Here is a 144,179-nt window from a genome sequence, read left to right on the forward strand (position 1 = left end):
CAACTATGGACTTGTTGCCTCACAAATGAATGTTGGCAGCTATGCATTTAGTGCCCTATAGATAGACATTGGCAGCTATGAACTTAGTGCCTATCAAATAACATCGACATCTATGGACTTAGTGCCTATTAGATAAACCCTGGCAGCAATGGACTTCGTGCCCATTCCTTAGGACAATCCTTATGAATGAATGAACGAAGGATAAATGATTCTTAGGGTAGATCCTTAAGAATAAAAAAGATAATGGGGATGAGAAGTTGGGTTAATTGTTTGATGATTAAACATAATAATTATATTATTGTGGGTTAAAAACCCTATGTACTCACCAGGTTTCCCAACTTGACCCACTCCGTTTATTTGTATCACAGGTATCGATACGAAGACACATTACACTGAGAGATTAATGGATATGTAAATCATTAGTGTAAATGACTGTAAGGTCTGTTTATGCTTATGTTTCTGTATTGACGATGACATCCCAATGTTTTAATATAAATAAAATACATTTCTTCAGAATTGCTTTGATAATATTATTATCATGTTTTTCTGGGAACAAATTCCGCAATACTACTTTTTAAAAAGGATACTCTGATTTTTAAATAAGCGTAAATAAAAATTTCAAAATGACTGTGAATTTGGGGATGTCACACTATCTCTCTTCTTTTTCTTTCTCTACTCTAATCTTTCTCCACCATGTTCTCATCTCTAATGCCACAACATTCTTTTCCATCTAGACCCAATGGTCACATCTCATAATTCTATATTTTCATTCTCTAACTCTTAATCTCAGTCATTTATTGAATTAAGTTTCCCATAATACCTAATTCATCATAATCTAGCATCTAATGCATAAGTTATCATTACTATTAGTTAGGTTTTCAAACCCTAACTATCGTTCGATTGATCCCACGAATGGGGATTACATACAAAGCTTCTTTAGGGCATTTAACACCTTAATTAACACTATTAATAATCTTTCTTAACCATTAGTTAGGTTTTCAAACCCTAACTCTCATTTGATTGATCCTACTCATGGAGATTACATACAAAGCTTGTTTAAGGAATTTAAAACCTTCATTAACATTACTAACAAGCTTTGTTAATATAATCTAACTCAATTAGCTTAAGTCATCAAAACACCATTAAAGACCCACAAGCTTGAAAATGGTTAGAATAATTACCTCATCCAGTTTTCTTCTCTAATCCAAGCCATATGCACCACAAACCACCTCTTGTTCTTTCTTCCTTCTCCAAATTGTCGGTACATCATATGGGAGGGTTTGTGTGTGCAAAATGATGAAAATGGAGGCTTAACAACCTCTTGTTCTAATGCGTAACCACGTCGCGAAAACTATTTGACCTTAGTAAATGGACACATAAATGCTTGTCACGCTATGACATTTTACTAGCCACGTTGTGGTGCTCTTCCTCCACTAGCAAGCTACTTTAGCCACCGCGCCGTGGTGCCCGTACACCGCGTCGTCGGGAAAAGTTTGTTTCTTTCCTTTATTATGAAGAAAACTCTCCACTACGTGGTAACCTACCCACCACGATGCGGTTCCAGCTTGAAAATAGCCCTCTTGGCTGATTCCATTCCAGCTTTGGGACATTTTTTCTCCGAACTACTAACATTCATTATTTCTTCATTTCTTATCCGTTTTCGATGTTCTTTATATCCACGTGAAGGTGGGAACATACAATATAACTCTGCTAAGTCATATATCAATGACGTAATACGATTCATAACTATTAAGTCACCAACTTGGCCTAAAATACATACAAATACCAATTTTACCCTTTTAGCTAAAATACATCTTCTGAGGCATTCTTTCTATTAAAATTTCTGATCTAACTTCTTCTAAGTGACTTAAACTTATCTTGTCCATTTTTATGAAGTTACAACTTCATAATATCATATCTTTCTCATTATTGACCAAATTGCGGTCCATAGCTGATTAAAAGTCAACTTTCTACATTTCAGGTTCTTATAATCTCCCCTCCTTTAAGAGATTCTATCCTTAGAATCCTTTTTACTCTCTTGGACATTCTCTCACTCAATGACCCATTTCTAAGGTTATTCTGTTCTTTAACCTCTTAACCCGACATAACAATCTACTTTCATTTTCTTTGCATTTTCAATGCCATGACCAATCTTTCTTCATTGTTTTACTCTTAATTCTTGTTAAGGAAGGTATACTACTCTGTTGGTAATTAATGTTGTGTCATTTAGTCTTGTTTTAATGTTTAAGTACGTAAATGGGCTTGGGCTTGTCCACCCGTCATTTATTAGGGTTAGAGTATTTAAGGGGCATGCATGCACCGTGTTTCATAACTTTTGCAATTATTCTGTAACCTTAATCACGCCACTACAGTATCAATTTTTAATCGAGTTCTTTTGAGGCTGTGGCTTTTAGTCATTCAACGTACTTTGAATCATTGTCGAGTTCTTATTCTTTAACTGTTTTGAATATAATCGATCTTTCAAGGATTAATATCCTAATAATTGGTATCAGAGCAGGATACCGTGTAAACTATACACTTCTCTTCTGTTTATAGAGTTATTAGGGTTTCCGTTAATATTGGATCTGGCTTAGTCGTCATCACTGTGTTCTTGACACTATTCTGCGATTCTAATATTGCCCTAAAACTGCTTCAGTTTACACGTCTGATTCTTAACAAGTTACAAATATTATATCTGATGGGTTTTAGGTAAAACAAATAAACTAGAAAACAATTCCTAAGTTCACATGCAACCTACTTTGGATCTATGTTTTAACTATTGAACATATAACTTTGAATTGCAAAACAAGAACCCTAGAGGAGAGAGGCTAATTTCGAAATTAACAAACTAGGGTTTAGGAGTTACATACCTTTCAATTGTTATAGCAAACAATTAATAATCCTCTTGATCTTGATCTTGATCTTCTTGGAAGCTTAGCACCACAAATGTAATGCCTCTAATGGAATCACACCCAAGAACTAGCAAGAAGGAAACTTGGAGGAGAGAGGATGGAGAGAGTATGCAATTTCGGCCTTAGGGTTTCTTCCAAAGAAATCAGTACCCTAAAATGTGAGCCAGGAGGCTCCTTAAATAGTTGAGGGAACTAGGGTTTAGGGAAAACCCTAGTTATCATTTGCTTAGGGCCTAAGCAAGACCCAATGCCTTATCTTGGACCCCTTGGAAGAATTCTCTAGGGTTTCCCCTAGGGTTTTCGTCCACCCCCTTCCAAGGGAGTTCTGGATCCTTCCATTCAACTATCAGTTAATTGCAAACTAGTCCCTGCACTTTATAATTAATTATTTTAACCCCAAAATCAATTCTGATTAATTTCTGGCTAACAATTAATTAAACATAATGATTTCTAATTAATATATTAATCCATTAACATATTAATAAATCATTTATATATATATTAATTTATTAATCTTATAAATTAATATCTCTCCTTTCATAATTTCTTTGTCCAGTTGCTAGGTTGAGGGCAACCCAAAAGGACTGTGCTGCTATCAATTCAAGTACATACCAATTATAGTTATGGGCTTAGACACCTAATCCAACAGTCTCCCACTTGGATAAGTCTGTAACTATAATTGCTAGTATGCCTTCTAAATTTGACCAGCAAATTGTAGCTTCCAAAAAGCTGCCGCCGAACTCTGACCCAGTCAGTTATGTGTCCTAAGATAAGTGATCATATAACCCTTCGTTCTGCTTGATATCCCCAGACAAAAGACATGGAATGTAATCAATCTCTTTGTCCAGAATCTATGTTTCCCGATTCTTGATTTGTGATGATGAAGGACTTCTAATCGAACACATCAATTTAGTCCTGGCTGGGCCTAGCACATAAGTCAACACCAAATCATCGAGGGGCCCACAGATATCGCTTTTCCGGTTAGGGCAAAAGGAACGAATAAACGTTGACTCATATGCTTGTATGTTTTACTCATCAAATTATGCATGACAATACGTTTTATAACACCAAGTTACTGATGCGTTTTCGTATCACCAATGCATGACCGACTTGTAAATTACAACTCATATATCTTCGTTTCAAGATTATAAGATATTATCGTCTCAGTATTACTCGTGATGAATTCCATGAAGTGATACTCTGAGCGAGGGTTTATCCAGTACTCAAATCTCAATTTCTGAGTACTCATGAACGTTGCAACAATTCTATTGCCATGTCTATCCTTAGACAATCTACAATCTAGTTCATGACAGTCTTAATTCACTACTTACTTCCAAAAGTATGAGTGACTGTGGAGTTTGAATAATCTTATTATTCGGGAAGTAAAACATGCAAAAATGAAACACAATAATAAACAATTGACAAAAGGCAAAAATCAAACTTATAAATAATACTTTATTATTTAATCACCAAAAGTCAATTACATTTACTTTGTTACAAGTTTCAGAATAAAACTAATCTAACTACTAAAACTAATATCATCTATCAGTCCTATGCTCCGAGCATGCTGAATATGCTTAGCCCTACTCAGACCCTTTGTGAGGGGATCTGCTGGGTTATCTTCAGATGACACCCTCTTTACTATAAGATGGCCTTCTTCAACTCTATGTCTGATGAAATGGTACTTTCTGTCGATATGTCTGGTCTTACCATGATCTCTCGGTTCCTTTGTCAAGGCAGCTGCTCCTTCATTATCGCAGAACAGTTCCATAGGCTCCTGGATGGTTGGAACAACTCCGAGATCCCCGATGAAGTTCCTCAACCAAGCTGCTTCTTTCGACGCTTCACTTGCTGCTATGTACTCTGATTCACAAGTAGAATCAGCCACCGTATTTTGCTTGGAACTCTTCCAAGTAACTGCTCCTCCATTCAGTAAAAACACCCAGCCCGACTGAGAACGGAAGTTATCTCTATCCGTCTGAAAGCTGGCATCACTGTAACCATCTACTCTCAAAGTATCACTGCCACCAAGCACAAGGACACAGTCCTTTGTCCTTCGCAAATACTTGAGTATATTCTTAACTGCTATCCAATGAGCTCTACCTGGGTTTCCCTGATAGCGACTGACCATGCTCAAAGCAAATGCCACATCAGGGCGAGTACATGTCATAGCGTACATGATCAATCCGACAGCGGAAGCATAAGGTACACGACTCATGTCATCTATTTCAACATCTGTACTTGGGCATTGAGTCTTACTCAATTTGGTATTGCTCTGGATAGGTAGCTCTCCCTTCTTGGAATTTTCCATACTAAACCTCTTTAGTACCTTATCCAAGTATGTGCTCTGACTAAGTCCAATTAGTCTCTTCTTTCTATCTCTCAATATTCTAATCCCAAGAATATAGGCAGCTTCTCCAAGGTATTTCATGGCAAAACACTTTCCAAGCCAAGACTTGACTTCTTTCAAGGTTGGAACGTCGTTACCAATGAGTAATATGTCATCGACATACAACACCAGAAAAGTTACTATACTCCCACTAGCCTTGATATACACACAGAACTCATCTTCACTTCTAGAGAAACCAAACTCTTTGACTTTCTCATGGAAGCAAAGATTCCAACTGCGAGATGCTTGTTTCAATCCATAAATGGATTTCTCAAGCTTGCACACTCTATTGGGGAACTTTGCATCAACAAAACCCTCTGGCTGACTCATGTAAACATCTTCAGCCAACTTCCCATTAAGGAAAGCAATTTTGACATCCATCTGCCAGATTTCATAATCATGAAAGGCAGCTATGGCGAGCAACATCCTAATAGATTTAATCTTAGCCACTGGCGAGAATGTCTCATCATAGTCAACCCCTGGGGTTTGAGTGAAACCTTTTGCAACCAGTCGAGCCTTGAATGTGTGCACATTTCCATCCATGTCTGTCTTCTTCTTGAAGATCCATTTGCACCCAACTGTCTTACAACCTGGTGCACTATCAACCAAATTCCAAACTTGGTTGTCATACATGGACTTAATCTCGCTGTCCATTGCCTCTTTCCACTTGGAAGCCTCTGGGCCTGCCATTGCTTCCTTATAAGTGACTGGTTCATCTAAGTTTACCAGTGTTCTGTCACTTATGAATGTGTCACCATCTGAAGTAATATGAAAACCATACAACTCAGGTGGCACACTCACCCTAGTGGATCTTCTAAGAGGTAATGAGTTATCGATTGGTTCAACAGGAACTGTTTCCTCTGGCTGAGTGCTAGTGTCATCTAAGGTTCCTTCATTGGCTGACTCTTGAATTTCTTCAAGGTCAATAGTGCTCCCACTGTCCTCTTTGAATATGAGCTCTCTTTCAAGAAAGACTCCTCTTCGTGCTACAAAGACCACGTTCTCACTAGGCCTGTAGAACAAATATCCAAAAGACTGCTTTGGGTAACCAATGAAAACACATTTCTCACTTCTAGCTGCTAGCTTGTCGTGAGTCTCTCATCTTACGAAAGCTTCACAACCCCAGACTTTAATATGTGCTAACGAGGGAACTTTCCCTGTCCACATTTCGTGAGGTGTTTTGGCAACCTTCTTTGTAGGGACAAGATTGAGGATGTGGGCGACTGTCTCTAAGGCATACCCCCAGAAGTGAATAGGAAGCGAAGCCCGACTCATCATAGAACGAACCATGTCTAACATGGTTCGATTACGCCTCTCAGCTACACCATTTAACTGTGGTGTCCTAGGAGGAGTCAATTGTGAGACTATCCCACATTCTTTCAGATAGTCGTTAAACTCGATACTAAGATACTCCCCGCCTCTATCGGATCTAAGTATCTTTATCTTTCTGCCCAATTGATTTTCGACTTCATGCTTAAACTCTTTGAACTTTTCAAAAGTTTCTGACTTATGCTTGATCAAGTAGATATATCCATATCTACTATAATCGTCAGTGAAAGTCACATAGAATCGATTAGCATCTCTTGTAGTTGATCTGAAGGGCCCACACACATCTGTGTGTATGAGATCCAACAGACCTTCACCTCTTTCACAAGACCCTGTGAATGGTGATTTTGTCATCTTTCCCAAAAGACAAGATTCACACATATCATCTGATTTTAGGTCAAATGATTCCAACACTCCATCCTTTTAGAGTTGGGCTATGCGTTTCTTGTTAATGTGTCCAAGACGACAATGCCACAAGCATGCCTTGTCTACACTATTAGACAAGTCAATATTAAGTACACTATTTCCTAAGCTATCAACACAAGTCACTGTTTCATACACACCATCACAAGGTAAAGCTTCAAACATAAAAACACCATTCTTATAAACAGAAATTGAACCATTCAAATCATTAAAAGAATATTTGAAACCTTGTCTGAACAATGCATGAAATGAAATAATGTTTCTCGTCATCTCAGACGAATAGCAACAATTTATTAAATCTAATCTAACATCATTGCTAAGAAGAAGCTGATAAACTCCGATCTTGGTCACTGGTGAAGACTTTCTGTTTCCCATGATCAAGTTTATCCTTCCTCGCTCTATCTCCTCACTTTCCTTTAGTCCCTGCAAATCAGAACAGATATGAAAACCACATCCTGTATCAAGGACCCATGAACGAGAAGATAATGAGTTATTAGCAGAAATAGTGTAAATACCTGCCGAAGATGGCTTCACTTTGCCATCCTTGATATCTTGCAGATACTGTGGGCAAGATCTCTTCCAATGCCCCTTTTGATTGCAGTAAAAGCAAACGGCCTCTTTTGGATCAGAAACATGGGGAGTGGAACCATTGGGCTTAGCCTTTGGGCCATTACTAGACGACCCAGCTTGAGCCTTGCTCTTCCAGTTTTGCTTGGGAGGACCTTTCCTCTTTTTCCCCTTTCCCTGTCTAATAGCCAACACAGGGGCACTTGTAGGCGTGGAGGGTATACTTTTACCCTTCATTCCTGCCTCAGCTGTCTGCAACAAGTTGTGCAATTGGGCCAAGGTCTGCTCAGTATTGTTCAAATGGTAAGTTAGAATAAACTGACCATAACAATCAGGTAGTGAGTTCAAGACCATGTCAATGGCCAATTCCTCATCAAATTGAATGTTGAGCTTGACCAAACGCTCTATGTAGCGTTGCATTCTTTGCACATGTGACACAACCGATCCCCCTTCTTTCATCTTGCAAGCCATGAGTGACTTGACTACTTCAAACTTTTCTTGACGAGCTCGCTTATGGTACTTTTCCATAAGGTCCTTATTCATCTCAAAAGGCCAGTAGTCCTCATAGTACCTCTGCAGTTCTGGGGACATGGTTGCCACCATGATGCACACCACTTTGGTAGCATCATCGTAATGTTTCTTGTAGGCAGCTAGATCTTCAGGAGTAGCTTCAGACTCCTCAAGCTGTTTGAGCTCCTTTTCAAGAACATATTCTTTGTTCTCAAAACGAAGAGCCATCTTGATGTTGCGCATCCAATCGTTATAGTTTGAGCCATCCATAATGACTTTGGAGCAGATATTGAGCAAAGAGAAGTTCTGGTTGGAGGAGGATGAAGCAGAAGTGTTTCCAGGAGTAGACATCTGAAAAGAAAGAAAGTTTTAGTTAGATTTCAAGATACCTCGATATAATAACCCAAAGATAAAATATCAAGGTTAGGATCCAACTATGAAGATTCACAACTTAGAAATGGGATGCCGAGATCCAAGTGTAAATTTCATAAAGGTAGGTGAATGACGATTCACCAATTCCACCATTAGACGAAAGAAACGAAGTGAAATTCCTAATTCTTTTGAGATACGTTGAAACTATTCAATGGCATGTTTTAATCTCAGATTATGCTCTTCTATTTGTGACTGGGATGCCGAGGATCACAAACAAGATGTGAATAACCATGCAAATGTGCTTGGTAACCTCATTGTCTTTATCATTAACTATTGATGTGCTGGTAAACCACACACGCTCCATCAAAATGACAATTATGAGATACCCATTACTACTCTTTATTAGTGCCCTTTAGTGTGCTGGTTAACCACACACGCTCCACTAACGACCAATAAAGCATAATGTGCAATTTCATGGATTAGCATACTTTTCACATTTTTCCTAAAGTAACTAGAGTTGGGATTTTAAAAAATAATGTTCTAGTACTTTCTTTAATGTCATTATACTTTTAATGAGAAGTAGTTGTCCTATCAAATCCGTTCTGCTAATGACCCTCCACTAATCAAGGAAGCGGTGGGTGAGAGTGGACACCCATTCAACTACCATTTTATAGGCAGTTTGCTTATACCCCCCTTATAGATTAGCTTCGTGAATGAGGCATACTAGCGATTTGACTGACCATATTCTTATACATATATAATATTAAACTTTTAATCATAATACATATATAGGGTGTGTTTTAAAACATTTTAAAACTTCAAGGGTTTATATAAATTTCGAAATTCAAACTATTAAATTTAAATTTAAATAAACCAATTAACTAGATTTAATATTTATCTTTTAATTAACTATTAATCAAATTATTAAATCTTGTAAGGATTAGCTAATTAAATTAATCAATTAATTTAATCCTAATCCTTATCCCTCTAAATTTCGAAAAATAGGGTAAGGATAATTATCCAATTAATCTAATTAAGTAACAATTATCCAAAACAAGAAACCCTAAAACTTCTAGCAATTTCGAAATTTACAAGGGAGGAGGCTAGGGTTTTCAAAACCCTAACCCTAATTTCGATTAGGGTTCTTTGGAGGCTAGGGTTTTCGAAAACCCCTTTTATCCAAAACCCTAGAAATCGAAAATTTGGCCTTTAGGGTTTAATAGCTATAAACCCTAATTTGCAATTCAACAATTATAGCAATTCAATTTAAAACAAACAATGTCTCTGATACCACTGATGGGTTTTAGGTAAAACAAATAAACTAGAAAACAATTCCTAAGTTCACATGCAACCTACTTTGGATCTATGTTTTAACTATTGAACATATAACTTTGAATTGCAAAACAAGAACCCTAGAGGAGAGAGGCTAATTTCGAAATTAACAAACTAGGGTTTAGGAGTTACATACCTTTCAATTGTTATAGCAAACAATTGATAATCCTCTTGATCTTGATCTTGATCTTCTTGGAAGCTTAGCACCACAAATGTAATGCCTCTAATGGAATCACACCCAAGAACTAGCAAGAAGGAAACTTGGAGGAGAGAGGATGGAGAGAGTATGCAATTTCGGCCTTAGGGTTTCTTCCAAAGCAATCAGTATCCTAAAATGTGAGCCAGGAGGCTCCTTAAATAGTTGAGGAAACTAGGGTTTAGGGAAAACCCTAGTTATCCTTTGCTTAGGGCCTAAGCAAGACCCAAGGCCTTATATTGGACCCCTTAGACGAATTCTCTAGGGTTTCCCCTAGGGTTTTCGTCCACCCCCTTCCAAGGGAGTTCTGGATCCTTCCATTCAACTATCAGTTAATTGCAAACTAGTCCCTGCGCTTTATAATTAATTCTTTTAACCCCAAAATCAATTCTAATTAATTTCTGGCTAACAATTAATTAAACATAATGATTTCTAATTAATATATTAATCCATTAACATATTAATAAATCATTTATATATATATATATATTAATTTATTAATCTTATAAATTAATATCTCTCCTTTCATAATTTCCTTGTCCAGTTGCTAGGTTGAGGGCAACCCAAAAGGACTCTGCTGCTATCAATTCAAGTACATACCAATTATAGTTATGGGCTTAGACATCTAATCCAACAATATCATCATGCAACACGACGATTCTTATCACACCCCAAAACCTAAGAACGACGGAAACGTTCTGGGGTGGAGGACGACATGTAATGTATCACAACAATGTAAAGTAGTAAACAAGCAACAACATCATCCATTGCATTAATAGTATAATTTTAATTACAAGTGTGTTCTTTCATAGTATAAAACAACATAATGAATACTCAAAATAAAAGACGAGTCTTGACTGCTCCGTCTTCTCTAAACCTTGCATCGGTACATGTCTATTTGTGACCTGAGAATACAAGTTATTTTGAAAGCGAGTATCAGCAATAAAGCTGGTGAATTCATAAATATTTTAATGTCATTAATTTGAAAAGCTGTCATGAAGGACAGGCAATTGTTGATGAAACATTTGATATAAGTGTGAAAACCCTAGAAAATCCCATATTTCCTACTAGTATAGAAAGTAGTCTCCTACCAAGACCCGAATGTTTTGAAAGTATGAACCTCTACATAAGTAAAACTATTTTGAAAGTAGTCTTCTAACGAGACTCGCTGAAAGTAAGTAAGCAAGTAAGTAGTCTTCTCACGAGACCTGCTGTAAGTAAGTAGTCTTCTCACGAGACCCGCTGTAAGTAAGTAGTCTTCTCACAAGACCCGCTGAAAGTAAGTAATAATGTGATTGATGGTCCCCATACTAAAAGTTCTCCTTAGAAGAGATTCTGGAACCTAAAGGTGACTTCCGCAACGAATCGCTAGGTCGAAATCCACATTTATTTTACGTAATCATATATATATATATATATATATATATATATATATATATATATATATATATATATATATATATCCAAAACTATACCTATAATAGCTTACTAGAAATATATGAACGTATCCTTTGCTACCCAAAGGTACTGAACTGACTGATTAGAACTATTATATCTATATATGTAGACATGATATATAACTAATATTTAGATGACCTTCGGACGGATAACCGATACCCTAAAGCCACATCCCAACGAGGAAAAGGAAATGAGGCGAGCTAGCCTTCCTATGTCCTTTAAACAATACTTATATAACTATACATATATAGGCATGCTTTTAACAAAGTATCCATGTAAAAGTATCCAGGTAAAAGTATCCATGTAAAAGTATCCATGTAAAAGTATCCATGTAAAAGTATCTATGTAATCCTATAGACTCATGAATGAACTGACTCTTGTGTGATTCCATGTACTAGGAATGGCAAGTAATATCTCCTAACTATACCTATTATAGTTACTAGTAATGTACGAGTATAATCGGAAGTATGCCTTTGCTACCCAAAGGTACTGAATTGACTGATGGAACTTTTATGTCTATATATGTATACATGATATATAACTAATATTTAGACGACCTTCGGACGGATAACCGATACCCTAAAGCCACATACCAACAAGGAAAAGGAAATGAGGTGAGCTAGCCTTCCTAAGTCCTTTAAACATTACTTATATAACTATACATATATAGGCATGCATTTGACAATATAAAAGTATAAAAGAAGTTTTGAAAAACCTTTGAAAAGTTTAATAAATAAGAATTTATGACTTGATGTCAATTTATAAAACGATTTGAAAACAGTTTGACAAGACAATTTAAGTGTAAGAAAACCTTTGTTTGAAACACAACTGTAACAGATTCTGAAAGGAAACATACAGTGTGTAAGACAATTTGATAAAGAGATTTAAACAAGTAAAAACGTTTTGGAAAATCATTTGAAGTATTAAGATGTTTGGTAAACAACTAAAAGCGTAGAAAGATCCATTTGTGTACTAGTTATTAATCACATGTGATTGATATAATAACTAGTATGATTCAACTTGTATTCCCCCCATAAAAGCATTTAAAAATATTTAAAAGGTTAATTAAGGGGTATGAACTCACCTGTAGCGAGTGGATCGGATGGAAGTGTCGGACACGTGCTTGGTGTTAAGTGAAGACTTAAACACACACAATGATCCTAATAACATATACAGACATATGTATATATACAATTAGTGATTTTAACATTAATTAGACAAGTATAAGCATTCTAAGGCGTGGAAAACACTTTAGTCAAAGTGTTAGGAGGCTATTGGGTTGCAACCAAGGAGTGCAAGGCATTGTTATGGAGTTTATGGCTCATTGACCATATTTGATGGAGTTTACGGCCCAGGGGAGTTTACTCCTGGCCGTAAACTCTCTAATGAGTCTCCATTTGAGCTTAAAGCTATGATGTCTTAAGTGGTTAAGTGCTCCAAGGCTTAAACAAGAGGCTAGGTGAGTTTAAGGTCCATGATTTGATCTTAACATGAGTTTACGGCCTGGGGACCACTTCCCCATGAGTTTACGACCGTAAACTCATGGTACTAAGTATCATGTTGTGATTTAAGGTCTTATAAGTCAATATGAAGTGTTTTATGATTAAGTCTAAGCCCTAGGAAGGAGTGGTGGCACCAATGCACCACTAACTAGTGTTTACGGCCTAAGGACCCTATCCCCATGAGTTTACGGCCGTAACCTCATGGTATTATGTACCAAATCCAAGTTTAAGGTCCTTAGTTCATGTTAGAAGTGTTCTAGACTTGATCCTAAGGTTTGGGAAGTGATTAGGACTCATTTGGACCCTAAAATAGAGTTTACGACCCAAGAAGGTTCCTTGGCCGTAAACTCCCTTTTGATTAGGATTTCATGATGATTTCTAAGTGTAAACTAGTTAATTCAATCATACAACAAGCTAAGACAAGAGTACTTACAGTGTAGAAGCTTGAAAGGGTGCTTAAGGCTCAAGAACACTAGTGTGTGTTCTTGGTGTTCTTGAAGAACACTTGATTATGTATCAAATGAAGAGATTTCTTGGATGAAATCATTCACAAACACTAGATAATGAAGTAATTCAACTAATCAAGGAAGGAAAACTTACTAAGTTTGAAGATCTAGTGATGATACTTGAGAGGATTTTGAGTTTAAGGTTTGGAAATGGTGAAAAATGACAAAAATGGCTAAGTGCCACTTATATAGTCTTTAGGGTTTACGGCCTCAATACCATTTGGGCCGTAAATTCCCTTTTCTTGGAGTTTTGGAACCTAAATGAAAGGACCCCTTTCTAAAATTTCATACTAGACAATAAAGTTACTCCAAAACATGCTACATGCATATTTATAAAACATTATCTTACATTGATAAAGTGATTACAAAAGATTGGATACAAACCGACTATGTTTTAATATTTTACATAACTACCCAGGATATTGTAAATCTATACAAACCTAACTAAATAAAAAAAATAATATTACAACTATTCTAAGTCTTCCAACTATACTGGGTGCTTATTGCCTGTATTATGTTAAAACATTGGGAGGGGTAAGCGATAACGCTTAGTGAGTTCAATAATAGATACAATATAACGTTATGCCATATATATACCAATATGGCAGAAGCAAATAGGAGCAAGGAACAATAAAGGCATAATGTGATAAGCTTTCCCTAACAATCATTGATTTGATTCAAATATATATACCATCATTTAGACATAACAATTTCCATACTTGATAAACATCAATAACGCTTCGGCGCAAATGGCACTGAAGACAAACAATTTCTGATTAACATTAAGGTAAATTTCAGGTTTTCACGCCTTGTCTAACCATATGCCAATGCCATAGAATAGAGTCATTCACTTACTAGGGGACATGCTCTACCTGGCTAGAGGCTACATACCAGTGCCACTGTGAATCTGAGTTCTTAAACTGATCACATGGTCAAAGGTATAGCTTTGCTATCATAAATAGCAGAAATACGGGAAAATACTCAGGAATAACATTCTACCGAAGCCAAAGTGATGCCTATGTCATACACTTCATGGTCAACGGTTCATACCAATACCCAAGTGATGCCTATGTCATACACTTCAAGTCAGAGGTACAACCTTGCTATAAAAATAGCGGATACAACAACTCGAGATGATAACATGGAAAAAGCACATAGCACATATAACACATAACATACAATTGTTTCTACATATTAAACTCACCTTGAATTCACCGGGGTCAAAATAATAATTTGGACAGCATTTCGGCTCTAAATATGACTTTCGTCGTTGAAAACCGGGCCCTGCGAGGGTTGGGCTTCAAAACCGAAAAAATAAATTTTCCGGGTCTTCGGGCACCTCGGGGCGTGTTTCGGGTGCTAAAGTTGATACCGGGGCTTTGGGGGAAGTCAAAATAGTAAGAATATTGATTTTTAGGTGAAAAATAGCAAAATTCTCATTCTACCCGGGAAGGCTCGCAGCCTCCCTTTTATAGGGTCCGAAGGTCGGCCGAGCTCGGACAGATGGCAGCAGCAGGAGCGAGGCGCGTGGCAGCAGCGAGAGGCTCCGGGTGGCTTCGCATGCGAGGGGCCAACGAGGCTCGGAAGGACACGGAGACAGCAGCACGTCGGACGAGGATTAGGCCGCTGCTCGGACGAATCAGAAGGCGACGCGTCAGCAGCTGGGTGTTCGGCTCGGACACGTGGCGCGATGACTCAGCGAAATCAGCCTTATCCTTGCGAGGTTTCTCGGAAATTGTGCCCCGATCTTGTAAAATCCATAACTTTCTCATACTGGCTCCGTTTTTGACGTTCTTTATATGCACGCATAGACAAAATTATGCTCTACAACTTTCATTTAGACTTCGTCGGAAAATTTTGAATTTATTTTTATATTATTATTTTTAACAGACCGGGACTGGTAAATCCGTTAAAAATTCATAACTTCTTCATCCGACGTCCGTTTTCGTCATACTTTTTACCGTTGTACTGCTAATGACGAGACCTTCGATTCTCGTTTAGGTTGTGTCGGCTAAAAATCACTCGATCTAAAATTCGAGTTTTTAGCTGTCTACTGCTAAGCTGAAACTTGTAAAAATCATAACTTCCTCATACAAAGTCAGATTTTGGCGTTCTTTTTATCAAAATTCTCGGTTTAACGAATACTACGACTTTCATTTAGATCACTAAGGCTAAAAAGTAGTTTATCAAAAACTCACTTTTTACGTCATTCGGCACCGTGTTGGTTTTATCAAGGATCTTCGATTAGTCATAACTTCTTCGTTATAACTCGGATTTCGACGAGGTTTTCGCCTACGTGTTTCTAACGAGATTATCTACAACTTTCAATAATAAAATTTTACTTATTTCGAATTTTATATTTTCGCTAAATTTCACTGTTTGACTTTTAATTGGAATCTCATAAGACTTCCAATATTTTATGAGTGATTCTAAACATAGTTTTACTTTATTTCTAGTAAAAACTATCTGTTAGAACTTAACACTCAATTTCTCATAATATTTCATAATATTATTAACTTTTTAATTTACATAACACTATTTCAAAACGTGTATGTTACAAATACCTCCTCCTTTTGAGGATTTCGTCCCCGAAATCACAACGATTTGGACAAATGAGGATATTTCGCTCTTATTTCATTCTTATTTTCCCTAAGTATAAATTTATTATCCCGTTTCATCTTGGATAATGGAACCGTTTCATCATATATGCTCAAGCATTTACGTAAATATCTTACATGAAATACATCATGAATACCTGCCAAATCTTCAGGCAATTCCAAGCGGTATGCTTGTTAGATAATTTTGAAAAGTCCAATAAATCTAGGACTCAATCTCCTTTTCTTCTCAAATTTCATAATACTTTTCCACGGGGTTACCTTCAGTATCACCCACTTGGAATTCTATGGATCGTCTCCTCCATTTCTACACAGGTCTTTTGTCGATCCTGGGCTACTTTCATTCTTTCTCGTATAATTTGAATCTTATCAGTAGTGTCTTGAATCTTTTCAGGACCACCAAGGATTTTCTGTCCTATGTCACGCCAACATAAGGGTGTTCACATTTACTACCGAACTCTAAGACATATGCACGAAGCATATCTTCTACTGCTTGGATTGTTCTCTCCGTCTAACCATCTGTCTGGGGATGATAAGCTGTGTTGGGAGTAACTCGAGATCCCATCTCACTCTTCATATTCGCCCAAAAGTGAGAAGTGAAGCGAGTATCACGATTGGAAATAATCTTTAGTGGCACACCATGTCTCGCCATAATTTCGTCTAAGTAACTTGTGCGTATTTTTCCATTAGAATCGTTGTACGTATGGCGAGAAAATATGCACTCTTAATCAGCCGGTCGATAATTATCCAAAGGCTATCATTCACAGTTTTCTTCTCCTCTTTCAAGGTATTAACTGTATAAGCCGGATAAGTAGAATATCCCTTCGATATAAGTTTACGAGTTTTTAAGAAAGAAATTTATTATTTTCAAAATAGAATCTTCCCTTTCGATAGGGATGCATATCATCTCTTCGTATCACAAGAGATCTGCGTAGTTCTTTGACAATCGATTCATGTCGAGAATAATATCAAAGTTGGGAAAGAAGATAGGAATTAGGTTAGCAGGAAGATTATAACTTTCAATTCCTATGACACTATCTCTATAGACTTTATCAGTAAGTAATGATATATTTCCTATGTTATCTATTGAAATGATTGGACAATTGCGTAACATGCAATTTGAAAAGAATGTGCGAATTTATAATGCATGAATGAATCTGAGGCATCACAATCAAATAAGATGTGAGCAGATCTAAAGTTTACGAGAAAATTACTAGTCACAACATTCGAGTCCTAACTTACTTCCTCTGTGGTAATCTAAAATGTACGATATTTAACTTCTAGTTTGCCAAACGATTCTCAAACTCTTCAAACTTATTAATTACTAGCGGTGCTCAAACCTGCACCCGCTCATCATTCTCTATTGGGCTTTCGATCCTAATCTTTGAGTTAAAACTCAATTCTCATTGCAGGCTCCTGCTCCTTCTTGGTTTATAGACTAAACCCAAGATAAGGTCTTTACTTTTGCTATAACAGCAACTCGAATGGTCTTAGTCTAATGACCTTTGTATTTATAACACACAAGACACATAACGAACCAAACTCTTGTATTAGAATTAGATCGAATAAATCAAGCTGATGGAATAAAGAAAACAAAAGAGTTTGAACAACACGTGGATGCTTTGGAATAGAAAGAATAGCACCACGTATCTCTATTTCGTGCTTTCGGACATATACATCTTTTAACTTTTGGCACCTCCTCCTTTTTAGTTGGAGTACTCTTTGATTGTTGAACGAAAACTTGACTCCCTGCCATTTGACTGGTAAGAGTAGGGCGGAAAGATTTCTTGTGGCCAGTAACACCACATAACCAGTCACATCTCTGGCTAATGATTGCTCAATCCTTTAATAAAGATTGTTATATTTCTATCGACTACCTCGACCATTTACTTCTTCAGTATTCCTACTGAAGTTTCGTCACTATACAAGACATGGTTCTCTGAACCAATCAACTCCTTTCGCGGATTTATACTAATCAGACTCGATTCTTTATGACATTAAGATTTGAACGATAATTATCTTCTTAGTCATTACCGAAACGAAGGTAACGACACACATGAATAAAACGGAATCATTTACTAGCTTCTTGGTAACCTTGTGACTTTGCCTGATCCAAGTGTGAGTCCTGTGCTTCCAGTAGTATAGGCCTCTACTACTATTCACACCTACTCATACTCGTCCCAAGTATTGTCTCGCAGTTCCCAAGTCACCATTTCAAAAGTTTTCACAAAGCAAATTTTCACACCTAAGTGTGTTCAAACAAGTACATACAACAATTTCTCCTAGACTCAACTAGGGTTTTCGCATTTCTATCAAACATATATTGGATTACTTATACTCGCCTTCTAAAATTCTTCTCATGCATATGCTCGATTTAATATATCCTAATACTTTTCCATAGGTCGATAGAAATTTTACTTCCATTTCTTCATATAAATTCTTTCTCGGGTAGTGTCTACTCTGCAAGAGATACTACACACAAAATTTCCTCTAGCAGTGTAAAGACAAATAGTTTCCAACTACTTACATCATCTTCTAACTCATGCAAACCATCATGCACATTTGTTGGTTTTATTATCCTTTCATGACATCGTCATTCCTGTATCTGAGTAAGTCTTCTTCTCTTGGTTGTATCTTTTAAGTCTACTTCATATGAGTCTATCCTAAGAAGTCTGCATTATAGCTGCATCTCAGCAAGCTCTACGAGCTTCAACTTGGCTCTCTGTCATTCCTAATTACAACATTTCTTCTCATATAATAATATGAGTGTATATCTTCTTCAACTAAGTACTCTACCTTACTCTAGCAAGTAAGCCACTGAGCCTTTTCACAACCAAATAACCTATTTCACTATCCCAATCTTGTATGTTAAAGTCGGCTTAACACACAATGGAACTTCCATAAGGATGTGATAGAAGTCAATCATCACTCAGTATTATTAAATACTAAGTCTGAGCATCCTGTATAGGGTTACTACTCGAAGTACATACTTCATCACAAAGTCTTGGCCTAATAAGTCTAAAAACAATCACTGCTTCGATCTGGACAGCGATGGAACAACTTCATGGATTTGCACCAACACATTTATCTCACCCAAACGTGTTTCAAACGCACATCTTTCTTCCAAAGATGTTATTATATTATCTTACATATTTTAAATGCATAATACCACTTCATAGGTATTAATATACTATTTACGATAACATTCCATATTTATTATTTTACGATATCCCGCGATCGTTTATTTATAAACTTATCGATGTCAACTATCATCAGTCTCTTTATCACTTCGAAAAATTTCATGCAAATTCTATTACGAAAATTCTTAGAATTTTGAACATAAAATTTTCTAAACCAAGGTCGGCAACAGACCTTAAACTTTCTAAAATAATAGCAATATAGGTATGAAACCTAATGCATGCTATATTTACTTATCATTTAGCACATATTAGAATATAAGGCATATCTCATCTTAATATTCTAGTGCTTACCCCATTAGGTATTCAACCTAAAATATATCAGATACATATTGTATCATCTTCACTTAACAATTCATGTTTAAATCTAGAAATTCTCAAAATTCCTAGTTCATATATACTAATTCTCTAAATTTTTTGAAGTAACTTAATATCTTAGAATACTAGGGTTTATCACTATCCAATACCCCACTTAAGTGTTTCCTATGGTTTGTATCCATATATTTACAATGATTCAGTTCATATATTGAACTTCCAATAGTTTAAGTCTAAATACCAATCCATGGAATTTAGTTCACTTAAACCACTGCTCTGATACCATGATTGAAAGGACCCCTTTCTAAACTTTCATACTAGACAATAAAGTTACTCCAAAACATGCTACATGCATATTTATAAAACATTAACTTACATTGATAAAGTGATTACAAAAGATTGGATACAAACCGACTATGTTTTAATATTTTACATAACTACCCAGGATATTGTAAATCTATACAAACCTAACTAAATAAATAAAATAATATTACAACTATTCTAAGTCTTCCAACTATACTGGGTGCTTATTGCCTGCATTATGTTAAAACATTGGGAGGGGTAAGTGATAACGCTTAGTGAGTTCAATAATAGATACAATATAACGTTATGCCATATATATACCAATATGGCAGAAGCAAATAGGAGCAAGGAACAATAAAGGCATAATGTGATAAGCTTTCCCTAACAATCATTGATTTGATTCAAATATATATACCATCATTTAGACATAACAATTTCCATACTTGATAAACATCAATAACGCTTCGGCGCAAATGGCACTGAAGACAAACAATTTCTGATTAACATTAAGGTAGATTTCAGGTTTTCACGCCCTCTCTAACCATATGCCAATGCCATAGAATAGAGTCATTCACTTACTGGGGGACATGCTCTACCTGGCTAGAGGCTACATACCAGTGCCACTGTGAATCTGAGTTCTTAAACTGATCACATGGTCAAAGGTATAGCTTTGCTATCATAAATAGCAGAAATACGGGAAAATACTCAGGAATAACATTCTACCGAAGCCAAAGTGATGCCTATGTCATACACTTCATGGTCAACGGTTCATACCAATACCCAAGTGATGCCTATGTCATACACTTCAAGTCAGAGGTACATCCTTGCTATAAAAATAGCGGATACAACAACTCGAGATGATAACATGGAAAAAGCACATAACATACAATTGTTTCTACATATTAAACTCACCTTGAATTAACCGGGGTCAAAATAATAATTTGGGCAGCATTTCGGCTCTAAATATGACTTTCGTCGTTGAAAACCGGGAGTTTTCTTGAAAACCGGGCCCTGCGAGGGTTGGGTTTCAAAACCGAAAAAATAAATTTTCCGGGTCTTCGGGCACCTCGGGGCGTGTTTCGGGTGCTAAAGTTGATACCGGGGCTTTGGGGGAAGTCAAAATAGTAAGAATATTGATTTTTGGGTGAAAAATAGCAAAATTCTCATTCTACCCAGGAAGGCTCGCAGCCTCCCTTTTATAGGGTCCGAAGGTCGGCCGAGCTCGGACAGATGGCAGCAGCAGGAGCGAGGCGCGTGGCAGCAGCGAGAGGCTCCGGGTGGCTTCGCATGCGAGGGGCCAGCGAGGCTCGGAAGGACACGGAGACAGCAGCACATCGGACGGGGATTGGGCCGCTGCTCGGACGAATCAAAAGGCGACGCGTCAGCAGCTGGGTGTTCGGCTCGGACACGTGGCGCGATGACTCAACGAAATCAGCCTTATCCTTGCGAGGTTTCTCGGAAATTGTGCCCCGATCTTGTAAAATCCATAACTTTCTCATACTGGCTCCGTTTTTGACGTTCTTTATATGCACGCATAGATAAAATTATGCTCTACAACTTTCATTTAGACTTCGTCGGAAAATTTTGATTTATTTTTATATTATTATTTTTAACACACCGGGACTGGTAAATCCGTTAAAAATTCATAACTTCTTCATCCGACGTCCGTTTTCGTCAGACTTTTTACCGTTGTACTGCTAATGACGAGACCTTCGATTCTCGTTTAGGTTGTGTCGGCTAAAAATCACTCGATCTAAAATTCGAGTTTTTAGCTGTCTACTGCTAAGCTGAAACTTGTAAAAATCATAACTTCCTCATACAAAGTCAGATTTTGGCGTTCTTTTTATCAAAATTCTCGGTTTAACGAATACTACGACTTTCATTTAGATCACTAAGGCTAAAAAGTAGTTTATCAAAAACTCACTTTTTACGTCATTCGGCACCGTGTTGGTTTTATCAAGGATCTTCGATTAGTCATAACTTCTTCGTTATAACTCGGATTTCGACGAGGTTTTCGCCTACGTGTTTCTAACGAGATTATCTACAACTTTCAATAATAAAATTTTACTTATTTCAAATTTTATATTTTGGCTAAATTTCACTATTTGGCTTTTAATTGGAATCTCATAAGACTTCCAATATTTTATGAGTGATTCTAAACATAGTTTTACTTTATTTCTAGTAAAAACTATCTGTTAGAACTTAACACTCAATTTCTCATAATATTTCATAATATTATTAACTTTTTAATTTACATAACACGATTTCAAAACGTGTATGTTACACTAAATGTTGCATACTTTTCCCTAAAGTATCCTCTCTCTTGTTATCTCTTGAAGTACTAGGCTTTAGAACACTCAAACTGACTCCAAACTGCTCAATCTAGGAAAAGAATAGGTACTTCTGTTCTATCTGCATCTCCTGTCCGGATCGATGGGAAGTTCTAAGTTTGGCTTCTAAGTTTATCTGTATGGTAGCACAATTACTCGTTGTCTGGAGATAGTCTCCGTCCTGAAATTCATTTTAGAACTCATACGTGGTTCATCAATCACCGTCTCAGGTATACGAGTCGTATATAATTAAGATTGAAAAGGTAGTCGAATAAATGATTCTTCTTTAAGCTCACATCCCAACGAGGAAAAGAAGTTAAAGTGGAATCATCAATTCTAAACCTGTAGAACCTTGATTATATACTACCCTTGTGTATACATACTTCAGCGATAGATCAACCGTACGGATCTTTGGATTGAACTTGACGTACTGTACGAGTGGTACTCTGGGGAGGTTTGCTGAGGTTTCTTCGGAAAGGATAAGAAACATGAGGTACTCTACGCATGAGTACTTCGGAGTTCTGAAATGACGGCTTTGCTAGAAAGACGATTTCGGAGAAAGAGATTTACGCACGAAACTGGTATTGTGAGGATCAAATTGACTCCAGTTGTATGATAATATCGGACTCACTTGGAAATAAATACATTAGACTTGATCATAAAGGCGTTACAGACAAAACATAGCAGTGCAACTTTTAACAGAGTTACAGCACTATAGATTTACTACAAGACTATTGCTGCGAACTAGGTATACTACAAAAGGCAAGTATACGCAGCACGAGGGTCCCTTAACTGACGGGATCTCGCAAAAGATAAGACTCGAGTTGCACTAGTTTTAAACAGTTTATGAGTCTGTTACAACGAACGCCTTAGATACTTTAACGTGGGTCCGGAGTAGTCTCTCCTGCGGCGGTGATCGTTAGCATCCTTCGGTCTGTGCCAACATTCGCTGTCCCCGGGCAGTTTCTTTTGTAGTGACCCACCACGCCACAACCGTAGCAAGCCTGGCCCACACCAGCGTTGGGTACTTGGTTGATCGGTCTTGCTGGATTCTTGCAGTAACGGATGGTGTGTCCCTTTTTGTTGCAGTTTATGCACTGCATTTCCCGACAAGGTCCATGATGGTGATAGTTGCATTTGTTGCACTTTGGGAGATTACCAACATAAGGCTTTGCTGGTAATGGGTTAGCTGAGACTATTGTAGGTACTGTAGCAGCATTGACTGTAACTAGTTGTTGTTTCCTTGAGGATTCTTGTGAGGACTCGTCTTTCCTCTTGTTCCTGTTGTTGTTTCCTTCTTGTTGATCTTGTACAACAATTATTGAGTTCCGATAGTTTCCGTGGTCAATAATAGATTGTGCTAGTTCTTTGGCACTATCAAAAGTCTCAGACCTTGATGCTAACACACTTGACTGAATTTGGGGAGACAGTCCCCAAATATACCTCTCTATTTTCTTGCTCTCAGGAGCAACCATATCCGGGCACAGAATTGCCAGATCACAGAATCTACTCGTGTAGGCTGATATATCAGTACCAACCATTCTAAGACTCCAGAGTTCCTGTTCGAGTTTTTGAATTTCTCCTCGTGGACAGTACTCTCTCATCAGCATGATCTTTAAGTTTTCCTAGCTTATTGAATTTGCCACTATTAGAGTCAGTGCCTTAACGTGGCCATTCCACCATGTTAAAGCTCTTTCTGAAAAGGTACAAGTAGCAAACTTCACCTTGTTGTTCTCTAGGCAGGCGCAAATCTCAAAGACTGCTTCTGTCTTTTCTATCCATTGTCTTAATATCATAACCCCTCCAGTTCCATTAAAATTCAGGGGTTTGGCGTTCGTAAAATCTTTATAGGTACACTCTCGTGGATGCCCATTACTCTCGCCATGGTTCGAAGGAAATACTCCAATTCCCGAACCAGTAGCGCCAGAAGTATTGATATGTGCCATGACAGCCGCTACAGCCGCCGTGACTGCTGCTTTCAACATAGCAGCATCGAACTGAGGAGGTGGTGGTGGGGGTGGTATCGGTGCTTCAGTACCATTGTTACGTCTTGGATTTCTTCTAGGAGGCATCTTTCAACTATAAGTTGAAAATAATCGGAAAAATGATAAGAATCCAATAATACAGAAAATGAATGTGTCCTATGAACTAAATCACCATAGTTCAACAACAAGAGATAACATGAATGGTATTGGGTTCTAATGACAGAAGAATGAAAGTATTTGGACAAGGATTGTCGGGAACCAATCCAACTGTCAAAATCATTGATATTCAAGATGTAGTTATAAAGACTTTTAAGCCTATCACAGAAGGTGAGTAGTGTATTCACCAACTCACTAGGTCGCATTGGGCTCTTAATTATTAACGTGACGCGCATGGTTTTCTGCCACTTCGCATGACTCGTGAGTGGTATCCTCTGTTCTCTGTCCTATTCCCGACGAAAGCAATCTGATGTCCACCTCAGGTTCGGAGTCAGAACCATCTGCAAAGCCTTCAGCTTGGTGATCATCCATATGGATTGGGTGATCATTCTCCGGCTCCTCTCCGAGCCATCCTGCATTACCGTGGTTAGGGTAGTACGGGTTGCCGTGGGGATGGAATCCAGCCATGATATGTACGCGAGAAAAAGTGATATAAGAAATAACTAAATAGACGTACTAATTAGATAATTATAAGATGATCTTTATCAGTTACTTCAATACTTGTTTAGTGCATACTAGTTATATCTATTCAGGACAGGATAGTCCTTCGAATAAGTGACCCTAACTCTAAGCCCACAACCCAACGATGACAGGAAGTAAAGCAAAGATTCACAGATTCTGAGTCTATGACGTCCTAGATACATATAATCTTAATGTATCCACCTTGCAACTATTGACTTATTGATAAAGACCTTTAATTCTCATATAAGTAATTATATTAACACCAAATACCCCTATGGTATTTCATTGTGGTAGTGTTGGTAAGTTTTTAGACTTGTTGCCACATCACAACCATTCTTGGGCATATGCTAATCACTCCTCGGACCAGCATAGTTGATCAGGCTATGCCACTCCCAGGACTGACCATACATCCCCAAGCTTACTTGTGATATTCAACAATCGTAATACTTTTGTTCTTGTCATTGTGACACTGATTTTAGTATGAATGCAGGCACGTATACTTTATTAAATATTTTATTATTTAAAAGTATTAACTCTTGGTCAGAGTGTTTTAATCCCATTGTATTTATAGTTAGTATATCTTTTATGGGTTGATATACTCAATTCACTATAAACAATGCTCTGATACCAATCTGTCACACCCCAAAACCTAAGAACGGCGGAAACGTTCTGGGGTGGAGGACGTCATGTAATGTATCACAACAATGTAAAGTAGTAAACAAGCAACAACATCATCCATTGCATTAATAGTATAATTTTAATTACAAGTGTGTTCTTTCATAGTATAAAACAACATAATGAATACTCAAAATAAAAGACGAGTCTTGACTGCTTCGTCTTCTCTAAACCTTGCATCGGTACCTGTCTATTTGTGACCTGAGAATACAAGTTAGTTTGAAAGCGAGTATCAGCAATAAAGCTGGTGAATTCATAAGTATTTTAATATCATTAATTTGAAAAGCTGTCATGAAGGACATGCAATTGTTGATGAAACATTTGATATAAGTGTGAAAACCCTAGAAAATCCCATATTTCCTACTAGTATAGAAAGTAGTCTCCTACCAAGACCCGAATGTTTTGAAAGTATGAACCTCTACATAAGTAAAACTGTTTTGAAAGTAGTCTTCTAACGAGACTCGCTGAAAGTAAGTAAGCAAGTAAGTAGTCTTCTCACGAGACCTGCTGTAAGTAAGTAGTCTTCTCACGAGACCCGCTGTAAGTAAGTAGTCTTCTCACGAGACCCGCTGAAAGTAAGTAATAATGTGATTGATGGTCCCCATACTAAAAGTTATCCTTAGAAGAGATTCTGGAACCTAAAGGTGACTTCCGCAACGAATCGCTAGGTCGAAATCCACATTTATTTTACGTAATCATATATATATATATATATATATATATATATATATATATATATATATATATATATATATATATATATATATATATATATATCCAAAACTATACCTATAATAGTTTACTAGAAATATATGAATGTATCCTTTGCTACCCAAAGGTACTGAACTGACTGATTAGAACTATTATGTCTATATATTTATACATGATATATAACTAATATTTAGACGACCTTCAGACGGATAACCAATACCCTAAAGCCACATCCCAACGAGGAAAAGGAAATGAGGCGAGCTAGCCTTCCTAAGTCCTTTAAACATTACTTACATAACTATACATATATAGGCATGCTTTTAACAAAGTATCCATGTAAAAGTATCCAGGTAAAAGTATCCATCTAAAAGTATCCATGTAAAAGTATCCATGTAAAAGTATCTATGTAATCGTATAGACTCATGAATGAACTGACTCTTGTGTGATTCCATGTACTAGGAATGGCAAGTAATATCTCCTAACTATACCTATTATAGTTACTAGTAATGTACGAGTATAATCGGAAGTATACCTTTGCTACCTAAAGGTACTGAATTGACTGATGGAACTTTTATGTCTATATATGTATACATGATATATAACTAATATTTAGACGACCTTCGGACGGATAACCGATACCCTAAAGCGACATCCCAACGAGGAAAAGGAAATGAGGCGAGCTAGCCTTCCTAAGTCCTTTAAACATTACTTATATAACTATACATATATAGGCATGCATTTGACAATATAAAAGTATAAAAGAAGTTTTGAAATACCTTTGAAAAGTTTAATAAATAAGAATTTATGACTTGATGTCAGTTTATAAAACGATTTGAAAACAGTTTGACAAGACAGTTTAAGCGTAAGAAAACATTTGTTTGAAACACAACTGTAACAGATTCTGAAAGGAAACATACAGTGTATAAGACAGTTTGATAAAGAGATTTAAACAAGTAAAAACGTTTTGGAAAATCATTTGAAGTATTAAGATGTTTGGTAAACAACTAAAAGCGTAGAAAAATCCATTTGTGTACTAGTTATTAATCACATGTGATTGATATAATAACTAGTATGATTCAACATGTATTCCCCCCCATAAAAGCATTTAAAAATATTTAAAAGGTTAATTAAGGGGTATGAACTCACCTGTAGCGAGTGGATCGGATGGAAGTGTCGGACAAGTGCTTGGTGTTAAGTGAAGACTTAAACACACACAATGATCCTAATAACATATAAAGACATATGTATATATACAATTAGTGATTTTAACACTAATTAGACAAGTATAAGCATTCTAAGGCATGGAAAACACTTTAGTCAAAGTGTTAGGAGGCTATTGGGTTGCAAACAAGGAGTGCAAGGCATTGTTATGGAGTTTATGGCTCATTGACCATACTTGATGGAGTTTACGGCCCAGGGGAGTTTACTCCTGGCCATAAACTCTCTAATGAGTCTCCATTTGAGCTTAAAGCTATGATGTCTTAAGTGGTTAAGTGCTCCAAGGCTTAAACAAGAGGCTAGGTGAGTGTAAGGTCCATGATTTGATCTTAACATGAGTTTACGACCTGGGGACCACTTCCCCACGAGTTTACGGCCGTAAACTCATGGTACTAAGTATCATGTTGTGATTTAAGGTCTTATAAGTCAATATGAAGTGTTCTATGATTAAGTCTAAGCCCTAGGAAGGAGTGGTGGCATCAATGCGCCACTAACTAGTGTTTACGGCCTAAGGACCCTATCCCCATGAGTTTACGGCCGTAAACTCGAGGTATTATGTACCAAATCCAAGTTTAAGGTCCTTAGTTCATGTTAGAAGTGTTCTAGACTTGACCCTAAGGTTTGGGAAGTGATTAGGGCTCATTTGGACCCTAAAATAGAGTTTACGGCCCAAGAAGGTTCCTTGGCCGTAAACTCCCTTTTGATTAGGATTTCATGATGATTTCTAAGTGTAAACTAGTTAATTCAAGCATACAACAAGCTAATACAAGAGTACTTACAGTGTAGAAGCTTGAAAGGGTGCTTAAGGCTCAAGAACACTAGTGTGTGTTCTTGGTGTTCTTGAAGAACACTTGATTATCTATCAAATGAAGAGATTTCTTGGATGAAATCATTCACAAACACTAGATAATGAAGTAATTCAACTAATCAAGGAAGGAAAACTTACTAAGTTTGAAGATCTAGTGATGATACTTGAGAGGATTTTGAGTTTAAGGTTTGGAAATGGTGAAAAATGACAAAAATGGCTAAGTGCCACTTATATAGTCTTTAGGGTTTACGGCCCCAATACCATTTGGGCCGTAAATTCCCTTTTCTTGGAGTTTTGGAACATAAATGTTGCACACTTTTCCCTAAAGTATCCTCTCTAGTTATCTCTTGAATTACTAGGCTTTAGAACAGTCAAACTGACTCCAAACTGCTCAATCTAGGAAATTGAGAGTTTGACTTTGATTGAAAACAGGGTTTGATATAAGATAGAAATTTCGAGTTGTCACAATTCTCACATCAACTCCATCAATCTTTCAAGCAACATTGGATCGACCACAAGGATCCCAATTCTCTTCCCTAATGAATATGAAGTTTTGGCGCTTCACTTCGAAGATTACATTTTCGGCCTAGAAGACAATGGATATTTGATATGGGAGGCTATTACTCCTGGACCGTTTGTTCATAATGAAAGAAAAAGAGTTATCAAAACTCAAAACGACTACAACAAACTCCTTCTTGATATTAAGGACGTTCCTCAAGATGAAAAGGAAAAACTGATCAGCAATGTTAAGGCATTGAGAATCATTCGATTTGCCTTGCAAGCTGCCACTTTTCGTCTGGTTAGTTCATGTGACATAGCCAAAGCCATCTGGGATCGGCTTCAGGAACTCTACTCAGCAGATGCGGATCTTGAACACTCAACACAAATGCTACTGCTTTCAGAGTTTGGTGCTTTTTTACAAAAGCCTGAAGAGAGTTTGAGTCAAACTTTCAATCATTACAATCATCTTTTAATAAGAATGACGAAACATGGCATTGGACGTGAACTAATCGAACAAAAAGTGACGTTTATGAATGGACTTCGATCAGAGTGGAAGGCTGTGGTGTCTACAATAAAGGAACATGAGCAGTTCAAGAACTATACATTGGTCAAGCTTGTTGGTATCTAGAAGTCACATGAAGATGAAGTGACTAAAGAAGTGAAAGTAGTCTCTAGGATGGGATCATTGGCCCTTGTCGCGAAGGGTAAGAAGGTAGCTGAAGAGGATGATTCAGGTTTTGAGATTTCTGATTGTGAACTCTCTAAAAAAGAGTTTGGAATGATGGTGTCGAATCCAAAGAGGTTCGCGAAGAAGAACTTCAACCGTAACAAGAACCAAAACTGGCAGGGCAGTTATAGCTCTGAAAAGGTAAAAGAGGTAAATGCAAACGGTTCGCAGAAGCATGAAGACAAGAAAGAGAAGAAGCTCATGGGTGACTCCGACTATGATTGCAACTATTTCCATGCCAAAATCATTTAGCGAAGGAGTGCATGTTGCGTAGAATGAACGAGAAGAAATAGGGAGAAGATGATGAACCTTACCATCTGCGAAAGCTTGAAGAAATCAAGAAGAAAAAGAATGCAGATAACACTATGCCTGCTTTGATTGTGCAGGGAAAAGAAGCTGATGATGAATTTGGCAGAGTGGAAGTCTGGTCCATGGATTCAGAAGATGAGGAGGGTCGTAGGCTAACTCATGGGAAAAGCTTCGTTGCGAAAGAGGAGGATTCGCACTCTGGAGGTATATGCTTTGTGGTGACGAACGATGTTCCAAAGATGCGAGGATATGCCACTGATAGTGGACATGGGAGTGATAGCTGCTTTGCTGCAAGACCAGTGTTTGAACACATCAGCGAATGTGATCAAATGATCAATAAGGTACACTCTATTCTTGAATCACTCAATATTCCTGTGTCACAATACGAAACTGACTTAAATGAACTAAAATTCACCTTTTCAAGTATTAGTAACAGTTTAAAACAAACTCGCTTGACAAATTCTAACCTAACTGATCAAATCAGTAGGATTTCGTTGAAGAGTGAGGAAAGACACATTTGGATAGAGAATATTGAGTCCGACTTAGCTAAATCTAAGGATGAGTTAATTTATTTGCAACGAGACAATTTAATGCTTTTGAAACAACGTAATATTTTTTGTTTGATTGCGAAAAGTCTTTGTTTCAACATTACTAAGTTGCATCTTGATTGTGAAATTGGTAAGAAGATTCACAAAATGATCTTACCATTCCTGGAATTAAAGGAAGACGAAATCGATCCTGATTGTTACAAGTGCGAATCAATAGTTTCGTCTGATGCAAATTTAGATGCTTATAGGATAGGTCTGGACAAAATCGAATACACATTCAGTCCAAAGACAATAAGATGTTAAAGCAGATTTTGGACGAAAATGACAAAACACAAATTAAATATGATACTATACAAATATTCGACTCATTTAGTACCAAGTTGAGTTCAGATAACAAGCTTAATGCTGAAAATACATCTGAATTTGATGAGGACAGTGATATGAGTGAAATTTCTGTAGAGGATGAGGTTGACTGTTCTGAGTTTGTTAAAAACCAACCAGTCCCTACGAAATTTCTAATATCTGAGGATGCAATGCAGTTTGCACGAATTTCCAAAATCAAACCTGAAGTTTTAAAAGCGAAAGCGACTGTTTTTCCTACGGTCCAAACTGTCCCCAACCAAGTTTTTACAACAAAAGTTCTTGACAAAAATCAAACCGTTGAATTAACGTCCTTAATTGAAGAAGACAACGCAGATGTGTGTGATGCGTACTTTTGGTCAGCTCCTATCGATAACGCTGATGAAACAGTCGGTCTCTCTGAAAGGACGACATGGAGAGTAAAAGGAAGATATGTAGCAGAACCCTTAAACAATGTCAATTCCAGCTACGAGAAAGGATGTCTCAGTGGAACTAAAAGTGTTCCTAGCAACACATCTTCTGTGCAAAACAAAACTCCTGCAAGAAAGCCAAGAGCGAAGGCTGACGTTCACAAATCTTCAGAACAGTTCGCAGCGCAGAAACGTCAAAGAAACGTTAGATACAACAAAAATCTTAGGGAAAGAAAATAGTTATGGCAGTCCAGAAATCCCAACTTTGTTCACGTTGAGAAACCACTCAATCAAAATGAGAAAGTAGTACCAAAAGAGAATCCAAAGATCTTTTCGCAGAATCAGTTTCACAATCTACAGAATTCTAAACAAAAGGTTTTTCAAAAACCTATTCTTTCAAAGCCAAAAAGCCATGTGGAGAATCCAAAACCTCACAACTCACAAACCAAAAACGTTTCGAAACCACACAAGACATTGAAAGATGTTAAAGGAAAAGGGAAGTAGGTTTCGCATCATAATGTTCCAGTCAAGAAGCCTGAAACTAACACAAAGAAAAGTGAAAAAGGGTTTGTCAAAAGACAAGAAAAATCAAAATCCATCATCTTCAAAGGATACTAACCTAAAAGACAAAAGAATCAAGGTTTTTAAAATCACAAAGAAAGATAATACCACATTAATAAAGCGAACCTATATGGTTGATCTTTCAATTGTTTTTCCTCTCTCTGTAAAAGGCTCACGTGGACCCAAACAACTTTGGGTTCCTAAATCTGCTTAATTTTTACAGGTGATTCGTGACGAACAGTTTGACACTGAATGGTATATCAACAGTGGCTGTTCGCATTATATGACAGGTAGGAAGGAGGAATTACGAGAGTACAGGGAACTGAAAAATGGTGGAAGAGTGAAGTTTGGGATAATTCACTTAGAGAGATCAAAGGCTACGGAATGATAACGAATGGCGAATTCTCAATTCGTAAAGTAGCTTATGTTGAGGCTCTGCAACACAATCTTATAAGTGTTTCGCAGTTGGTAGTAGGCACACGATTGAAGGTCTCATTTGACGACAAAGGTTCTGAGATCATTGAAAAGAAAACCAAGGAGGTTCTTTTAAAGTCTAAACACAAAGACGAGATGTATCCATTGAACTTAAATCTGATACAAGGAAAGCCAACCATTTTCCTTCTGACAAAAGCTCCTGTAGATGATAGTTGGCTATGACATAGGAGAATTTCGCACCTTAACTTTAAGGATATCAACAAGCTCGTTCTTGGTGATCATGTGCGAGAGCTTCCTCTCCTAAGGTATGAGAAGGATCATCTTTGTGCTGCATGCGAAATGGGAAAGCAAAGTAGGAAAAGTCATCAAACGGTGGTGAATATGAAAGTCATTGAGCCACTCAAACTTTTGCACATTAATCTTTATGGTCCGTCTGTGATCGAAAGTATGGGTGGTAATAAGTATATTCTCATTATTGTGGATGATTTTTCTCGTTTCACTTGGGCTTATTTTCTTAAGCAGAAATCTGAAGCAACTTCCAAACTCCAAGACTTCATCAAGCAGATAGAACTACAACTGCGAAAGCTGGTTTGCAATATTCACAATGACAATGGGTTGGAATTAAAAAACCAAATGTTTGAATAATTTTTGACTGCGAAAGGAGTTTCAAATAACTTTTCAGCTCCTTATACTCCACAACAGAACGGGGTCGTTGAAAGGTGAAACCGATCATTGTGTGAGGCTGCGAGAACCATGCTCTCATTTGCGAATCTGCCAGTCTAGTTCTCGGCAGATGCAATAAGAACTGCCTGCTATACCCAAAATCGTTCATTCCTCAATAAACGATTCTCTGTCACTCCCTATGAAATAATCAACAAACGAAAATCTAACGTAAAAGTTTTTCCATGTTTTTGGTTCCAGGTGCTTCATCTTCAATTCTAAAGAACAATTCCACTAGCGAATCTTTACGAAGAGTTCATGCTTCTATTCGATGAACCAGAAAAGGCTATCTCTTCCGAATCCAAAGTAGCTGACAATAAGGTCAATGAATTAAAGAAGATAATTGACGACGCTGCGAATGATATGCACAAAGGACAGCCAAGTGCGAATGCTCGAAATGACACGAATGCTGCAGTTCAAGGGGAGCATTCTGAATCAACTAACGATGCAACAGTTCAGGGGGAGCACCCAACTCCAACAAATACCCATGAAAGTCCACTCCAAGGGGAGAATCCGACAACTGAAGAAGAGATTTACTCATCATTCGAGGGGGAGAAAAATATTGCGAATGATGATTCGGATGTACAATCAGAATTTGAGGACATAACTGCTGAATTGGATCCCACTTATGATCCTAATTATCCTCCTCTGGCTAAATGGAACAAAGATCATACACAAACGCAAGTAATAGGTGAATCGTATTCAGGATTTCTTACAAGAGCACAATAAAAAAGCGAAACGAACAACTTTATTATCCAAAGTAGAATATTGAATATTTAATTCGTTCATCTCCAAAGTCGAACCCAAAAATGTTCATATTGCTCTGGATCATTCAGATTGGGCACAAGCAATGCAAGAGGAGCTATATGAATTCGAGCGAAACAAAGTCTGGAGACTGATTCCTACTCCAAAAGATACATCTGTTGTAGGGTTAAAGTGGGTGTTCCGCAACAAGCTTGATAAAGAAGGAAATGTTATATGAAACAAAGCGCGATTGGTTGTAAAGGGGTATTGTCAAGAAGAAGTCATTGACTACGAAGAGACTTTCGCACCTGTTGGTAGGCTAGAATCCGTTCGCATCTTTCTGGCTTATGCGGCACATAAGAATTTTGAAGTATACCAGATGGACGTCAAATGCGCATTCTTGAACAGTGAACTTGAAGAAACAATGTATGTGGAGCAACCACCTGACTTCATAAACTAGAAGTATCATAATCACTGTTACATTCTAGACAAAGCAGTCTATGGTCTGAAACAAGCTCCAAGGGCCTGGTACGAAACTCTTACTCATTTCTTAAAAATGTCTAAATTTAAGCAAGGTTCGGTTGACCCAACCTTCTTTCACAAGAAAGAGGGTGACCACTTAATGATTGGCCAAATCTACGTTGATGACATTATCTTTGGATCTACAAACCTCAGCTTAACAACTGAATTCCGAAAGCTAATGGAAATGAAATTTTAGATGAGCTCAATGGGTCCAATTAACTTTTTTGTTGGTTTAAACATAAGACAGAGCCACAAAGGCATATTTATAAATTAGGAAGCATATACGAAGACTCTGCTTGCTAAGTTTGGAATGGTGGGAGATTCAAAAACGAAGGTTCCAATGGCATTCAGAACGAAAATAACACCGTCTCTGGAAAAACCAGCTGCTGATATGACACTTTATCGTCAGATGATTGGTTCAGTAATGTATCTAACAGCTACTCAACCAGCCATTATGTTATCCGTTTGTTATTGTGCTAGGTGTCAAGAACATTTTCAGGTACTTAAAACGAACATTTTCACTTGGCATATGGTATCCATCAAACTCAGGTTTCTTCGTACAAGCGTTTTCGGATGCTAATCTCGGAGGGTGCGGTTTGGATAGAAAAAGTACAACCGGAGGATGCCAATTCTTGGATGGCAAGCTCGTAAGTTGGCAATCGAAAAAGAAAACTTGCGTATCCTTCTCAACTGCTGAAGTAGAGTACATAGCTGCCACCTCATGCACTTCCCAAGTCATTTGGATTCAAAGCCAACTTCGTGACTATGGTCTGAACATGAAACGAATCCCCTTATATTGTGACTCCGAAAGTGCCATTCGCATCTACAACAATCCAGTGCAACACTAAAAAACAAAACACATAGCACTGAAGTATCATTTTATCAAGGATCACGTGGAAGATGGTAATGTTTAAGTACACTTCGTACGATCTGCTGATCAGCTTGCTGATATATTCACAAAAGCCCTTTGTTAAGAGAAAAACTTGAGACACACTTGAACAAACGTTAGAACAAGTATAGTTGCGGAATAGTTTATCTCGAAGGATCTAAAAGCTCAACAATAATAATAAGTTAACGAGTTAGATAATTAGAGAGTTAGTTGTGGAAATGTAAGGAAATATAAATGACAGCAAGTGATATATCAAGTATACACATAAGTTGATTCATAACATGGAATGCATTCAGACCAAGTTAGATAATTAGAGAGTTAGTTGCGGAAATGTAAGGAAATATAGATGACAACAGGTGATATATCAAGTATACACATAAGTTGATTCATAACATGGAATGCATTCAGACAAAGTTAGTAAGTGAGATCAAACTTAGTGATTAAGTCACGTATGACTTGCTTCGAAGAGAGATAATATTCAGTTATGTTCTAGGGAACTTTTGAGAGTAAGGAGAGATTTAAGATGCGTAATCAGATACAAGTAAGAGATGTAATTGATGGAATAGAAGTTTTTTTTTAATAAGTAAGAATGAGCTCTATATATAGAGTCTCAGAGTTACATTGGATCACATCTCTAAGAGTAGCCATGCAAGGCATACTGGACAACAGAGAGTATTCTAACTAAGTAGATAAAAAGTTAAAATAAGGAACTAGATAGTGAGATTGCGGATGAATGATGACTTCGGATGATATTGCTGACTGCGGTTCTTTGACGGTTGCGGTGGATCAAGTTCAAGAGGGTCACTTTCATGATTCAACAATGCCCTTCCTGAAACAACCTTTAATAAAATCATTCATGGCTTGGGAATGATAGAAGTTGAATCTGTTCCAAAACCACTTTCGCTTTAATGTTGACACCTTTAGCTTTAAGGTCAGACTTTCATACTCGCGTCTAAATTATGTCATGCGAATTGGTGCGAATACTCGCAGTAATTCGCAGTCATCTTTTGCCATGCGAATTGGTGCGAACGCTCGCAGTAATTCGCATCCCCTATTTGTCTGGCGCTTCATGCGAAAGATCTACATCTCTCATGATCGACTGTTCACTCGTGGTTTGGAGATTGTTATTTCCTTTTGTACAGTATATATATTTTGTTTTCGTTTATTTCATTTATTTTATTTTTATTTCAAAATTCCAAAAACATTTTTCTTAATTTTTTTTTAAAATACAAAAATATTTTTTTATTTTTTTTATTTTCTCTTCATTTTATTTATTCCACTTCTTTATCTTTATCAAAAATCCAAAAAAAAATATTTTACTTTATTTCTTTACTTCAAAATTCTCATAAATTCAAAAATATTTTTTTTATTAACCATTTGTACAGGTTTAAAGGCTATTTTTTTAACCTGAGTGATGGGGCAGGTATCAAATTCCTTCTCTATGTATTAGCTAAGTGTCCCTAGAAGCATGCTGCTGCATGTTGTCTAAAGCCTCGACGACCTTATGTTGAAGCCTTAATGAATCGATTACACCAATTGTTTCTTCCTAATTAGGCTACGAATTCACATATTTCATGAGCTACCTTACTCTTCTTATATCGAGTAAAGAGTTGTCTGCTTGGTCACTTTCGCATAGCAGAGGTACATTCGTTTCCTTAATCCACCTTAATCTAATCTCCATCACATTCACTTTCATAATAGTAACCCTTGAGACTCTCATAAATTACCACTGAGGTTTATGGTTACACAACATATGTGTTAATGATCTTTGTTCCGTTTTACCACGAACTGAGTGAAACCCAAAATTCAACACACTTTTATGAATTGACGGTGAACAATTAAACGTTATAGATTTTTCACCAAGGAATTAACGAAACTCCACTTCTGTGGTTTGTACCAAGACATCTCTTTTTCTTTTGCAAGATCTTAATGGAATGCTCTAGACCCAAGACATTTCTTCCCCAAAGACCCAGTTTTATTTTTTGAAATTTCTATATTTATCCAAGTCACTTCAACAATTCCACCACTACTCGTTCAACTGACTACACTGGTCACACGAGTACTTCATCAGACTATTCGTACTTATATCATGTTTCGGAAGTTGATTGAAGCTAAAGCCACCCTTAAACCAAATAAAAAGAAGCATTTCATTGTTTCTTGATAAACAAGTGATCGTAATTTCACGGGAAACCACACAGACACTTCATACTCTCTCTTGACTTTGAAGGAAGAGAGCTTTGCCCGGGATCCACTATTTCGTGTCTTCACATAGACATCACTAAAATTCTACAAAAATGATTTTTATTTCTTTATCTTTGGCACACTCTAGCACGAAGATCCTTGTGATTTTCCAAAAGTCTAGTTCATGGTACTCACACTTATTTTCAGTTTCGCAACTCAACTCACGTTTACTTAAAAGCGAAAGTTCTTTTTCAATGCGAATGCTGGATTACTTTGAAATGTGCAAGGGAGTAATTGACACCACATTCTAATGGATAAGAATTCAAATGGGCGCGTAACGTTGAATCAACGCCACTTTTCCCGCCGCCTGACACCTTTTTCTGACGTACAGTTGTCATATCATGCTTTTGCAGGCGACGTTTCAGTAACCGATACACTCTCTTTCCTACTTTCTCTCACTGAAGAAAAGGTATAAAGAGTTTTTGACGCTACATCTCTCATTACCACTCAAAAATTATGTCAAAGACTTTTGGTGATCAACCTATCTACTGTTCACCTTCTTCATTAAGTAATCATTAATGGCAAGATCCTCTAAAACTCCTTCTATTCAATAACAATCAGCACAGTCCTCTCTGCTCGCCATCAAGACAAACTAAAACCCGATTCTTGATCTTGATCCTCTCTAATACGACAGTTACATGTTACCTATTGTTGAATGCCTGAAGTACTCACCGCTGGTCAAAGCTGTGACGACATGTGAGAATGTTCCAATGTCCCTTCTCTCCATGGCGTACTCAATTGCTTGCTATGTCAAAGAAGAAGATAGAATCACATTTGAGGTTCTTGATAGGAAGACCTCTATTTCTAAGTCCCGCTTCTGGTCCTTGCTAGGGCTTGACCAAACTGCTGATTTGGTTGACCTTGATTCCATCACCATCGTCGCAATCATGGAGATGTTCTATCAGATGGGATACAAAGGAACCCTAGTTTCCATGTCCAAGTTTAGGAATCCCAATTTGCCACCTCAATGGAATGGGCTTTTCACTTTGATTTTCAAAAGCTTCTCTGAGAGGGTTACTGGCTCTAACTGCGCCAACAAACTATTCATGACCATCCTGTATGGACTCTACACTAGTGAAAACATTGACTATGGTGCAGTTCTTTGGGCTCAGTTAGTCCAAAGTACCCATTCTACAACTAGACAGTGAGATTTCTTGTGCTCGATTCTGGACGATTGTTGTCCAAAGAGCTATTGAGAAGCTTCAACTTCCTGTGATGAGGGATTCGTTTATGTATGCTATTGCAGTCTTCCATACCACCAACTTCATTATTGCTGACAACTCCAAATTTTCATTTGTGGGTTCGATTGATGAAGCCATGCTTCGTAATGTTCCTGCTGCGAGCAAAATCCTTGAGGCATACAAGAAACTTCCAGTCTCACGCTTTCTCCCTTTGAATGATGAGATGCAAGCTATTTTGGCTGAGGCTGACAAGCCAAAGAAAGGGGGATAAAAGAAAACTGTGCAAGAAGGTACTTCAACAGCTGCTGCAACCCCAAAGAAACGAAAAGGTAAAGCTGGGTCAACTACACCACCTCCTCCTCCACCCAAGAAGCGAAAGACAAAGAAAGCAACTCGCAAAGCCAAGTCTCCCACTCCAAGTGAAAGAGAAAATCCGCAGTCTAACACTTAGTAAGATGTTCGCATTATAGAAGACGACTTTGTGCAACACGAAGATACTGCTTTTACTTCACAACCAGAGGTTTCACAGCCTATGTCTACTAACCCTGAGGTACTCTTTCACATTCCTGTCTCAGTTCCTATTACTGATGACTTCTTCGAGAATACCTCTGTTCCCTCTCCTACTGCTACCATTTCTACTCCAATTACTATCGCTCCATGTCCCCCTCCCGTTACTTCTCAAGTTCCAACCTCTATTGCTTCATCTATCCCAACGTTCACTGACTCCACTGCTACAAGCACCACTACAAACACGACCAACGAACCTGCAATTACTACCAATTCATCTGATGCGGGGGTAGGATCTTCAGGTTTATCTTCCGGTCATTCCACACCTCCACTTTCCCCTCAGTGACACGATGATACAGATACCTTTTTTAAGGGAGATGGGTTCGAATTTAAATCTTTTGAATTCAGCCCATTCAGGGTTCAAGAAGACAGTGACGATGATGCTCCCGTCACTCAACGTCAATTTAAGGTTATCATAGAAAAGCTTGATTCTCTGATCCATTCTTCTCAAGCTTCATCTTCTGATGCTTATTCTAAGGCAGCAATTGAGGCCTTTTGCCAGTCGATGACCAAGGAACATCAAGCGAACATGTATAAAGAGAATAAGGCAGTTTCAGACTCTACATCTTTATGTTCTGAGGTGAGTGCGAAAGTAGAAAAACTCCTCACTGAAGCTCAGGCCTTCATGACTACTTTGAAAACATCCGATGAGTCTAACACAGTTAAAGCAAATGAAGCGATTGCGAGTCTGAACACCACCTTGCAAAAGGAAAAGGATGTTCTTGTGCAAGTTCGCACTGGTCTCAAATATGATCATGCTGATTTTCCAGCTTCAATCTCTTCAAAGATGACCAAGCTTTCTGAAGATCTCGCAGCTGAAAACAATATTATGGATCAACTTGCCCATCACACTACTACAGTCAAATTCTCTGTAGCCAAACTTGCTCATGCCAACAAGGAAAACAAGGAACTCAAGTCTGAGCCTGAGGTTGTTCGCAGTTATTTTAGTGATGTGAATGCCTTACTCTCCAACATTCTCGACTCTCATGACCTTATTCTCACAATCTCCATTCGACGACACTTGGCTAAGAAGTTTCGTCCTGCTCTTGCAATGCTAAACAGAATTGAGGGTGTTTCGAAGCCTCCCGTCTTTACAAAACAAGGGGGAGAAGCATCAAAAGAATCAACTCAACCACCTCCGAATACATCTACTTGTAATGAGAAAAAGACGAAAGTCACCAGTGAACCGAAGGTTAATGTAGCTTCGGGTTCAAAAGGAAAAGAAAAAGTGGTGAATAGTGATGAGGAAGAGGAAAACGAATCTGATCAACTGATGCGAAAGGCTCGTGATCAACTCCTGGATGAAAATGCTCGCATTGCGACAGAAGCTGAAGCAAAAGAACGAGCTGAACGCGAAGCTCAGGTGAGCTTGGAAAGTCGAAAGACTTTGTTTCCACCTTGGACCAAGGAACGAATTCTAAATGAGGCCATTGACAATCCAGGCATGCATTGGCTGGAACTTGTCGCTTCGTTCGATCTAGAAAATTCACAGGATTCACAGTTCGATATGCCAATGACTCCATGAGCGTTCCTTTTTCGCTGTTTCGATTCAACAGTGAATGCTTCATCTTCTGATATGAATGTTGATCAGTCATTGATTGAGTTCTACTTGTCCCAAGGTAAACATCAATACCTCACAGGGAGTGCACAGAAGATTACTCTGTGAAGGTTATAGGGCCTATTCAAATAGGGAGCTTCATGAACGTTAAGTTCAAGATGACACGAGGATCAGAAAGCGTTGTTCATGAATTTTCCTTTGCTGATCTGCCATGTCTCAACCCCTATGACTGGATCCTTTTGCTGCACTACTTTCTGGGAGATGAGAAGAAGTATGAACCTATCTTGACACATATATCTATGAAGTTACAGATTTTGATATCAAAATCTCTTCGGTTTTGAAGAGGAAACCCACTGCTCCCCTCACTGGCAAAACGAACGACATCAACAAAATGCAGATTGACAAAGAAAACTGGATCGTGATGTTTCATTGTGGTTCAGGAGCGAGTTTGAAGAAGTGCCTCTTCGCACTTCCTGATAAGCATCTGTTCTCTACATTTTGCTTGGAATTTATTTTGGAAATCACATGCCAATGCAAGATGAATGATAATGCTGCGAAGAAGAATTTTTCTGATATGATTCCATGGTACATTGCCTTTCACATGCACCTTCTCGCAGTCATTCCCAAGCTCTTCAAGACCGTAAAAAAGACTCAGTAGTGAAGAGCCTCTCGCCTCAATAGACGCAAAGGGGGAGATTGTTGGGAATTAATGTTGCATCATTTAGTCTTGTTTTATTGTTTAAGTATGTAAACGGGCTTGGGCTTGTCCACTCGTCATTTATTAGGTTTAGAGTATTTAAGGTGCATGCATGTACCGTGTTTCATAACTTTTGCAATTATTCTGTAACCCTAATCACGCCGCTACAGTAGCAATTCTTAATCAAGTTCTTCTGAGGCTGTGGCTTTTAAACATTCAACATACTTTGAATCATTATCGAGTTCTTATTCTTTAACTGTTTTGAATCTAATCGATCTTTCAAGGATTAATATCCTAACATACTCTATCTACTCTTATGCAATCACATTGCATACTTAGAAACATTTTTCATATTTTTGTCCCACTTTTCACAACCATGTGCATAACTTACCATCTTTCATTCTCTTTCTCACAAGTGTAATAATACACTTCGTAACCATCTACTCTTCAGTGAGTTACCATTTTCACCATTCTATCCCTACAAAAGGTGAATACTCGCCACTTTTTCTAACTCTTAGTGAAGTATTACATCTATTCACTTCACTATCATTTTAGAGTGTTGTATCTACTACAACCCCTTTCTTATTAATCTGTAAGTGCATGTGCACTACCTTTCACATATTTATCTCCACTAATCAAGAGAATCCAAGTCCTAATATATACATAGAATTTTATTCTCAAACAACATGTTATATTTCTTGTCCCAGCACTCGATCCTCGGGTAGCTAAACGGTTCCACTGAATCACCATAAGTGCAATGTATATGTAGAGTCCGTACTTTTGTATGCACACTGTACTTATCTAGATTTAACCTTACTGTTACATTCCCAATTTACAAGTATTTTATCTCCTTCATGGTAAATTCTTCTCAATCCAGCATACTATCTCTTTTCTTTTCTCTAACCCACTTGATCCTCAAGCTACTTAATGGCTACATTGAACCAGAATAAGTACCATGTTCCTGCAGTACCGATACACTACATACACATCAAACTTATCTCATTTCAATGTTATCAATGCATTTCTTGGTTCACAACTTTTTCTATCTCTTTTCTCATAAGACATTTCTTAACTTGAAAATTTTGGGTATTTATCATCACTAGTCCTAATCTCCTCATAAGCCAAATGCTATGACTTTTTCTTTTCTTCTAACTAACCAAAATATATGCTTGATACACCAAAAGATTTATTTTACCAAGCATACTTATCTCTCATATAAGGAGTCAGACACTCATATTATTTCTAACTTCTTATCTTTAGATGACACTTTCTTCATTATCTTTCCACCATTCTATCTAACTTCGTAATATTTATCTAATTGGCCCATATTACATGTAAGGTTCACTATTTCCCCTTTCTCTAATAGTTACTCATAATTACAATGTCATTACATACACATACATATTTGCATACTCTTATGTGTCTATCTTTTCTCACACTAGGAGCTACATATCCTCTTCTTTCTCTCGTGTTGGAACATTACTAAAGTGTCCTCTAACTCTACGTACTCCACACCTCTTAGTTCCACAAAATTATTGACTCATCTTCTCATGTGTTCCTTAGCTCTTAACACAACATAATAGAACATTACTACTATCTTTCTTTACCTCTTAAGTGTCCATAATGACAATTGTTGCACCATTTTCTCTTTCTCTACGTATCTATCGTCTTTCTATTACAATCTTTCTCTAGTCAGCGCTATCTCTATAGCATCTAAAAACATTGTGCAAGCTTTACTATACACATCTCATACCCTTTTCCATATAACAATGGACTTTCTCTTTTTTTCATGGATATTGCTCTCAAGCAATGCCAATCTACTCTTGTACTAACTCTTTCCACGATCTACTCTTTATATCTTTCTTTGAAAGATCTTGTATTCTCAAGATTCATATTAAAATGATAATGTTAAATAACATATGATCATAAAGAGTCACACTAATAACAACTTGATATAATTGTTTTTTTATTAAAAATTGATTTTAATAATTATTCATAAACTCTTATAATTAATTGCAAAATATCATTTCATAGAAATAAATAATATTTCAATGGCAAGTAACATTATATTTCATATGGTATGTATTAACATGTCATGCATAATATTTTGGACTAGATAAATCATCTATCTTTTACCAAAAGGTTAATGTTTATATTTTATAAAAGGTAGTTTATAAAATTTCTAATATCACACCCCCGAACCAAGGATGGAGGAAACATCCGGGGGTGGAGGACTTCATGTATAGTATCATAACAACGAGTATAACAGTGCTCATAGTAAATACAACCATCATAAATATAATTGAAAAAGTTACACCATAGTATAAGTTTACATGTTTCAAAATCAATTACATTATGATGACAAAAATGTATATATTGACGTCTTGCGTCCCATCCTCAAAAGCAATTGGTTACCTGTTTCACTGGTTTCCTGAGAATACAAGTAGTTTTGAAAGAGTGTCAACAATTAAGTTGGTGAGTTCATAAGCTTTTGGGTGAAATGTTGGAAAAACCTTTGTTTGTAAAATGTAATGTATGCACAAGAAAAATCCAATATTTTCCTTATAAAATGTTATGTAGTCTTAAATCCCAAGACCGAATGTATGAGGGTGTATTCGTAATTGTAATGAAGAATGCAGTTTTAAATAGATAAAACCCCTTTTTTTTGTTTAAATAGAATTTCCCGTAAACTTTAAGTCATGTTAACTCCCTATGTGAGTTGCTATAACCATACTACAACCGGATGACCTACTACAACGTTTTTCAAACGTTAAAATTTGTTATGACTTTTGTCACCCGTAGACCTGCAGGTCCAGCTGTAGCTAGCAGCAAGGTGTGGGGTGTCAATCCCAATATAGATCTATACACAATTATCACGCTCTCCCTACAAGAGATTCTGGTTATAACTTACAGGAATTTTAACTCGTACTTTACGAGTACAAATGAATAAATGTCTCACAACTTACGTTAACGAGTTTACGTGTAGTGTTCGAGTAAAACCTTTTCTGTGGTGGAAATGAAATCTCCATTCGTATACTAAATTGGTGATGTGAATTTCATAAACTATACCTATTATAGTTTATTATGTATTAATAAAAATCCATTTGTACATGATAAGACTCTTCATGTGTATGTAATAGTTTAGCAAATACATAACTATACTTCTTATGTTTCATTTTGCAATATTTGTAATTACAAAGGATTTTTATATTTCAGAGGATATTTTCTGTTATATAAATATATCACAATAGAAGACACATGCAAAATATGGAATCATCAAAGACTACACTTTGCTCAACATGTTACAAAGTGTTACGAAAATTTTAAGCTGTTAACTTGTTTTTGACTTTTCTACACTGTATTAGAAAATTCATAGAAAAATCATACGAAGTCAAAAACTAGATCCGTAAACTCTGAGAGTTTATAAAATATATCTAGTTTATTCATAATTTTTATTATGATTTTTAGATGTCTCTAACTTGTGTGAAAATATTCATATTCACAGACTGGTCCGAATCCATTTTTGAGATGATAGGCAGTTTTGTAAAAATCACCAAAAATTGTAGAAAACTCTTATGGTGATGTGCAAGTAGTAATTTTAAAGGTATGAACCTGAAATATTTTCATGTTAAACAGTTTTGAAAGATATTAAGTCTAAGTTGGTCAAAAGAGTCCGTGAATAGGACACAACTTTTCTGATGAAAGCTGTTGTTTGAGTTTAGTTGAGTTTTTGGTATTTTAGCTTGTATTCTCCCCCTAAAACTTGAAGAAAACATGAAAATATAGGGGTATTAACTCACCTTGAGTGATCCTTGAAGACGGATGATGAAGAGATAAAGTTTCCAAGTCAAGAACACTTGGGAGATGCTTGAAGATTCGAAGATCTAAGAACAAATATGTCGATATTTGTGTAAGAAATCTATGATTTGAGTGAAGGAGTGTAGAGTATTCAAGTGTAGAATGATTATACTTACCAATACTGGAGTGAATAGGTCAAGAACAACCTTGAAATCTTGAGTTCTAGAGAGAGATAGTGAAAGAGAGAGGTTTTTGCTCTTTGGTGAGAGTGTGAGTAAAGTGGAGGGAGATATGAGGATTTCCAGCTTTTGATGAAGCATGCAGCTGGAGGAGGGGTGTCAAAGGACAAATAATTGACTAGGTATGGGTGAATAGTGACTGAAGGTTGTCCTAGGAGGGTATGGGGGGATATCATGTGTGACACTGTAGGGAAAGTCAACATTCTATCACCAAATCTTAACCAATAGATTTTTATTCTTAGAATAAGATTCTCCCTCAAAACTGGTTAAAATATGAATATATAGGGTTTCATATGCCAAAATACGAGTTTGGGTGAAAATCCCGCGTTAAAATCACGAAAAACAAGCTTAAAATGAAGTTGGGGTTGAAAACCGGGAAAATGAGCGAACTTGCGAGACTAGGCCGAAGGTTCGGTCCTATAGAGTGGGAACCGAAGGTAGGTTCGGTCCTATGCCTCTCACGCGGTCTTGGCCAGGAGGGAACCATAAGCGAGTTGGAGCGAAATGGACCGAAATAGACCGAAAGGGCTTGTTCCAGACCAAAGGTAAGTTCGGTTCCATAAGGAGGTTCGGTTCCTTGGAGAGGTTCAGTTCCAATGCAGCTTCGGTCCTAGAGGCAGGTTCGGTTCTAATTAGGGTTTCGGTTCCTTAAGGGGTTTCAGCTCCTTAAGGGGGGGGGGGGGGGTTCGCTTCTATAGAGCTGTTTTTCCGTTTATCTTCCCGTTTCGAGTGGTTTTTGGCTAAATTAATGGTCGGGACGCCTCGAGTGATTAGAAAAAGTTGAGAGAGATTTGAGAGAGATTTACACACTTGGAGAGATTTCACATACTTGGAGAGATTTGGGAGAGAGAGATTGATAAAGGGAGATTGAGAAAGACTTCGTTTGTGACCTTTTTGGATGCTTAGTTTTGCAACGTAAGGTTTGTAAACCCCGTTAAACCTTGTTATGACTGTTATACGCCCCCGAGGGGTACGGAATAATATTTTTACCAAGTAGTTTCATCACTTACCCTGATTAGGGTTTAAGAATTCTGAACCTAGAAATTTTCCAAGTGATAACTTCTTATTAAAATAGCGAGTTGTACAATAGTATCATGATGTAAACCCTAATATACAAGGTTAATTGAGTTGACCAGTTTGACTTGTTGAATTTATTTGACTTTGACTTTACCAGAAATTGACGGTTGTCACATCATCCCCCCGTTAGAAGGAATTTCATCCCAAAATTAGCGTTTTAACTTGGACTTCAAGAGTTGGGGAAAAGATGCGGGTATTTTAGTTTCATTTGATCCTCGCGCTCCCAGGTGAACTCAGGTCCTCGTTTAGCGTTCTAACAGACCTTCACTATAGGGATGCGACTCTGTTTTGTTCTCTTGATCTCTCGATCCATGATTTCTACCGGTTCTTCTACGAAGTGGAGACTCTCGTTGACCTCGATTTCCTCGAGTGGGATCACAAGAGTCTCGTCAGACAGACACTTCTTTAAATTTGACACGTGGAAGGTCGGGTGTACGTTGTTAAGTTCCTGGGGTAGTCGAAGTTTGTATGCCACCGGGCCAATCCTGGCAAGGATTTCAAATGGCCCGATATACCTTGGATTTAGTTTGCCAGGTTTACCAAAATGTATCGCCCCTTTCCAGGGTGAGACCTTCAGTAGCACCCGGTCCCCAACCTGGAATTCCAATGGTTTGCGTCGCTTATCGGCGTAGCTCTTCTGTCGATCTCGAGACGCTTTTAGTCTCTCTCGAATTTGAACTAACTTTTCCGTAGTTTCCCTTATGATTTCAGGGGTAGTGAGTGTGCTGTTAAGGACTCGCCCTTTTGCTAATTGTGTATCTCCCACTTCGGCCCAGCACAGTGGCAATCTGCACTTGTGGCCATAAAGAGCTTCAAATGGCGCGACCGTGATGCTAGTATGATAGCTGTTGTTGTATGAAAATTCAATAAGTGGTAAATGGGTATCCCAAGCTTTACCGAAGTCTATCACGCATACTCTTAGAATATCTTCCAAGGTTTGAATGGTCCTTTCGCTTTGCCCGTCGGTTTGTGGATGGTAGGCCGTACTCATGTCTAGCCTAGTTCCTAGAGCTTTCTGTAAGGACTGCCAGAACCGTGAAGTGAATCTAGTATCCCTGTCGGAGATAATGGATATCGGCACACCATGTAGTCGTACAACCACTTTGATGTACGTCCTAGTCAACTATTCCATCTTGTCGGTCTCCTTTATTGGCAGGAAGTGAGCGGATTTGGTCAATCTATCGACGATTATCCAAATGGTATCAAGACCACCCGTTGTCTTAGGTAGTTTGGTTATGAAATCCATGGTTATTCGCTCCCACTTCCATTCGGGTATCACAGGTTGCTGTAGCAAACCCGAAGGCTTTTGGTACTCTACCTTAACCTTGGCGCAAGTCAGACATTTGCTCACGTATGTGGCGATTTCGTCTTTCATGTTCGGCCACCACTAGAGTTTCTTCAGGTCTAAGTACATCTTGTCTGAACCGGGATGTACGGAGTATCGAGTTTTGTGTGCTTCATTCAGGACGACGTCCCTAAACCCGCCGAATTTCGGTGTCCAAATTCGGTTCAAGAGATAACGAGCTCCATCGTCCTTGATTTCTAGATTCTTATCCATTCCTCTTAAAGCCTCACCTGCCGCATTCTCAGGCTTCAAAGCTTCTAGCTGGGCTTCTTTGATTTGCACGGACAGGTGCGAATGGATTGTCATGGTCAATGACTTTACTCGGCGACCCGAGTATTCTTTTCGACTTATGGCGTCAGCTACCACGTTGGCTTTACCTGGGTGATAATGAATCTCACACTCGTAATCATTTAGTAGTTCTACCCACCGTCTCTGTCTCATGTTGAGCTCTTTTGATTAAGGATGTGCTGAAGGCTTTTGTGATCGGTAAAGATGGTACACTTTGTTCCGTAAAGGTAGTGCCTCCAGATCTTTAGGGCGAACACTAATGCTCCCAATTCGAGGTCATGTGTGGCATAGTTGACCTCGTGCGTTTTTAATTGCCTTGATGCGTAGGCAATGACCTTTTCTCTTTGCATTAACACACAGCCCAGACCCTGGTTTGATGCGTTGCAGTAGACCACAAGGTCTTCGGATCCCTCGGGCTGGGATAGAATCGGGGCGCTACACAGGGCTTGCTTTAATGTTTGCAAAGCGGTTTCTTGTTTCTCCCCCAGCTGAAAGTCACACTCTTTTGGGTCAGGGTGGTAAGTGGTTTGGCAATCTTAGAGAAGTTCTGGATGAACCTTCGGTAGTAGCCAGCGAGGCCTAAGAATTGGCAGATTTCTGTGGGCGTCCTTAGTGCTGACCAGTTCTCGATCGCCTTGATTTTGGAGGTATCCACGTGTATCCCTTTCTCGCTAACCACATGACCGAGGAAGTCCACTTCTCGGATCCAAAATTCACACTACGAAAATTTTGCATACAATTTCTCCGCCCTTAGTGTCTCCAATACTTGTCGTAGATGTTGGCTATGCTCTTCTTTACTCCTGGAATAGACCAGGATGTCGTCTATGAAGATAATCACGAACTTGTCTAGGTAAGGCCGACACACTCGGTTCATTAGATCCATGAACACCGCGGGTGCATTTGTCAATCCGAAGGGCATTACTACAAACTCGAAGTGACCGTACCGAGTTCTGAACGCCGTTTTGGGAACATCCTCCTCCTGAACTCGTAGTTGATGGTATCCCGACCTCAGGTCGATCTTTGAGAAGTAAGATGCTCCTTGGAGTTGGTCAAATAGGTCGTCGATTCGGGGTAAAGGGTATCGGTTTTTGATGGTAAGCTTCTTTAGCTTGCGGTAGTCGATGCACATGCGAAACGATCCATCCTTCTTTTTCACAAACAGAACTGGTGCTCCCCAAGGCGAGAAGCTGGGTCTAATGAACCCTTTGCTCAACAGTTCATTTAGCTGGTCGGATAGTTATTTCATCTCGGCTGGCGCTAGACGGTAGGGTGCTTTGGCTACGGGGGTAGCTCCGGGGATTAGGTCGATTTGAAATTCGACTTGTCGTGCGGGTGGAACTCCGGGAAGGTCTTCCGGGAATACGTCAGGGAAATTACAGACCTCCGGGATGTCCCTGATGTTTTTCACCTCCTGTTTCTTATCCACAATGTGGGCTAAGAAGGCTTGGTATTCCTTGCAGAGATACTTTTGGGCTTTGACGCAAGAGATGATTTGTAGGTTTGTACCAGGCTTGTCGCCGTAGATGACGAGAGTTTCGCCACTTGGCAGATTAAGGCGAATGGCCTTTTCGTAACACAGAATATCAGCACGATTTGAGCTTAACCAATCCATTTTGATGATGATGTCGAAGCTTTTTATTGAAACCGGCAATAGATTAATTTTGAATGAGTGATTGTCTAGAGTGAGGGTACACCCTGAGTATATGTCGTTAGTGCTTTCTGTTTTACCATTTGCCATTTCTACGACGTATGTATCATTTAGTGATTGGGGATTTTGTTTTAACAATTGTTTGAATTTGTGGCTAACAAAACTCCTCTCCACTCCACTATCGAATAATATGCATGCATATGAATTATTGAGGAGAAACGTACCGGTAACCACCGTGGGATTATCCCTCGCATCCCCCCGCCCTAAGGCCAAGATTCTTCCGACACCGCTGATGTTTGCGTTTTTAGATTTTGGGAAGTCCCTCTTGTAGTGCCCTGTCTCCCCGCAGCCATAGCAGGCTCGGTTTGCTCTGGCGTTGGCGGCCGGGTTGGCTTGTTGGGCAGGCGCCCTGCAGAATCGGGCGGTATGCCCCCTTTTTGTTACAGCTGTTGCACTGCATTTCCCGACAAGGACCGTTGTGGTGAAAATTGCACTTGTTGCACTTGGGAAGGGTTCCAGCATATTGTCTCAGTGGGGCTGGGGAGGAAGGACTAATGGCAGCATGGATGGCAACGGTTTGTTGTTTCTTGGCGGAGTCTTGCGCCAGTTGTTTCTTTTTATTGTTCCAGAACTTCCTCTTGTTGTTCCCTCCCTTTGCTCGATCGGAAGGGGTTGTCAGATTGGCATGGTTGGCCCGATGATCGATGAGTTGTTGACTAATCTCGCTAACATTGAACTTGGTAAAATGAAATGATTGAATAATTGAAAAATGAGATTATTCATGAATACACATTGAATGCTGAGATTACGCATTGAATTTCTGTTAGTAGATCCATAATCAAAGAAGTGTTTGTGAGTATTGCAGAAGAAATGAAACAAAAGATACGGTAGAGCTAGGACAATTATTGTATGAGGTCTACCCAGTGCTAGATGCAGAGGCGCATAATAGATCGATATGAACATTATGAGCTGTCCCGTAATAAAACCAGTTGTTGCTGATACCTTCTTCTCGGTTCCTTCTTCTCCTTCTTCCATAATGTGAGCTCGGAGAAGGAAGAGATAGCCAACTCCTTGGCACTGTCGAAAGTGGTTGGTTTTGAGGCCAACACAATATCTTGAATCTGGGATGATAGTCCCCAGAGATATCGTTCCACATTCTTGTTTTCCGGAGTGACCATCGCCGGGCAGAGGAGTGCTAGATCATTGAATCGGGCAGTGTAGGTTGCCAGGTCAGAGTCCTTCATCTTGAGACTCCACAGTTCTTATTCTAATTTTTGCACTTCACCCCTCGGGCAATACTCCTTTAGCATCATGGATTTCAAATCTTCCCAGCTTATCGAATTAGCCACGACGAGAGTTAGATATTTCACGTGGCCGTTCCACCATGTGAGGGCCCTGCCGGTGAAAGTGTGAGCTGCGAATTTGACTTTGTTCGCTTCGGGGCACACACAGATCTCGAAGACAGATTCAATATTCTCGAACCACTGCATCAAATCGTTACTCCCCCGCTACTATTGAACGAATCGGGTTTGCCATTAGTGAAGTCCTTAAAGGAACATTCTCTCGAACGCCCTTGGCTATCTCCTTGAGTGGAGTTATTAGTACCGCTCCCTGTCGTCCTGGCACCGTCAGTGCTGATGTGGGACATAGCAGCTGCCACCGCGGCCGTGACCGCAGCTTGGAACATAACAAGGTCATACTGGGGAGGCGGCGGTGGTGGATTTGTTTGCGTTCCGCCAGTGCGTCTAGCAGATCTACGAGGCGACATCTTTTTGCTATAGAATTTCAAAACGAAATGAGTATAAGTCTTTTAGTAATGGTTATTAATCGGGTGTTGCGAAACTAGGTTATTAGTTTTCAAGTATAGTATTTCCCGATTTTTGGATGTTGCAAACAATTCATAGCAGAAGTCTATATAAATAAACTTATGAATTTAGTAGTAATGAAAAATTGTAATCGTTGTTCCATGCCTGATCCACTCACAAGACCACTCAATGCATACTGGTTGTGTGTAACTAAGGTTCAACAGACCGTCAAACTTTAATGAGTCTGCCTTGAGCCCACAACCAAACAAGGAACATGATCCATGGCGGACTCACCATTTCTAAGTGGATCGCCTCTTGATTACACATAATCTCGATGTACATATTAAATAATCTCAGAGTTACCATATGCAAATCGTTTGTAATGCTTTGTTATGCAATTTGAGGTGAACTCCCAATAATAAAGTGCATGCTAATTTTCATTGATACAATTTAGTACATGTTTTTAGGAAAATTTGACCTTATAGAAGGTCTACATCATATCAATGTAATAAAACTTTTGGCAGCACCTAGACCCATCGACTAGTGTAGACACTTAGACGCAGGGTTAAACCTACTTACAGGAAAGAGTAGCCCCAACGCATACTTATAAACCTAGTTTATAACAAAATATGAGTAGTGCAAACACTACTCGAGGCGAGTGGTATCAGCTGGTCCACTGTGGCCTTGAGACGAGGTCGAGGCTCCCTGCAGCTCCGCAATTCGACGCTCGACCGTGATTACTCTCTCCTCTAGAGCCGCATGCCTTATCTGGTACTCCCTTACCTCCGCCCGAGCGGTGGTGAGGTCCTCGATGAGTTGGTCCATGGTATATAAGTCTCTTTCCAAGTCCCGGGTACGAGCATCGGATGCTTCTACAACAACGTTGAGGTCCCGAACTTGATTCGCCATAATCCTATTCTGACCCCCAAGGTTCGTGACATGCTGGATCACGACTGGGAGGGCTCTGTCGGCCGGTCCCCCATGACTGAGGTCATAGTAACCCCGTTGATCGCCAAATGGTGATCGTTGTCGTTGCTGACGGCTCCATCTCTCGATCACTGTTGCCCAACGGGGCTCATGCCCGTTGTAGCCAAAACGGTTCGCAGGCACCCTGGCGATGTAAGGAGGGTTGATGACTTCCTCTTCCGGCTCCTCCTCTTCTTCCTCGTCCTCTAATTCCTCTTCTTCTTCGTCTTCTTCGGGGTCCTCTTCGAATACTTCCTCGGGATCCTCTTCCGGTTCTGCTTCTAACCAACCACCGTTCCCTTGGTTCGTAAAGTAGGGGTCTCCGGGTAAATGAAATCCTGCCATGTCGTTTGTACGAGAATAGGGGTGTAAGAGGCACATATTGAATCGAGAAATATTGTGCTTAAGCATTATAAAATACTCCTATAGTATTTTAATGGTTGTGTTTGATTCTTAACGTGTTTCTTGTATGGGTGTTGGTAGGTTGATAGACTTGTTGTCCACTATGACTATCCCCTGGCATATACTAGTCACTTCTCGGACGAATATAGTTGATCACGCTATATTCCTCCCAGACTTGATTGTATATCCCAATGCATATTCACATTGCACAACTCCTCTATTTTTAACTTTTGCGTTTTCCTTAGACGTGACACTATACCAGTATAGATGTATGTACTTATACTTTTTCATAAAAATAATGCTTTTATTATTTTTCAAAGTATATTTGTAGAGAAAACCTTTATATCAGAGAACCTTAGTCCCTTTGTGTTTATAGTTTGTATATCTTACGTGGTTTGATATACTATGTTCACTATAAACAATGCTCTGATACCAATCGGTCACACCCCCGAACCAAGGATGGCAGAAACATCTGGGGGTGGAGGACTTCATGTATAGTATCACAACAACGAGTATAATAGTGCTCATAGTAATACAACCATCATAAATATAATTGAAAAAGTTACACCATAGTATAAGTTTACATGTTTCAAAATCAATTACATTATGATGACAAAAATGTATATATTGACGTCTTGCGTCCCATCCTCAAAAGCAATTGGTTACCTGTTTCACTGGTTTCCTGAGAATACAAGTAGTTTTGAAAGAGTGTCAACAATTAAGTTGGTGAGTTCATAAGCTTTTGGGTGAAATGGTTGAAAAACCTTTTTTTGTAAAATGTAATGTATGCACAAGAAAAATCGAATATTTTCCTTATAAAATGTTATGTAGTCTTAAATCCCATGATCGAATGTATGAGGGTGTATTCGTAATTGTAATGAAGAATGCAGTTTTAAATATATAAAACCCCTTTTTTTCTTTAAATAAAATTTCCCGTAAACTTTAAGTGATGTTAACTCCCTCTGTGAGTTGCTATAACCATACTACAACCGGATGACCTGCTACAACGTTTTTCAGACGTTAAAATTTGTTATGACTTTTGTCACCAGTAGACCTGCAGGTCCAGCTGTAGCTAGCATCAAGGTGTAGGGTATCAATCCCAATATAGATCTATACACAATTATGACGCTCTCCCTACAATAGATTCTGGTTATAAATTACAGGAATTTTAACCCGCACTTTAAGAGTACAAATGAAGAAATGTCTCACAACTTACGTTAATGAGTTTACGTGTAGTGTTCGAATAAAACATTTTCTGTGGTGGAAATGAAATCTCCATTCGTGTACTAAATTGGTGATGTGAATTTCATAAACTATACCTATTGTAGTTTATTATGTATTAATAAAAATCCATTTGTACATGATAAGACTCTGCATGTGTATGTAATAGTTTAGCAAATACATAACTATACTTCTTATGTTTCATTTTGCAATATTTGTAATTACAAAGGATTTTTATATTTCAGAGGATATTTTCTGTTATATAAATATATCACAACAGAAGACACATGCAAAATATGGAATCATCAAAGACTACACTTTGCTCAACATGTTACAAAGTGCTACGAAAATTTTAAGCTGTGAACTCGTTTTTAACTTTTATACACTGTGTTAGAAAATCATAGAAAAATCATAAGAAGTCGAAAACTGGATACATAAACTCTGAGAGTTTATAAAATGTGGTTAGTTTATTCATAATTTTTATTACGATTTTTAGAAGTTTCTAACTTGTGTGTAAATATTCATATTCACAGACTGGTCCGAATCCGTTTTTGAGATGATAGGCAGTTTTGTAAAAATCACCAAAAATTGTAGAAAAATCGTATGGTGATGTGCAAGTACTCATTTTAAAGGTATGAACCTGAACTATTTGCATATTAAACAGTTTTGAAGGATATTAAGTCTAAGTTGGTTAAAACAGTCCGTGAATAGGACACAACTTTCTAATGAAAGCTGTTGTTTGAGTTTTTGGTATTTTAGCTTGTATTCTCCCCCTAAAAGTTGAAGAAAACATGAAAATATGGGGGATGAACTCACCTTGAGTGATGCCTTAAGACGGATGATGAAGAGATAAAGTTTTCAAGTCAAGAACATTTGGGAGATGCTTGAATATTCGAAGATCTAAGAACAAATATGTCGATATTTGTGTAAGAAATCTATGATTTGAGTGAATGAGTGTAGAGTATTCAAGTGTAGAATGATTATACTTACCAAGACTGGAGTGAATAGCTCAAAAACAACCTTGAAATCTCGAGTTCTAGAGAGAGATAGTGAAAGAGAGAGGTTTTTGCTCTTTGGTGAGAGTGTGAGTAAAGTGAAGGGAGATATCAGGATTTCCAGCTTTTGATGAAGCATGCAGTTGGAGGAGGGGTGTCAAAGGACAAATAATTGACCAGGTATGGGTGAATAGTGACTGAAGGTTGTCTTAGGAGGGTATAGGGGGATAGCTTGTGTTACACTCTAGGGAAAGTCAACACTCTATCAACAAATCTTAACCACAAGATTTTTATTCTTAGAATAAGATTCTCCCTCAAACTGGTTAAAATATGAATATATATAGGGTTTCATATGCCAAAATACGAGTTTGGGTGAAAATCCCGCGTTAAAATCACGAAAAACAAGCTTAAAACGAAGTTGGGGTTGAAAACCGGGAAAAGGAGCGAACTTGCGATACTAGGCCGAAGGTTCAGTCTTATAGAGTGGGAACCGAAGGTAGGTTCGGTCATATGCATCGCACGCGGTCTTGGCCAGGAGGGAACCAAAAGCGAGTTGGAGCGAAATGGACCGAAATAGACCGAAAGGGCTTGTTCCGGACCGTACCTTCGGTTCCATAAGGAGGGTCGGTTCCTTGGAGAGGTTCGGTTCCAATCCAGCTTCGGTCCTAGAGGCAGTTTCGGTTCTAATTAGGGTATCGGTTCCTTAAGGGGTTCGGCTCCTTAAGGGGGGTTCGCTTATATAGAGCTGTTTTTCCGTTTATCTTCCCGTTCGAGTGGTTTTTGGCTAAATTAAGGGTCGGGACGCCTCGAGTGATTATAAAAAGTTGAGAGAGATTTTGAGAGAGATTTCACACACTTGGAGAGATTTCACATACTTGGAGAGATTTGGGAGAGAGAGAGAGAGATTGATAAAGGGAGATTGAGAAAGACTTCGTTTGTGACCTTTTTGGATGCTTAGTTTTGCAATGTAAGGTTTGTAAACGCTGCTAAGCCTTGTTATGAATGTTATACGCCCCCGAGGCATACGAAATAATGTTTTTACCAAGTAGTTTCATCACTTACCTTGATTAGGGTTTAAGAATTCTGAACCTAGAAAATTTCCAAGTGATAACTTCTTATTAAAATAGTGAGTTGTACAGTAGTATCATCATGTAAACCCTAATATACAAGGTTAATTGAGTTGACCGGTTTGACTTGTTGACTTAATTTGACTTTGACTTGACCAGAAATTGACGGTTGTCACATGTAACGACCCAAAAATCAAGGCTAAAAATATCATTTTTCATTATAATCAAACACAAATGTTACTTCATCCAATCATTCAAAACATTACTTAAATTAAATACTTATCAGAATTAGGTCCCAAAATCACATAAAGCGGAAAACACAAGTGTGTGCACCGCGATCAAGTCGGTCGCTTCCTTTCCAAACCAATGATACCTGAAACCATAAACAAAACTGTAAGCACGAAGCTTAGTGAGTTCCCCAGAACATACCCCACATAATCATATAAACCATATCGGCCATATAAGCTATATAAACCACATCAATCACATAAGCCATATCAATCACATAAGCAACATAAGCCATGCAAATCAGCATATAAGGAAGCCATTGAAACCCTCCAAGGTCTTAGTCCGGGTGCCATATGAACCCCCTCATGGTCTTAGCCCTCTGCCATGGTAACCCCCATATGGTCTTAGCCTGGAATGCCATAGGAACCCCCACATGGTCTTATATCCAACTGCGTAGGGAACCCCCCGGGGTCTTCCATACAAAATTCATACCAACATAACACAAAATCAACTAACAGTACAGATATACAAATCCTATAAGCAATACATACAAACATATAAAGGTGACATGGAAACCCTCCATGGTCATACACTGAATGCCATGGGAACCCTCACATGGTTTTATATGCAACTTCCTCGGGAACCCCCCGGGGTCTTCCATGTAATTATCACAAAGACTACTAGCATACGAAGTACCACACAATCAACTAGCATACCATATATAAATAATTTCCATGGGAACCCCCATATGGTCTTCACATAAATACATAATGTATCAATAGCATATCCGCAATAATCATCACAACTAGATAAATGGGCCAGTCTTGGTGCCTTAGACCCATTGGTGTGGTGAGGAGACTCACCTCGTACTGCTGAAGTCCCGCGGATAAAACTCTAGCTGCTGGTTGACAGATTCCTGAATTGTCAATCATTAAAACGACACCCAATTAATAATTGGATTCCAATACATAACCATAAATCTACACTTGGGGTAAATGGACCATTTTACCCCTAACCTATCTTGGTTCAAAACCAAGGCCCAAAGTCACACTTTGAAGGCCCAAAATCCCAATAATCAACCATGGCCCAACATATGGCCCAATTTTCCAAATTGGGCCCAAACCTTTACATGTACTTATCTTATGGCCTAACCATTTATCCTAGGACAAACATTTGGCATTTCGATGTTCCGATATCTCATAATTCACAAGGCACAATTATGGCCCACCTATGGCTAATTTTCCAAATTGGGACCAAGCCTCTCCAATGGACCTTATCCTAAAGCCAAATAATTTCCTTAGTCCATAAACATGTTCCCCATTTGGCCCACGAAGGCCCACAACAACTTAGTCCAAGAAGTGGCCCAACAAGAACCCAAACACAATTAGGGTTTTTCACATAAAATGACGATTAGGGTTACGTGTTCTTACTTAACCCATTAAGGACTTAATCCATTAAGGACTTAATCCATTAAGGACTTAATCCATTAAGTCCACCACTCCACTAGTCCAAACATACAACGTGGTCGGGTGTAATTAAAAATTCCAAATCCAATGGTCCAAACGCGGGTCCTGAAAAATCCAAAACTCACATTTCCAAAATTACGGTTTTCTAAACCCTAATTAGGGTTTCCAACCCAATCGTGTGCCAATTAGTCAAATGGTTAGGTTTTTAGTCAGTTAGGGCTAAATAAGTCGGGCACCACCCACTACCACCTCGGTTAGTTGTGGTCAACGGCGGCTCACAGCGGCGGCCACCACCTCGTGGTGGTGGTTATGATTTTTGGCTAAAAATGTCCAAGCATCCCAAAATAACAATCAGACACTCAAAATCACACGGCCACCCAAGGTGGCGGTAGAATGGCGACGTGAGGTGGCAACCACCACCTCACGGCGGTGATAGGTTGTTTTCCTTGAATAATCCGGCCATATAATGTACATACAACAAAATGTCCAAAATAAAACACAAGCAATAAAATACACACACACACACTAAGCCACCCACGTGGCAGCAGGCGGTGGTTGGAGGTGACAGCCACCCCATCACGGTGGTGGTGATGGCTTTTCTTTGATTTTCCGGCCGAGATACACTCATATCCTGCATGCTAAAAACACAACGTAAACACGTCCCCTTCACACAAACACATGACATTACATCAACGAACACACACTCGATGGTGAAAATCGAACACAATCGTCCTTCATAGTGGCGTGCGGCGGTCACGGCGATATGCAGCAGCTCACAGCGACTGCTCGGAGCGGCGTTGGCGGCGATGACGCGTTAACAGATGGCGAAAGGTGGTCGGAGTGCACCGACGACTATCGTGATGCGGCTGTGGATGGAGGCCGAAGGCAGAAGAAGAAGAAGGAAGGAAGGAAGGTAGGTAGGTGGCGGACGCACCCAACATTCATGTCGTCGACTTGTTCTCGCCGGAAGGTGCGACGCCCGACGAGTTGACTGATCGGAAAACGAGTAAAACGGTGGTGGCGACTGAGAGGTGAAGGGAGGCACAAGGGTGGCGGCTGAAGGCTTATTAGGGTTAACATGGCAAGAAGGTGATGGGTTTTATATGCCCGATCATGTACCATTTTCCATATTTTTACACTTTCAGCCCCTCCATGTCAATCCATTTCAACATAAGTACGAAATTTTCCAAACAGCCCCCAGCATTCCAAAATCCTTTCAATATAAGTCCAACATTTACCAAACGCCCCGTGAGTTCTGAAAATCCTTGCAAAACCAATCCGGAACTTACACATTAACCCCCAAAATCCAAAATTATGAAATTTAACTCCTTGAAACCAATACCTTGCTAAATTACTATTGATTTTGGCTACAATAATAAAAAATAATAATCAAATTTACATATCAGGGTTTTTAGAGTTTATTTCTTATTTAATTTCAAACGGAATGTTACAACTCTCCCCTAATTAAATTATATTTCGTCCTCAAAATCATTCCTTACCACTCCTGACACGCCAAGCAACTTGTGTAACACGGCCACAACCACAAGCATACACCAGTCTTCCCAAGGCAACCAAAACCAAGCCTCGTAGGGTTCTAAAACCCGAAGATGAACGAATTCCTTGCAACTTGATCACATTTACTAAATATAAAACCTGAAGTCTCGAGATGGTCTGTCTCCCTGGCAGACTGCCCACATCGAATCATTGCCGAGTTTACTACACTTATCTCCCAACTAACTACTCGACTTCTGATATTGTTTAGTCCAACTGTACACAACTTAGCATATGCCTCGAATGACAAGCAACTCCACACACAGATGCCAAATCACTGAAACCACTCCAACTCATCTTGTTGCCATCTACCTGCTTACCTTAAGAGCAACAGCGACCTCCCTGGTCCCAACTTGTCTGCCAACTGTCCAGAACACCGAACACCTACCCGATTGCTGAGCCAAAATACACATACATAGCAGCCTCGTATCATATACAGTCACCAATTACCCATCTTTTCCTGATTCCAACATGTCGTGGCTCTATTACAGATAGAACCAGCCCTGAGACACATCACCACTGCTTAAGCTACCATCGAACCAAACCCATTCATTACCCTGGAATCCTGCATTTGATGCCCTTAGAATATAGATACCCCAAATCTCATCTCGCTGATACAAAATCCCGCACTTGCATAATGCACCACGACTTCCAGACATCCCTTACTTGACGAATAAGTAAATACCCTTAAGCCATTCCCCGAGAGTACCAGTCTCGCACCTGGTCTAACCACCTGATTCCCAAGAGATCAATATCGAGGATACCCAACCTAGACTCCTTTGCGTCACATACTGATTATCCATATGATCCTGCAACTCAAGATCCAAACCCTTGACTCAACAGTCTCTACCAGTTCCATCCTGAATTCCTATAATCATCCGGGCTCGCCCGTGGACACCAAAGATCCTCATCCTAGAACGGAGAGTAATTCATTGCCAACCCTGGCCGGTGTGCCCAAAGCACGGGCTTATCTCCCTTTCATGCTTGTAACCATCACATAAATATTCTAATTCGGACCGATGAATGTTATGATCCTATCGCAGCCTCACACTACTTCCATCCAACCATACTTACCACCCATGACCTTTCCACACTCCACTATCACCTCTTCGCACCTCTCGAGCCGAATCCTATATCCCATCAGGAGTTCAGATCCCACCTATGGATTCCTACTGCTCACTATGCATAATCAAGACGATGCTAACCGGTGATTGGGAGTTTCCTGAACTCCCACCAACACAACCTAGGCCTAAGCAGCCACTTGTTTCATTCCCACTTGGGCTCGACAAAGATCTTTCACCTCTTACCCCTTATGGATTTCCGATCCTTTTCCATCAATATGTATGACCCGCCCAAGTCCTGCGCCGAACAACACAAGCGCCCCATAGTTTTCCAAATGCAATGATCATGCAGCTCTAGAAATCCTAAAGAATACTCTTGTATTCTTAACCAATCGGATGATGCAATCACTTTCCAAGGCGCCCTTTTACCAAAGAAACCCTAAGCAAAATATAAATTTACCACTCTCTTTACCGCTGCCTATGGACCGGTAAATGCTACGGGATAACCCGCAGTCTTACAACCCTCTCGCCCCATCATAACGGTCCAAAACATTACCGCCGATCCATCGGATCGGACACACACAAATTTGAGCACGCACTCGCAATGTCAGATGCTGACACGATCAATCCTGCTACGCTGGTAGCAACCCATACTCCTGGAGCGATATCTCCATTATACAATTTCCCGCATGTACCCTACGGACTCCGAACGTACTGGCCTCTCAAACGCCGTTCAGAAGTCTTGGGGTCTCTTCCTAAGACCCTCCACTAAATGCCATGACCTGAACCACTCTTCCTGATGTACTCCAAATCGATCTCGAAACCTCGGGCTCTTGGATCCATATCATTCAGGGTCTCACAACCTGACACAGTCACCAGCTCAGTCGTCCACGGCTGAACTATAGTAGCTGAAGCAACCTCTGCCCTAAACCGTGCTACAAACTACTCCCAAGACATAGTCTCCAATCCCGAAAGTGCAATAAATCGCACAGTCAATCCTTGCCGTCCGATACAACAGATCCACGGCAAACCGAACCTTAGCTCCTAATGGGTAGGGACTAGTGCGGAAAACACTTTCCATCTCCTTAACCCAATGCGAACTCAAATCCCTGGCAGTCCCTCCACTAACTGGCTCACCACCGGAGCCGGGACCAAACTCTGGTCCTTCCTCATGTGTGCTCATCCTCATCTAGCAAAGCAGCTATCCCCACTATCATTGCATAACCAATAATTTTCCTTCCCATAAGCATCATAGATTCTCCAATACTCTCACGATTCGAGTATGGATCTTGTGCTTTCAGTAGTACGGGCCCATACTACCTTTCATACCTATCCATACTTTCATGAGCAATCCTCCCGAATCCTCTACGTTACCTACTCCACCGGTGCACCAAATATTCGCTAAACAGCAACACAATACCCACCAAAGTAACTCCTAGGCTCACCCTAGGTTCCCAACCTCACCAAACCACCCCACTAATTCACTGGAGCATATCCTAGGCTTTCCTAGGTTCCCAACCTCGCCCTGCCATCAGCTGCTGAAGAACTCCTCATGATGCCAGCCATCCACCTCCTGAATATCGTCATATTCACTTAGTAGCCGACTCCCATCATTCAAGAGTTCCACAAAGCACAGAGCAAGCAACATTCGTGCGGTAGCACTCCGATCCAAAGAACTATTATAGAATATTTAGCCCTCATACCACAACTCATGTTGTCCACATCCATCCATCCTCACTGTCGGATGCCTTATGCATGCAAATTATACACAAAACAGGAGCTAATAGACTCTACCCTAGGACCAGAACCAGACAAGGAACATGAAATAAGGCCAAATCAATTATTCTAAGGCTATAAGATCCTAAACGTATACATATTTAAAAGCAAACACGTAGCAGTTACTAATACCAATAATTATTCCCATTCTAGCATAGCATCCAGTATCTCCAAGGCTACAAGCATCACATATCAGACCAATCTATTGCTGACTAGTCAGCACTAGCATGCAAGACTACCAGCTCATACAACATATAAAGGCATCTCTCCTAGACCTAACTAGCATGCGATTCTCATATTCATAAACCAAGTCATAACAGATAACATATATGGGTATTATGGGGAAACTTACTTGAGCTCGGCTGATTGCATGCACCACACCCTTTCTTGTCTTAAAAAACTTTTCTCTTGAAAACATTTTTTTCTTTTTGAAAACTTTACAGATCCTCAGTTTGAGTTTACACACACCCGATAGTATGTTCGAATCCCTCAAGCCAAGGCTCTGATACCAACTTGTAACGACCCAAAAATCAAGGGTAAAAATTTCATTTTTCATTATAGTCAAACACAAATGTTACTTCATCCAATCATTCAAAACATTACTTAAATTAAAACGTTTATCAGAGTTACGTCCCAAAATCACATAAAGCGGAAAACACGGGTGTGTGCGCTGCGATCAAGCCGTACCCTTCCTTTCCAAACGAATGATACCTGAAACAATAAACAAAACTGTAAGCACGAAACTTAGTGAGTTCCCCAGAGCATACCCCATATAATCCACATAATCAAACAAACCATATCGGCCATATAAGCTACATAAGCTACATCAATCACATAAGCCATATCAATCAGAAAAAAGCAACATAATCCATGCATATCAGCATATAAGGAAGCCATGGAAACCCTCCAAGGTCGTGCTCCGGGTGCCATAGGAACCCCCTCATGGTATTAGCCCGCTGCCATGGGAACCCCCATATGGTCTTAGCCTGGAATGCCATAGGAACCCCGACATGGTCTTATATCCAACTGCCTCGGGAACCCCCCGGGGTCTTCCATACAAAAGTTATACCAACATAACATAAAATCAACTAACAGTACGCATATACAAATCCTGTAAGCCATACATACAAACATATAAAGGTGCCATGGAAACCCTCCATGGTCTTACACCGGATGCCATAGGAACCCCCACATGGTATTATATCTAACTGCCTAAGGAACCCCTCGGGGTCTTCAATACAAGTATCACAAAGACTACTAGCATACCAAGTACCACACAATCAACTAGCATACCACATATAACTAATTGCCATGGGAACCCCCGCATAGTCTTCACAAAAATCCATAATGAATCAATCGCATATCCGTAATAATCATCACAACTAGATAAATGGGTCGGACTTTGTGCCTTAGACCCATTGGTATGGTGAGGAGACTCACCTCGCACTGCTGAAGTCCTGCGGATAAAACTCTAGTTGCTCGTTGACAGATTCCCGAACTGTCAATCATGAAAACGACACCCAATTAATAATTTGGTTCCAATATATAACCATAAATCTACACTTGGGGTAAATGAACCATTTTACCCCTAACATAGCTTGGTTCAAAACTAAGGCCCAAACTCACACTTTGAAGGCCCAAAAGCCCAATAATAAACCATGGCCCAACATATGGCCCAATTTTCCAAATTGGGCCCAAACCTTTACATGGATTTATCTTATGGCCCAACCATTTATCCTAGCCCAACATTTGGCTTTCCGATGGTCCAATATCTCATAAACAACAAGGCCCAATTATGGCCCACCTATGGCCCAATTTTTCAAATTGGGCCCAAGCCTCTCCAATGGGCCTTATCCTAAAGCCTAATAATTTCCTTAGTCCATAAACATGTTCCCCATTAGACCCACGAAGGTCCACAACAACTTAGCCCAACAAGAACCCAAACCCAATTAGGGTTCTTCACATAAAATGACGATTAGGGTTAAGTGTTCTTACTTAACCCATTAAGGACTTAATCCATTAAGTCCACCACTCCACTAGTCCAAACATACAATGTGGTCGGGTGTAATTCAAAATTCCAAATCCAATGGTCCAAACGCGGGTCCCGACAAATCCAAAACTCACATTTCCAAAATTAGGGTTTTCTAAACCCTGATTATGACGATTGGTCAAATGGTTAGGTTTTTAGGTCAATTAGGGCTAAATAAGTCGGGCACCACCCACTACCACCTCGGGTAGTGGTGGTCAACGATGGCTCATGGCGGCGGCTACCACCTCGTGGTGGTGGTTATGATTTTTGGCTAAAAATTTCCAAGCATCCCAAAATAACAATCACACACACAAAAGCACACGACCACCTAAGGTGGCAGCTAGTGGTGGCAGAATGGCGGCGTGAGGTGGCAACCACCACCTCACGGTGGTGACAGGTTGTTTTCCTTGAATTATCCGGCCATACAATGTACATACAACAAAATTTCCAAAATAAAACAAACACAATAAAATACACACACACACACACTAAGCCACCGACGTGGTAGCAAGCGGTGGTTGGAGGTGACAGCCACCCCCTCACGGTGGTGGTGATGGCTTTTCTTCGGTTTTCTGGCCGAGATACACCCATACAACCTCCTGCATACTAAAAACACAATGTAAACACGACACCTTCACACAAAAACATCACATTACAGCAAAAAACACACACTCGATGGCAAAAATTAAACACAATCGTCCTTCACAGTGGCGTGCGGCGGTCACAGCGATATGCAGCAGCTCACGACGACCGCAAGGAGCAGTGTTGGCGGCGATAGCGTGTTAACAGATGGAGAAAGGTGGTCGGAGTGCACCGACAACTGTCGTTATGCGTCTGTGGATGGCGGCAGAAGGCAGAAGAAGAAGAAGGAAGGAAGGAAGGAAGGCAGGTAGGTGGCAGACGCACCCATCATTCATGTCATTGCCTTGTTCTCGCCGGAAGGTACGACACCCGGCTGCTTGAGTGATAAGAAAACGAGTGAAACGGTGGTGGCAGCTGAGAGGTGAAGGGAGACATAAGGGTGACAGCTGAAGGCTTATTAGGGTTAGGGTTAACATGGCGAGAAGGTGACGGGTTTTATATGTCATTTCATATGCCATCTTCCACATTTTTACACTTTCAGCCCCTCCGTGCCAATCCTTTTCAAGTTAAGTACAAAATTTTCCAAACAGCCCCCAACATTCCAAAATCCTTTCAATATAAGTCCAACATTTACCAAACGCCCCCTCACTTCTGAAAATCCTTGCAAAACCAATCCGGAACTTACACATTAACCCCCAAAATCCAAAATTATGACATTTAACTCCTTGAAACCATTACCTTGCTAAACTATTATTGATTTTGGCTACAATAATATAAAATAATAATCAAATTTACATCTTGGGGTTTTTAGATTTAATTATTGTTTAATTTCAAATGGAATTTTACAAAATTTAAAAAGAATGCTCCCCTTTCTTCTCTTAAAACCGTAGCTTGAGAAAGAGAATAGAAGTATGGAGTTTTGACATGTTTATTCAAAAGCATGTCCAAATCTTAAGGGTGTAGGGGACAAGTTCATTTTATGAAATGAGTGCTTAACTGGTTAAGGACTTGTGTGCATTGTTTTAGCTTTAAGAGATTACATGGAGGGCTTTCATTCTTCACTCTTTCCTTAGCCAAAACCATAAGCTCTACTATTCTCTCTTGCAAAAGGTGTTATAGATTTTGGTACTTGCACTTGCTTTCTTGGATCATACTTGATTTTGCTTCAAGATTAAAGAGTTATGACTACCTTTATTTAAAGTTGGCTTATTGTTGAAGTCTTAAAGGTTCATCCATTCTCCATTCTAGCCTCCCTTGAGGATCCAAAGACAACACATGTTGTTATTTATTTATCTCTTCTACGGTTGGTGTTATTGTTTCCATTTCTTGCAAGATGATCCATGATGAGTGTAAATTGTTTATAATTGTTCAAAACATTCAAATCTTCCATTGCTAAAATCTTATGTTTTTGAAACTATTTTTGAACTAAAACCCAACAATTGGCATCAGAGCCACCTTGCAAATTTGGTTAGATTTTATGATTTTCTGGAAAATCTTAATTTTTGGAAAATATAGATAACTTGTTTTCGTATAAAAATAAGTTCATACTTATTTTCTATGACAACTTTATAATTATTATTTTTGTGAAAAAAAAGTTTAAATTCATTTTTTGTCACTTAAAGTTGTCTTAGAAAAATAATGATTGTTTTATGTTTATGTATTTCAGAGTGATTAAACAATCCATGGATCATATGTGTTGTTATTTTACGCGGACTTTTAAAATGGTTTGTAATATTCTTTTATTCGTATGGTATGTAATAATAAGTAACTAGTTTTTCATCATTGTTATTTTATGTAATATATTAGTTTTAGACTAGATTTATTTTATGTAAAATGTAACAAGATGAAGATGAAGGCCATCGATGAATGATGCCCATAGTGTTATATGATTTTTACAAAAGTTACATAAATTTTATAAAAGTCTTATAAAATTGTAACAAAGTAGGTTGCCAATGCAAGTGGGAGCATCAAGTCAACTTGGAGTTAACATGAAGATAATTTGGTTCCTTTTGTCCCTTTAGGAAATGACTTGACACTTTTTTTGGCTCGTAAATGTGTCAATTATATCATGGCTCGTTTATGTCTTATGCATGCTTGTGTTGTTTATTTTTCAAGTAATCTTTTTGTGTGGTTGATAATTTAGATTTTCACAAATTCAAACTATTTTTTGGACAAAATAAACATCACATGGATTTTGGTTTCAAATTTTAAAACGTGAACATAAAATATAACTACTTATTGTTTTAAAATAAAATCTGGTTTATAAAAACGTTACGAATGACAAATTGTTAAATAGTCCATTATAAGTCTAAAGTGGTGATTTTGAAACATATAAATAATCTAAAGTATTAAAAGTAAGTTTTATTAAATAGTATAAAAGGTTCTATAAGTCTCAACCTCAAACTTAATATTACATATTAACTTTAAATTTGAACCGCGTCGAACTATATAAAAACCAGATTTTATATACGAACCTTAAAAGTGTTTTTTTTTAGAAAATTGATACCATGATTAATTGGATGCATGACATGGGTAGGAGAATCCTATCTATGAGATGCATAGCATGAATGGGTAGGAGAAGCCTATCTATGAGATGCATAGCATGCTCAAAGCTGCAAAGAAAAACAACCCAATAAAAACCCCCAAGTTCTCATTATTCGAGAAGGGCAAGTTAAGAAGAAGAAGCAAGTAAAGAACTTTATAGGGAAGATACAAGCTGGTAAGGGTAAAGGGAAGAATTCTCCCCAAAACGCACCACTAAAAAAGAAGGAGAAGGTAACTAAAGATGACACATGCTTCGAGTGTGGAGTTGTTGGGCACTAGAAAAGGCATTATCCTAAGTATGTTGTTGGCTAGGAAGAAAAGAAGCTCGTGGAAGGCACTTCAGGTATATCTGTTTCATGAAGGAAATGGGATTATTTACTTTTTCATATAACAAATGGATATTTGATATTGGTTGTGGTACTTACATATGTAATTCGTTTCATGGTTCAGAAAGAGTAAGGAGCTGAAAGCAGATAAGATAGTGCTACATGTTGGCAATGGAGAATGGGATGCGATACAAGAAATAGGACATTTTTATTTATGTTTACGATTTGGTATTTATTTCATATTAATCAATGTGTTTTTTATTACTTATATCTCTAGAAAAATTATTTTAGTTTCCCGTTTGATAAAATCTGCTTTTTGTAACGCCCCGATTCCAGGTAGGGATTTAAATAAAAGGTTAATTGGTTTAATGTCCTACTCAACGAGTTGGTTGCCCTACTCGTCGAGTAGCAGCGGGGTTGGAACGCGTGTTTAGTGACCTACTCGACGAGTCCACTAAGGGACTCGACGAGTAGGAGCTGGCAGAAGAAACCCTAAATCTCGGGGTTTTGCACCATATTTAAGGAATGATAAGCCTCCTATGGCCTCCTTGCAGTCTTTGAGATCCCCTTAAAACCCTAATACGTGTGTGTGTGTGTGTGCCCATTGTGTGTTTGAAGCTTGAAGAAAGGATCCTTGGAGGGAGAAGCTTAGAGGAGAAGGAGATTGGAGCAAGTAGAGTGTGGGAATCAACTCTTATCTCAGTTATCATCTTCTGGAGGTAACCAAATCGCCTTTTCTTTGTGAATCTCTTCTATTGGTTGAGTTTTAGGGTTTTTGGTGAGATATTAAGTTGGAAAGATGAGCTATGGGCTAGATCTGAGGTTGTAACTTCAGATCTGGACCCTCCTTGGATTCTATAAGCATAAAGTTTCAGTTTTTTTCAGGATTAAGGTCCCTCTTGAGCATGAAGTTTCATTAAGAACTTAAAATAGGCATTTAGAGCCTTTATATCCATGCATGTGCGTAAAGTTTGCAACTTTACGTGATAAACATGCCTTAGGAGCTTGGATCTGTAATCTGGGACCTTGCCATGGCTTAAAAAGCATCTGCATGGATTAAGAACTGCAAGGACTCGACGAGTTGAATGAGCAACTCGCCGAGTCCGTTGAAGATGGCCATGAACTCGGCGAGTTGGATGAACAACTCGGCGAGTTCGTTGAAGATTGCCTTAAACTCGGCGAGTTGTTAGAAGACTCGGCGAGTTGGATAGGGTTTCTTCCAAATCTTGGCCACGTATGAACTCGACGAGTTAAAAAGGGAACATGACGAGCCAATCAAAGATTTCACGACTTCTCGAGTTCAGGAAGGACTCGACGAGTCGGTGATCTGCACTCGACGAGTCGAGTCAACATAGACTGTTGACTTTGACTGTGGACTTTTACTTGGACCAAGGGTTGACCAGTTGACTTCTGATGGTTTCTGGTAATTGGGAGATTTATGAAAAAGGTTTGTATGGTACCTATAGGTGGTGGAGTTCGTGTTGGACCCGAGAGTTGAGATTTCTTATTTCCGACGACAGTTACGAGGTGAGTTATCCTCACTATACTAAGGGGTCTAAGGCACCAAGGCAGGCCCATTGGATATGATATCCTAGTAGTTGTATTATGTTGAGTATGAGTTAGTTATGCATGCTAGTTTGATACGCTAGAGGGTAGGTCTGTAGGACTACCTGTGATACTGATTGATTGCCTGTATGTGCATTATCTGTTACATGTTGATATGTTATGTGGGATGGGTTGAGGTTGTACTGCTCCGTGCGGTAGCCAACAAACCCTAGAGTATTCAAGATATGAGTTGACGGCCCGGTAGGCATTCCAGACTCATACTGAGGACTTGGGAGCATTCCAGATACGAGTTGAGGGCCCGGTAGGCATTCCAGACTCGTACTGAGGGCTCGGTGGCAATCCAGATGTGAGCTGAGGGCCCAGTAGGCATTCCAGACTCACACTGTGGGCCCAAGGGTATTCCAGTCTGTAAATCTGTGGACCCGTTATGTGCTGTTCTGCTTAGTTTGTTATGATATGTCATGGTGTGACATGGTTATGTGGACTGTATGTGTATCGGTATTTTGGGGGTAACTCACTAAGCTCTCGGGCTTACAGTTTCAGTTTATTGTTTCAGGTACATCAGGGGATCGCGGCAAGGCGAAGGCATGATCGTACAGCTCCTCCTATTATGTTATGTTTCTGGGAAAACTCTGATATAAATGTATTTTGAAAACAAAGTTGTAATGTTTTGATAAATTCGACATGTTTTGAAAGTTTAAATTTGGCTTGAATTTTTGGGTCGTTACAAGTTGGTATCAGAGCCTTGGTTTGAGTGAATTGGAGGAACATGCGTGTAACTCCAGTCTCAAATCAAGGAAAGGATTTTCAAAACGATTTTTCAAAAAGGTTTTCAAAATAAGTAAAGGAGGATGCAGGGTGTACCATCAGCCGAAGCCAGTAAGTAGACCCCAAAAATACCATACAAGTTATTTGATATTATGTGATATGTTAGAACAACATGCTAGTAATAAGATAGGGATCCTTAGGACTCGTATGATAGAATTGTCTAATCTTTGATGCCTTATCTTATGTAGAGTACCTTAATTGATTGTTTGTGACTCTTTCGCGTGTGAACTAACTATTGGGTGAATACTCTAAGTCACATGATGCATGAGTTAAATGGTCTTAGGGTAAGGGATTTGGTCCTGCTGCGCAACTCTTGTCTGAGTCCAACCGTTGTGGGGTTAAATCTTTTAGTCTAAGATTGTTTAAGTCGTGTGGTATGTGATTGTGTTCATGCAATAGTTAACTGGCACCAATGGAGGGTCGCGTGGCAGATGGTGGATGGGTGGGTAGTGAGAGGCCGGGAGGCCAGTTATGAGATATTTAGCATTCCTCTAGGAGTGAGGATTTATCGCTCGCTATGTATATGTATATTGTAGGGTGTTGTGGTGATACTTGAGACAAATATGGGTAGGTGTGGAAGGTAGTATGGGCTCGTACTACTGAAAGCACAGGACCCATACATGTATCAAGGAAGTCACAACCCCTAGGGTTTGGTTGGGATTAGGTTCCCCGTCGTGTATGTGTATTATCTGATATCTTTCTGGTATATGTTTAGTATGGTGATGGCGAATCGATTTGAGGCGGGATCAGGATCGGGAGCGAGTGGCCAGGATAGGCCGGTATTGTCCGTCGATCAGATACGGGAGATGATTTCCGTGGAGGTTTCTCAGATTTTGCGAGAAGAATTGTTCGGTGTCGTGGACCGGGTCACCGCCAGGGTGATCGCCAAGTTTGAGGAGCATGTTGCAGCATTGCAATCTGTGAGAGATGTTGCTACCAGGATGGCTACTGGGGGAGTGCCGGTGGTGTGGTCACAACTAGGAAAGAGGAGGAGGGACTTTTCAGCAGAGGACGAAGAGTTGGAGACAGCTAACCTAAGTACTGGAAGTCAGGAGGGTCAGGAGGTGTGTGGCAAGTGTGGGGGAACCCACAGATTTGCTTGTCACAAATTCAGGTGCTACAAGTGCGGGGAGAGAGGGCATGTGCAACGGGATTGCAAGAAGGATCAGATATGCTTTCACTGTCACCAGCCAGGTCATTTCAGATCCAGCTGTCTTGCGTTGAGGACAGAAGGAATTCAGATTCTAGCGGTCATCGTTCCTCAGGAGGTCAAGGTCGAGCCGCAAGAAGTCTCTGGTATGTAATTGGAAAACCCCCCATTCTATAATAATATTGTGATCAATCGGCCATGATTGGTATTGATTTTTGTCTGGTAATATTGTTGAATATGGATAAGCAGTAATTTCGGGTTAGTTTCCTGTCCTGTCTGATCTATGTGTTGCGGAGTTTCATGAGTTGTTAGGACATTGGAGGTGTCGGGATAAATTTTTATTATCAAAGAATTATAGGTGATTAGAGTTCAGGGATTCATTAGAAGAGGGGATGTAGAGTGATTGATTAGAATTTTATCATCTATGGCAAGGGTTGTGCTCTTTCAGTTTTCGAGTTCGAAGGAGTGAGCAGGCTTGTGATCCCAGGATCAGACAGTACTCCAGCTCGGGTCAGTTCGTTGCAGGGAATGGCGATATTATTTCAGCGCCGGTGAGCGCAGGTGGGTCGATGTGACATAATTATTTTGTGAGGTTCGGTTTGCCTTGGATCTCTGTTATTAGGTAGTAAGGATTGATTGTGCGGTCTATTGCACTTTTGGGATTGCAGACTCTGTTTTGGGAGTGGTTTGTAGCCCGGTTTAGGGCAAAGGTTGTTTCGGCTGCTGCAGTTCAGCTGTGGATGTTTAAGCTGGTAAGTGAGTCAGGGTGCGAACCCTGAAGATAATGATTCTAGAGCCCGAGAACGGGAAACTTGTTTGGAGCATCTTGGGAAAAAGAGTATTATGTAGGAGGTCTACGGACAGGGTTCCCCAGAAAGGTTATTCTGCATTGTCAGGATTGAGTGGTTATAGTAACCGTTATTGATTGGCGGATGAAATCGCCAAAGGAAGTAGCTCGTTGCCGAGGCATTAGTGGGAGTATCTGTCTTTTGGTCTTCAAGATTTGAGTGTGGGATCATTCAAGCATTAGGGACTGTCGGTTTTACTGGGATTCAGGAAGTGTTCTTCTAGTTCTTAGAAGTGTGTGATCATTTGGGATTGGCCAGTAATGGAGCAATAATTAGTAGGAGTTGGTTGTTATCGGATCGACCGTTGGAAAGTGAGAAAGATTGGGAAGTCTCCCATTTTCATGTATTGTGAAGACTTAGTCGAATCTAAGTGGGGGAGAATCGTCCCGGGATACACAAGTAGGAGCGGATTTGAAAATGGGATAAGTTTCGCATCGATGTCAGGAAGGAAGACAACCTAAGTGACTGGTTTGAGGGTCGTGTGAGTTGGGAGTTCGGTAAAACTCCCCAGCATATGAATCGCGTCTTCTCGGCGCTTGATAGCAGGATTTGGGGAATCAGCTTGGGATTCTAACCATGAGATACGTTCAATTGTGTGTTAGGTCGAGTGCGTATTCGACCGGTATGGAAAGTGTTGTAAGACTGCGGGGGTAGCCGTAGCATTCACTAGCGATCAGTTGGTATGGAAAGTGTGGTAAGACTGCGGGGTAGCCGTAGCATTCACCAAGCAACAGATAGTGTTAGAGTGATGTAAGTCTGTGGGTGTAGCCGCAACGTTCACTAGGTTGGTAGATAGCATGAGCGCGTTGCTAGGACGCGGAAGGGACAGTAGTAGCCACCAGTTCGGGTGTAGCAGTGAGGATATGGAAACCCACGGATTGGATTTCAGAATTTCCCAGACGGATTGGATAGGATTGAGCCAGCGTTAAGACTGTATAAACCTCACTACAGTTGTGAGACCAAGGAAGCAATGGGTTGCTTAAGGTTGTTTGTGATATAAGTCTACCATTGGTCCTGTAGCAATTGTTTTTAGCCGTGGATTCGGTAACGACGGGATACGACGCATGGATCCGATCGGTTGGATCAGGAGGTTGTTAGAGTCGCAGTGGCATGATAACTAGTGGCAACTAGTTCCAGGGAAGGATTTCGTTCGGAAGTCGTGTGAGGCAACCATGTGGGAGACCTTTAACTCCGCGACCGGGCCGGAACCCGGTATTTCAGACGAGTGTCACTCGGTTGTGGCAAATCAGAGGATTATTGGATGAGATGCAAGGATAGGTCCTTGGATTTCAAGTTATGAATTGGATCCGAGTTATGTATATAGTGGTATTCTAATCTAGGGTATTCCATCATGAGGATGACCGGACCCTACGATTGAGTGGACCTGACGTGTTTGGTATTCCAACCCGAGGGTTGATTGGACCAAACATGTGCGTGATACGAGGGTATTCCATCCTAGGGATGACTGGACCCGTCGTAGGCATACCTAGTATTCTAGCCCGAGGCTGATTGGGCCAGGTATGAGTATTTGTGCTTATGAGCCGATTATTATATGTATGAGGATAGCAGTGGATTCTCCGCTTGTGAGTCTGATTAGAGACGCCCAGGTTGAGGGCATGTGACCAGAAAATTTGAAGCTGGATAGAGACATGAGTTGAGTTGCTGGTGGCCATGTATGAAGCAAGAAATCGCTTGGTATGTCGAGAGGTGCTTGACCTATAGGATGGTCAAGGCCGAGTATCAGAGGCCGCATGATAAGCTGCAGCCCCTGGAAAATTCCCATGTGGAAATGGGAACAGATCACGATGGATTTTGTTACCAAGTTGTCGAGGATGGCGAAGGGGTTTGATACTATATGGGTCATCGTGGATCGATTGACCAAGTTGCCTACAACAACAACTATCATTCCAGCATTGGCGCTCCGCCTTGCGAGCTGTTGTACGGGCGGAGATGTCACACCCCGGTCTGTTGGGGTGAAGTTAGACACAGAGTGGTGGGTAGTACGGAGGTAGTCTTGCAGACTACCGAAAAGATCCAACAGGTTAGACAGCGTTTGCAGACCGCTCAGAGTCGGCAGAAGAGTTATGCCGACAGACGCCGATCTGAGTTGGAATTTCAGGTGGGTGACATGGTACTCCTGAAGGTCTCGCCCTGGAAAGGCGATCGCTTCAGGAAGAGGGAAAATTGGGTCCCCGATATATTGGGCCGTTCAGGATCATTGTCAGGGTTGGCAAGGTGGCTTACAGGCTAGAACTGCCGGAGGAGCTTAGTCGGATACACAGCACTTTCCACGTTTCGCAGCTGCGAAAGTGCATCATGGACCAGGAGGCAGTAGTATCGCTGGATGATATTCAGGTCGATGAGCGCCTGAACTACGTGGAGAGACCTGTGGCCATTTTGGAGAAGGAGAGGAAGATTCTGAGGAATAAGGAGATACCTCTGGTGAAAGTACAATGGGAGCATCGAAGGGGATCCGAGTGGACGTGGGAGACGGAGGCTGAAATACGATAGCATTACCCGGAGTTATTCGTTGTAGCAGACTTCGAGGACGAAGTCTAGTTTAAGTGGGGGAGAATTGTAACGCCCCGATTCCAGGTAGGGATTTAAATAAAAGGTTAATTGGTTTAATGTCCTACTCGACGAGTTGGTTGCCCTACTCGTCGAGTAGCAGCAGGGTTGGAACGCATGTTTAGTGACCTACTCGACGAGTCCACTAAGGGACTCGACGAGTAGGAGCTGGCAGAAGAAACCCTAAATCTCGGGGTTTTGCACCATATTTAAGGAATGATAAGCCTCCTATGGCCTCCTTGCAGTCTTTGAGAGCCCCTTAAAACCCTAATACGTGTGTGTGTGTGCCCATTGTGTGTTTGAAGCTTGAAGAAAGGATCATTGGAGGGAGAAGCTTAGAGGAGAAGGAGATTGGAGCAAGTAGAGTGTGGGAATCAACTCTTATCTCAGTTATCATCTTCTGGAGGTAACCAAATCGCCTTTTCTTTGTGAAGCTCTTCTATTGGTTGAGTTTTAGGGTTTTTGGTGAGATATTAAGTTGGAAAGATGAGCTATGGGCTAGATCTGAGGTTGTAACTTCAGATCTGGACCCTCCTTGGATTCTATAAGCATAAAGTTTCAGTTTTTTTCAGGATTAAGGTCCCTCTTGAGCATGAAGTTTCATTAAGAACTTAAAATAGGCATTTAGAGCCTTTATATCCATGCATGTGCGTAAAGTTTGCAACTTTACGTGATAAACATGCCTTAGGAGCTTGGATCTGTAATCTGGGACCTTGCCATGACTTAAAAAGCATATGCATGGATTAAGAACTACAAGGACTCGACGAGTTGAATGAGCAACTCGCCGAGTCCGTTGAAGATGGCCATGAACTCGGCGAGTTGGATGAACAACTCGGCGAGTTCGTTGAAGATTGCCTTAAACTCGGCGAGTTGTTAGAAGACTCAGTGAGTTGGCTAGGGTTTCTTCCAAATCTTGGCCACGTATGAACTCGACGAGTTAAAAAGGGAACTCGACGAGCCAATCAAGGATTTCACGACTTCTCGAGTTCAGGAAGGACTCGACGAGTCGGTGATCTGCACTCGACGAGTCGAGTCAACATAGACTGTTGACTTTGACTGTGGACTTTGACTTAGACCAAGGGTTGACCAGTTGACTTCTGATGGTTTCTGGTAATTGGGAGATTTATGAAAAAGGTTTGTATGGTACCTATAGGTGGTGGAGTTCGTGTTGGACCCGGGAGTTGAGCTTTCTTATTTCCGACGACAGTTGAGAGGTGAGTTATCCTCACTATACTAAGGGGTCTAAGGCACCAAGGCCGGCCCATTGGATATGATATCCTAGTAGTTGTATTATGTTGAGTATGAGTTAGTTATGCATGCTAGTTTGATACGCTAGAGGGTAGGTCTGTAGGACTACCTGTGATATTGATTGATTGCCTGTATGTGCATTATCTGTTAGATGTTGATATGTTATGTGGGATAGGTTGAGGTTGTACTGCTCCGTGCGGTAGCCAACAAACCCTAGAGTATTCAAGATATGAGTTGACGGCCCGGTAGGCATTCCAGACTCATACTGAGGACTTGGGAGCATTCCAGATACGAGCTGAGGGCCCGGTAGGCATTCCAGACTCGTACTGAGGGCTCGGTGGCAATCCAGATGTGAGCTGAGGGCCCGGTAGGCATTCCAGACTCACACTGTAGGCCCAGGGGTATTCCAGTCTGTAAAGCTGTGGACCCGTTATGTGCTGTTCTGCTCAGTTTGTTCTGATATGTCATGGTGTAACATGATTATGTGGACTGTATGTGTATCGGTATTTTGGGGGTAACTCACTAAGCTCTCGGGCTTACAGTTTCAGTTTATTGTTTCAGGTACATCAGGGGATCACGGCAAGGCGAAGGCATGATCGTACAGCTCCTCCTATTATGTTATGTTTCTGGGAAAACTCTGATATAATTGTATTTTGAAAACAAAGTTGTAATGTTTTGATAAATTCGACATGTTTTGAAAGTTTAAATTTGGCTTGAAATTTTGGGTCGTTACACTTTTAAATTTCAATTTGTAAATGATGATGTTCATTCCTTCTTGGATGGAATATTCTATTTTGAGGCTAGACCAATAAATGGAATTTATGAATTAAACCTAGATGAAACTTCAAAAAATAATTCCCTTTATCATGTTAACATGAAAATGATCAAACAAGATTTGAACCAAACATATCTATGACATTGTCGCCTTGGTTACATCAACAATAAGCATATATCCCAACTTCAAAAGAGTGGACTTTTGGGGGAACATGACATTGATTCATTTGATACATGCGAATCTTGTATATGTGGTAAGATGATTAAGTCCCATTTATCTGGTTCGACTGAAACATACAGTGTTTTATTAGGCATCGTACATACCTACACATGTGGTCATTTCAAAACAATATCAAGATATGGTGAAAAATATTACATCACCTTCACTGACAACCTCAATAGTTTTGCTTATGTGTGTTTGATGAAACATAAACATGAAGATTTTGAAAAGGTCAAATTGTTTCAATGTGAAGTTGAAAATCAACTCGACAACACAATAAAAATCCTTCCTTTACATAAAGGTGGCGAGTACTTGTGCTAAGAGTTCCAAGATTATTGTAGGGGTTCTCGGTTTATTGTTAGATGCCATTTCATGCATCTTATATGGTAGTTTTTATTATCATTTAGCATCATATTTTGTACATTTTCATGTCATTTATTTAAATAATGTTCAACTCATGTATTTCGTTAGAATTCTCGTATTGTTCATGTTTTATGTCAATTTCAGATAGTTCGAGTGGAGCAGTGCTTTAGGAGCAGTTGGATGCACGTTTGGAGCTTAAAATGGAGCTTGGAACTTATGAAGGACTCTGTGAAATGTTTGGAAGATGTTTTGGTCAAGAAAAATTCGATCGAATTGATCACATGAAGATAGAAGCTGCAATCTGAAGCTAAAGGATGTTGCTGGCAGCTTTGATCCCTGTCAATATCTTGACCATATCTCATGAACCGTAATTCCGATTGACGAGATTCAAAATGTTCTGAAAAGTAGACGAAATTTCGGACATCGTAGGAAATACATGATATTGCATGGAGCCTTTCTTTGATCGTAACTTTGCTTGCAACTTGTCTTCTAGGTTTTTAGTGCCAAAAATTCATCTGGGAGTAAAAACTCAAAACATACGATCGCAACCTATGTAAATGTGATTGAAACTTACCTATAAGCGATCACAACTTTGCCAAAAAATCCCCAAAAAGTATCCTAATTCATTAAAAAGGCTCGTGACGCGTTTTCTTGAAAGCCTGCGATCGCAGCCTCAATACATGCGATCACATGTTATTAGAATCTTGTTCCGGAAGCTTCCACCTTGAGTATAAATACAACCCTCATAATCAGTTGTAAGGGTTGGACGATTCCAAACGAAGAAAACCAGTTCTGAAGGCGATTTTTGAATTCTTTCAACAACTTTCGGAGATCTGAAGACTGTGAATCATCTCATCCGTTTAGTTTATCTAGATTAATCAGTAAATGTTTCTTTTATCTAGTTTGACTTCGTTTTTGGCCATGTCTGGCTAAACTTTAGTTTTCAGTTCTACGTAGACTAGTAGTTTTCATGTGATTAGTTTTCAGATCTGATTTTCGTTTTGTGTTTCTATCTAGATTTTTAAGTTTGAGCTTAATGAATGTTTGGTTTTAAATTCTTGTTAGTCTGATCATCTAGCTAGGGATTTATCATTCCAATTAATCAGTTAATAGAATCCGTAATTGTTCTTGTCAATTGGTAAAAGTAATAAGTATCAAATTGGGTCCGTTTTCGGATTTAACTCTGGTATAAACTATAAAAAATCGTATATTTACGCTTCAAAGATTGTGAGAAGTATTGGGTATATTAGTTTTTCTCAGTACCAGCTTTGCGTTAATTCAAAGAGCTTGTTTTGATTAACTAGTTTAGGTAAATGAGATTATACTAGAGCTTGTTAGTTTTTCTCAGTACCAACTTAGATAGAACACATCTAAAATAATCAGATCTGGGCTAGTTTCATGATTAGGATAGTCGCAGCAGAACTGAAACCGTTTTTAATATTGATTTTCGTTTAATTTAATATGACTGCATTTTTAGTTTTTAGTTTATAATTAAAACCCCCTTTTATATTCTGTTTCTTGGCTAGATGTGCCTGATGCAAAAAGGCATTGATTTTTAAGCTGTGTCCCTGAGGATTCGACCCTGCTTCCCAGTGCTATATTTTTAGTGCAACCAGTAGTGATAAATTTATTTTCTTAATACGCATGTGATAGCATGCTAAAAAATTGGCGTCGTTGTCGGGGACACGGTGCTTTCTAATAGTTTTATGCCAATAATTTTTCGTTCAGGTACACCTCTAGCTTTTGATCTATAAATCGAGCGAATTGCAAGGAAACTGAAGAAAGAAGCAGCAACAAAGAAACGATCAGCTGGTCTCTTTGGTTCATCATCATCCCTACCTCCACAAACCTCCACACCGCAAGGCGCTCCCTTGTGGAACGAATTAGATCCATTTTTTTCCGAAAGTACCCCCATCTTCTCCTCAAAACAACCCTTATAAAACATATTCCCACCCTCTTCCATTAAATATGATCCCACATATTCTTCAGAATCCGAATTTGAAGAATCGGCCATGAGTGTAGACGAAGTAGAAAAGACTCTCAGACAGTGGGCCACTCAAGAAGTCAATCAACAGCCCCTCTGCATTACTTTTCCAAAAGCTCATAACTTTGAACTCAAATCTATGCTGATACATCTTATTCCCACTTTCAAAGTTCTAGAAAACGAAGACACATATATATTTGTCAAGGAATTTCATGTGTTTGTTCAGGAATGAAGCCTCATGTTGTTATTGAAGACCAGATCAAACTAAGGGCATTCCCCTTTTCACTTCAAGATTCAACAATGGAATGGTTATATTAACTCCAATCTGGTTTCATCACCACTTGGATAGAACTCGTGAAGCTGTTCTTAGAGAAATACTTTCCAGAAATGCGAGTCATTAGTCTCAGAAGAGAAATCCTTGGGATCAAACAAGGAAAAAAAGAAGCTTTACATACTTACTGTGAAATGTTCAAGAAGCTTCTGGTTCGGTGTCACAACATGGGATCGACGATTATCGACTTTATAATTGTTTTTGTGAAGACCTGAAACCCATGGAGAGGCGCCTGATAAATGCTTCCAGTGGTGGTTCTTTGGGTGATATGACACCAACTGAAACCAGAGAGTTGATCGAAAAGCTGGCGATCGAGTCTAAACATTCTGGAAATAAAGACGAGTGGAGTCCAAATCAGTCAAGGGGAGTCAAGGAACTCAACAATGTTCATCTGGAAGCTCAAATATCTGAATTGACAAAAGCTGTTCTTCTCTTGACAAAAGAAAAAGCAGTTGGGAAGAAACCATGTGACATTTGCTTGAAGAAGGAAAATCCAACTGATATGTGTCCGATTTTGCAAGAGGATGTTGCTCCAGTCAAAGCTGTCGGAGGATACCAGCAACAGAAGACTTATAATCAGCCTCCAAAATTTTATCAGAATAATTATCAGTAAAGACAACAATTTCAGCCACCACCGGGTTTTCAACAAACGAACTTGCAACATCAAAATTTCCAGAACCCGAATTACCAGAATCAGAACACACATCAGCAACCCAATAATTCTAGCGTGGCCTTAGAAGATATAGTGAAGAGTCTTGCCACAAGCACCCAAGCATTCTAGACAGAAACCAGAGCTAGTTTTAAGAATCTGGAGCAGCATGTGTCTCAACTTGCCACTTCTGTGGGTCGGCTGGATTCTCAAGGAAAGTTACCAGGGCACACAAAAAATAATCCAAAGCACAATGTTAGTTCAATTTCCTTAAGAAATGGGAAAACATATGGAGGTCCAAGCTTATCTGAACCAGAAGACAAAGCGAAGAAGAATTTGAAAAAGTTCTAGCATAAGAAGGAGATGTGGAAGGGACAGAAAAAGAAGCTGAAGCTGAAGAGTATGAAAAAGTGTTGTTTGGTGATGAGGTTGAAAAAGAAATTCAAAGACCACCCAAGCCAATTCTGAAGGAGTACAAGCCACTTCCGCCCTTCCCATCGCGACTGAGAAGCACAAAACGCGAACGTGAGGACGAGGAAATCATAAACACTTTTCGTAAGGTGGAGATAAATATCCCACTTCTAGATGTTATAAAACACATTCCTTGTTATTTTAATTTTTTAAAATAATTATGTGTTTGAAAGAAAAAACTGAAATCTAATGAAACAATTAAAGTTGGTTAAAATATTTCTGCCATTTTGCAAATAGGTATGCCTCCACAGTGCAAGGATCCGGGGACTTTCACAGTTCATTGTAAATTGGAGAACCTTAATTTTTCAAAAACCATGATTGATCTAGAGCTTCAGTGAATGTCCTTTCATATTCTATTTTTAAAAATTAAAAATGAGAACTTTACAAAAGACCGGGACAATTATACAGTTGACTAACAACTCAACAGTACACCTAAAAGGTGTACTGGAGGATGTTCTTGTCCAAGTGGATAATTTGATTTTTCCCGCTGATTTTTACATTTTGGACATGGGAAAATTGGATACTTCAGATACCAACTCTATTATTTTGGGAAGGCCTTTTATGAAAACTGCAAAAACGAAAATTGATGTTTTTAATGGAATGATTGCAATTGAGTTTGATGAGGAAGTGGTTAAATTTCAAATTAATAATGATGATTTTCCTTCTGAAAATATTTCTGTCAATTATATGGGTACCAGTAGTCCTTTATTTGAGGGTTGTTGTGAGTTTTCTAATGTCTCTATGCAAGGAAAATTTCCAGACAAGAATTTATCATACACACTAGAGGAGTTGGAAGAAAATAAGTTTTGGTAGATGGAAAAAGGGTATATGATTTCTGCTGAGGAAAAATCAGATAAAAGTCTGAAAAGAAAATTGGTTTTGGAGAAAGAAAAAGAGGGAAAGATGATTTATGATATAAATCTGAAAAGAAAGGAATCTGAAAAGAATAATTATGGGAAGAAAAAGAAGAAGATCAGAAAACGGAAGATGTCTGAAAATAATTTGAAAGTTATATCAGAAGACAATCTAGAGTTTTTCGAGGCTATTGAGCAAGTTCGAGATCTGCCAATATTGCCATATTTGAAGGGATCTGGAGTCACAAGAAAAAGAGTTGAGCTTCAAGGAAGTCCCAACCACACCAGTTAATAATATGGTTGGGCAAAGCGAGCCAACAACTTTAAAAATGGGCGGATTTCCGGGAGGCAACCCGATGATTTGTTTTTCTTTTTACACTTTAAATAAAGAGATAGTCGTAGTTCCAAGCAACCTTGGGGAAATCAGAGGATCGACAAAGTTGTTGAAATACAAATTTTTCGCCACATCTTCGTCAAAATCAGATTTCTGCAAACTTATAAGGTACATTCTTTCCTAGCTGCAACCCTTTTGTTTTTATATATTTTACTGAGATGTTCATTCATCTCTATGCATTGAGGACAATGCATCATTTTAAGCTTGGGGAGGGGGTTAGTGTAAAATCTGCATTTTAAATTCTTACAAATCTTTTAGAAAAATCTTTCAAAAAAATTAAAATATTTTACAAGAGATGAAGATATCTTTTTACATTCGATACCTCTGTTAAGATGAAGTGTGATAGTTACCGAAAATAACGGTCTCATTACAATCAATTTTAAGAATTATCTTTTCAAGTGCTTTAAAGGTTTTCAATATGAACCAATATAAGAGTCGGATAATTCTTACAATGGAAGTATGGGATGGAAAACGAATTGTGTTTTAGAAATAATTTCCTTAAATTCCTTAAATAGAACCTAGATTGGATAACCGTTATCATTCCTTGAAGTACTGAACCCTATAGTTTCTATGCCTTTTGAGGTTAGGAAGGAAATCTTGTTATACCCACAATTTATTATCATTTTTGAAGTATTGAAGATATGTTGGGCCTCAAAGTAAATTCCGTGCCCAATAAATATATATGTTAGAAATGGTACATCAACACACTTGAAGAAATCTGCAATTCAAAGTCAAATCCAAGTCAAGTTCAAGTCGAAATCAAGAAGCAAGCAAGTTTGTAACACCCCGAATTCAGAAGACCAAGAAAGGAAAGGAAAACCCTAAGTCAAGGAGTCAACTTGTCGAGTCCAGGGAAGAACTCGACGAGTAGAAGCGAGTTCCGTGTTGCGGATTAAGTGGCCGACTCGGCGAGTCTGGCCTGTGTTGGGAAACCCTAATTTTGGTACTTGGTGCCCTATTTAAGCATCATATTCTTATTCCCTCAGCCTCATCTTCAGCCTCCAGAAGCCAAACCCTTACCCACAAAACCCTAGACGCACGAGGTGATAGCTTACGCTGTGTGCTCGTGCAGCGTGGAAAGGTGATAGCTTACGCGTCCCGGCAACTAAAGACGCACGAGGTGAATTACACCACTCATGATTTGGAACTGGGAGCAGTGGTCTTCGCCCTGAAGATTTGGAGGCACTACCTTTACGGTACTAAGTGCACCATCTTCACCGACCACAAGAGTCTCCAGCACATCTTGAATCAAAAAGAGCTAAACATGAGGCAACGAAGATGGATCGAACTGCTAAACGACTACGAGTGCGAAATCAAGTACCACCTAGGCAAGGCTAACGTAGTAGCCGATGCCTTGAGTCAGAAAGAATACTCGAATCATCGTTTGAAGACTCTCTCCATAACTATTCGATCCCACCTAACCTCTCAAATCCGGGCAGCCCAGCTCGATGCCATGAAGACAGAAAACAAAACAAGCAAAGCGCTGCGTGGAATGGAGAAGAGCTTTGAAGTGAAGGAAGACAGAACAAATTACTTCATGAACCGCATCTGGGTCCCTAAACGTGGGGGATTCAGAGAGGTAGTCATGAACGAAGCCCACAAGACGCGATACTCCATCCATCCGGGTTCAGATAAAATGTACTTGGATGTTAAGCAGCATTATTGGTGGCCTAATATGAGGGCAGAGATTGCCACTTACGTTAGCAAGTGTCATACATGTGCTAAAGTAAAGGTGGAATGTCAGAAGCCCTCCAGATTATTACACCAACCAGCAATTCCCGAGTGGAAATGGGAAAGGATTACCATGTATTTTGTGACCAAACTACCCAAGTCGACAGATGGTTTGGATATTATATGGGTAATAGTTGATAGATTAACAAATTCCGCTCATTTCCTACCAATAAAAGAATCATACAAGATGGAGCGCCTGACGAGAATCTACATCAAAGAAATCGTGAGACTCCACGGAGTGCCCGTATCTATCATCTCAGATAGAGATAGTAGATTTACTTCACGCTTTTGGCAATCGCTTCAGAAAGTTATGGGAACACAACTTGACATGAGCACTGCCTACCACCCACAAACGGATGGCCAAAGCGAGCGAACCATTCAAACGCTAGAAGATATGCTTCGCGCGTGTGTGATAGACTTTGGAAAATCGTGGGATACCCACTTGCCCTTGATCGAGTTCTCATACAACAACAGTTGTCACTCGAGTATCAAAGTCGCTCCTTTCGAAGTGTTGTATGGGCGCAAATGTAGATCACCGCTGTGCTGGGCTGAGGTAGGAGACACCCAGCTAGCAAGAGGACAAACGCCAAACAATGCCTTAACGGGACCGAAAATCATACGAGAGACGACCGAGAAGATAATTCAGATCAAGGCCCGACTGCAATCATCACGAGACAGACAAAAGAGCTACACCGATAAACGACGGAAGCCCTTGGAATTGAGAGTCGGAGATAGGGTGTTGCTAAAAGTCTCTCCTTGGAAAGGAGTGATTCGTTTTGGAAAGCGGGGAAAGCTGAACCCTCGATACATTGGACCCTTCGAGATTCTTGCCCGAATCGGTCCAGTGGCTTATAGACTGCAGCTACCCGCTGAGGTCAGCAGTGTACACCCTGTGTTCCACGTTTCCAATTTGAAAAATTGCTTATCCGATGAGACTCTCGTCATTCCATTAGAGGAAATCGAAATCAACGAGAATCTTCTGTTCATCGAGGAACCAGTTGAAATCATGGACAGAGAGGTGAAGCGTACTAAGCAGGGCCGCATTCCAATTGTGAAGTTCGATGGAACGCGAAACGCGGACCAGAGTTCACATGGGAACGCGAAGATCAAATGAAACAGAAGTACCGTCATCTATTCTCGCATTCTCAAATCTAGCTTTCAAAAGAATTTCGGGACGAAATTCCCTCTAACGGGGGGATGATGTCACAACTAGGAATTTTGATGCCATGTAACTACAACACTTATATCAATTATGAATCAACAATGTGAAAGCATGTACGATGCTTATTCAATAACAACGAAACTTTCATCTAATACTTCATTCAAGCACTACAAATAGTCAACAAAGAATTGGAAACCCTTGAAATCCCGGTTTAAGTCCATTTTGGACTAGGATTTCCTTATTGGGCCTAATGGACCAATAAGCTTCCAACTTAACTATCTTGAATATAGAACTCTCAAATGGGCCTAATTGGACCCATATACATGAAACTTGATATTTTGGGCCTTATAAGCCTAAAATAAACTAGGTTAACTTTAATGAGCCTTATTGGGTCACAACCAATTTAATTTAGCCCTAATAGGTCATAAAAATCATTCTTTGATTTATGTTGGGCCAAAAATCATCTAATTAAATCATGATATGGGCTTAAGCATGCAAGGCCCAATTTTCTTCCTTTCTCCTCTCCATTCTCGGCCCAACAACCCAAGAAGAAAGAGTTGACTTTTCATTTGCCACCTCACTATTACTTGTTGGGTTTCCATGCAAAAGTCTCATGTTTCCATGCCCACATCACTTCAACAGTCTCTCTTCCCCTCTCTCTTCTTCTCTCAGCCGAACACAACACAAACACACACACATTTCACTCAAAACTCTCTCAAGGAAACTCCCTTCACTCTTCACCAAATTCTCTCGAAACTTAGGAGGTTTTTCAAGAAGATATTTCCACAAATTCATCATCTAAGGTAAGTTCATGCTTGGATCTATGATCTAGATTCTTTGTTTTATCAAAAACCTCTTCCTAATCTATACAAAATCATGATCACTCTCTTAGAAATCATCTAAGTTCGAGATTTACCAAGAGGACTTGCTAGGATCGAAATTTCTTCACCTCTTCCTTCAAAAAACGAACCCACAACTCAAGGTGAGCTTCATACCCCTCTCTTTTCGGTTTTTTGTATGTTTTACGGGGGAAAATACAAGCAAATGTGTAGATCTATGTGTATGTGTATGCTATGTGTGATTTTATGCATGTATGTGTGATTTTATGTGTTTTTGTGATGAACATGTAACCAAAAAGGGGTGTTACTCGAGATCTATGATATGAGAAAGAAAACAAACATGATCTAAGTTATTTTACACTAAATAAGTCAAAAATAATAACTTATAAGATTATGATAAACATATTTCAACATAAAACCCATTTTTGGGCTTAAATTGTCAAAAATACAAAACTTGGGTTAAAAATTGCCAAGTCACGGTTTCTTGAGGGTCAAAAGAGTCAAAACAGTTTCTATAATCGTTTTTCTGAATATTAGAATTTTCAAAGGACTTGAAATGTAAATTTTTAGCTTAATGGGCTAATTTTGGGCTTTTTGGCCCAATAAGCCCAACATTTGCGAAAAATGAAAACTATAAGGGCTGAAATGAAACTTTCTTCAAAATAGGGGATAAAAAGTGTAACAAAACCATTTCAAGGGTCAAAAATTCTTTTCATTTCCAAAAAGGATCAAAAATGTAAAGTTTTTAGATTTTGGGCCAAAACTGTCAAATTTGCGAAAAGATGGGTTTTAACCGAAAATTACTATTTTAAAAGGGCTAAAACAGTTAACAAAATAAATTTTGGGTTAAAACTATCATTTCAACAAACTTAAGATGCAATAGTGTCAAGAAAATGTTTTAAGGGCTAAAAATGTCTTTTCTTTTACATAAAGGATTAAACTTGTTATTTTTATAAAAAGAAAGGTATTGAAAAGGTCAAATTACTATTTCAAGCAAATTATTTCATTAAGTCAAATACAAAACCACGACTGCCGAACAATCAAAAGACGAATACACGTTTAACTCCAAATATCGTTATAAACGAATCGATCGGTCTCGAATCGATACCAAACCAACAAACGTTAAATCAAACCCTTCAATAGATACGCGATACCTAAGATGAGTAGATATACAAACTTTGGGCTTGAGAGTTTCAAATTATGCTTGTTGGATCTTGCAAGTCCATCAACATGATCTTTGGGCCCAAAGGGATAACGCTTATATGTTATTGGGCCTTCTATGACCCAATATTTTATAAAAGGACTTTCAATAGCTTTTATGTGCTATAGGGCCCTAGTGGCCCATTAGTAAAGGTAGTAAGGTCAAAGTATTCAAATGCGAGTTGGACCATCGTGTCTTTCGCGTCCCCGACAGCCTAAGGTACTTACGATAGTAGTAGGACATAATGCTCCTCTTCTCTTCGATCGCTAAGGCTTATGAGTAATCAAAGTAGACGGAATTAGGACGTTATTCAACAGTAATCAAGGTGGAGTAATCAATAGTCATTCGATATGATGGTACAAAAGTTAGCAATCACTTATATCTTTCGACATCGGAAAACATCGGGTTCTCCGGGGAAATCAATACTATTCGTTCGAAAATTCTATAACTATAATACAAAACACCCTCTTTATATACATATATGTTTTGAAATCATTCATGCATCAACTTATGGATCTTCACACTTTGATAAACTAATGTCTTTTCAGAAAATATCGGATTTTCTGGGTTTTACAAACTATACAAATCATTTTATTCACAACTACGCTTATGAACTCACCAACATTTCATATGTTGACGTTTTCCAAAATAACTTGTATTCTCAGGTAACAGATAAGCGGAAGGGTAATACCAAGTATGTTAGAATGTTTTGTTTTGAAAACTCTGAAACAATTTGTGTTATGAATGTGTAATATTTGAAAACAATGTACTGGATGTAAACAATATCAGTTGTAATGTATTGATGCATGGTGATGTTTATGTTATGATTCATGTATATTCATTGTGATGGTATTCAATTTAAGTCACGCGAGCCCCCGGACGTTTCCACCTTCTGGTTTCGGGGGTGTGACAAGTATGGACTCGACGAGTTGGTAGACCAAATCGGCGAGTCAAGTCAACTGGAGGTTGACTTTGACCGTTGACTTTGACCAAGTTTGGCCGGGGTTGACTTTTGGATTATTGTGTTCTAAATGTTATTCTGGGTATTGATAGTTCTGGAATCTGAAGGGTCAGCGGTTCAGAAGTCGCCGGTTAGCAGTCAGAAGTGTTCAGCTAGTCTTCAGCAGTGCGAGGTGAGTCTCCTCACTGTGTGCATGTGTATACGGCCATAATGTCGGCCCATTATGTTTATGTTTATGTTTATGTATAGAAGGAAGACCCGGGGGTTAGCACTAGGCGATTATTGTTACATGTTCTGGGTTACGACCTGTGCCGGGCGAGGCCCGAGGAATGTAGTATGCTAAGGGTGGTTGTGATTCTCGTATGTGTCAAAGTTGATAGGTTCCGGACCAAGGTCCGATGTCGGGGCAAGCCCGAGGAAGGTTTATATGTTGAATGTTAGATTATACTTGTTTTCTTTTTGATACTCGTATGTACCTAGTAGGGAGGTGAGTGTGGGCGAGGTCCCGTATCTCATCATAGCCTAGTATGGACGGGGTTCCGTATCTCATTAGTAGCAGAGCAGGGGCAAGGCCCGAATTAGGAAGGAGGCGAGTGTGGGCAGGGGCCCGTATCCCACTATCAGCAGGAGCGTGGACGGGGTTCCATGACTCATCAGTAGCAGGACAGGGGCGAGGCCCAAGTTAGGCGATGCCTTAGATCAGGAGTATGGTAGAGTATGTTTAGCTATTTTTTATGTGTGATGTTTGTATGTGTTTAGCAAGAGAGACCCAGAGACAGGCGGGGCCTGAGATAAACAGATCTGTATAACGAGCGGGGCTCGATGCCAGGCGGGGCCTGATGACGGACGGGGTCCGATGCTGAGCGAGGCCCGATGGGGTGGGCGGGGGCCCAGTATGTGGTTGAGTGTTTAAGGTTGTGTATGACATGTATGGATCGGTTGATATGTATGGTATGTGGTAGGTTGGGGAACTCACTAAGCTTCGTGCTTACGGTTTTCAGTTTTGGTATTAGGTACTTCCGGTAGCGGAGGGAGGAGCTCGGGATGATCGCATGGCACACACTAAAGAAGTTTAGCCTGGGATGTTTACTCTGATAAAATGAACAAGTGTTTTGAAAAGATACTCTGATTTGCTGTATAACCCTTTTAGTATGTTTGAAATGATTTAATACTATGGTTTAGTAATGTTTTAAAAAGAAATTTCTGGACCATATTTTTGGGATGTTACAAAGTTAAATCTGAAGATTTGATCAAGACAATGAAGACGTGTAGTATATTGAGATAGATCCCCCGATAGTGGAATCATAGGGGTATGTTTGGATTTTCAGTCCATAATGGTGCTTATCGCGTTTACTGGACGAGTTCGGAAAAAAATGAGGGGTTGGTCAAGCTAAATTTTTATAAACGAATTTTCATGAAATTATTTTTTACACTATTTTTACAAATTTAATTCGGCGTAAAAATTATTTGGTCAAACTTGGTTTGACTAATTAAATATAATTATGGATCGTTAATGTAATGTATTGAGACTGTTGTCTAGGTAGTGATTTCATTGAAGCATCCTCGTTGTGAAATTTGATCATGTGAAAAAAAAGAGTGAAGTATTTTAGTTTAGGTTTTTATTTTATTTTTATTGTATTCTAAATTTTTATTATCTCATCTACATCTTTCTATTTGTCTATAATGTTTTATCTTTTTCTTACTTGATGGCAAGTAAGGTTATGCTTGGGGAGATTTGTTAGATGCCATTTCATGAATCTTATAGGTTAGTTTTTATTATCATTTAGCATCATATTCTGTACATTTTCATGTCATTTATTTAAATAATGTTTAGCTCATGTATATCGTTAGAATTCCCGTATTGCTCATGTTTTTATGTCAATTTCAGATAGTTCGAGTGGATTTGTGCTTTGGGAGCAGTTTGATGCTCTTTTGGAGCTTAAATGGAGCTTGGAACTTATGAACGACTCTGAGAAATTTTTGGAACATGTTTTGGTCAAGAAAGATTCGATCGAATTGATCACACGAAGATAGAATCTGCAATCTAAAGCTAAAGGATGTTGCTGGCAGCTTTGACCCCCTGTCAATATTTTGACCATATATCATGAATCGTAACTCTGATTGACGAGATTCAAAATGTTTATGAAGAGTAGACGAAATTTCGGATGTCTTAGTCAAAACATACGATCGTATGAAGCCTTAATGCGATCGCAACTTTGCTCACAACTTGTCTTCGAGGTTTTTTAGTGCCAAAAATTCATCTGGGAGTAAAAACTCAAAACATGCGATCGCAACCTATGTACATGCGATCGCAACTACCTTCTATGCGATTACAACTTTGCCAAAAAAGCCCAGAAAAGCATCCTACTTCATTAAAAAGGCTCGTGACACATTTTTTTTAAAACCTGCGATCGCATCCTCAATACATGCGATCGCATATTATTAGAATCTTGTTCCGGAAGCTTCCACCTTGAGTATAAATTCAACCCTCATAATCAGTTGTAAGGTTTGCACGATTCCAGACTAAGAAACCTACTTCTAAAGGTGATTTTTGAATTCTTTCCACGACTTTCGGAGATCTGAAGACTGCGGATCATCTTATCCGTTTAGTTTGTCTAGATTAATCAGTAATGTTTCTTTTATCTAGTTTCATTTCGTTTTTGGCCATGTCTGGCTAAACTTTAGTTTTCAGTTCTGCATATACTAGTACTTTTCATCTGATTTTCATTTTGTGTTTCTATCTAGATTTTTCAGTTTTGAGCTTAATGAATGTTTGGTTTTAAATTCTTGTTAGTCTGATCATCTGGATAGGGTTTTATCATTCCAGTTAATCAGTTAATAGAATCCTTAATTATTCTTGTCAACTGGTAAAAGTAACAAGTATCGGGTTGGTTCTGTTTTGGGATTTAACTATGGTATAAACTATAATAATCATATTTTTACGCTTCATAGCTTCTGAGAAGTATTGGGTATTGCTGGGATTTTTACACATTATTTAATGCAATGTTTTTTGGTATAATTAAGAGCTTGTTTAATTGAACAGTAAAAGAGATTATAATTGTTTAGGTAAAAGAGATTATACTAGAGCTTGTTTAATTTTTCTGATTCAAATAGCTTGTTTTGATTAACTAGTTTAGGTAAAAGAGATTATACTAGAGCTTGTTAGTTTTTCTCAGTACCAGCTTAGGTAGAACGCATCTCAAATAATCAGATATGGGCTAGTTGCATGATTAGGAAAGTTACAGCAAAACTAAAACTGTTTTTAAAATTGATTTTTCATTTAATTTAATATCACTGCATTTTTAGCTTTTAGTTTATAGTTAAAACCCCTTTTATGTTATGTTTCTTGACTAGATGTGCATGATGCAAAAAGGAATTGATTTTAGGCTTTGTCCTTGAGGATTCGACCCTGCTTCCTTGTGCTATATTTTTAGTGCAACGAGCAGTGATAATTTTTTTTTTTTGCTTAATATGCGTGCGACAACGTGTTAACAATTATCTCATAACTTACTCCACCCAAAACATCACACCTTAATTGTGTGTCTAAGAGTAGAAATCAGACTTTACATGATATGGTTTGACCCATGATTAGTAGGAGTATTATCCTTTTATCATTTTGGAGTTGTTCCTTACTCACCAGACCATATCTTGAATATCGAACCATCCAAAATGGTAGATAACACAACTTATGAGACGTGGTATGGAAAAGCTCCAGCCTTATATTATATGAAGGTTTGGGGTTGTGAAGCTTATTTCAGACAAGTGACTTCAAGCAAAATCGAGCCTAGGTCTACCAAATGCATATTCGTAGGATATCTTAAAGATTGTTTAAGATATTACTTCTACATCCCAAGTGAGAATAATAGCTTTATTTCATGAAAAGCTAAATTCTTAGAAAGCAAGTTTCTAATGGATGAAGCAGGTGGGAGATGTGTGGAGCTTGAAGAAGATCAAGAACCACAACCTGATGCAACTCAAGTTTACACTAGTACTGAACAAGAGATTGTTGAGAATGAAGAGATGGTTCTCCGTGAACCTATTGAAAAATAAGGCATTCGTAGATCTGGTAGAATTTGGCAAGAACCTGATAGATATGGATTTCTCATGGATGAATGTTTCATGATGATGAATGCTGATGAGCCCGTCAGCTACCGAAACACAATAGTATATCCGGAATCTAACAAACGGCTTGAAGCCATGAACATAGAGATGCAATCCCTGAGAGAAATTAAAGTCTGGTATTTAGTTGAACTTCCTCTCCATTGAAAGAATGTAGGGAGTAAGTGGGTCTTCAAGAAGAACACTGACATGGATGGCAATTTACACACATTCAAAGCAATACTTGTTGCTACAAGATTCACTCAAAGCCATGGCGTTGATTATGATGAAACATTTTCACCAATCACTATGATTAAATCTATTAGGATACTTCTCGCCATAGCTGCATATCACGACTATGAGATATGGCAAATGGATTTCAAAACCGATTTTTGAAATGGACACTTAGAAGATGTCTATATGGTTCATCCGGAAGATTTTGTTTACCAAAAGCATCCTAATAAATTGTGTAAGATCAAGAGATGCATTTACAAGTTAAAGAAATCATCTAGAATTTGGAATCATCGTTTCGATGATGAAATCATAAAGTATGGTTTTGTTAGAAACACAGATGAATCTTGTGTTTATGTGAAAGCTAGTGCGAGTTCGGTGACCTTCCAAGTCCTATATGTCGATGACATACTTATCACAAGAAATCACATTCCAACTTTATGAGGTTTAAAGTCTTGGTCTGGAAAGTGCTTCTCAATGAAGGATCTAGGTAAGGCGCAATATATTCTTGGTATAAATATCTATAGATATAGATCGAAATGATTAATAGGTTTAAGACAAGTATATATATTGAAAACGTTTTGAAAGAGTTCAAGATGGAAAACTCCTAGAAGGGATTTGTACCTACGACACATGGAACAATACTAATTTTATCCCAATTTCCTAGCACATAGGCTGAGCTAGACAAGGTGAAAGATGTTCCATATGCTTCGTCAGTTGGATCCATCATGTATGCTATGAATTGTACTAGACCTGATCTTGCTTATGCTATAAGCATGACAAGCAAGTACCAACAAAATTCAAGGGAGATTCATTGGATAGTTGTGAACAATATCCTTAAGTACTTACATAGAAATAAAGATATGATCCTTATCTAGGTAGGCGTGGAAGAAAGTTTAAGTGTAAAGTATTACACTGATGCTTCATTCACAACATATCGAGATGATTCTAAGTCACAATCAGGATATGTGTTCATTATCAATGGGGGTGAAGTGTCTTGGAAAAGCTCCAAGAAAAGTGTTGTAGCGCAATCCAATACAGAGTTAGAATACATCATTGCTTTAGAAGCTGCACAAAAAAAATACTTGGATGAAGAAATTCATTAGAGATCTAATCGTTGCTCCTACCATTTGGGATCCCCTAGAAATCTTTAATGACCATACACATTAACCAGAGGTTCAACTACATTCGACATGAAGTTGAATAGGGTGAAATCGGTATTCACAAAGGAAAGATAGATCAAAATTTGGCGGTCCCTTTCTTAAAGACCCTTCCTCAATCCAAGTTTGAAGTTCATGCTCGAGGGATCAGACTTTGTTATTCTAGTGATTGGGTTTGATCGTTATTTTAGTATTGCTTATTAGAACTACGTAAGACATCAACTAATTTGATGATTTTGATATATATGGAATATGTTCCTTCTCATTAATTACTTGTTTGAGTTCTAAATTAACATGTTTAATCCTTGAGTGAGTTTATTCACTATAAAATCCATAGTCGGTAATTATTGTGGGGAAAATAATGAAATAAGACTAATATGAATTAGAATGGTTGAAAAGGCGTTGTAATTAGTTTCGTAGGTACTTGTTAGAGAACAAGTATTCGATTGAACCATTAAAGATCACTTCATGGATTGTTGTCATGAATGATACTTGATAAAGGTAAATATATGTGTATCCTTAATACATGAGATGGATATATGGGAATTGAGTGTGGGGCGTGTTATTCTTTGATGTAGTTAAATGCTTTTCTTTAAACACACAATTATAAAAGTTATTTTCAGGTATGATGTAAACCATGCAAGAGGTGTATGTAGTTAAGATGGTATTTTTTTCCTCTTATTCATTGAGAGTTAGACATCTAAGGACCGATGTAAAGTTGAAAATTTAAATGAGATTTACTGTGATCTGTATCCTATGTTCAACATCATCTCTATAGCAAAGGGACAACTAATAAATTATCTTATACACCAATTGTAGCTTTGAGCTTCTACGGAGTTGGGTGTTGATAGAATAGTACAAAGTCATATATTATTGAGGGCAGTGAAATGTTGTTAGACATTCACCACTATCTATATCAATTTAATATGAGTCTTGCTCAAGTGGGAGATTTAAAGATCTTGTATACTCAAGAATCATATTAAAATGATATTTTTAAAAACATATGATTCTAAAAGGTCACACTAACAACAACTGGATACAATTGATTATTTATTAGAAGTTGATTTGAATATATATTCATAAACTCTTATAATTAAATGGAAAATATTTATTTCAAGGAAATAAATAATATTTGAATGGAAAGTAACATTATTTTCCATATGGTGTGAATTAACATGTCATGCACAACACTTTGGACTAGATAAATATTTTTGTCTTTTATCAAAAGGTTAAAGTTTATATTTTACAAAAACTAGTTTATAAAATTTAAAAAGAATGCTTCCTTTTATCTCTCTTAAAACCGTAGATTAAGAGAGAGATTGGAAGTACAGAGTTTTGATTTGTTTAATCAAAATAATGGCTAGATCTTAAGGGCATGGGGTACAATTTCCTTTTTATGACATAAGTGCTTAATTGGTTAAACACTTGTGTGTATAGTTTTAGCTTTAAGAGAGTGCATGAAAGGATTTCATTCTTCACTTTTACCTTAGCCAAAACCGTAAGATCTAATCTATGCTTCTCTTATTTTCTTTTCTAAAAGTTGTTAGAGATTTGGGTACTTGCATTTGCTTTCTTGGATCATAGTTGGTTTTGGTTCAAGATAAAATAGTTGTGACAGACATCATTTCAAGTTGGATTATTGTAGGTGTCTCAAAGGTTTATCCATTCTCCATCAACTTCATACTCCCCCCTTGAGGATCCAAAGACAACAAAGATTGTGATTTCTTTATCTCTTCTATGGTTGGTGTTATTCTTTCCATTTCTTGCAAGATGGTCCTTGGTAGGTGTAAATTGTTTATAATTGTTCAAAATATTCAAGTCTTCCGTTACTAAAATACTATGTTTTGGAAACTATTTTAGAACTAAAATCAAAAATTATTTTCTTTCTATGCGTATACAAATCCTCTTCATATTTTCTAAAATTTACGTCCCCTTTTCTTCCCAACTTTCTGTATATTTCTTTCTTTATCTTTTATGGCCGTCTTTTTGTCCCCATTCTTTCTAAATTTCTACTAACTCTTCTCTTTGGGACACATACTATATATAATGTCCATCTACTACGACGCATCAATTCTAACACATCTTTCTTTCATAATACCTTAGTATCATTTTTTTTATACATACTCTTGGCATATCTTTAACTAGAGATCAATTTCTTGCCATGTCACAAAATGACGTTTCTTTCTTTTTTCTCCAATAATCGGGACCCAAACCTTGAAGGTTACTCAACGTACTAATCTTGAACTATTTAGGCTCTTTATCTTCACATGTCTTCGGCCATGTACCATAATACTCCAACATGGTTTATCACAAAACCAACCCATACTCTCTACTTCTCATCTAAGTTCCACGGTTTAAGCATAGGAATGGCTATACCCAAACCTAATTCACTTAAAGTAAGGATCAAATACCAATTGTAATGACATGGATTTTCTATACATATAATCTAAGGTAATTATCATAGTTTTATCTATAATTTGGAATTTACTTAAATTAAAACCTTTACTTCCCAGGAATAATCATAGGTTTCAATAAAAATCTTACATACAAAATGAACGATAAGGAAAATTACATAAATAGGAACCTACTATCTAAATCTTTCATGTGCTCTTGTCTTCTCTTTTGGTACCATGGTTGCTACTCCCTGAACCTGCAAAACATAAATCTATGCAATATCAGACACAATTAATGTGTCTGGTGAGTTATTCTTCTATCCTTTCTTATCTATCTTTCATTCTCTTTTTTATACTCTATTATACAACTCTTTCTCTAATACCAAACACTGATATTCTTTTCTATTCTTTCATATGTCTCTTCTAATCTTCTCTAATCTTTCTTTCTCCTCTTTCTTATCTCATCTATCTCTTTCTATGTCATCTCCTATGTTTCTTATACTCTTTTCCTAGCCTCTTCTCTGGCTCTTTACATACTCTATCTCTGTCTCTAACTCATTATCTTCTCTACTCTATCAATTTCCTTCTCTTTGTCCCCTCTATTCTCATCTCTAATGCCTCATCCTTCTTTTCCATCTAGAACCATCGGTCACATCTCATCCTCTACAGTAAGCGAACAACTTCCCACTACATTACCAGTCATGCTCACCTGATCTTACTCCTCTCTCTTATGATCCCTCGTGGATCCTTTTTCTTTCTTCTTCTTTTGAATTCCTCATAGATTTCTTACTCTTAATCTGTGACATCCCCATTTTAATGGCCAAAAAAGATTTGAAAATCAGAGTATACTTTTAAAGAAAAGTGTTGCGGAAGTTGTTCCCAGAAAAACACAATAAATATGTTATCAAATCATTTCGAAGAAATGTATTTTATTCATTTTAAAACTTTGGGATGTCATCATCAATACGGAAACATAAGCATGAACAGAACTTACATTCATTTACACTAGTGATCTACATCTCTTTAATCTCTCGGTGTAGTGTAGCTTTATATCGACACCTGTGATAGAAATAAACTGAGTGGGTCAGGTTGGGAAACTTGGTGAGTACATAGGGATTGCAACTCACAATAATATAATTATTATGTTTAATCATCAAAAAATTAACTCAATTTCCCATCCCCATTATCTCCTTTATTTCTTAAAGATCTACCCTAAGAATCATCTATCATTCACTCATTTATTCCTAAGAATTGTCCTAAGGAATAAGCACGGAGTCCATTGCTGCCAATGACACGGCTCTCCAGGTTATCTATTAGGCACAGTTGCCAATATTATCATTTAGGCGCAGCTGCCGACATTATCCTTTAGGCGCAGCTTCTAGGATTATGATGTTCTCTATTAGGTGAAGCTGCCGACATTATCCTTTAAGCGCAGTTGCAAGGATGTTTAGATTACATCGTAGTTCAAAAACATCTACAGGTTTTGGCGCAGCTGCCATTGCTCATCTATAGGGTACTAAGTCCATAGCTACCAACGTTCATCTATATCATCTTTCATCCCTCATCATTCATCTACCCATGTTTTACCCAACATATTCGTAGATATAAAATACATATACAGTTTAAATCATTTAAAACATGTATAAAACGTTCATCCAGCATAAATATCATAAATACAAGTAATATGCACACATAGCACGTAATTTATATTAAATACTTCATATCTATGTGTAAGATGAAAGTAACTATGCACTCACTTGTCAAAGTGATGATTCCAACTTGGACAGCACCTTGCTTCTTAACAATATAATTTCCTTTGACGAAACCTAGTATTATTACCACTAGATTTTAGTCTAATATTCATTGCGACTAATTATTAATGTAGATTCATCATTAACTCAGAGTCTACTTCATGATCTATCAAGCAAGGAACAACCAGGTAGGATCAAATCGTAGGTAGGGTCCTTTTGGTATACGAAGTATACTATTTGGAAATACCACTTTAAACACCTTTGAATCACTGATAAATCTTGTTTATAGGTTTATAATAACGATAATGAACTTAAACATAAGTTATACTTAAAGTAGGGTAAGCATAACTCACTTACTAGGTGGTTTGGTTAGGAACCAAGCTCTGTGGGGGCAGAACTTCCGAGCCGAAAGCTCTTCTTCTTAGAGCCTTTTGGCGCTCCGGGACTCGCCTCTAGCTTTTAGGAAGTACTAGGGAATGGAGGAGAGGTTTTGGGGGTAATGGGAGAGAAAGAATGGTTTTGGTGTGAGTTTTGGAGGTGATCTACTCCTCTATTTATAGGTTGTATGGGGCTCATCCACGTAGTGGCACTTAAATCCACGTCGTGGACTTGCGTGGGCACCATGGCTTCGCCTGGTGCTGACATGTGGCGCCGGACGCAAATAAAACAACCAATCTTAAAAATTTTATAACTTTCGCATACGACCTCTATTTTCGATGTTATTTATATCCACGCGTAGGTATTGACAAGATCTACAACTTTTCTTTTGACTCCATCAGCTAATTGTCGACCGATTTTAAATTTAACAGTATGAGAAGATTACATTGTTTAATGACCATGTAAAATTCATAACTTCTACACACGGACTCCGTTTTCAACTGTCTTTTTATCATTGAGTTCTTATTAATGAGATCTTCAATTCTCATTTAGGTTGTGTTGGCTAAAAATCGCTCGATATGAAATCCGAAATTCGGGCTGTATACTGTTATGCGAAATCTTAGAAAAATCATAACTTTCTCATAGATTTTGGTTTTCTTTTTATGAATGCTCTCGGTTTAATGTATAATACAAATTTCATTTCGATATCTAAGGCTAAAAAATAGTTAGTCAAAAATTCACTTTTTACAATTCCTAGTGTCGTGCCGGTTTTGCCGTAAATCGACAGGTCATAACTTCTTCGTTATAACTCGGATTTCAGTGTTCTTTATATGTACGGAACCCTTGTGACATATACTATAACTTAGTTAAGATTATTCCTTCTAAATAATATTCCATCAAAAAGTCATTTTTGATGCTAATTGTCTCTAAATTGACTAGCCCGAATCTGCGGGCGTTACAATTATCTCCCCCTTAGGATGATGTCACACCCCTAAACCTGAATGGAGGAAACGTTCGGGGGCGGAGGACATCATGCACAGTATCATAACAATTGAATATTAATGAAACATAGGAACCCAAACATTCATACATTAATATCAATTTTACATTGTTTACAACACCTGTTCTGTTCAAAATTTAAAAACGGATAACAAAAGTAGCAAAAAGACATAATGCGGCGACGCCGGGCCTCGAACGTGGTGAGTACCTGTCTACTAGATCCCTGAGAATACAAGTCGTTTTGAAAAGCGTCAACTAAAAAGTTGGTGAGTTCATAAACATTTTTGTAAGAAAGCTTTGTAATATCTTCGTTCATAGTAAGTTGTAAAACTCCAGAAAATCCAATATTTTCTTATAAAAAGTAAATTCTGAGTCTCGTTCCAAAATCGTGGATAATTGCATGCATGTTCTTTGGTTTCCCTTTGCTTGTTATCGAAAAGAAAGTGTTCCCAGAAAATCCTATATATTCTGTATATAAAAGATGTTGTGGTCTTAAAACCCTAAGACCGAAGTTGTGAAATCAGTTTACAAAATATACGAAACATAGTTCTAGATTTTTCGTAAAACTAGTAGAGTGAGTACTCTTTGTAAAATCGTGTATAGTTGCGTGCATGTTCTTTGGTTTTCCTTTGTTTGTTTCTGACAAGAAAGTGTTCCCAGAAAATCCTATATTTTCTGTATATAAAAGATGTTGTGGTCTTAAAACCCTAAGACCGAAGTTGTGAAATCAATTTACAAATTATACGAAACATAGTTTTGTATTTTATAAAACTAAGGAAGTGTATTGTCACACCCCGCTAAAGCGGAAACACGAGGCGTGGCAGTATAAAGGGTTTCATAGCAAAAGTTAAAAGACAACACCAACCATAGTATTAAAAATCATTACAAATTTACGATGGGTTTGAACAACTTTTAAAAGAAATTACAATGTAAATTGAAATACAACACATGCGAATGCTCCTAAAAGTGAAGTGTCCCTAAGTGCCACTTACTCGATGATTCCTGAAAAAGCATGTAAAACGAGCGTCAACTATAAAAATAGTTGGTGAGTACTCACAGATAAACAAAATAATATTGGTTTCATGAATTGAAATCAAAGTTTTGATAAAAGTTTCCAATAATAAAAATATATTGTTAAAATGAGTAAATAAGTTTGTAAAAAAAAAACAAAGTTCTTTGTCATCATGAGAGATAAAGTATGTTGCCCAAATAAGATGCAACATTCATATCCTCATGGAAGATAAAGTTCGTTACTCAAACGAGTAAACAAGTTTCATTGCTAAAATGAGCAATCAATTTCGTTGCTACAAGGAGCAAACAATTTCATTGCTAAAACATGTATATAAGTTTTCAGTAATAAAAGTTCGTTGTTGTAATGAGAAATAAAGTTGATTGCTATAATTGATAAACGAGTTTATTGCTATAATAAATAACAAGTTTGTATGTGTATGAGCAAAAAATGAGTTCTCAACCAAGCCTATGACTGAAGCCCTATCAAGATCTATGCTTATCGTTCCATAGATTATATGGTATCATGCACTCCAGTAATCGGGCGAGTGAGGAGTTGTCAATTCCTAATAGCGCTATCCACAATGACCATTGGCTCAAAGAGTTAATGGTTAGAGAAAAGTGTAAGGGAAGGGCCTTAAGACGATAAGTTCTCATGTTCCGTGTTGCATAGACATACATAGAGAGATATAGCAATAAAATAACAATCATGTTTGATACAAATCAATTTAAATACAACGAACAAATAATAGTTTTTCGGGACATGCTTTTCCACCCCAAAACATAAAAACTGAAAATAGGGGAGTGCGTGAATACTCACAATGCATTGAGATGATGCAAATGGTGCCTTGAACAACGCTCCACTCGTACCACTATCGTTTTCCTACAACGATGTTACACACTAATGAGTCTCTAATCGAAATCTAACACTAGTATACATACTACTACAATAGAATTATGCCAATATGTGTCAAAATTTAATATTGATTAGTTACAAACATTTTTCTGTGAAAATTAAATTTCAAAGAATCAATTGTTATATAAGAATTTAAGTGGAAAATTCTCATTATTGAAATGTTAATATTTAACATTTTAAGAGGTATTCCAATGATTAAATATTCAAAAACTAAATCAATTTAGTTCTAAACTTTCCCAAACTTTGCATTTCAGTTTTAATTGAAGTCAAAGACCTTAAGATAAATTATCTTGACTTTTTGATTTGTCTAATTATTTTTCACCATTTAATTCCTTGAATAATCATAAAATCATGGAAAAATAGTAAAAAGTTAATAAAAATTACCAAACTTCAGATTTTGGTTCTAACTACATTAAAATACTTCCAGATAAATTTTCATGGTTTATAGATATGTATAACCAATTTTCTTACATTTAATTCTCTAAATAGATAAAAATTCATGAAAAATAGCAATCAGTTAAGAAAATTCCCCAAACTTCTTATATTACTGCCATTACACATACTTAAGCTGGGAAAAATATAAAAATGGATTTATAAACTGTTTAACCTAATTTTATGATTTTTGTGCATTTATTCTAATAAAAATGAAGATAAATAGAAAACAGTTTCCAAAATTGTCCAAAAATTTGGTAACACTTTTATTACATATGTAGAAGCTGTGAAAAATATAAAAGATATTTTTCAATTAGTGTTGCTATTTTTCCTTGTTTAATCCTCTTAAATAATCATTAATTGAATAATAATTATTAAACAGTTAAAGTAAATTACAAAAAATTTTGTACACTTCAATTACAGAGTAGATAATCTGGGAAAAATACCAAATGTGGTTTTTATATAATGAAATCCGATTTTGTGGATTTAAGTGTATTTAATCTTAGAAAATAGGAGAAAAATAGTATACTAAATAGAAAAATCTTCAAAATTTTTATTTAGAGTGCTAATATATTTTATGGTCTTCTGGTAAATTTGCATGAATTTTGGATAAGCAGAACTATTTTTCCTTTTTTTAGTCCATTATATACACAAAAATCGGGGAAAAATAGGAATGCATTATGAAAAATTCTGAAAATATTTTTCTAAGTCTTAATGATAGGGTAAGAGCTGCGAAAATTATTAGATAGCCTTTTCAATTTGTCTAAGCAGTAACAAAAATCGATGAAGCTTAATGAGAAGTCTTTATTTAGCATAAGGGTCATCCACGAATTTACCTAGGATTTATAGACCTCAGAAAGTATTTTATATGAATTATTTCCCTAATTTATTGCATTAATTATAGTAATTCGAGAAAAATGAAATACTTTCTGAAAATTTGTAGAACATTGCATTTTGTTAGTGGGAATCTGGGAAAATCGGATTTGGTCAGAAAAGGAGTTTTAGATATTTATTTGGAAATAAATCCTTCATGAACATATTTGAAAGCTTTTAACAACAAACATTGATCATCAAGCATCTAAGCTTGAAGATCATCACATGCATGTTGTTTTGAAGACCATTCCCGAGTTTGAAATGTTCAAAAATTGTTTTTGAAAGAAAACTTAGAGTGCATGTGGTGATTTTCCACCAAAACTTGTAGAAACGTGCATTTTCATGTTCTTGACTTAGGTTTAGGTCCTTGGATTTCACCATTTACAACATGCATGTTGTTTTTGGGTGAAATCCTACCACCATCATCATCAAAACTGAAGTGAATGAACATGCACACATATTTTCTAAGAGAAAGGTGTAGAAGAAGAAGGAAATGCAAGAAAAATCTTGAAAACATGGAGGAAAATGAAAGGAAATCGTGTTCTACCTTAATGAACACCACTAGATGATGAAGATTTTGTGTTTGAGGTGTGTTCTTGGACTTGTTTTCAGGAAAATTTTGTGGTTCCTAGAGAGAGGAAGAGAGAATAGAGAGAAAACAAAGTGAGGGAGTGTGAGAGAGAAAGTGAAGTATGGAGAAATGGAGTGTGGAGGGGAATTGATTGAGTGTTTTGGGAAGAGGAGAGAGAGGAGAGAGAGAGGAATCCGACTTTTGAATGGAGAGAGGGTCTCCCTCTTTTAAATTTTATAAAATATAACTTTATTTTATAAAAATATCAAGTTTTTATAAAATATGTCCCTTATCCTAATTTTTCTTCACAAAACCTTGATTTTTGGCTTAGAAAATAAGGTTAAATACTAATGACTTAAATTTTATTTCTCCTTGGTTATATTTTACTAAATTGAGTTATTTTAAATTGATATTATATAGTCCATACCAAATTTTATGGATTTTTAGGTGTTAAAGTTTATAAATTTGAGTTTTTAGGGTTTTTAGGGTCTTGAGATTTAATAAATATTTGGATATCAAAATAAATTGAATTATCTGAGATTTCAAATTATAATAGAGTTTCAAACTCTTTTCTAGTTAAAAATAATGTTTGTAATTTATATTTATCGATTTATTGGCATTCTATGTAGTGGTTCCGAGATCCAAACCGAAATTGAGGAATCAAGTATACTAGTCATAGTTTTCAACTTTAACTTAAGTTCCTACGAGACTCGGACCTAATTTCTACTACTAGGTCAAGTGCATGATGTGTTTATATGATTAATGAAAAGGTGTTTGAGTCAAAGAGTGACCCGAATATGGATATTCACTATAGTTAAGTAGATGTGGAATTCACATATCAATGTGAGATCTAAGTACACTATCCATTGATTCTAATTGTTTCCAGTTTCTAGTAGGTTATAACTTAACTTCTAGTTACTAAGTCTAGTATGTGTAGTGCCTATATGTGCAACTAAGTTTAGTCAAATCTAGAACCGACTCGAATTTTGACGGTTGTCACATGTATATTCCTCGTAATTACAATGTTAATAGATCTCTACTCTATGTGAGTCGTTACAACCATACTAATATGACGAGAATTCCTGCCCTGACGTTCTTCAGGCGTCAACTACAGTTTATATATTTGTCTCCTTTGACTGGCCGGTCTAGCTATAGCGAACAACACAGGTGTGGGGTGTCAACCCCGTATAGATCTATACACAATTACCCCGCTCTCCCTCCAAGAGACTCTGGTTATAACTTACAGAACTTACAATGTACGCTAGGTAGGTACGGCGAAGGAAAAAAAAATCTCAAAAGAGCCTTAACGGAATTTACGCGAGTTTTGAATCCCATTATGGAATAATGCGAATAATGTTTTCTTGTGTAAAGTTGTGACTGCAGCTTTATGACATGCGTTTTACAGCTTTATGACATACAGCTTATCACTTGTATTTCTGAAAGTTTTATGATGGACAGTTTATGACACGCAAATATTTCCGTCATAAAAACTCTGTTTTGTATATCGACTTGATAAAATTATTTATATTGATAACTATAAATAATCACTAATAGTTTGTCAACTTGCAATAGGTTATGAATATGACATAATGTTCTAATTTTAAAACCCTTGAAATGGTGTCAACATAACATGATTGTTTTACTAGGAACATTTATTTTTAGAAAAATAACCAAGTTTTGTAGGGTGTTTTGACATACCCAACATTTTGTTGAGATCTTTGTAAACAGAATATTCTATTTTTGTTGTGACTAAAATATTGTCACTAGTTCCACCAAAATCTCATATAAATCCATAAAATCAATTATGTTTCAATGTTTGCACAAGCTTTAGTGGTAAAAGTATTTTTAACCACAAATTTACCATTTTGAGTGTAACTCAACATATTTTTACCTAGTAATTTTATTTTATGTTTAACATAATACCATAATATGTAAAACTCCACAAACATAACTTAGTTCTAACATCATGAGATTTGTAAAATCTCAAGTTTATGGAGTATTAACATGAAATAATAAAATTTCAACACACATAAACACCTAAACATAAAAATGCATGAAAATATCCAAGGATTTAAACAAGATTTGACTTGTATTCCCCCCCCCCCCCCCAAAAAAAAAGAATGAAAACTTGAAAAGAGTGGGGTATGAAGCTCACCTTGGGTAGTTGGAGGGTGTGGTTGAAGTGATGAGAGGAGAGTTTTGATCCTAAACACTTGATGGACTTGTGCAGATTATGATCCCGTGGATTTAGGGAAGAGCCTTTGATAAATTTGTGTTCTAAGAGTTTGAAGATTGAGTTCTCAGTGAGTAACTTGAGATTTCTCAATAAATGAAAATGAGGAAATGTGTTATGGAAAAAGTGGTTTACGCTCTTAAAGAAGAGGGTGAAAGTTGACAAGATGTTTGCTTGGGTTACTAGGGGATTTGGCTTAGTTATTTGATGTTCAACACATGTTTAACCGGGATTGCCTTGGAAATGGTTGAAATGTCTCACCCTAAAGTCAATTGTTTTTGTCTTATTGTGACAACCTGAAATTTATTCCGTCACTGTAACCCGTTTCTGTCAGTAAAACTCGTCTTTATCGAATTGTTCCGTTAACATTTTGAATTAGATTATTTAAATTGATACTTTTATTATGACTTCATGAGTGTCCAAACGCATTAGAAACACGTGAAACACCCTCGATATTCTTTTAAAAGTTTTCTAATTCACGACCACGTCGAGTTACGACAACTTAATCGGGTACGAACATAAGCTTCGTTTAACGTCGGTATCGGGTAGATTTCCACCGGGCCACAAACTCAAACCCTATATAAGGGTGAGTGGACTTCATTTGAAGCCTTTTCCCACTCTTAACACTCTCTCTCTCTCTCTCTCTAATCTCTCTCTACAAGCCAATTTTGATCCAAAATCACCTCTTTCAAGCTCCAAACTTGTAAGTAATCTATCCTAGCTTGTTGTTTAGCTTGTTTAGCATGCAAATTCGTGTTTAAATCATCCAAAACCCTCAAAGTTATGTGTTTACGGCCATAGAACAGCCCCAAACCGTAAACACCCATAAATGGGGTTTTGAAGCCCCAAAACCCTTCCAAATCACTCCTAGTGCTTAGCTATGACTTAGGGGCTTGCATGAATGGACTTAGAACACCAAAATCTTACCAACTGGGGAGTAAACATGAGTTTACGACCCAAGAGCATGCTTGGACCGTAAACACCCCTTCATAGGTCGTAAACACCTTTTTAAGGTGTTAAATTGCCCTTAAACACCTCCTATGGCTACCAAAATCTTACCAACTGGGGAGTAAACATGAGTTTACGGCCCAAGAGCATGCTTGGACCGTAAACACCCCTTCATAGGTCGTAAACACCTTTTTAAGGTGTTAAATTGCCCTTAAACACCTCCTATGGCTTGGAATAATGTCTAGAATCAACCACCATCGAAGTAGGAACCTTAAACATCAAATAAACCATGACCTTAAGAGATTACGGCCGTAAACCCCCCAAGGAATGGTCCCTTGGCCGTAAACTCCTCTAAGGAGGTCAAATGGTGCCCTAACTTCCCCTTATGGCTTGGATTAATGCATAGGACCTTGTATTCTCTCATTTGAGACCCCAAATCATGCAAGAAAAGTAAGATTTTACGGTCGTAAGCTCTATGATTACGGCCGTGAACTCCTCAAAGTGATCAAATTGAAGCCTTAGTCACTTCCTCTGCCCTAGAATTGAACCTAGCCTAATTCCACAAGTGTTGTAAGACCTTTAAACATCCAAGAACACACCACCCATGAGTTTACGGCCGTAAACTCATGGGGATATGGTCATTGGGCCGTAATCTCCTCTAAGAGTTTACTCTTGAAGAGTAAACTCCATAACTAGGCCATACACCCCCTTAGATGCAACCCGGATCATTCCTAACACTTGAGACAAAGTGTTTTCGCGCCTCAGAGTGTATTATCTTACTTAATTAGTAGTTCAAAGTCTAATTAGATACAATTATGTATCTCCTTATGTTTCATAGGAACCTCGCGCGTGTTCAAGCCCTAAACTGATACTAGCATTCTACCCGTCACATTCTCGTCTGGTGAGTTCATACCCCTACACCATTTTCCGTGTTTTTCATGTTTTCAGGGGGGGATACAAGCAAAAGTACAAGGAAACTTGTACTCAAAACTTATTATTTCATATGTTATAAATACATGTTCAATATGCTTTTAACACTGAAATCCGTATCAACCAACTTTTTAACTTGCAGAGTTAGTTTTCAAACTAATTGCGAAACTCATTATAAAATGTTATATTTTATATTTCATAAAGGATTTCATGTCATTCATAAAACATGATTTTTCCGCATTATTACTTGTAAATTCGTTATTCTTAAGATTAGAGACACGTCCTCTGAAACACTCCACAGAGATACGCGAGTGGAGGACCGCCCCTGTAACCAGAATCTCTTAGAAGGAGAGTGTGACTTGAGTGTATAGATCTATACGGGGCTGACTACCCCGCACCTTGCTGCTAGCTACAGTGGGACCGGCAGGTCTACGGGTGACAAAAGTCATAAAATGATAATGGACTTCTTATTGCCATATCTAGTCTATCGTATGGTTATGGAACTCGCAAACTTAGATAATGGAGATTTACTTTTTAAGTAATAAAGATCTTAGTAAATTAATACCCTTACGAAATTAGTTTACAACCTACTTATTAGTTTTATATACGAGTTAAAACTAATGTACTTTTCAAGGATAATCAGGCTTTCAGGATACTTCACTTAAACGCTACAAGTATGGTAGATACTTGTACACTTTATTCCGAATCGATAACCAACCACCAACTTTTAAGGAAAATAAGGGTTTTTCCTGGGATAACTTAACTTTTCATAAACAGACTGCTTAACAGATGGATAACTAAACTTCTTTTATAAGAAAATATGGGATTTTCTTGGATAACAACTTTTTCATAAAACCAAAGGAAAACTGATTCTTTCACCAGAAACAAATCGTTTAGGAACTCACCAGCTTTATGCTGATATATTTTAAAACTGCTTGTATTCTCAGGATCCCGTTAGACAGGTATCACGCGTTCTTTTGGAGAAGACGGAGCGTATAAAAGTCTCGTCTTTACTTTTGTTCGTACTGATGTATATATAAAACATGTATTACTTTGTTTTCAAACAAATGTAAATATTCCTATGTAATGTAATGGTTGTGTTTACTATGCTTGCTATGTACATTGGTTATGATACTTTACATGACGTCCTCCACCCCGGAATGTTTCCGCCATCGGTTTCGGGGTGTGACATATTGGTATCAGAGCCCTTGTTTATAGTGAACTAAGTATACCGAACCTTACATGGTATATAACTATAAACACTAAGGGGCCGAAGTGCTCTGAACTAAAAGTATACTTTAAAAATATAAGTATTTTTACTCCAAGTATACAAGGATACCTAAACGCCAGAAACCGTTACCCTGAGTAGAACAAAACATAAGTAATTGGGTGTTGTGCACTGTGGTTAAACCTGGGCAGTTATGTAGTCGTGTCTAGGGTCAATATAGCCTTATCAACTATATTCATTCGAGACACGGCCAACATGTGCTTGGGAGTGACTGTGGTGTGCAGCAGTCCTAAAACTTACCAAATATCCAAACAATGAGTCATCGTCGCAGTAAACCATAAAATACTATAGGAGTATTTTAGCCAAAGCCAAATATGTTGTAGAAATTCATCCCAAGTGTTGCTACTCATTCCTTCCTTAGCGATAGTTTACTTGCTTCGGTAACTCTTTCCTGTTTTATCGCTTAGTAGAACACTTTACCTGCCATAATGAGATATCTCTTGTTCCATATCTCTTGATTCAATTCTGAAGACTTACCACCCCTTCCTTCCTGATCATTTTAGATCTAGATGGCTCCAAAGAAAAGACCCAGCTCAAAGAACAACAATACTCCGCCACCACCTCCTCCTCAATTTGATCCTGTCATGTTTCAAGCAGCTGTTACTGCTGTTGTGGCTGCCGCGATGTCACAAATGAATACTGGCGGATCCGGTGGACAAGGAGGTGGCATGCATCCCCAAATCTAGGAGGGTGGTCAGGAACGCCAGAAAGAATGCTCTTATAAGGATTTCATGAACGCAAAACCCACATCTTTCGACGGAAAAGGAGGTGTTATTGCCCTGACTCAATGGTTCGAAAAGATTGAGTCCATTTTCAAAATCTGTGCCTGTTCGGAGGCCAACAAAGTGAAATTCGCCGCTTGCACTTTCGTCAACAAAGCATTAACCTGGTGGAACGGCCGGGTCAAGTCGTTAACCCTACCGGTGGCAAATGCTATGGGTTGGGAAAGTTTAAAGGAACTTATGATAGCCCAGTACTGCCCACGGGGCGAGATGCAGAAACTTGAACACGAACTCTGGACCCTAAGGATGAAGGGTTCCGACATTGCTTCCTACACTTCTAGGTTTGAAGACCTAGCACTCCTTTGTCCGGGAATGATCTCCCCAGAAAGCAAAAAGATTGAACGATTCATTTGGGGGCTGACCCAGCCAACCAAGGGAAATGTTTTGGCTGCGAAGCCAGACACCTTCGACAGCGCTAAATGCTTGGCGCAAACTCTGATTCATCATAGTGACGATCTCGAGGAAGTGGCCACCGCTCCTGAACCGGCAAAAAGGAGTGGTGAGAAGAGAAAATTCTGGAAACAGAAGAAGGGTCAGTCTTCGCAGGAGCCCTCGAAGAAGCAGCAAACTATGGCAGTCCACGCTGCTACTACCCCTGTTGCTACTCCTGCCACTCAAGTACCTACCAGTAGATATGCTGGTACCCTTCCTCGGTGCGACAAGTGTAACTTCCACCATAACCCTGGTCCATGCCGTGAACTGACATGCTCCAACTGTGGTAAAAAGGGGCATATGATTCGATTCTGCAAGGCACCAACTCAACCAACCAATCAAGCTTCCGGAGCGGGTGTCGATCAGGCCTGCTACAAGTGTGGTGAAGTTGGTCATTACAAGCGAAACTGCCCCAAAGAAACAACAACCAACAACACCAGGAGAGTTCTAACGATGGGGAAAGAGGAGGCAGTCGCCGATCCCACCGTGGTCATGGGTACGTTCCTTCTCGACAACTCTTATGCATGCATCCTTTTCGATTCTGGTGTGGAACGAAGTTTTGTTAGCCATTCATTCAAACATCTTCCTAAACATAATCCTCAACCATTAACTGAAACGTTTACCGTCGAAATGGCTAACGGCGAGAAAGAGAATGCTAACGATATATTCATAGGCTGCACCCTTACCCTAAACGATCATTCTTTTCCCATCGACCTTATGCCAGTTTCCATAAAGAGCTTTGATGTTATCATTGGCATGGATTGGTTGAGCCCCAATCATGCTGATATCCTTTGTTACGAAAAAGCTATCCGCCTTAATCTCCCTTCTGGTCAAATCCTCATGATCTACGGCGATAAACTTAGTTCTAATCTTCGCATCATTTCATGCATCAAAGCCCAAAAGCTCCTGCGAAAGGAGTGCCATGCATTCCTAGCCCATGTGATAAACGAGAAACAGGAAGTTAAAGACCTCGAGAGCATCCCCGAAGTCTGCCACTTTCCTGATGTTTTCCCCGAAGAGCTCCCGGGAATTCCTCCCCAACGCCAAGTCGAGTTTCACATCGACCTAATTCCTGGAGCTACCCCCGTAGCCAAGTCTCCGTACCGATTAGCGCCAGCAGAAATGCAGGAGTTATCCAGTCAGCTTCATGAGCTACTTAGTAAAGGGTTCATCAGACCGAGTTCCTCACCCTGGGGAGCCCCGATCTTGTTTGTGAAGAAGAAAGATGGATCCTTTCGGATGTGTATAGACTACCGTGAATTGAACAAGCTAACCATCAAAAACCGTTATCCTCTTCCTCGAATAGACGACCTTTTCGATCAACTTCAGGGAGCCTGCTACTTCTCAAAAATAGACGTTAGATCAGGGTACCATCAGCTTCGAGTTCATGAGAGTGATGTTTCCAAGACATCATTCCGAACTCGATATGGTCACTACGAGTTCGTAGTGATGCCCTTCGGTCTAACCAACGCACCGGCAGTGTTCATGGATCTGATGAACCGGGTGTGTCGCCCCTTTCTGGACAAGTTCGTTATCGTGTTCATCGACGACATACTTGTCTATTCCAGAAGCGAAGAAGATCACAAACAACACTTGAGGTTAGTGTTGGAAACTCTTAGATCGGAGAAGCTGTACGCGAAATTCTCCAAGTGCGAATTCTGGATTCGGAAGGTAACTTTCCTTGGTCACGTGGTAAGTGAGGAGGGTATACACGTGGACCCGTCCAAAATCAAGGAGATAGAGCATTGGTCGGCACCGAAGACACCCACAGAAATCCGTCAATTCTTGGGTCTCGCCGGCTATTATCGTAGATTCATTCAGAATTTTTCCAGAATCGCCAAACCCCTAACCACTCTAACACAGAAAGGTGTACCCTTTTGTTGGAGTGAAAAGCAAGACACTGCATTCCAAACGTTGAAGCGAGCCTTGTGCAGCGCACCTATCTTGTCTCTGCCCGAAGGGACCGAAGACTTCGTTGTTTACTGTGATGCGTCCAATCAAGGCTTAGGCTGTGTGCTTATGAAGCGGGGAAAAGTTATTGCTTATGCCTCAAGACAGCTAAAAGCACACGAAGTCAACTACACGACTCACGACCTGGAGTTAGGAGCAGTGGTCTTCGCACTGAAGATTTGGAGACATTATCTCTACGTAACCAAGTGCACGATCTTCACCGACCATAAAAGCCTGCAACATATCTTCGATCAGAAAGACTTAAACATGAGACAACGGCGATGGGTAGAGTTACTCAGTGACTATGAGTGCGAAATCCGCTACCATCCCGGCAAGGCCAATGTGGTGGCAGATGCCCTTAGTCGAAAGGAGAGTTCAAGCCGAAAAGTGAAGACACTGACAATGACCATCCATTCCCACTTATCTGTGCTAATCCGAGAAGCTCAGTTAGAAGCCCTAAAACCGGAGAACGCGGCGAATGAAGCTCTGAGGGGAATGGATAAGAAACTTGAGATCATAGGTGACAGAGTCTATTACTTTACGAACCGGATCTGGATCCCGAAATTCCGTGGGTACCGAGAGGTTGTAATGAACGAAGCTCACAAGACCAGATACTCCATTCACCCAGGTTCGGACAAGATGTACCTCGATCTCAAGAAACTATACTGGTGGCCGAACATGAAAGCCGAAATCGCTACCTTCGAGTATCAGAAGCCCTCGGGTCTGCTCCAGCAGCCCGAGATACCTGAGTGGAAATGGGAGATGATTACTATGGATTTCATCACCAAGTTACCCAAATCTCCGAGTGGGTACGATACCATTTGGGTAGTTGTCGACCGATTGACAAAATCCGCTCACTTCCTTCCGATTAAAGAATCGTTCAAGATGGAAAGACTCACGCGAATCTACATCCAAGAGATAGTCCGACTGCACGGTGTACCTGTGTCCATTATCTCCGATCGAGATAGCAGGTTTACCTCAAGGTTTTGGCAGTCCCTTCAGAAAGCTCTTGGAACTAAGCTGGATATGAGTACAACTTATCATCCTCAGACAGACGGGCAGAGTGAGAGAACTATCCAGACCCTGGAAGACATGCTGAGAGCATGTGTCATCGATTTTGGAAAGTCGTGGGACACTCATTTACCCTTGATCGAGTTCTCGTATAACAACAGCTACCACACCAGTATCAAGGCTGCCCCGTTTGAAGCCCTCTGTGCTGGGCCGAGGTAGGGGACACGCAGCTAGCCAAGAGTCGAGTCCCCGACAGTGCTCTCACTGGTCCTGAAATCATCCGTGAAACCACCGAGAAGATCATCCAAATCCGAGAACGATTGAAAGCTTCACGAGACAGACAAAAGAGTTACGCCGATAAACGACGGAAACCTCTGGAATTCCAGGTTGGAGATCGTGTCCTGTTCAAGGTCTCGCCCTGGAAAGGTATGATACGCTTTGGAAAGTGCGGAAAACTTAACCCGAGGTACATAGGACCTTTCGAGATCCTCGCTAGGATCGGTCCCGTAGCCTACAAACTCCGATTACCGCATGAACTTAGTAATATCCACCCTGTCTTCCACGTCTCAAATCTTAAAAAGTGTCTTTCCGATGAGACCCTTGTGATCCCTCTTGATGAGATCGAGATCAACGAAAACCTGAACTTCATGGAAGAACCAATCGAAATCATGGATCGAGAAATCAAACGTACGAAACAAAGCCGCATCCCGATAGTGAAGGTTCGCTGGAATGCCAAGCGGGGACCCGAATTCACTTGGGAGCGCGAAGACTCGATGAAATAGAAATATCCACATCTCTTTCCAAATCCATGATTTGTATCTTAATTCTAAATTTCGGGACGAAATTCCCTCTAACGGGGGGATAATGTGACAACCTGAAATTTATTCCGTCACTGTAACCCGTTTCTGTCAGTAAAACTCGTCTTTATCGAATTGTTCCGTTAACATTTTGAATTAGATTATTTAAATTGATACTTTTATTATGACTTCATGAGTGTCTAAACGCATTAGAAACACGTGAAACACCCTCGATATTCTTTTAAAAGTTTTCTAATTCACGACCACGTCGAGTTACGACAACTTAATCGAGTACGAACATAAGCTCCGTTTAACGTCGGTATCGGGTAGATTTCCACCGGGCCACAAACTCAAACCCTATATAAGGGTGAGTGGACTTCATTTGAAGCCTTTTCCCAGTCTTAACACACTCTCTCTCTAATCTCTCTCTACAAGCCAATTTTGATCCAAAATCACCTCTTTCAAGCTCCAAACTTGTAAGTAATCTATCCTAGCTTGTTGTTTAGCTTGTTTAGCATGCAAATTCGTGTTTAAATCATCCAAAACCCTCAAAGTTATGTGTTTACGGCCATAGAACAGCCCCAAACCGTAAACACCCACAAATGGGGTTTTGAAGCCCCAAAACCCTTCCAAATCACTCCTAGTGCTTAGCTATGACTTAGGGGCTTGCATGAATGGACTTAGAACACCAAAATCTTACCAATTGGGGAGTAAACATGAGTTTACGGCCCAAGAGCATGCTTGGACCGTAAACACCCCTTCATAGGCCATAAACACCTTTTTAAGGTGTTAAATTGCCCTTAAACACCTCATATGGCTTGGAATAATGTCTAGAATCAACCACCATCGAAGTAGGAACCTTAAACATCAAATAAACCATGACCTTAAGAGATTACGGCCGTAAACCCCCCACGGAATGGTCCCTTGGCCGTAAACTCCTCTAAGGAGGTCAAATGGTGCCTTAACTTCCCCTTATGGCTTGGATTAATGCATAGGACCTTTTATTCTCTCATTTGAGACCCCAAATCATGCAAGAAAAGTAAGAGTTTACGGCCGTAAACTCTATGATTACGGCCGTGAACTCCTCAAAGTGATCAAATTGAAGCCTTAGTCACTTCCTATGCCCTAGAACTGAACCTAGCCTAATTCCACAAGTGTTGTAAGACCTTTAAACATCCAAGAACACACCACCCATGAGTTTACGGCCGTAAACTCATGGGGATATGGTCATTGGGCCGTAATCTCCTCTAAGAGTTTACTCTTGAAGAGTAAACTCCATAACTAGGCCATACACCCCCTTAGATGCAACCCGGATCATTCCTAACACTTGAGACAAAGTGTTTTCGCGCCTCGGAGTGTATTATCTTACTTAATTAGTAGTTCAAAGTCTAATTAGATACAATTATGTATCTCCTTATGTTTCATAGGAACCTCGCGCGTGTTCAAGCCCTAAACTGATACTAGCATTCTACCCGTCACATTCTCGTCTGGTGAGTTCATACCCCTACACCATTTTCCGTGTTTTTCATGTTTTCAGGGGGGATACAAGCAAAAGTACAAGGAAACTTGTACTCAAAACTTATTATTTCGTATGTTATAAATACATGTTCAGTATGCTTTTAACACTGAAATCCGTATCAACCAACTGTTTAACTTGCAGAGTTAGTTTTCAAACTAATTGCGAAACTCATTATAAAATGTTATATTTTATATTTCATAAAGGATTTCATGTCATTCATAAAACAGGATTTTTCCGCATTATTACTTGTAAATTCGTTATTCTTAAGATTGGAGACACGTCCTCTGAAACACTCCACAGAGATACGCGAGTGGAGGACCGCCCCTGTAACCAGAATCTCTTAGAAGGAGAGCGTGACTTGAGTGTATAGATCTATACGGGGCTGACTACCCCGCACCTTGCTGCTAGCTACAGTGGGACCGGCAGGTCTACGGGTGACAAAAGTCATAAAATGATAATGGACTTCTTATTGCAATATCTAGTCTATCGTATGGTTATGGAACTCGCAAACTTAGATAATGGAGATTTACTTTTTAAGTAATAAAGATCTTAGTAAATTAATACCCTTAGGAAATTAGTTTACAACCTACTTATTAGTTTTATATACGTGTTAAAACTAATGTACTTTTCAAGGATAATCAGGCTTTCAGGATACTTCACTTAAACGCTACAAGTATGGTAGATACTTGTACACTTTATTCCGAATCGATAACCAACCACCAAATTTTAAGGAAAATAAGGGTTTTTCCTGGGATAACTTAACTTTTCATAAACAGACTGCTTAACAGATGGATAACTAAACTTCTTTTATAAGAAAATATGGGATTTTCTTGGATAACAACTTTTTCATAAAACCAAAGGAAAACTGATTCTTTCACCAGAAACAAATCGTTTAGGAACTCACCAGCTTTATGCTGATATATTTTAAAACTGCTTGTATTCTCAGGATCCCGTTAGACAGGTATCACGCGTTCTTTTGGAGAAGACGGAGCATATAGAAGTCTCGTCTTTACTTTTGTTCGTACTGATGTATATATAAAACATGTATTACTTTGTTTTCAAACGAATGTAAATATTCCTATGTAATGTAATGGTTGTGTTTACTATGCTTGCTATGTACATTGGTTATGATACTTTACATGACGTCCTCCGCCCCGGAACGTTTCCGCCATCGGTTTCAGGGTGTGACACTTATCCTCAATTGTAATCCGTAAACGCCTTAAAATATCTAAACATGGTAGTAAACACAAGGTGTTTACGCCCTAGGAGGGTCCTACCCTTGAGTTTACGCCCCATGTGTGGTCCACCCAAGAGTTTACGCCCATGTACTTGCTTCTTATGGTGTTTACGCCCAAGATTTCTTCCACTTTATGTGTTTACGCTCCAAGATGCTTCCATTTGATTTGTTTACGCCTAAGGGGGTCCACTAAGGTAGTTTACGCCCTAGGATCCTTCCTAGGATGGTGTTCACGACCAATCATGGCCCAATGAAAAGGTTTATGGTCTTAGATGGTATCCTTAAGTGTGTTTATGTTTTGGATGATTTTTATAAATGTGTATATTATTCTAGTGTTTAGAAATTTCAAAATGGTGGCCTTAAAGTTCAAGGATGCAACATAACACAAGTTCTTATATCTATCTCATGTGATTTTTAATCAAATCCATTTGTCTAGTTTTTTCCTTGATAAACTTGTTTATTTTCAAGAGATTAGCTTGTATATGGCTTCCAAAGTGTACACTTTCATATACGTGCACTTGTGCTCTAGTGGTTTTCAAGGTTTTCATTGGCATAGGTTGCAATTTAGACCTTGCTTGATCCAAATATTTCGGGTTTTCACAGATGATTACGTCCCGAAATCATCAACAAAACAGAGCTTGTATAATGAATCCATACGTTATCTTTCATCCTAGGTAATAACCGTAACTTCTATGTTCCTTCGAATGAGTATTTAATTCTTGGACTTCTTGACTGGAGGCGGTGCTCGATCTTGCACTCGCTCTCTATCTCGTGTTGGACTTTTAATTGTAACCTTCGAGTTACAAAATAGATCCTTATTGGAGACTCCTACTTCTTCTTAAATTGACTTAGCTTAAGAGAAGTTCTTTACTTTGATTATAATGACAGACCGATGGGTCATGTTCTAATGACCTCTCATCGTATAATGCAACACTTAAACTCAGTTCTTTTAGAGTCAAATTCCATAATGGAATATACCTTCCTTCATGTTCTAATGTGACATAATCACATTCTAGAATTTAGAATTTCTAGCCACAAGCTTCTTACTTTAACAATGATCGTGATACTTCTATTGACCGCTTCGATTATCTTTCATTTCGATCTTCTGGCTTAAGTCAGATACTACATTGATCTTGGTTCTCTGAACCACGTATCATACTTATCTTAGTCGGACTCGATTTGGTATGACCACTATGGTTGGAATATCAATCGTCTTCATGGTCATTACCGAAATGATGGTAACCACACATTTGAACAAAACAGAATCAATTACTAGCTTCTTGGTAACCTTGTGACTTTCCCTGATCCAAGTGCGAGTCATGTGCTTCCGGCAGTATAGGCCTCTATTACCATTCACACCTACTCATACTCGTCCCAAGTATTGTCTCGCAGTCCCCAAGTTCTTATATCCTAAAATCACAAAACGATTTAACACATACGAATGTGTTCAAATAATCATAAAAAAATTCCCTAGACTCTACTAGGACTTCTTCCGTGCGTATCTTCAACAACAATTATGCTTCAACTCGGTTGGTGTGGAATTTTCATACGATAGGACAACTTTAGGAATTACAACAATTCTTCTATCTTCCCGCTAATCAAGTGTGTATATTCGGATGTACCGTACTTGTCTAGACGTACTGATATTTTATCAGACGTATTCTAAAGGCAAGATACCACTCGTACGATAATTTCTGATAGGTATCATACACTATCGTAAGACTTCTCATTTCCTCCATCAGACGATCCAACATCATTTGGATCATCGCTTGCACTCCTACCATCGTGATTGGCTCATGTGCAGCTGCTACTTCTGGTGCACGCTGAATCACAGGTCGTTGATTTCCATTAGCGTTTTCAAATCCGCTTTGGGTTCTTGCCATTTCGATCTATACACCAAATCAGACCTTTGGTGTGCAGTGACGAGAATTAAGATAAGAAAGTTTTATTTACGATAGATGTATACATCTCCTTATTACTCCAAAAAGTTACATGCTAGTTCTAATATCATAATTAAACGTTTAGAAATCTGAACACATAATATTTCCAGATCCGGTCGGCAATAGACCATAGATCAGATCATATAATGCATATCATAAATCATTTAGCACATAAAAGCATTTTAGGCATCTTCCCTAATTAAGCTAGTGCTTGCGTCAATTCAGGTGCACTACCTAAAATATATTAGACACACTCCTCACGATCATCGCTTAACATTTTAAGTTTAAGTCTAGAAATAAATCTTTATTACTAGTTTGCTTAAACTAATTCTTTGATACCAACTGTGACATCCCCATTTTCACGGCCAGAAAAGACCGATTTGTTTATGCTTTATTTGAAAATCAGAGTATACTTTTAAAGAAAGGTGTTGCGGAATTTGTTCCCAGAAAAACACGATAAATATGTTATCAAAGCATTTCCGAAGAAATGTATTTTATTCATCTTAAAACTTTGGGATGTCATCATCAATATAAAAACATAAACATAAACAAAACTTACATTCATTTACACTAGTGATCTACATCTCTTTAATATCTCGATGTAGTGTAGCTTTATATCGATACTTGTGATACAAATAAACTCAGTGGGTCAATATGGGACCTGGTGAGTACATAGGGGTTTCAACGCACAATAATATATTTATTATGTTTAATCATCAAACAATTAACTCAATTTCCCACCCCCATTATCTCCTTTATTTCTTAAAGATCTACCCTAAGAATCATCTATCATTCATTCATTTATTCCTAAGAATTGTCCTAAGGAATAGGCGTGGAGTCCATTGGTGTCAATGGCACGGCTGTCAAGGTTATTTATTAGGCACAACTGCCAATATTATCATTTAGGCGCAACTGCCAGGATTATGACATTATCTATTAGGTGCAACTGCCGACATTATCCTTTAGGCGCAGCTGCCAGGATTATGATGTTCTTTATTAGGCGCAGCTGCCGACATTATCCTTTAGGCGCAGCTGCCAGGATTATGATGTTCTCTATTAGGCGCAGCTGCCGACGTTGTCCTTTAGGTGCAGCTGCCAAGATTATGATGTTCTCTATTAGGTGCAACTGCCAATATTATCCTTTAAGTGCAACTGCTAGGATGTTTAGATTACATCGTAGTTCAAAAACATCTACAGGTTGTGGTGCAGCTGCCAATGCCCATCTGTAGGGGACTAATTCCATAGATACCAACGTTCATCTATATCATCTTTCATCCCTCATCATTCATCTACCCATGTTTTACCCAACATATTCGTAGATATAAAATACATATACAATTTAAATCATTTAAAACATGTATAAAACGTTCATCCAACATAAATATCATAAATACAAGTAATATGCACTCATAGCACGTATTTTATATTAAATACTTCATATCTATGTGTAAGATGAAAGTAACTATGCACTCACTTGTCAAAGTGATGATTCCAACTTGGACAGCACCTTGCTTCTTAACAATATAATTTCCTTCGATGAAACCTAGTATTATTACCACTAGATTTTAGTCTAATATTCATTGCGACTAATTATTAATGTAGATTCATCATTAACTCAGAGTCTACTTCATGATCTATAGAGTAAGGAACAACCAGGTAGGATCATATCGGAGGTATGGTCTGTTTGATATACAAAGTATACTGTTTGGAAATCCCACTTTAAACACCTCACTAAATCACAGCCTAAACATCATCCCTGTAAGTAGATCAATCAGTATAACGAATTTGAATCACTGATAAATCAGTATAACTAACTTACTAGGGGGTTTGGTTAGGAACCGAGATCTACGGGGGCGGAACTTCTAAGTCGAAGGTTATTCTTCTCGGATCCTTCTGGCGCTCCGGGGCTCGCCTCTAGCACTTAGGAAGTATTAGGGAATGGAAGAGAGGTTTTGTGGGTAATGGGAGAGAAAGAATAGTTTTGGTGTGAGTTTTGGAGGTGATCTACGCCTCTATTTATAGGCTGTCTGTGGCTGATCCACTTCGTGGCACTTAAATCCACGCCGTGGACTTGCGAAGGCTTCGTCTGGTGCTAACACGTGGCGCCGGACACAGATAAAACAGTCAATCTTAAAAAATTTCATAACTTTTGCATACGAGCTTCGTTTTCGACGTTCTTTATATCCACACGTAGGTATTGACAAGATATACAACTTTTATTTTGACTCTAATGACTAATTCTCGACCGAATTTAAATTTAACAGTATAAGAATATTACATTGTTTAATGATCGTGTAAAATTCATAACTTCTACACACGGACTCCTTTTTTGGCTGTATTTTTATCGTTGAGTTCCTATTAATGAAATATTCAATTTTCATTTAGGTTGTGTCGGATAAAAATCGCTCGATCTGAAATTCGAATTCCAGGCTGTATACTGATATGCGAAATCTTAGAAAAATCATAACTTCCTCATATGAAGTCAGATTTTGGCGTTCTTTTTATGCACACTCTTGATTTAAAGTATACTACAAATTTCATTTACATAGCTAAGGCTAAAAAGTAATTTATATAAAATTCACTTTTTACGATTCCCAGTGTCGTGCCGGTTTTGCCGTAAAACTTCGACGGGTCATAATTTCTTCGTTATAACTCGGATTTCAGTGTTATTTATATGTACGAAACCCTTGTGACATATACTATAACTTAGTTAAGATTATTAATTATAAATAATCTTCCATCAAAAAGTTATTTTTGATGCTTATTGTGTCTAAATTCACTAGCCCGAATCTTCAAGCGTTACATAATCGCTTGTAGATTACATATATGTTCTTATAAAGAACTCTTTTATATTGTTCCTTGTAAAGAAACTTTCTTTATCTTCTCTAACTATACTCAAGCTAGATTCTTTTAGGAACCATTTATATACATTACTAAAGGGAATCATCATTTATTTCCATGTAAGGACATATCTTATTCCTGAAGGAATCATACCCTTGTCCCTAAAGGAACCATATATACTCTCTTTCCTGTAGGAACCATACTATCATTTCCAAATGAATATTACTCTTGTCATTGTAGAAACCCTACTCTTGTTCCCATAGGAACCATATTCTTATTCCTAAAGGAATATGTATCTCTTGTCTCCGACGGAATTATACTCTTGTCCCTGATGGAACCTTCTATCTCTTGTCCATGAAGGAACCATACTATTTTCCACGAAGGAAACATCTACCTCTATATCTCTATTTTTGTTATATGACTATTTTCACACCCCCAAGCCGGAACGACGGAAACTTTCGGGGGCGGAGGACGTCATGTATAGTATCATAACAATGCACAATAGTAAAACAAGCAACAACATCCATTGCAGTAATATAATAGTTAGTACATGTGTGTTATAAGTATAGTTGTATGACACCAAAAATATATATATGAAAATAAAAGACGAGTCTTGAACATGCTCCATCTTCTCAAAAACCTGATCCAGTGTACATGTGTACTGGTTCCTGAGAATACAAGTTATTTTGAAAGAGAGTATCAACATTTAAGTTGGTGAGTTGATAAGTATTTAGTGTCAAAGGTTTTTATTTGTATCATGAAAATGTTTCTATTTGTTTAGTGAAATGTTTTCCCAGAAAATCCTATATTTTCTTCTAAAAATCAAAAGTAGTCTTCTACCCAAGACCCGACTGTTTTGTATGTTCGTTCTCCTGTAATAGTGTAACATGTATGTTAGTACTTGAAATAGTATAAAATGTATGTTTTCCATATTGGTAAACTGTCTTTACTAGAAAAATAGTATGCATTTCTCATATGAGCACATCACCATATGAATGTAATGGAAAATGAAGGTTTACAGTAGAATTGTATAAAATAAACTACTGATGCATTAATTGCCTTGTAACCAATTGGTTAATTAAGGTTAAATGTGATTAGGTTATAACCATACTTGATTGACTATTATAAAACACGATGTTCTTCAGGCGTCGAAAATGATATGACATTTGTCACCCGTAGACCTGCAACTCCCACTATGGCTAGCAGCAAGGTGTGGGATGGTCAATCCCGTATAGATCTATTCACAAACTTACGCTCTCCATCCAGGAGACTCTGGTTACAAAATGTGACATAGCAAGAATATTGTTATGCCATGAAATAGTATCTCACATTCTAGTTATCTTGTTCTTGTTATAGTATGTAAGTTCCTTTTTATTCTTGTAAATGAATAGTATACTTTGTAATGAATAGTAATAGTATATATGTATTGATTCATGTATTGTTTCTCTGTTCTAGAAAATAGTATTTGTTGATCCTCTAAACTATACCTATTATAGTTTACTAGTATATTTGTTTGAACTGTAAATGATTTGGAGAAAAGACTCAATTGCCTAACATATGCAATTGAGTTAAGTATGATCTTTAAAAATGGGGTTTAATATTCATGTATATATTTAGGATGCATAATTATGATTTAACCGAAAGTCGGACTAGTGATCCTACCCTAAGCCCACAACCAAACAAGGAACAAGAGTCAAGGTATTTAGCAATAGTCCTAAGTCCATTAAAGCATACTTATAAATAAATATATAAATGAATACGATTTTGATAATAAACAACAATCTAAAATAGTTTAAAAGAGTTTTTAAAATGATTTTAACAACTTATAAAAGCATAAGAAATCCTTTGTTTGATTTCACATATAAATGATAACACAATTCTATTGTGTTTTACTTGTATTCCTCCTTAAAAAAATTGAAAAAGGTAAATTGTAGGGATATGAACTCACCTTAAGTGAGTGATTCGTTTGGATGTTCGATATAGGATGATTGTTTCCACAAGTTAGATCTCGAGACAAAACAAGTCATAAATAGTAATTCACACGATATGTTGGCATGAAATTAGTGAATATAACCTCAAAGGAGTTAAGGAAACAACCTAGGATGTAAGAATTACTTACAAACAAAGTGTTAGAACCAAAATCAAGAGGCTGTAAGGCGTTTATGGCCAACCTTCGGTGTTCACGGTCGCAAAGGGTTTTCGGCCTTTGAAGACTCAAGTGTTTTCGGCTGGAACTCAGTGTGTGTTCTTGGTGTAACTAATAAGATTCAAGGGTTCACGGCTGTAAACCTAGAAACGAGGGGGTGTTTGATCGATGAAAAGGAAGAAGAATAAATGTTCTTAACAAGATCCGAAGGTGGATTGGTTGATCTTCAGATGATAGATGAGAGAAAACTTGGGTTTTTGGTTGAAGACTTTGAGAGAAAAAGGCTTGAGTTTGCGGCTAGAAATGTAGAAGTGAGGATAAATTCAGTCAAACACACACACACACACACACACACACACACACACACATATATATATATATATATATATATATATATATATATATATATATATATATATATATATATATATATATATATATATGTATATATATATATATAGGTAGAGTTTGCGGTCCGAGGGAGGTTCACGGACCGAAGGAGTTCACGGCCGAGAACGAGGGACGTTTACAACTGTGAAGGCTCGTTTGCGGTCCGAGAGTTTACTGTCGAGTGAAGATTTGCGGCTCACGCGAAGGTCCTTGGTTTTTGAGTGTTTTTACTTTCAAATTTCTACAACCCTTTTAACTAAGTGTTTTACCATGGAAAGGATATTAATCTAACCTTGAAATTACATCAAAGCACAAGTTTGACTTTTATTGGATAAGTTTTGACTTTAGTTGACCAAGTTTGACTTTTACAACAATGGAAATTACGGGTTGTCACATCATCACCCTGTTAGAGGGAATTTCGTCCCGAAATTAAGTCTAAGAGATACACGTGGACTAAGGGAAAAGATGAGGATACTTATGTTTCATTTGATCCTCCCGCTCCCAAGTGAATCCAGGTCCCCGCTTTGCATTCCTGCGAACCTTCGCTATCGGGATACAACTTTGTTTTGTTTGCTTGACTTCCCGGTCCATGATTTCTAATAGTTCTTCCACGTAGTTGAGGCTCTTATTGATCTCGATTTCATCGAGTGGGATAACAAGAGTCTCATCAGATAGGCACTTCTTTATGTTCGAAACGTGGAAGGTAGGGTGTACGTTACTAAGTTCCGGTGGTAGTCGGAGTTTGTAAGCTACATGGCCGATTCTAGCGAGAATCTCAAAAGGCCCAATGTACCTTGGATTTAGTTTGCCTTGCTTTCCGAAGCGTATCATGCCCTTCCAGTGTGAGACCTGTAATAGAACAAGGTCACCAACCTGAAATTCCAAGGGTTTTCATCTTTTGTCAGCGTAGCTTTTCTGTCTGTCTATAGAGGCTTTCAATCGTTCACGAATTTGAAAAATCTTTTCAGTCGTCTCCGTGATGATTTCTGGACCAGTGAGAGTTCTGTCATGAACTTGTCCTTTACCTAGATGCGTGTCACCCACTTCAGCCCAACACAGAGAAGATCTGCACTTCCGGCCATAGAGGGCTTCAAATGGAGCAAGTTTGATACTAGTATGGCAGTTGTTGTTGTATGAAAAATCGACCAATGGTAAATGGATATCACACGCTTTACCAAAGTCGATTACACAAGCTCTCAGCATGTCTTCTAACGTTTGTATAGTCCTCTCACTCTGTCCATTTGTTTGTGGGTGGTAGGCTGTACTCATGTCCAGCCTAGTTCCCATGGATTTTTGTAGCGACTGCCATTATCTTGAGGTAAATCTACTGTCTCTATCAGAGATAATAGATATGGGAACACCATGCAGTTGTACTATCTCCCTAATGTATGTTCTTGTCAGCTTCTCCATCTTATCGGTTTCTTTGATTGGTAGGAAGTGTGCGGACTTGGTTAATCTATCGACGATCACCCAAATGGTATCAAGTCTACCCGTTGTCTTGGGAAATTTGGTTATGAAGTCCACTGTAATCCGTTCCCACTTCCACTCAGGTATCTCCAGTTGTTGTAGTAAACCTGAGGGCTTTTGATATTCTACTTTAACTTTAGCGCAAGTAAGACACTTGCCTACAAAGGTAGCAATATCTGTTTTCATGTTAGGCCACCAATATAACTTTTTGAGATCCAGATACATCTTATCTGAACATGGATGAACGGAGTATCGAGTATTGTGTGCTTCGTTCATGACAACTTCTCCGAAACCACCGAACTTCGGTGTCCAGATCCGATCCACGAGGTATAAGACTCCGTCACCCGTGACTTCTAAGTTCTTATCCATCCCTATTAGGGTTTCACTTGCCACATTTTCAGGTTTCAAGGCTTCCTGTTGAGCCTCCTTAATTTGTGTGGACATATGTGAATGGATTTTCATAGTCAATGCCTTCACTCGACGACCTGAGTATTCTTTCCGACTTAGAGCGTCAGCTACTGCATTGGCTTTACCGGGATGATAACAAATTTCGCATTCGTATTCATTTAGCAGCTCAACCCACCGTTGTTGTCTCATGTTCAGCTCCTTCTGGTCAAATATATGTTGGAGGCTTTTGTAGTCTGAAAAGATAATGCTTTTCGTACCATACATGTAGTGTCTCCAGATCTTTAGAGCAAATACCACTGCTCCTAACTCATGATCATTGTTGGTGTAGTTGACTTTGTGCGTCTTAAGTTGTCTTGATGCATAAGCGATAACCTTTCCTCGTTGCATAAGAACACAGCCAAGCCCTTAGTTTGATGCATCGCAGTATACCATAAAATCCACTATCCCTTCTGGGAGGGATAATATCGGTGCGCTGCATAAGGCTTGCTTAAGCGTCTGGAACGACTTTTCTTGGTTCTCTTCCCAGTCAAAGGTCACATCTTTCTGGGTCATTGTGGTAAGTGGTTTCATAATCTTTGAAAGTTCTGAATGAATCTACGATAGTAGCCAACGAGGCCTAGAAATTGATGAATTTCTGTAGGCATCCTTGGTGCTGAACAGTTCTCAATGGCCTTGATTTTGGAAGGGTCCACATGAATTCCCTCTTTGCTAACCACGTGACCCAAGAATTCGACTATTCGAATCCAAAATTCGCACTTAGAGAACTTCGCGTAGAGCTTCTCTGCTCGTAGTGTTTCTAGGATCTGTTGTAAGTGTCGACTATGTTCCTCCTTATTGCGTGAGTAGATGAGTATGTCGTCAATGAATACGATCATGAACTTATCTAAGTAAGGACGACACACCCGGTTCATTAAGTCCATGAACAGTACAAGCGCATTGGTGAATCTGAAAGGCATCACTACAAACTCGTAGTGACCATAACGAGTTCGGAAGGCTGTTTTGGGAACATCTTCCTCTAAAACTCGTAACTGGTGATACATGTATCTTAAGTCAATCTTTGAAAAGTAGCTCGCTCCTTGTAGTTGGTCGAACAAGTCGTCTATCTGTGGTAGAGGGTATCGGTTCTTAATGGTAAGTTTGTTTAGCTCGTGATAGTCGATGCACATACGGAATGATCCATCCCTCTTCTTCACAAACAAGACAAGTGCTCCCTAGGGTGAGAAGCTTGGTCTAATGAATCCCTTGCTTATCATTTCGTTCAGTTGACTGGATAGTTCCTGCATCTCAGCTGGTGCTGGTTGATAAGGCGATTTGGCTACAGGGGTAGCCCCTGGAATTTATTCCATTCTGAATTCGACTTGACGTTGTGGTGGTAATCCTGGAAGATCTTCGGGAAAGATGTCAGGAAAGTCGCGTACTTCTGTGATGTTCTTTATGTCATTCACCTTTTGGCACATATCTACCACGTGAGCAAGGAACGTATGATATTCCTTTCCTAAGTACTTATGGGCTTGAATACTCGAGATGATTCGAAGGTTCATGTCTGGTTTGTCGCCATAGTTAACTAGGGTTTTGCTATTGGGTAGATTAAAACGAACGACTTTCTCAAAAAACATGATGTCAGCACGATGAAGACTCAACCAATCCATGCCGATAATGACGTCGAAACTTTTAATTAAGACAGACATGAGGTCGATTTGAAATGAATAACTATCTAGAGTTAGGGGCATCCTATGTATATTTCGTTAACGCTCTTAGTCTTCCCGTTAGCCATTTCTACGACGAACGTTTCTTTTAGTGCTTGTGGTGGTTGTTTAAGTAAGTGTTAAAATTTTTGATTCACGAAACTCCTCTCCGCTACACTATCAAATAGTATGCATGCATAAGATTTATCGAGGAGAAACGTACCCGTGACCACCGTAGGGCCTGCCACGGCTTCATCATGACCAATAGCGAGTACTATCGCTACTCCACCAGTATTCTCTGCTTTCGGGCAGTTCCTCTTGTAGTGTCCAACTTCACCAAACCCGTAGCATGCATGGCCTACTCCAACGCCTGAGACCTAGGTGATTGGTCTTGCCGGATGTCACACCCCCGAACCGGACGGCGGAAACGTCCGGGGGCTTGTGCATGACTTCATCTTGAAATATCATTACAGTGAATATAATTGAAACATAACATCATCATCATCACACATGTAATATAACAACATTCATTGTTTACATCGAGTATTGTATTTGAATATTACATGCCAAAATAGTAAGAGTATGATGAAACAAAATATAACACAATATCCATTAGTTTGTTTCGTTCATCCTGCTTCAACGGTTTCCTGAGAATACAAGTTATTTTGAAAACGGTCAACATAAAAATGTTGGTGAGTTCATAAGCATGTTTGTGAAAATGATTTGTATAACTTTGAAAACCACCAGAAAATCCTATATTTTCTGCAAACTGTTTAGTGTGTTTGTGTCAGATCTTGTATTAATGCATGTATGTTATTGTTTATTTGACTAAAAGGGTAAAGAGAATATAGAGAGAATGTAAAGAGCATGTAAAGAGAATGTTTCCAGGCAACCCGATGTTGTCTGTAAAAAAAAAGAATGGTCTTTCGTAAACTTCATAACGTTAATTCCTCTAAGCGAGCTGTCATAACCATACTAAATAATGACAATTTCACCTGTCTTGGCGTCGTTGGACGCCGGTTTTGATTTTGATTATAAGGTTTTCGTCAACCTAGACTGAGTTAGTCTAGCTGTAGCGAACAGCTCAGGTGTGGGGTGTCATCCCCGTATATATCTATACACAAATCCCCGCTCTCCCTCCAAGAGACTCTCGTTATAACTATAGGCTACGATCGTACACTTAATAGGTGCCAACCGACAAAACTCACTAGATCCTTAATCGAATTTACGCGAAGAAAGGTATAAACTCATTCCAGGCCTAATGATCCATGTAAGTGAACCACTAAGGCATCGCTAAACATGTAAATCATTTCAAGACCCAATTGGAATGAGATTATATAACATGGGCCCGAAATATATATGAAAGGACAACTAAGGACCATTTCACATGTAAGGTATATACAGGCCCAAATAGCACACAAATAGTATCCAAGGTCCGTCGCACATGTTAATGGGTCAATGAGGCCCAATAAACATATACATAGTATACAGGACCTATCATACATAAAAATGGGCCACTAAGGCCCAATAACCTAGACAATGGTCAAATTAATCCGTTTGTTAGTTTATTGTTGGTTTTGGTTCAAGTATTCACTAAAATAGCATAAAAGCCTACTTTTGTAAAAATGACGTTCTTGGCCCAATAAGCCAAAAATTTATAATTAAGGCCCAATTTTTGTAAGAATAACACTTTAGTCTCCATTTTGTTCAAAACTTGTGTTGATGACTAGTTTGTGGTAAAAATAACATTTTAAACCGATTTTTGTCAAAACTATCATTTTTGGCTTGATTTTTGTGAAAATACACATTTTTCTGGTTTTGGGCTTTTCCGACCTAGTTTTTGGAAAATTTGTAGAAAAATCATCGTAAATCGAAATTTGGATCCGTAAATTCTGGAAGTTTTGAAATTTTGTCTAATTTATTCACAGTTTTTCTCATAATTTTTGATGGCCTCAAACTAGTGTGAAATTACTCACCTTCACAGGTTGGTCCGAAATTATTTCAAATATGATAGGCCGTTTTGTAAAATTCGCCAAAAATTGTAGAAAAATCGTATGAAAACGTGAGAGTAGTCATTTTAAAGGTATAAATCTGAACTTTATCCACGTAAAACAGTTTTGAAAAATATTTCCATTAAGAGGGTCAAAACAGCTCGAGATTGGGCTAAAACTTTCCTGTCAAAAGCTGATTTTTGAGTATAAGTTATAGATATTTGAGCACAACACTCATTTTTGCTATTTTAAGTGTATAATTCCCAGATCTACAAGTTTCTATGTAATATATGTGATAAAACATACTTTTCTCAAGGTTCTTATGAAGATCCAAGTGATAAACTTCAAGTTCTTAACATATTTTTAGATTAATGAAGAAATCAACACATAATCACCAAATAATTCATGGAAAACACACATAATCATGCATATACACAGATCTACACAAAGAAACTTGTATTCTCCCCCAAAATCATATGAAAACCGAAAACAAGGGGTATGAACTCACCTTGGGGTGATGGATCGGTTTTGATGAAGAAGTGGACGAAGATTTTTTATCCTAGCAAGCTTTCTTGAGTAGATCTTGAACTTAGATGGTTCTAAGAACATGATCCACAAAATATGGGTGTAAGAGGAGATTTTTGAAGAGATCAAGAAGTTAATCCATGGATCTAAGCAAGACTTACCCAAGATTGATGGTCTTTAGCGAAGATCTTCTTGAAACACCTAGAGATCTCGAAAATTTGGATGGAAGGAAGGAGGATGCTCTTGAGTGTTTTGAGAGAGTTTTCTTGAATGATTTTTGAGAGAATGAGGGTGGTGTGAGGTGTTTTTGCCTGGAAATTTGAATGATTTTATTTGACTTGTATAAACTTGGTTGCTATATTTTGCATATTGTGAGTATTCACGACTCCCCTTATTTTCAGTTTTTATGTTTTGGGGTGGAAAAGCATGTCCAAAAACCATTTATTATTCGTTGTATTTTATTTGACTTGTATAAACTTGGTTGCTATATTTTGCATATTGTGAGTATTCACGCACTCCCCTATTTTCAGTTTTTTATGTTTTGGGGTGGAAAAGCATGTCCCGAAAAACTATTTTTTGAATGTTGTATTTAAATTGATTTGTATCAAACATGATTGCTATTTTATTGCTATGTCTCTCTATGTATGTCTATGCAACACGGAACATGAGAACTTATCGTACTAAGGCCCTTCCCTTATCTCTAACCATTAACTCTTTGAGCCAATGGTCATTATGGATAGCGCTATTAGGAATTGACAACTCCTCACTCGCCCTATTGCTGGAGTGCATGATACCATATTCATCTATGGAACGATAAGCATAGATCTTGATAGGGCTTCAGTCATAGGTTTGGTTGAGACTCATTGTTTGCTCATACACATACAAACTCGTTTCTCGTTATAGCAATAAACTTGTTATTAATTATAGCAATGAACTTTGTTTCTCATTACAACAACGAACTTTTATTACTGAAAACTTATATACATGTTTTAGCAATGAAATTGTTTGCTCCTTGTAGCAACGAAATTGATTGCTCATTTTAGCAATGAAACTTGTTTACTCGTTTGAGTAACGAACTTTATCTTCCATGAGAATATGAATGTTGCATCTTATTTGGGCAACATACCTTATCTCTCATGATGACAAAGAACTTTGTTTTTACAAACTTATTTACTCATTTTAACAATATACTTTTATTATTGGAAACTTTTATCAAAACTTTGATTTCAATTCATGGAACCAGTATTATTTTGTTTATCTGTGAGTACTCACCAACTATTTTTATAGTTGACGCTCGTTTTACATGCTTTTTCAGGAATCATCGAGTAAGTGGCACTTAGGGACACTTCACTTTTAGGAGCATTCGCATGTGTTGTATTTCAATTTACATTGTAATTTCTTTTAAAAGTTGTTCAAACCCATTGTGAATTTGTAATGATTTTTAATACTATGGTTGGTGTTGTCTTTTAACTTTTGCGATGAAAGCCTTTGTACTGCCACACCCTGTGTTTCCGCTTTAGCGGGGTGTGACAACAAACGACCTTCTCGCGACACATAGTATCAGCACGGTGGGGGTTAACCTAACCATGTCGATTATCACATCAAAACTCCTAATATTTAGTGGTATTAAATCCATTTGAAATGAATGGTTGTTTAGTGTTAAGGTGTACTCCACATAAATATCCTAGGTTAAGTCGGTTATTCCCATTAGCTATCTCCATTGTGAAGGCTTCGTTTAGCTTCTGGGGTTGTTGTTTTAGTAAGTGTTCGGATTTGTTATTAACGAAGCTTCGCTCAACTCCACTATCAAGTAAGATGTAAGCAAAAGAGTTGTTAAGTGGGAACATACTAGTAACAGCTGTCGGGTCTTGCACTGCTTCGCCTTGACCCAAGGTCAGGACCCTTCCTGATCCTTTTGTTCCTTGATTGTTAGCCTTGGGGCAATTGCGCCTGAAGTGACCGGTTCCTCAACGCCCATAGCAGGTGTGACTGGTCTCATCATTGGCGTTGTTGTTAAGGTTGTTGCGATTGTTGTTTTCATTTGGCTGACGATTCTGGCATGGATAAGTTCTATAGTATTTGGTGGTGTGATTCTTTCGGTTGCATTTCTTACAATGCAGCTCCCGGTAGGCTCCTTTATGATGGAAATTGCACTGGTTGCATTTTGGAAGGCTTCCAACATATGGTCTCGTGGTTGTTGGTGTAGTAGGGGTCACGGTCGCATGAACAACAACAATATGTTGCTTCTTTGAGAACCCTTGAGTGGGTTGTCCCTTTCTCTTACTTCCAGGATTTTGCTTCCTGCTCTTAAGCTTGGGGTTTAGTGTGCCTTGACAAGCTGTCACTTGTGGGTTCCCATGCTCGTTGCTTCGGCTGGAGTTTTCAATGCTATTTCCGCCTCCATTGGTGTTGTTTGCATTGATTTGTGCCATAGCAGCGGTTACTGCCGCTGTTACAGCAGCTTGAAATGTAGCAGAGTCCATCTGCAGGAGCGGTGTCTCGCGGGTGCGCTTGTTATTCCTGCGGGATGGCATTTTCCTCCTGCACGTTGATAAGCCAGACCGTAAGTAATGATCGTCATTCTTGGTTGTACTCTATAAATTTCGCGTCTCGTCGTATGATTCTCATTGTTTCCATCTACATCCCTATGATGTATTTACGGTAGTAGGTAATCACTGATTTGGCACGATCGTTACGTCTATCCTTAGAGTATATAGGTTGTTTTGGTTTCGAGATCCTTAAGTATCTAGCGGTTTTGAGGGTTCGGTTGTGCATATAATTGAATTTATGTAGTAATCTGAAATAAAGATAGCACATAATTGTTCCATTGGTAAGTACCATCTTAGTACACGAAAGAGAGTCATATCGGATAGTAGGGGGGAAAAAGAAAAGGCTGATCCTAATTGTGGCGGAAAGTGTCTGGTGGTGGTGCTGATGAAGTGGATGCACCTCGGAGACGGGCTACTTGTTGCTCGGTATCTCGTAGTCGTACCTCCCAAACTAACTGTCTCGCTCAGGAGTCTCCGTTCACTTCCTGTGTTTGTCTCTCATCTCTTTCAATAGCAAACCGCATTTGTTCCGTTCGATTTGGGGTGTCCTGAGCTTGGTTATCAAAACCTCGGGTGCGCCGGACCACGACTGGGAGGGCCCGGTCAGCTGGTCCTCTATGACTAAGATCGAAGAGACCTCGGTTCCTACCATAGTGTGGTCGTATCCCCTACTCGTGACTCTATCTCCAAATATCGTGTGCCCAATGGGGCATGGGGCCACCGGGGCCCACACAATAAGTCGGTACATAATAAGTCGGTACTCTGGCCCAAGGAGAATTGATGACATCAGATTCTGCATCCGAGTCATCATCATCATTTCCCTCGGGCTCTTCCTCTTCGAGGTCCACTATTGACTCGGCGGGTCCATCTGCAAGTTCTACATCGTGTTCCTGCTCTGGTTCTTCCTCTGAGTCTCCTTCTGGGTCTTCCTCTGGGTCGAGCCACCCTGCTATTCCCTGACTAGGGAGATAGGGGTTTTCCTGGCTAATAATACTCGTCTATAGTGTATTGCACGAAGGGGGGGTATAAACACTAGAAAAAAATAGCATACCAATTACTCCTATATGTCACACCCCAAAACCATGAACGGCGGAAACGTTCTGGGGCAGAGGACGTCATGTACAGTATCACAACAATGAATAGTAGTAAACAAGCAACAACATCATCCATTGCATTAATAATATAATTTTAATACAAGTGTGTTCTGTCAAATTATATAGACACCAAAATATGAATCACAATGAAAGATGAGTCTTGAACGAGCTCCATCTTCTCTAGACCTTGCATCGGTACCTGTCTACTGATGACCTGAGGATACAAGTTATTTTGAAAGAGAGTATTAGCTTTAAAGCTGGTGAGATCATAAGTATTTTAGTGTCTGTATTTGTAAGAAAGTATTTGTAAGTATGTATTTGTAAGTATGTATTTGTAAGTATGTATTTGTAAGTATGTAAAAGTTTTGAACCTCCTAGAAAACCCTATGTTTCCTACTAATAGTAGCCTTCTACCAAGGCATCTAGTATCTGTCTGTGTCTCTTGTGAGAGTGTGCATTTTCCCAAACCTGACTATTATTAACCAAAAATACAGTTTCTACATTATTTCCTATTGTGTGAATATCACAAAGTAAATGTAATGGGAAAATGAAATAGTACTGTAGTATTATGATAAGTGAAAACTGCTGTACTAACTACTTTAAACCAAAAGTAATTTAAAGTACCATGTGATCGGCCTGTATCCTGCTACCGACTCAATAGAAAAACGACGATGTAAGACGTCGTAAGAAATGACATTTGGCACCCGTAGACTTGCAAGTCCCACTGTAGCGAGCAGCAAGGTGTAGGATAGTCAATCCAGTATAGATCTATACGCAAACTCATACGCTTCCCAATTAAGGAGATTCTGGATACAAAAACAGTCATGGCAGGTAGTGCCATGCCCCGTTTAATGGCTCACATAACTGTAGTAATGTATATGTAATGAATGTGCTTGCTGTATTGTATGTTCTCCCTCTGTCTAGCCTGTATGTTCTCTGTGTGTACTAGCTGTATAGTGTGTTCTCTCTCTATCTAGCATGTATTTGTAATGTTCTGTGTGTACTAGCTGTATAGTGTGTTCTCTTTCTATCTAGCATGTATTTGTAATGTTCTGTGTGTACTAGCTGTATAGTGTGTTCTCTCTCTATCTAGCATGTATTTGACTCATGCATGAACTGACTCATTGTATGATTCCTTATTCTAGTAATAGTAATAGTAACTTCCTAAACTACGCCTATTGTAGTTTATTAGTAATATAACTTGTACGTATGAACCTGAAAGTATACCCTTGCTACCCAAGGGTATTGTATTGACTGGAAGAAATTTTATGTCTATACATGTATACATAATATATAACTAATATTTAGACGACCTTCGGACGAATAACCGATGCCCTAAAGCCACATCCCAACGAGGAAAAGGAGATAAAGCGAGCTAGCCTTCCTAAGTCCTTTAAACATTACTTATATAACTATACATATATAGACATGCAGTTGACAATATAAAAGCATAAAAGAAGTTTTGGAAAACCTTATAAAAGTTTAACAACTAAGAAAAGATGACTTGATGTCAGTTTGTAAAACGGTTTGAAAGCAGTATATTTGATAAGAACAATTTTAAGTATAAGAAAACCTTTGTTTGAAACACAATTGTAATAGAGCTTGAAAAGAATCATTCAGTATGTAAGACAGTTTAATAAAGAGTTTTAAACAAGTAAAAATGTTTTGGAAAGCCATTTGAAGTAATCTGTTTGGTAAAACAGCTAAAAGAGTAGTAAATCCATTTGTATGCCAGTTATTAATCACATGTGATTGATATACTAACTAGCATGATTCCACTTGTATCCCCCCCCCATAAAAGCATTTACAAACATTCAAAAGATTGATTAAGGGGTATGAACTCACCTGTAGCGAGTGGTTGGGAAGTACGGACTGTATAGGATGCTAGGTGTCAAGTGAAGACTTGTACACACTCTATGATCCTAGTTAAAATATATTATCACATATATGTAACCAATTAGTCTTTAAACAACTAAATAACAAAGTTAAGACATCCTAGGGCATGTTAAACACCTTATATAAGTGTTATAAGTCCTAAGGATTGCATCTAAGTGTTGTAGGACATTGCTATTGAGTTTAGGGTTCAAGGGAACCCTCTATTTGAGTTTACGGTTTTTAGACCATAACTCATTGAGTTTATGGTCGTAAACCCATGAGTTTACGGCCTTAAACTCATGCTTCTTTGACCACTTTTTGTTTTGAAGCCTTATAAGTCCTTAGAAGAAATTCTACTTGAAGCATAAGCCTATGGAAGTGTTTGTGGCATCAAATCACCCCTATATGTAGTTTACGGCCCATGGACCACTATTCCATGTGTTTACGGCCATAAACACATATGATCTATGGCCTTTTGATGTTTTCAAGTCCTTAACATATCAATGAAGGGATCTATGCTAGTTACCAAGGCTTAGGACAGGCTAGGGCACACATTGGTACCCTTTTTTGGGTTTACGGTCCAAGAACATCTTGGACCGTAAACACCTTTGATCTTCACTTTCTTGGGTGATTTCTTGATATATGGATGTATAACAAGCCCTATGATACTCTAGGATAAAAGTACTTACAAGATAGAAGCTTGAAATGAGCCAAAAGTCCAAGAACACTAGTGTGTGTTCTTGGTGTTCTTGGTGAAACTTGAAGATCTAGCCTTTTGGAACATTTTTACGGATGGAAGTGTGTTAAAACACTAGATTAAGTGATACCTCAACTTAAAAGGGTTAGAAACACTTACAGTATTGAAGATCAAGAAGAATTGTTGGATGATACTTGAGAGAGAAATGGGTTTGGATCTTGAAAAGTGAAAAAGTCATTTAAATGGCTAAGTGCCATATATATATACTCTTGGGTTTACGGCCGTAAACACCATGTTTAGGCTGTAAACTCCAAACTCTTGGTGTTTCGGGACTTATTGTTGCACAATAAACCCTAGGGCATCCTCTCTCCTGATATCTCCTAAAGTGTTAATCCTAAAATACTCAAACTTATTCCAAAAAGCTTGAAAATTAGCAGCAACAGTTCTGACCTCTATTGAATTGAAATGTTGTACAAAATAGAAATTTCGGGTTGTCACATCATCCCCCCGTTAGAAGGAATTTCGTCCCGAAATTAGAATTTAGGAAAAGAAGTAGGCATGAATAATCGGGACAAGAAGTGGGGATACTTCCTAATCGATTGATTCTCGCGCTCCCTAGTGAATTCAGGTCCTCGGTTGGCATTCCTGCGAACCTTCACTAATGGGAAGCGGCTCTGAATTTTTCGCCTGACCTCTCGGTCCTTGGTCATTACGGTTTTTCCATGAAGGTGAGGCTCTTGTGGAACTCGATCTCTTCGAGTGGGATTTCAAGTGTCTCTTCGGATAGATACTTTTGCAAGTTCGAAACGTGGAGGGTAGAATGTACGTTACTAAGCTCGCGGGGTAGATTGAGTTTGTGAGTTACAGGGCCATTCTGGCAAGAATCTCGGAAGTCCTGACTATCTTGAATTTAGCTTTCCACGCTTTACGAAGCGTATTAAGCCTTCCCAAAGTGAGACTTCCAAAGGATTTGGTCTCTCACTTGGAGTTCCAAGGGTTCCTCTCTCTTGCTTCTCTTCCCAGTCAAGGGTCGCTTCCTTCTGGGTCAAAGTCGTAAGAGGTTCCGTAATTTGCGAGGAGTTCTAAATGAACTACGACAGTAGGTCTGTGAGACCTAGAATTTGGCAAATTCCCGTCGGCGTCTTCGATGCTGATAAATTCTCAACGGTTTTGTTTAATTGAATGGGTCCACAAGAATTCCCACCTCACTAATAGTGTGTCTTAGGAATTTGACTCTTCAATTCCAAAACTCGTATTTAGAGAATTTCGCGCAAAGCTTCTCTGATCGCATTGGTTCCATGGTTTGTTGTAGATGCTCTTTATGATTTCCTTCTTACTACGAGAGTAGATAAGTAAGTCATTTACAAGGTTAATGATGAACTGATCCAAGTAAGAATGGCGTACCCTATCCATTAAGTTCATGAATACTATGGGCGTATTGGTCCTATCCGAGGGGTATCACTACGGACTCGCAGTGTCCGCATCGAGTTCGGAAGGTCGTCTTCGGGACATCCTTCGCTAACACTTGAAATTCGTGATATTCGGATCTCAGGTCCATTTCTGAAAGGTATTTTGTTCCTTGCGTTTGCTCAACCAACTCAACCATGCGAGGCAGAGATAATGATTTCCAATGGAAATCTTGACGAGGTCTCCGATAGTCGATGTACTTATGATACTATTCGACCACCTTTCTGAAGAATAAGACTGGAGCTCTCCAGGGCGAGGAGCTTGGTCTTCCTATTCTTTTTCAGTGTAGTTCGTTAAGTTGTTCGGACTGTTCTTGTATCTCTGCAGGTGTTAGACTCTAGGGCGATCTGGTTACGGGAGTCGTACTGGGTTCTAAGTTTGTTAGCATGACGATGCGATTACTCGTTGTCCTGGGCAGTCTCCGTCCTGAAGTTCATAATAGAATTCATACATGGTTCATCGATTACAGTCTCGTGTATACGAGTCGTATATAATTAAGATTGAAAAGGTAGTCGAATATATGATTCTTCTTTAAGCTCACATTTCAACGAAGAAAAGAAGTTAAAGGGGAATCATTAATTCTAAACTTGTAGAACCTTGATTATATACCACCCTTGTGTATACATTCTTCATCGATAGATTAACCGTAAGAATCCTTGTATTGAACTTGACGTACCGTACGAGTGGTATTCTGGGGAGTTTTGCTGAAGTTTCTATGGAAAGGATAAGAAACATGAGGTACTCTACGCATGAGTACTTCGGAGTTCTGAAATGACGGCTTCGCTAGAAAGACGTTTACGGAGAAAGAGATGTACGTACGAAACTGGTATTGTGCGGATCGAATTGAATCTAGTTGTATGATAATATCAGACTCACTTGGTGTGACAACCGTCAAAATTCGAGTCGGTTCTAGATTTGACTAGAATTAGTTGCACATATAGGCACAACACATATTAGACTTAGTAATTAGAAGCTAAGTTATAACCTAGTAGAAACTTGGAAACAGATAGAAACAATGGATGGTGTACTTAGATTTCACATTGATATGTGAATTCTACAACTACTTAACTGTAGTGACTATCCATATTCGGGTCGCTCTTTGAATCGAACACCTTTTTATGAATCATATACGCACATCATGCACTTGACCTAGTGGTATAAATTAGGTCCGAGTCTCGTAGGAACTTAAGTCAAAGTTGAAGACTAGGACTAGTATACTCGATTCCTCAATTTCGCTTGAATCTCGGAATCACTACATAGAATGCCAATAAACCGATAAAAATAAATTACAAACATTATTTATAACTATAAAAGAGTTATAATACCATAAGATAATTTAAAGTCTCAAATATTCTATTTATTTTGATATTCAAAGTTTATTAAACTCCAAAGCCCTAAAAGCCCTAAAAACTCATATTTATAAACTTTAACCTTAAAAATCCTATAAAAACAATTATGAACCTTATAATATTATCTTATCATAATAATTATTATGAAATAAAATTCAATGAAAAATAAAGATTTAGTTATTAACATTTACCCTTGATTTATAAGTCAAAAATCAAGAGTTTTATGCATAAAAACTAGGTTAAGGTGCACATTTTATAAAAAGTTGGATATTTTTATAAAAGATTTGAATTTTTATAAAAGAAACAAGAGAGAGAGAGCCTCTCCTCCCCTAAAATCGGATCCCTCTCTCCCCATATCTCTCTCACACTCTCATTCTCCAACACACACACACATCTCTCTTCTTTCTCTCTCTAGAAAACTCTCTCTACCTTCTCTCTACTTTTTCTCTCCAAACACCACTCCATTCTCTCTTACTCCCTCTAAGAACCAAGAAATTTTCCAGAAAACAAACCCAAGAACACTCCTCAAACTCGAAATCTTCATCATCTTGTGGTATTCTTGAAGGTAAAATCGATTTCTACTTCACTTTTCCTTCAAGTTTTGCTCTTTTCTTACACTTTCTCCTTCTTCATCTTCTTCAAACTTGTTTTCTTTTTGTTAAAATGGTTTTTAAAACATGATGGATGTGTTTTAACACCATGCATGTATGATAAACAAGGTTGCATATTCATGATCTTAGTGCAAAAATCGATTTTAAAGATTAAAACATCAAACTCAAGTTAAGAGTTTTTGAGAAACAAAATTTTGTTCATAAATGCATGTATACATTTTAATAAGTTTTAATCTTTTGATCTCTGGAAACATGACTAAAATATGAGTTTATCATGATATATTTTAAATACTTGAAAAGATTTACTCAAGGAAATGATGAAAACCCACTTTTCTAACCAATCATCATGCATGCAATCTGCCAGATTTCTTTACCTGACTTTAAACTGTCATATCTCACTCATTTTTCTTAGCCAAAATTCGTGATTCGTTTTCTGAAATATAATATTTTGAGTTAGCTTTCAAACCCATCTGACCTCACTGGAAAATTCTAATATTTCGATTTTTACCAATTTTTACAAAACTGTTGCTCAAACAGCACTTTCCTTTTGAACATTTGTTTTGTGTTGCATGTTCAAAGAAATTATTCATCACTAAAAATCATTCAAAAATTATTTTGAACTCTTAACATCATATATTAAGAGGTACAAAAAGATATTGATTTAAAAGTCTTTGGAACATGTTGCAAAAATTCTCAAAGTAACATCAATAATCTTTACCAAAATCACAAGAACCAAGTTTTCTCTATAATTTATTGAGCCTTTAAGCATGTTTTTCGACATCAAAAATAAGAAAACAATTTTTCATTGTTATTAAATTGTATGAAGATGTGTTCTGGAAATTTTCAGCTCAATATATATTTTCTTTATTTTTACATGAAAATAATAAGAAAATAGAGTGTTCAATCATATAAAATACTTAAACTAGTAAATAAATTCTGGAAAAATTCTTGGATGATCCTTTAAGTTAATATACATCTTCCATTAAGTTTCATCGATTTTTGTTACTGTTTAATATGGTTTTGAATTTTCTTTTTGTTTAGCTCTAATAAATCATAAAACCACATTAGGGAATATAAAAATGGTATCTAATAATTTTCGCAGCTTATACTCTCTGTGGAAGACTTAGAAAAATATTTCCAGAATTGTTTCATAATGTATCCCTATTTTTCTCCGATTTTTGTATTTATAATGGACTAAAAACAGGAAAAATAGTTTTACACATCCAAAAATTATTAAAATTTACCAGAACACCTTGTAGTACATTAGGATGCTACATAAAAATTTTGATGATTTTTCTCTTCTGTATACTATTTTTCTTCTATTTTCCCAAGATTAAATACACTTAAACCCAATTTTTATTAGAATACATACACAAAAATCATAAAATTGGGATAAACAGTTTAGAAATTCATTTTTATATTTTTCCTAGCTTAATAATGACTAATAACAGCGTTATAAAAATTTTGGGCAATTTTGGAAACTATTTTCTATTTATTTCAATTTTTATTAGAATAAATACACAAAAATCATAAAATTGGGATAAATAGTTTAGAAATCTATTTTTCTATTTTTCCCAGGTTAAGTATGTGTAATAACAATACTATAAAAAGTTTGGGGCATTTTCTTAACCGATTTCTATTTTTCATGAATTTTTATATATTTAGAGAATTAAATATATGAAAAATGGTTATGCATATTCATAATCCATGAAAATTTATCTAGAAGTCTTTTAGTACATTTAGAACCAAAATCTGAAGTTTGGTAATTTTTATTAACTGTTTATTATTTTTCATTATTTTATGGTTATTCAAGAAACTAAAATCGTGAAAAATAGTCAGACAAATCAAAAATTCAAGAAAATTTATCTTAAGGTCTTTGACTTCAATTAAAACTTAAATTCAAAGTTTGGGAAAGTTTAGAACTAAATTGATTTAGTTTTGAATATTTAATCATTGGAACACCTCTAAAATGTTAAATATTAACATTTCAATAATGGAAATTTTCCACTTAAATTGTTATATAACAATTGATTCTTTGAAACTTAATTTCCACAGAAAAATGTTTGTAACTTATCAATATTAAATTTTGACACATTATTGGCATAATTCTATTGTAGTAGTAAGTATACTAGTGTTAGATTTCGATTAGAGACTCACTAGTGAATACCATTATTGTAGGAATCGGTAGTGGTACACGTAGAACGTAGTTCAAGGCACCATTTGCATCATCTAAATGTATTGTGAGTATTCACGCACTCCCCTATTTTCATTTTTTATGTTTTGGGGTGGAAAAGTATGTCCCGAAAAACTATTTTTTTTAATGTTGTATTTAAATTGATTTGTAATAAAACATGATTGCTATTTTATTGCTATGTCTCTCTATGTATGTCTATGCAACACGGAACATGAGAACTTATCGTACTAAGGCCCTTCCCTTATCTCTAACCATTAACTCTTTGAGCCAATGGTCATTATGGATAGCGCTATTAGGAATTGACAACTCCTCACTCGCCCTATTGGTGGAGTGCATGATACCATATTCATCTATGGAACGATAAGCATAGATCTTGATAGGGCTTCAGTCATAGGTTTGGTTGAGACTCATTGTTTGCTCATACACATACAAACTCGTTACTTGTTATAGCAATAAACTTGTTTATTAATTATAGCAATGAACTTTGTTTCTCATTACAACAACGAACTGTTATTACTGAAAACTTATATACATGTTTTAGCAATGAAATTGTTTGCTCCTTGTAGCAACGAAATTGATTGCTCATTTTAGCAATGAAACTTGTTTACTCGTTTGAGTAACGAACTTTATCTTCCATGAGAATATGAATGTTGCATCTTATTTGGGCAACATACCTTATCTCTCGTGATGACAAAGAACTTTGTTTTTACAAACTTATTACTCATCTTAACAATATACTTTTATTATTGGAAACTTTTATCAAAACTTTCATTTCAATTCATGGAACCAGTATTATTTGTTTATCTGTGAGTACTCACCAACTATTTTTATAGTTGACGCTCGTTTTACATGCTTTTTCAGGAATCATCGAGTAAGTGGCACTTAGGGACACTTCACTTTTAGGAGCATTCGCATGTGTTGTATTTCAATTTACATTGTAATTTCTTTTAAAAGTTGTTCAAACCCATTGTGAATTTGTAATGATTTTTAATACTATGGTTGGTGTTGTCTTTTAACTTTTGCGATGAAACCCTTTGTACTGCCACGCCCTGTGTTTCCGCTTTAGCGGGGTGTGACAGAAAATGCTATCAGAGCCGAAGGTTATAGAGAATACCGGTTTTCCTTTGGAAAACCACAACTATAGCCAAAAATTTTCTAAACGTTTTTAAAATATAGAACATACTACTGGTATAACTAATTCGAGTACGCATTATTGGACTTTAATTAAGTATAGCCTGGCCAACTATGCTTAATTAAGGAAAGTTAATGTGAGGCTGGAAACGGTTATAGTAGAATTATGTTCAAAACAATTTTCAACTTAAACTATTGAAAAACAAAATTTTTCGGTGTGCGTACGAGCATTGCATATTATAGGCATTCATCTAGATACACTTAGAAACTAAGTGCACTTTTATAACAATGCCTTTATTTAGAAATATTATTGTCCCTTATCAAGTGCTAGGTTAACCACTTAGGTTATATCACTAGCCACTCTAGGAGCAATGCACATAGTACTAAGAACGGGTATTCCTCGGTAGTTATTGACTTTAGATGTAAGATTAGTAGCTAGATATACACAAGTAATAATCTTAAGTCGAAACCTATACCAATTATTCCTCAATACCTCTTCATCGTCTTCGTACTGTAGTTACAACTAGGAAAGCGTTCTGATACCGACACGGATGAAAATTGGAGCATCGCGTAAGGAGGTAGATGAGTCGTTTCTAGGTAGCCACTTGGATATCATTGGAGAGCATTCCCAATTCGACTCACGAGGAGACACGGAGGTTTAACGCATACGTGAGACCTTATTACTACGCTACGATTTAGCTCTACGTTGTTTCCACCTTGAGCTTAAAACTTAACATAGGATGTCCCTTTGACCTCTATAAAAGGTCGTAAACTGTATTGACACCATAAAACGTTTTTCAAACAATTTTTCTTGTCTTTTATCTTGGGGGAAAAGACATCGGCACTCGCCTTGTACTCACCTTAGTATTTAGGTACGATCGGCTACACTAACATACTTATTCCTTATTTCTTAATCTTCCATCAAAAAGTTATTTCGTTTCATCGGTTTTATTTTATCATCGATAAAATACTTTATAACCACTTTATACAACTTACTAGACCTTTCCTAACAATTTACGTCATATTCTCGCTAAAAATCTTTTGACAACTTGCTTTAATTTAACATTTTTCTTCAAAACTCAATTTAACCAATATTTGTTTTGACATTGCTATTTCAATTTCATTTCAATCAATTTCAATGGATAGATGTGCTTTTAAGGGCATATAAACCTCTTTAAAACCTTGCTTACCATTTTGACACGTTTTCGAAAGACTTAGAAACAATTTCTTTTATAAAAGTGTTTAGACTCTATGCTATAAAACTTAAACATATGACATTGAAGTTCATATTACGTGTAAAAGCTTCACTGGATCTTTCAAACCACTTTTGTTTTGGTTGACCACTTCCTCATTTAGGCATTATGCTTTACTTAAATGCGTTTTCTTGAAACCCAACATGATATTTTTACAACTTTCTAATCCAAATGTGTTTACAAGACATCACTGGTTCCTACATTTAAAAACACACCTTATTTGTTTATTTCATTTCAAATTAGTTTTATAATTTGTGTTTATAAAACTTACAACATTGCAAAACTTAGTGTTCACTTCTAAACTTTCAGTGACGTACTTTTGACAATGCACAATTATTCATCTAAATATGTTAAGTCTTTACCTTATCCGTTTTAACCATTGTTGGACCCCAGTCAAAAGATCAAAACTGTCAAATTTTCAATTACGAGTTTTAGTGTTTCTTCTTTTTCACAAATGGAGTTTAACTTAATAGATAACTCGTGGATTTTTAGCAAAACTTAGAAAACACTTTAGAACTTCTACATTTCTATTTAGTCATCAATATACATCAAATATTGAAGTTTGAAATATATCTCAACGTGGTTTTAAATCTACCTATAGGTATTGTTCTTATAATTTTAACAATAACAATCATTGTCGCTGCTACCTTCCTTTTTCTTTGCCCCAAACTTTATTTCTCGCTCTCCTTCTGATTTTAGATCTCGCACACCATAATATTAACATAATACATTGTCTAACTTTGTTTCTGTCTATTTTGCTTCTCGTGGTATCATG

This window comes from Lactuca virosa, chromosome 5 (genome assembly GCF_052849685.1).
Source record: "Lactuca virosa cultivar CGN04683 chromosome 5, Lactuca_virosa_CGN04683_v6, whole genome shotgun sequence".
Classification (NCBI taxonomy): domain Eukaryota; kingdom Viridiplantae; phylum Streptophyta; class Magnoliopsida; order Asterales; family Asteraceae; genus Lactuca; species Lactuca virosa.